This window comes from Oryctolagus cuniculus, chromosome 12, assembly GCF_964237555.1.
Source record: "Oryctolagus cuniculus chromosome 12, mOryCun1.1, whole genome shotgun sequence".
Classification (NCBI taxonomy): domain Eukaryota; kingdom Metazoa; phylum Chordata; class Mammalia; order Lagomorpha; family Leporidae; genus Oryctolagus; species Oryctolagus cuniculus.
Window position 1 is genome coordinate 67225724 of NC_091443.1, and position 144179 is coordinate 67369902.

Sequence of the window (144179 nt, forward strand, 5' to 3'; positions counted from 1 at the left end):
ACTTAGGCCATCTTCCCCTGCAGAGAGCTGGAGAGGAAGTGGCGCAAGCCAGGTCTCAAACAGCACCCATATGGGATGCCAATGCTGTCGACGGCAGCTTAACCCGCTGCACCACAGTGCCGGCAAGAAATTGTTACCTAATTTTTAAAATATTGTTTAAAATATTCATTTATTTGAAAGAGAGTTATAAGCTGGAGCCGCGGCTCAATAGGCTAATCCTCCACCTAGAGGCGCCGGCACATCGGGTTCTAGTCCCGGTCGGGGCGCCGGATTCTGTCCCGGTTGCCCCTCTTCCAGGCCAGCTCTCTGCTGTGGCCAGGGAGTGCAGTGAAGGATGGCCCAAGTGCTTGGGCCCTGCACCCCATGGGAGACCAGAAGCACCTGCCTCCTGCCTTCGGATTAGCAGGGTGCGCTGGCCGCAGCGCACCAGCCACAGCAGCCATTGGAGGGTGAACCAACAGCAAAAGGAAGACCTTTCTCTCTGTCTCTCTCTCTCACTGTCCACTCTGCCTGTCAAAAAAAAAAAAAAAAAAAAAAAGAGAGAGAGAGAGAGAGAGTTATAGAGAGAGGGAGAGAGTCAGTCATTCACTGGTTCATTCCCCAAATGGCCACAACAGCCAGAGCTGGGCTGATCCAAAGCCAGGAGCCAGGAGCCTCTTCTGGGTATCTCATATGGGTGCAGGGGCCCAAGGACTTGGGCCATCCTCTACTGCCTTCCTAGACACATTAGCAGGGAGCTGGATCAGAAGTAGAGCAGCTGGGACCCAAACTGGTGCCCATATTGGATGCTGGCACTGCAGGCTGGGGCTTTAACCTACTGTGCCACAGCACCAGCCCCTGCTACCTAAATTTTTAAATGTTTAACCCAGAATTATCTACAGGAGAGGACTTATACACAGTCTTGATGATATCTGGACTGGACTTATTAATAGATGTAGCTTGATAGCCATCAAAACAGAAAGAAAAAGTTGCCTGGGGAAAAGTAGAAATTGGATTGGCTTTCAAGCTTCAGCACTGACATTTACTAGATGTATGAATGGACAAGCCACTTCTGAATCTGTAAAATGGGATAATAGTATCAAATAATTCTTTTAAAAGCACCCAAAAAGGGGATCAGCGCTGTGGCACAGTGGGTTAATGCCCTGGCCTGAAGCGCCGGCATCCCATATGGGCGCCGGTTTGAGACCCGGCAGCTCCACTTCCTATGCAGCTCTCTGCTGTGGCCCGAGAAAGCAGTGGAAGATGGCCCAAGTCCTTGGGCCTCTGCACCCATGTGGGAGACCTGGAAGAAGCTCCTGGCTTTGGATTGGCACAGCTCTGGCCGTTGCGGCCAATTGGGAAGTGAACCATTGGATGGAAGATCTCTCTCTCTGCCTCTCCTCTCTCTGTGTAACTCTGACTTTCAAGTAAATAAATAAATCTTAAAAAAAAAAAAGCACCCAAAAAGAAAATGTATGTCCCTGTCCCATACAATATTATATTTTTAGATTGGAATCCCATGTAAAAAGAAAATACTCTTGGAAAGTGTAACATCTTAAGTAGTTAACATCATTTTATAGACTAACTTCCAACTGCTGGCTGAGCAAAGAAAGGCCAAGCTGAGTGGAGGAAAGGAGAGGTGGGAAGGCTCCTCACAGTTAATAATTTGTTTTTGTTGCCCTGCTTCCTTTTGTCAAAGTCTCCTTGTCATCTGAGCGTATAGGAGATTTCCCAGATGTTAGGGAGCAAAGAGCAAAAGGTTCGAGTTTGAGGTGAACTACATATAAATAATTTTGGCATTATTTTTTGAACACTATATATGAAAGAGAAACCATTTCTTTTTAAAGGTGCAACAATTCTTCCAAGCTACTGTAGTAACTTCATTTTTGAAACAGACATGAAGCATTGAATAATTATTCAGAGATGACAAGGCTTCCTGCCTCATACCACTTAATTTGAATAAGAATACCAAAGTTTTTGCATTCATAGGGTTTTATGCTTAAAGAGTTCTTGAACCTGGGAAATAAAGCAACTCCATCCTAGGTTAGGACTAGTAACCATTTAAGTGTTTACACACGAACAAAGGAAATATATAGAGAAAACAAGACGCGGGGTTTTCTCTGTTTCACCGAATGATCGCTGTGCCTAAAGCAGGTTAATTGGGTAGACTGCAAAGAGCAATGATACAGATTCAAGCGTTTAACAACAGAGTTCAAACAAGATTCGAGACTTTGAGAAATTCTCTGAACATCTTTGTATGTTGGATTTCATCTACATAACTGTTGTTGAGAGGATGTGACTAGGCGTGCAAAAACAATTTGTAAGAACCCTTGTTTCTCATCCAGAGCATGTTCGATTGTCAGTAACAGTGCATTGGATACTATTCATTGAGGGCGGCTTCTGAGCTTTCTGTTTGGAAGCCTAGTGGAGGCAAAAGCAGCATTGCATTTAAAAATAAGGGCTCGCCACACAGATTCTTTAGGTTCGCGAATGCGGTAACGTTGGAAACCAGGCTGGCACCATCCCTTTCAGTCCCAAAGCTTATGTGGTCCCACTCTTTTCCGTAACGTTTGGGGGCATTGCTACTTGTCTTGTTGTCGTTTTCTTTCTACACCTAGCAAAAACAACAACAATCCCCTCGAATGAGGCAAACATGAAACGTTTACAATCATCCTTGTCCGGCTGTTTTCCCTACTTCGAGGTCGTTAACTCTTGACGTCCTCAAAAACCAAAATCCGCGTGAGGGACGACGCAGGGCAGGACTCCTTAGACCTTAGATCCAGGGAATCAAGCACGTTACAGTCAAACGGACACCAGCCCAGGTACATATCTCAGACCGCCAAAACTCACGTTGCACCCTACTCAACAAAGATAACCCTCGCGAGAAAGGACTGAGCGAGAGAGAGGAAACCCGCTATCTCGCGAGAAGAGGGTCGTCGGAAACGAGGAAATGGCCCCCTAAGAGACCGGCCCCCGTCAGTGGGCGGGGCCATGTCAAATCCGTCCCCTTCCGCCTCCTTTCCCCGCCCCCAAGCCCTGAGGTGTTGGGCCGGGGGTGCAGACAGCGGGGTTCTCCCGGTTCTAGTCGGTGGGCTCAGGGTCGGGTTCAAAGCCTCCGGAACGCGCTTTGACCAGACTTGAGGAGGGGGGGCGGGGAGGGACCTGCGGCTTGCGGCCCCGCCCCCTTCTCCAGCTCGCCAGCGAGCGGATAAACCCGCCTCCTGTTTCGCCCGGCCCTGGGGCCGCGTCCCCGGGCAATTCAGTAGCCGAGGCCTGAGCTTCTGCTTGCAGGTGTCGGCTGCGAGGCCCCCAGGGTACGGCCCGGCTCGGCCCCATGGTGGGTTTCGGGGCCAACCGGCGGGCTGGCCGCCTGCCCTCCTTCGTGCTGGTGGTGCTTCTAGTGGTGATCGTTGTCCTTGCCTTCAACTACTGGAGCATCTCCTCCCGCCACGTCCTGCTCCAGGAGGAGGTGGCCGAGCTGCAGGGCCAGGTCCAGCGCACCGAGGTGGCCCGCGGGCGCCTGGAGAAGCGCAATTCGGACCTCTTGCTCTTGGTGGACACGCACAAGAAACAGATCGACCAGAAAGAGGCCGACTACGGTCGCCTGAGCAGCCGGCTGCAGGCCAGGGAGGGCCTGGGGAAGAGATGCGAAGATGACAAGGTAAGGACGAGCCCAGAGTTTGGTACGGCTCCGGCGTGGGGTATTGGCCCAGCAGCAGTTGCCTGATCTGTAGCCCTGGAGGCTCCCTTTGCCTCAACAACCATGTTTCAGACTTTTCCCCGGTCTAGCAGTGTCACATTCTCCAGCCCCTGCCAGACAAAACTGGCTGTAAGTTGTGGTTCTCCAGAGTGGCTTGCGTGTGATGCCGCCTTTCCCCTCAAGCTCAGCTGCTGAGCTGGCAGTAGTAGTCATCTGGCCTATGTGGCCGCCTTAGGCTCACAGACATACAAATCTGGAGGCTGCCAGGTTTTCGTGGAGATGGTGGTCTCATCCTTATTCTGTGCACACCGATTGACAGTGATTTCTTTATTTAAAGAACAGGGCCTCCTCCACATAGGGAATTCACATTTTTGAAGCAGTGGCTTCAAATTTCGATAGTGCAATGTATTAAATAACTAAATCAAATATTAATAGCTTTTTGTGATCAAAATGTTAGGATAGATGGGCCTTGGAGCCATATATGGGCCACCGTGGTGACTTGGACATAATGAAGCCATAATTATGTATTCAGTTTGAATTGTTAATGAAATTAACCCAAAAGGTAGACCCTAAAAATAAATTCTGAGCAACAGCAGAATCTCCTGTCTGTGTCCTCATTGTCTTTGAAAAAAGACATTTTGTGTACCTTAGTAGTTGAAGTTTATGGCAGACGATACAAAGTTTAAACTTAAAAAGTTTAAAACTGGACTGTACTCATACTTGCTACTAAATGATCTTTGTTTTCTCCAACATATTGATAACTGTATTTGTTTGGGACTTGCCCCTTCTGTTGCTATAGTAAAATTGTAAAAATGTTTGGGAGTATTAATAGATACCTTTCTTTCTGGTCCCTTTGCAGTAATCTTCACATTGTAAGTTTTTACTTTATCCAAGTAATTTATAGTGAATTATTATAAATTAAAATCTTTATGAGCACCCAACTTCCTTATTGTCATTAGTCTCTACCCTCTTATTTCATGACGGTTAAGTCCCTCCGGTTAAGTACTTCCCTATGGCCCCTTCCCTATTCACCATAATATAGATACTCTGAGAGGGGCAAGGAGTCAGCAGATTTATGCACAAACTAAACACTGAACTCTAAAGACTGGAAAACTCTTGTAGAGTAGGCAGAAATCCATAAAGTGTTGCAGTATTAAAATGAGGTCTTCTTGCTTGGGATAAACATTACTATTTAAATTCTTTGGAAACACAAAGGAGAGATAAAAGTCTTTTCTAGTAATTCTTATTCTGGATTGCATCTCTTCCATCTAATGGATGCTATTATTAGTCTCTTTCAGTAAGTTTTCACTTTTTACCTTCAACCAGGTGTAGGTGTCCCCTGTTTTTTTTTTTTTTTTTTTTTTTTTTGGACAGGCAGAGCGGACAGTGAGAGAGAGAAAGAGACAAAGAGAAAGGTCTTCCTTTTCCGTTGGTTCACCCCCAATGGCCACTGCGGCTGATCCGAAGCCAGGAGCCAGGTGCTTCTCCTGGTCTCCCATGCAGGTGCAGGGTCCAAGGACCTGGGCTATCCTCCACTGCACTCCCTGGCCACAGCAGAGAGCTGGACTGGAAGAGGAGCAACCGGGACAGAATCCGGCGTCCCAACCGGGACCAGAACCCCGTGTGCTGCCACCACAGGCGGAGGATTAGCCTATGGAGCTGCGGCGCCGGCCAATGTCCCCTGTTCTAAAAAAAATGTCTTTGCTACTTAAATGACACCCTCCCTTCTCCCAGTAAACTAGCTTCCTTTTTTCTACTGTCGCTGCTGAACTCAAATTGTTGCTGGTTTATAAAGACTCCATCTGCTTCCTCTTCTTCAGCCTCATCCTTATCCTTTGAAATTCTGTCCTGCCGTCTTTCTTTACTTCTCTTTTCTGAAGCTATGCCCTTGAAGGTCACAAGTGGCAGTCTTTCTAGTCAAATCCAGAGAACATTTTGATTACCAATCAATTTAATCTCTCAATAGTTTGGTCCTGTGGGCTGTCTCTAGCTTTTTGGAAACAATCTCCTTTCTTGCTTCTGTTATGTTGGACTCTCCGGATTGGCCTCTTTCCTTCTTCCCTGTATTCTTGGCTGATTTTTATTTTTCCACCAGCCACCTAATAATGCCCTCTGTTTTGGGGCCTCTGCTTTCCCCCAGAGCAGTAATCACCAAGGTGGTGTTCAGCAGAATAATAGAATGTTGGAATTGTTCCTAGGTGGTCAGGAGAAATAAGGAAAACCTTTTTGGAGGGAAATGCTAAGTAAAGTTTGAGTTCATAATGCCTACTATCATATAAAGTGTTGTGGCACAGCAGGTTAAGCCCCTGCTGGTGACACACAGGCATCCTATATCAAAGTGCCAGTTACCTCCTGCTAATGTGCCTGGGGAGGCAGCTTTGGCCTGGCCCCGGGTGTGGCTGTTGTGGCCATTTGGAGAGTGAACCAGGGGATGGAAGGAAGGTCTTTGTGTCTCCCTCTCTTTCTCAGGCTTTTGAATAAATAAATAATTCTTAAAAAAACTTATTTAGTTTGATTTAACTCAGTCTTTCTCAGTTTTTAATTTTTTTAAATACTCCTTTGAAAATCGGAATGGGGGGAGAGAAAGAAAGAAATTTTCCATCTGCTGGTTTAGTCCCCAAATGGCCACAACAGATGGGGCTGCATGTTGAAGCCAGGAGCCAAGAACTCCATCTGAATCTCCCACAGGAGCTGCAGGGACTCAAGCACTTGAGCCATCTCCAGTTGCTCTCTCAGGCACATTATCAGGGAGCTGGATTGGAAGTGGAACATCTGGGACTAGAACCTGGGCTTATATAGGTTGCTGGCATCGCAGGTGGCAGCTTAACCCACTGTGCTAAAATGCTGGCCCCCTTTTTCAGTTTATTTGGTTATAACTGAACTATTTTCATGGCTTACCAGTTAGGATACTGAAGATTATAGTGAAGAAAAATACCTTGGTTGAGAACTATTGCCCTAAATTTTTTTTTTTTTTAAGATTTCTTTATTTGAAAGGTAGAATGACATAAAGAGAAGGAGAAACAGAGAGAGAGAGAGAGAGAGAGATCTTCCATCTGCTGGTTCATTTGCCAAAATGACTGCCACAGCTAGGCTTGGGCCAGGCTGAAGTCAGGAGCCAGGAACTGTATCAGGGTCTCTGCTGTGGGTGGCAGGGGCCCAAGCACTTGGGCCATCATCCTGTGCCTTCCCATTAGTAGCAGAGTAGCTGGGACTCAACCTGGTGCTCTGATAAGGGATGCCATTGTCACAAAAGCAGTAGCTTAACCCTTCTCACCACACCAGCCCCTCTTAACTACTTTTTTAAAGGTTCTTTCTTTCTAATTCGTCTTGATTTTCATTTTGATTTCAAAGGCAGAGACAGAGATCTATCTGCTGGCTTATTCCTCAAATGTCTACAACAACCAAGCCCAGCTAGGCTGAAGCTAGCAGCCAGGAATCCTATCCAGGTCTGCCATGTGGATGACAGGGCCCTAACCACTTGAGCTATCATCTGCTTCCTTCCTGGGTGCACAGTATCAAGAAGCTGGATCAGAAGCAGAGGACCAGGACCCAAACTAGGCATTCTGATATGGGATTCAGGCATGCAAAGTGATGTCTTAGACTGTGTCAAACACTTGTCCCTCTTAACTGCTTTTTTTTTTTTTTTAAGATTTATTTATTTATTTGAAAGACAGAGTTACAAAGAGAGAGGAAGAGATGGAAGAGAGAGATCTTCCATCTGCTGGTTCACTTCCCAAATGGCTGCAGCAACCAGGTTGGACCAAGCTGAAACCAGGAGACAGGAGCTTCTTCCAGGTGTCCCATGTGGGTATAGAGGCACAGGCACTTACTTGGGCTTGTTGCTTTTCCAGATGCGTTAGCAGGGAGCTGGATTGGAAATGGAGAATTTGGGATTCTAACCTGTACCCGTATGGGATGTCAGCATCACAGGCTGTGGTTTTATCTGTTACACCACAGCACTTGCACCCTTAACTGCTTTTTAAAAAAAGTTATTTATTTACTTGAAAAGCAGAGAGAGAAAGACAGTGGTCTTCTATCTGTTGATTCACTCCCTCAATGTCCACAACAGTTGGGGCTAGGCAAGGCTGAAGCCAAGAGCTGGGAACTCAGTCCAGGTCTCTCACTGGGTGGCAGGGACCCACCTAATTGAGCCATCTTCTGTTTGCCTCCTGGGTGTGTATTATCAGGAAACTGAATTGGAAGTAGAGCAGGAACTTGAATCCAGTCACTTCAGTATGAGATGTGAACAACCCAAATGGGTTGTTAACTGTGTTACCATATGCCTTTCCCTTAATTACTTTTAAATGTTTGGCTAATAGTCTGTGTGACTGGCTCATAAATGTGTTATCTGTTACTTGTATGCCAAATCCATATTTTGAGCTATCTATACATCTTTGTGGGAGTTCTTGTGAATGTCTCTTCTTGGAGTTAATGAGAGGCTGCTTACAATAAAGGATAGTCTTAGTCTCTTTTTTTAAAATAAACTTTTATTTGGATCAGTTTTAAATCTAGATAATTATTCTGACACATAGTTTCTTGTTTTATTAACATCTCATGTTAGGGTGGCACATTTGTCACAATTAATACACTGGTATTGATAATATTATTAACTAAAGTCTGTACTTCATTCAGTCTCTTCAGGTTTTCCTAAGGTCCTTTTCCTACTCTAGGATCCCATCCAGGATACCAAATTATGTTTAGTCATCATGTCTCCTCAGGCCCTTTTGCATTGTGACAGTTTTCAGACTGTTTCTGATGACTTTGACAGTTTTGAAGATTATTGAGTAGATATTTTTAAAAAGTTTTTAAAATATATATAATTTTAATTTACTTGAAAGGCAGAGTTACAGAGCAGGAGAGACAGAGGGAGAGAAAGAGAGAGACAGACCTTCCATCTGCTGGTACACTCCCCCAATGCCTGTGATAGCCAAGGCTGAAATTGGGAGCCAGGAACTCAATCTAGGTCTCCCAAAAGGGTGTCAAAAATTGTCATTGCTGGCCGGCGCCGCGGCTCACTAGGCTAATCCTCCGCCTTGCGGCGCCGGCACACCGGGTTCTAGTCCCGGTCGGGGTGCCGGATTCTGTCCCGGTTGCCCCTCTTCCAGGCCAGCCCTCTGCTGTGGCCAGGGAGTGCAGTGGAGGATGGCCCAGGTGCTTGGGCCCTGCACCCCATGGGAGACCAGGAAAAGCACCTGGCTCCTGGCTCCTGCCTTCGGATCAGCGCGGTGCGCTGGCCGCAGCGCGCCAGCCGCGGCGGCCATTGGAGGGTGAACCAACGGCAAAGGAAGACCTTTCTCTCTGTCTCTCTCTCTCACTGTCCACTCTGCCTGTCAAAAAAAAAAAAAAAAAAATTGTCATTGCTGTCTCCTAGGGTTGGCACTAATAGGAAGCTGGAGTCCATCCCAGGTACTCCAGTGTAGAAGTGAGTGTCTTAACCACTAAGCCAAACACTTACCCCTGTCAGTTATTTTGTAGACTATCCCTCAACTGAGATATATTTGATTCTTTTCTTAGAATTAGACTGGGATTATAGTTTTTGAGAGAAAGGCCTCAGAGGTAAAGTACCAGAATCATATCAAGGAACGACTCTTAAAGTGGGTTTATTACTGTTGATGTTAACCTTCATCACCTGGCTTGAGGTAGTGCTTGTCATGTTTCTCTACTGTAAAGTTACCTGTCGCTCCCCCTCTTCGCGGAGGAACGACACTAGACCCTGCGCTGTTCTTTTATCTGCTCGGCCCTTCCCGGGTCTGCTGCCGATCCTTCCACCTCCGTGGAAGGGCGGTTCCCCCTGCCACTTTCCCCACTTCTGCTGGGGAGCGGCACACCGCCAGCCGGCTCTCTCCGGGGCTGCTCAGATGTTATCCGGATGTTCCCCTTCGATGTTCCTGGTGCATGTTGTCTCTCTCCTCCTTTATAGTCCTCTTCCACCAATCCCAACTCTGCTACCCACACGCCGAGTACGCTGCTCTCCTCCAATCAGGAGCAGGATCAGCTCCTGCTAGGTCATCACTCAAATTGGTGAGCGGCAGCTGCGTAGAAGTTGTTTACTCCTCTCCCAGCGGCATATTGTGGGAGAGCAGATGCATAGAATAAGTCTTAATTCCAGTAACTTAGTCTAGTCCAAGTTGCTCCCAACAGTTACCTTTTTTTTTTCATACTGCACACTTTGCAAGAAAGCCAGGAACAGCCGTACTTATGGGCAGAGTATCTACATAAACTATTTGGAAGTTTTCTACCAAGGACATTTTTCTCTTCTCAGTTACTTATTAATATATTCAGTCATATATTTATATCAGTATGGAATCATGGATATTTATTTTTATTAAAAATTTATTTTATTTATTTGAAAAGCAGAGAGAAAGAGAAAGATAATTACCTTCTGCTGGTTTATTCCCCAAATGACTGCAATAGTTGGGTTTGGGCCAGGATGAAGCCAGGAGCCTAGAACTCCATCCAGGTCTCCCATGTGGGTGGTGGGGACCCAAGAACTAGGGCCTCTTCCATTGCTTCCCCAGATGCATTAGCAGGTAGTTGGATTGGAAGTGGAGCAGGTGAGATTCAAACTAGTGCTCCAATATGTGATGCCTGCTTAACTTGCCACGCCTACAATGCTGATCCTGATATTTGTATTTTGAATTATAATCCAGTGCTATTTTACTTATTTTGTTGCTCAAATTCTTACAGCTTTAGCCATTGGAGAGCTCATTCCGCTGGTTCCTGTATCTTTTCCTTACTTATAGAGTGCCAAAAAATAGATTTTTGAGTGCCCCACACCAGATTTCCTAACTTTTTTTTTTTTTTTTTTTGACAGGCAGAGTGGACAGTGAGAGAGAGAGACAGAGAGAGAAAGGTCTTCCTTTTGCCGTTGGTTCACCCTCCAATGGCCGCCGCTGCAGCCGGCGCACCGCGCTGATCCGATGGCAGGAGCCAGGATCCAGGTGCTTTTCCTGGACTCCCATGGGGTGCAGGGCCCAAGCACCTGGGCCATCCTCCACTGCACTCCCTGGCCATAGCAGAGAGCTGGCCTGGAAGAGGGGCAACCGGGACAGAATCCGGCGCCCCGACCGGGACTAGAACCCGGTGTGCCGGCGCCGCAAGGCGGAGGATTAGCCTATTGAGCCACGGCGCCGGCCCAGATTTCCTAACTTTTTACCACTTTGGAATGCTCCAGCCTCGCTTGCGTATTTCCTGTTCCAGTCCTAGATTCCTTTTATTGAAGAATGGTATTAGAAACCAAGATCTGGGTGCTTTCTTGTTCATTGCTATTATTAGGCTATCAATGAAAATCTAGGAATTCCTGCTCCCCAGGAATCACAATGGTGATATTTAACTTCTTCCAATTTGTTAGGCCATCTTGCCATTTTCAGTTTGTTACTTGGGCTATTAAACACAGAAATTTTTTTTTCTTTAATTGAAAATCTAATTGAAAGTAAGTGACAGAGAGAGAGAGAGAGAGAGAGAGAGAGAGATTGAGATTGAGATTGAGATTGAGATCCTTCATCTACTGGTCTCTCCCTAAATGGCTGCAACAGCTGGGGCTGGCCCAGGCCAAAGTCAGGAACTCCATCCAGGTCTCCATTGTGAGTGGCAGGGATTCAAGTATCTGAGCCTCCTTCTGCTGCCTCCCAAGTGCACTAGTGGGTGCCAGACTAGCAGCGAAGGAGCCAGGACTAAACTGGCATTCCAAAATGGGATGCTAGCATTGCAAGTGTCAGTTTAACTTGCTGCACCACAGTGCCTAACCGAGACACAGAAATTCTTTTTTTTTTTTTTTTTTTTTTTTTTTGACAGGCAGAGTGGACAGTGAGAGAGAGAGACAGAGAGAAAGGTCTTCCTTTTGCCGTTGGTTCACCCTCCAATGGCCGCCGCGGCTGGCGCGCTGCGACCGGCGCACCGCGCTGATCCGATGGCAGGAGCCAGGAGCCAGGTGCTTTTCCTGGTCTCCCATGGGGTGCAGGGCCCAAGCACCTGGGCCATCCTCCACTGCACTCCCTGGCCACAGCAGAGGGCTGGCTTGGAAGAGGGGCAACCGGGACAGAATCCGGCGCCCCGACCGGGACTAGAACCCGGTGTGCCGGCGCCGCTAGGCGGAGGATTAGCCTAGTGAGCCGCGGCGCCGGCCGACACAGAAATTCTTTAAGGGAACTGGAAATTGCCCCCGTCAGCGTCCAGGAAAGTGAGAAACAATCTACTTTTCTGGGTTTCTCCCACATTTACCTTCCTTTTTGCCTCTCTAACAGGTTTTATCCTGAAAGAGTATGTTAGTTTGCTAGGGCTGCTGTAACAAAATTCTATAGACTGAGTGACTTAGACCACCTAAGTTTATTTTATGGCAGTTTGGGGGTTGGAATTCCAAGATTAAAGTGCCAGTGGGATTGGTTTTCTGTGTGACCTCTTTCCTTGACTTGCAGATTGCTGCCTTATTACTGTTTTATCCTCACATGGTGGTCCTTCTGTGCGTGTGCATCTCTGGTCTCACTTTCTCTTTTTATAAAAACACCAGCTGTGGGATTAGGGCCAATTTTCACTTAACCTCCTCTTTAAAGATCTCATCTCCAATTAGGGTTACATTCTGAGGTCCTAGGGGTTGGGACGTCAAAATAAGAATTTGAAGGGCACACAGTTCAGCCCTTAGCGAGGGAGATCTGTTACACCTGCATGCTGTTATGCACATGCACACATACATACACCCACACACACATGACCTTTTGTTTCCTCTTTCTTCCAGAAAGGTTTTCCTTCAGTTTGCTGGTTATCAGGTATTTCTCTGATTCTAACTTGGATTCTTGCTACTTGAAGCTTTTAGTAAAGCTATGTGGTCCCTGTGGGCCAAGTGAAGCTCTTGATTAAAAACACAAGCTGCGGGGTCTGTATTTGGTGCAGAGGTTAAGACACTACTTGGGATGCCCACATCCTGTGTTTGAGTGCCAGAAGAGAGAACCAATGGTTGAAAAAACTCTCTGTGTCTCTGCTTTTCAAATCAATAAAAATAAATAATACACTGCCTGGGGTGGATTGTGGTTCCTAAAGGAAAAATATGTCACTTATTGTTCAGTTCAGGGGCTGGCGCTGTGGTGCAGTGGGTTAAATCCCCAGCCTGCAGCACTGGCATCCCATATGGGTACCAGCTTGAGTCCTGGCTGCTCCACTTCAGATCCAGCTCCTTGCTAATGCGCCTGGGAAGGCAGCAGAGGATGGTTCAAGTACTTGGGCCCCTGCATCCATTTGGGATACCTTGAAGAAGCTCCTGGCTCCTCGCTTTGGCCTGGCCCAGCCCCAGTCATTGTGGCCATTTGATGGGTGAGCTAGCAATTGGAAGACCTCTCTCTGTCTCTTTTTATTTTTTTAAAGAGATTTATTTATTTATTTGAAAGTAAGAGTTACACAGAGAGAGCAGAGAGAGAGAGAGAGAGAGAGAGAGAGTCTTCCATCTGCTGGTTCACTCCCAATTGGCCGCATTGGCTGGAGCTGCATCTATCCAAAGCCAGGAGCTTCTTCTGGATCTTCTATGTGGATGCAGGGGCCCAAAGACTTGGGCCATCTTCTGTTGCTTTCTGAGGCCATATCAGAGAGCTGGATTGGAAATGGAGCAGCCAGGACTCAAACTGATGCCCATATGGGATGCCTGCACTGCTAGGTGGCAGCTTTACCTGCTACACCACAGCGCCGGCCAATACCTTTCTCTGTATCTCTGCCTTTCAAATAAATAAATCTTAAAAAAAAATTGTTAAGTTCAAACTTCAAAACTGGCTTTGTACACATGTGTATGTTTGTAGTAACACAACAGTTCTGAGGATGATGATGTCTGGTTTCAAACAGCTCATTCTTAAATAAAAAAAAAATGATTATTTACATTTATTTTTTTTGAAAGGCAGAGACAGAGCGCTTCCATCTTCTAGTTCACTCCCCAAATACCTGCAACAGTCAAGGTCGGGTCAAGCCTAAACTAGGAGCCCAGAACTTAAGCTGGCTTAAGCTGATCCCTGCCAATGTAAAGGAGATTGACAGGGACCCAAGTACTTGACTCATTACCTGCTGCCTCCCAGGATGCACATTAACAGGAAGCTGGAATCAGAAGCCGAATTAGGGCTCCAACTCAACCACTCCCATGTAGGATACAGGTGATCCAAGTGCTGTACCAAATGCCCACCCCCCCTAGTGGGCAATTGAACAGGGAATTGACAGAGAAAAGATGTGCTAGAAAGGACGATGAGAAGCGTATTACATTCCCCGCCCCCTCCCCAGAAATGTGTCTGTGTTTATACGATACTCATACACATACCAAATGTTTATCTATAAAAAAACCTGGCACAGAGGGGCCAGTGTTGTGGCATAGCAGATTAAGCCACTGCCTGCAATGCCGGCATTCTGTATGAGCACTGATTCAAGTCCCAGCTACTCCACTTCCAATTCATTTCCGTGCTAATGTGCCTGGGAAAGCATCAGAAGATAACACAAGTACCTGGGTCCCTGCTTCCCATGTGGGAGACCTGGATGGAGTTCCTGGCTCCTGTCTTCAGTCTGGCCCAGTCTTGGCCATTATACCCGTTTGAGGAGTGAACCAGTAGATGGAAGATCTGTCTCTACCTGTCTCTCTGTAACTCTGTCTTGCAAATAAATAAATCTTAAAAAGGAAAAAATTCCTGGCACATAGCAGATGTTTACTGTGGCTTCAAGTCCTGACATTCCTAGTTAAAAGATGTATAACCTTGGGCAAAGTATTTAAATTCTGTGGACTTCAGTTTCCTCATCTGTAAAATGAGAACAGTTAAAGTAATTTTGTTTTTGTGTAGTTTAAATGAGTAAATTTTAAAAAAATTTATCTATTTTTTTATTTGAGAGGTAGATTATACACATAAAGAGGGAGAGACAGAGAGAAAGGTCTTCCATCTACTGGTTCGTTCTCCAAATGGCCCCAATGGCCAGAGTTGAGCCTACCTGAAACCAGGAGCCAGGAGCTTCTTCCAGGTCTCCTGTGCAGGTGCAGGGGCCAAAGCACTTGGGCCTTCTTCCACTGCTTTCCAAGGCCATCAGCAGAGATCTGGATTGGAAGTAGAACAGCTGGGACTTGAACCAGCACCCATATGGTATGCCAGTGCTGCAGGTGGAGACAGCCTACTATGCCACAGCACCGGCCCCTAAATAAGTAAATTTTTTTAGATTCTTAAAATAGTATTCACTGTGGAGCTAAAAAAATATTTGCTAAGTGCTATGTTATTGCTATTTGGAGTTACTTCCTTATTACTCCCCTGCCTTCTTTCCAGGGTGGAGCTCTGGAATTTTTGTTCTCACCCAAGATCTGGTCCCATCTCCAGCCTACCTCACCCTTTTTGCTCTTGGATGTTTGACTTTTTTTTTCTTCTTCTTCATTTCCTGGTCCATTATCAGATTGCTTAGTTGACTCCTCCCATAACTGATCTCCTGGAACCTGCCATTTCACTTTAGCCTTCTATAATTTAGCTCCTCCTTCTCCTTTTTTTAAGAATGGTTCACCCTTTTTAAGACTAGTTCTGGGGCCAGTGCTGTGGCGTAGCAGGTAGGGCCACCGCCTGCAGTGCCGGCATCCCATATAGGCACTGATTCTAGTCCTGGCTGTTCCTCTTCCAATCCAGCTCTCTGCTATGGCCTGGGAAAGCAGTGGAAGATGGCCCAAGTCCTTGGGCCACTGCACCCACGTGGGAGACCTGGAAGAAGCTCCTGGCTCCTGGCTTCGGATCCATGCAGCTCTGGCTACTGCTGCCAATTGGGGAGTGAACCAGCGAATAGAAGACCTCTCTCTCTCTCTCTCTCTCTGCCTCTCCTTCTCTCTGTGTGTAACTCTGACTTTCAAATAAATAAATCTATCTTAAAAAAAAAAAAGAAAAAGACTGGTTCACTCTCCAATGGCTGCAGCAGCCAGGGCTGAGCCAGACTGAACCGGGAGCCTGGAACTCCATGTGGTGACAGGGGCTAAGTATTGAGCGATCCTCTGCTGCTTTCCCAGGCACATTGGCAAAGAGCAGGATCAGAAGTAGAGCAGCCAGGACTCGAACCCACATGCTGATATGATATGCCAGTGTCACAAGTGTCAGCTTAACCTTCCATAATGCCAGCCCCTATGATTCTTCTGACATACTGCACATAATCCTGTCTCATCAGCTATAATCTAGCCAATTGTAGCTATAATTTAATAGCTGCCTAGAATTATTGAAAAATCATGCAAAACTGTTTTCTCTTCAAACTATGTCCTTATCCTACTTTCTTGGTCACATAATTGATACTCACACAACCGTGGTGTTATCTTTGATGCTGTCAGCATCTTGTATTGAGTAATAAACATGCAGAGGTCTTAACTGTTGAAGAATAGTATTTTTCATACTATTTGTTGAACTTATTTAGTATAGAGTTAATCATATGTGTTATAAAGTTAATTAAAGATAGATCTGGGGGCTGGCCCTGTGCCATAGCAGGTAAAGTGACCAGCTGCAGTGCCGGTATCCCATATGGGCACTGGTTCAAGTCCCTGCTGCTCCACTTCCAATCCATCTCTCTGCTATTGTCTGGGAAGGCAGTGGAAGATGGTTCAAGTCCTTGGACCCCTACACCCATGCAGGAGATCTGGAGGAAGCTCCTGGCTCCTGGCTTCGGATCAGCCCACCTCCGGCTATTGTGGCCATTTGGGGAGTGAATCAGTGGATGGAAGACCTTTCTCTCTCTCTCTCTCTCTCTCTCTCTCTGCCTCTGCCTCTCTGTAATTCTGTATTTCAAATAATAAATCTTTTTTCAAAAAAGAAAATAGATCTTAGTAAAAAAATATAAGAATGGGAATAGGTGTGGGAGGAGGAAAAGGGGTGGGAATGTGGGTGGGAGGGTAGGTACGGTGAGAAGAATTACTGTTACTGTGTTCCTAAAGTTGTATTGATGAAAGCATGAAGTTTGTGTTCCTTAAATAAGATTTCTGGGGAAACAAAACATGCAGAGGAGTAACTATTAACTTAAGTTAAAATAAAAACACACACTTGAGGCAGAATAGAGATTTTAGTAGCTTTCAGTTGTGTCCTATTGTCTTTGTTTTTATTTCTTTCACTCAGTTTTCCCTTCAGCAAACCTGATCCTCCTCAAACATTACTTTCAGAGTGGCTGTATCACTCACTGCATTGTCAGAATTCTTGGGGCTGACATTGTGGCATAGCAGGTCAAGCTACCACCTGCACCGCTGGGATCCCATATGGGTGCCATTCATGTTCCAGCTGTTCCTCTTCTGGTCCAGCTCCCTACTAATAAAAAAAAGCATTGGAAGATGGCTCAAGTGTTTGGTCCCCTGCCACCAATGTTGGAGACCTGGAGGAAGCTACTAGCTCCTGGCTTTGGCCTGGCCCAGCCCTGGATATTATGGCCCTCTGGGGAGTAAACCAGTGGATGGAATGTCTCTCTCTCTCTCTCTCTTTTTTTAAAGATTTATTAATTTACTTGAGAGGTAAAGTTACAGACAGAGGGAGAGACAAAGAAAGGTCTTCCGTCCGCTGGTTCACTCCCTAAATAGCCACAATGGCTGGAGCTGAGCCAATCTGAAGCCAGGAGCTAGGAGCTTCTTCAGGATCTCATACACTGGTACAGGGTCCCAAGTACTTGGGTGATCTTCCATTGCTTTCTCAGGCCATCAGCAGGGAGCTGGATCAGAAGTGGAGCAGCTGGGACTTCAACTGGCACTCATATGGGATGCTAGCACCGCAGGTGGATGCTTAACCTACTGTGCCAGAGCGCTGGCCCTCTCTGTCTTTTCCTCTTTCTCTGTAACTCTGACTTTCAAATAAATAAATCTTAAAAAAAAGTGAGAATTTTTCTAATTTTTAATGTCTTCTATTGAGTGACTTCAACTACCTTTTCTTCCACTGTCTCCTGAACCAAACTGTGTTGTATACCTTTTATTTTGTTTCCTTTTGTCTCTGGAGATTCTTACCTTTCTGTATCATATTTATTGCCATGTCTTTGTTTCTGCTCTTTGGCTTGTAGCCTCTTGCCTCTTTTCTTTAACTAGTTAATTAATTTTATTTATTTGCATAAAGCATTTAAAAAAGATTTATTTATTTGAAAGGCAGAGTTATAGAGAGAGAGGGAGAGACACAGAGAGAGAGAGATCTTCCATATGCTAATTTACTCCCCAAATGGCCACGATGGCCAGGGGTGGGCCAGACCAGAGCTGGGAGCCAGGAGCCAAGAGCCAGATTCTTCCTGGTCTCCCATGCAGGTGCAGGGGCCCAAACACTTAGGTCATCTTCAACTACTTTCCCAGGCATTAACAGAGAGCTGGATTGGAAGTGGAGCAGCTGAGACACAAAACAATGCCCATGTGGGATGCTTGTTTCACAGACAGCAGCTCTACCTGCTACAACACAACGACAGTCCCTATTTTTTCTTTTCTTTTTTTTTTTTTTTTAACTTCTTTATTTGAAAGTCAGAGTTACACACAGAGAGAAGGAGAGGTAGAGAGAGAGAGAGGTCCTCTATCCGCTGTATCACTCCCCAATTGGCCACAACGGTCAGAGCTGTGCCAATCTGAAGCCAGGAGCCAGGAGCTTCTTCTGGGTCTCCCACGTGGGTGCAGGGGCCTAAGTACTTGGGCCATCTTCTACTGCTTTCCCAGGCCACAGCAGAGAGCTGGATTGGAAGTGGGGCAGCTGGGACTTGAACTGGTACCCATCTGGGATGCCAGCACTGCAGGCGGTGGCCCTCCTATTTTTGATTTATTTGAAAGCGAGAGGGATAGAGAGAGGTAGGGAGGGAGAGAGGGGGAGAGAAATGAAGGTGTCCCATCCACTGGTTCACTTCCCAAATGCCTGTGAAAGCTGATTGGGCCAGGCCAAAGCCAGGAGCCTGGAACACAGTCTGGGTCTTTCAAATGTTTGTGTCATCACTGCTGGCTCCCAGAGTTCACCTTAGAAGAAAGCTGGAATTATGAGTGGATCCAACACTTGAACTCAGTTCCTCCTATATGGATGTGGATGACCCAAGCAACTGTCTTAACTGCTAGGCCAAATGCGTGGCCCTAATTTTTACTTTTTAATAAGGTCATTGATGTATAATTTGCATGCAATAGATTGCATCTATGTAAAGAGTACAGTTTGATGCCTTTATTTAGCTTTATATGCTTCTGTAAAGCACATTTTACCACTCCCTCAAAATTTTTTTATTTTCTCTCCCTTTATCTCTGGCCTCAGGAAACAGGTGTTCTACTTTCTAACATTATACATGAATTTGCTTTTTCTTAATATTATATAAATAGAATCATATTATATGTACTCTTGTGTTAGGCTTCTTTCACTAAGCATGTTTTTGGGAGTCATACATATTATTACATATATCTTATTTTTTATTGATGAGTATTCTGTTATGAATTATGATATTTTGTCTTTCTATTTATCTGCTGATGTGCCTTTGGTTTTGTAGTTTTTAAATAATTTTTTCAAAGATTTATTTATTTGAAAGGCAGAGTGACACATAGAGAGAGGGAGAGAGAGAAAAAAAGTTCAAGAGATTTTCCATTCACTGGTTCACTCTCCAAATGCCTGCAACAGTTGAGGCTGGGCCAGGCTGAAGCTAGGAGCCAGGAACTCCATCCAGGTCTCCCACATGGATAGCAGAGGCGCAAGCACTTGGGCCACCTTCTGCTGCCTTCCTAGGCACAATAACAGGGAGCTGGATTGGAAGGGAGAAGCTGGGACTCGAACTGGCACTCATGTGTGATGCTAGCGTTGCAAATGGCTGCTTAACCCACTGCGCCACAGGGCTGGCCCTGGGTTATTTTATTATTGAATTTAATTCAGTCCTAATGTTGAATCTTCCAACCCATGAACATGTAAATCTCCATTTTTTAGGTCTTTAATTTCTTGAATAATGTTTTGTAATTTTCAGTGTTCCAAGATTTGCACATATTTATTACATTTTTTCCTAAGTGCTTCATATGTTTGATGCTATCATAAATGGAATTGTATCTTTTATTCCATTTTATACTTAGATTGTAGACTTATAGAAATATTAATTTTAGGGGCCAATATTGTGGAGTAGCAGGTTAAGCCGCCACTTAAGATGCCAGCATCCCATGTGGGCACTGGTTGGAGTTCCAGCTGCTGTACTTCTGATCTAGCTCCCTGCTAATGCACCTGGGAAAGCAGCAGAAGATGGCCCAAATACTTGGGCCCCTGTAGCTACATGGGAAACTCAGATGAAGCTCCTGGCTCCTGACTTTGGCCTGGCCCACCCCTGTCTATTGTGGCCATTTTGGTGAGTGAACCAGTGGATGGAAAATCTCACTCTCTGTGTCTCTGCTTTTCAAATAACTAAATTTAAAAGAATGAAATGTTACTACTTTTTGCATATTGATTAATCTTCTACACTAGAACTAATGAGTTCTAATGGAACAAGTTTTAAAGGAATTCAATTAGTTCAAATGGAATTCTAAGGACTCCATAAGAAAAGCTGCTAGTGTTCATTAGTAGTAGCTTTTGTATACATTCTTTACCATTTTTTGTGTACATAATCATTTCTGCAAATAAAACCTCAACAATGAAGTACTGCCCTATTCCAAATCCCAGAGATTCTCCAAATCACCCTCATAGAGAAATACTGGGTTATCAAGGCACAGAAATGGGGAGGGACTAGAATTAATAGGATTTTTGTAATACATTTGATATGTGGCATGAAGTCGGGGGTCAATTGCTTAATGCTGGTTTGTGCAGCCCCGTTGATGGTGGTGATATGACCTGAGATGGGAGGCTCTGAGAAGTCAGTTTGAGAACAGTTGAATTTGAAGAATGTATGAGTATCATGTAGCAAGTTGGAAATAAGAGTATACTTCTAGGTGCCAGTGCTGTGGCTCAGTAAGTTAATCCTCCACCTGTGGCACTGGCATCCCATATGGGCGCTGGTTTGAGTCCCAGCTGCTCCTCTTCCGATCCACCTCTCTGCTGGGGCCTGGGAAAGCAGTGGAACATGGCCCAACCACTTGGGCCCCTGCACTTAAATGAGAGAATGGAGGAAGCTCCTGACTCCTGGCTTCAGGTCGGATTGGCTCAGCTCCGGCTATTGTGGCCATTTGGGGAATGAAGCAGTGGATCTTTTTTTTTTTTTTTTTTCCATTGGTTCACCCCGCAAATGACTACTGCGGCCGGCGCACCGCACTGATCCGAAGGCAGGAGCCAAGTGCTTCTCCTGATCTCTCATGCGGGTGCAGGGCCCAAGCACTTGGGCCATCCTCCACTGCATTCCCGGGCCACCGCAGAGAGCTGGACAGGAAGAGGAGCGACTGGGACAGAATCCGGCACCCTGACCAGGACTAGAACCTGGTGTGCTGGTGCTGCAGGTGGAGGATTAGCCTAGTGAGCCGCGACGCTGGCCTCTGTCTCTCCTCTCACTGTCTGTAACTCTGCCTCTCAAATAAATAAATAACATCTTAAAAAAAAAAAAAAGAGTATACTTCTGGGAGAAAGAAGAAAGGACTAAGAACAACTTTTAATCTCTTGAAGTAGTTAGTCTTAACAATGACATAGGTTGCAGAGGAAGATGGGATATAAGACAGACCTGGGAGCAGGTAAAGGTATAGTAGTGGAGGAGCAGGCTTAAATGACTAAGGGGTATGGGGGTGGATGAGGGGAGCAGAATTCTGTGCTATCACATAGGCTGAGGGAAAAGAGTACTGAGGAAGAGTCTTTAGTGTTAATTTCCACTGAGGAGTCAAGCAAAACAAGTACTACTAATGAAGGATAGTGATGACTTTGGCAAGAGCAATTTCAGTAGAGTGAAAGCCAGTAGAGATCAAAGCCAGAATGAAAGGCTTGAGTGAATAAAAAGCAAGACATTAAAGACTGCATTGATTACAGTTCTTTCAGGAATATAGAGGAGACAGGGAGAAATGGGAAGTCATTTTCATAGGAAGAAAGGAAGAACTAATAAGTGCAGATACAGGTAGTTTTATAGATTTTATGGAGTTGTTTCTCTTTGATGTCTTCTGCTTTTTTTTTTTTTTTTTTTTTTTAAGAGATAGGATACATTGTCCCCTAAGAGTGTTGTGGAAGAGAGTGAGGTGGATGGGTGAGAACAATTAGGTTAAAAATAGACATTGTGGGGGCCAGTGTTGTGGCATAGCAGGTTAAGCCTCTGCTTTGCAATGCTGGCATCCCATATGGGTGCTAGTTTGAGAGCCGGATGCTCCTCTTCTGATCCAGCTCTCTGCTATGGCCTAGGAAAGCAGCAGAATTGGGTCTCTGCACCCACATGGAAGGCCCAAGTGAAGCTTGACCCAGCCTCAGCCATGCGGCCATCTGAGGAGTGAACCAGTGGATGGAAGATATCTCTCTGTGTCTCTCTCTCTCAACTCTCTTCTCACTCACTTTTCTTTGCTTCCTTTTTTGCATATTTGGCAATTTTTTTTTAAGATTTATGTATCTTTGAGAGGCAGAGTTACAGACAGAGGGAGAAAGAGAAAAAGGTCTTCCATTGGCTGGTTCACTCACCAAATGTCTGCAACAGCTTGAGCTGGTGTGATACAAAGCCAGGAGCCAGAAGCTTCTTCTAGGTCTCCCACGTGGGTATAGGGGCCCAAGCACGAGTGCCATCTTTCACTGTTTTCCCAGGCCATCAGCAGGGAGCTGGATCAGAAGTGGAGCAGCTGAGACTCAAACGGGTACCCATATGGGATGCCAGCTCCACAGGTGGAGGCATAACCTACTTCATCACAGTGCTGGTCCCAGCAAAAAAAATTTAGATTTATTTATTTATTTACCTGAGAGGTAGCATTACAGACAGAGGGAGAGGCAAAGAGAAAGATCTTCAGCCTTCTGCTACCCTTCCCAAATTGCTGCAACGACTGAAGCTGAGTTGATCCAAAGCCAGGAGCTAGAAGCTTCTTCCAGGTCTCTCATGTGGGTACAGGGGCCCAATCATGAGGGCCATCTTCTACTGTTTTCCCAGGCCATCAGCAGGGAGCTGGATCAGAAGAGGAGCAGCCGGAACACAAACTGGTGCCCATATGGGATCCTGGTGCCGCAGGTGGAGGCTTAACCCACTATACCATGATGTCAGTCCTGGCAAATTCCTAATTATCTTTTTTTTTTTTTTAAAGATTTACTTCATTTATTTGAAAGAGTTACAGAGAGAGCTAGAGACATAGAGAGGGAGGTCTTCCATCTGCTGGTTTACTCCCTAAGTGGCTGCAACGGCCTGAGCTGAGCCAATCCGAGGCCAGGAGCCAGGAGCTTCTTCTGGGTCTCCCACGTGGGTGCAGGGGTCCAAGCACTTGGGCCATCTTTTAACTGCTTTCCCAGGCCATAGCAGAGAGCTGGATCAGGAGTGGAGCAGCCAGGACTCAAACTAACGCCCATATGGAATGCCGGCATTGCAGGCGACAGCTTTACCCACTACACCACAGCGCCGGCCCCCTAATTATATTTTAAGATTTTGTTCTAACAGTACCTCCTTTATAGCCTTCCCAGGACTCTTCTGTACTTACCTTGAATTTTATATATGCCTAAAGCACTTTACATATTACTATAATTATTTATTTATAATTGTCTCTTTATAACTTGATTTTGAACTAGGCATGGCTATGTCCTCCAATATTTGTAATTTCACAGTTCCTGGGATATATTACTTTGAATATTTAAGATTCTAGAGGCCAAAATCCATATCTGTTAATCTACATACATATTAAATATCTGGTTCATATCCAGTTAGTAAAATAGTTCCTCCAATGAACAAGGGTATGTGTTCCAAGACCCCAGTGGATTCCTGAATCCATGGAAAGTGCCAAATCCTAACTATACTGTTTTTTCCTATACATACATACCTATGATAACCAAGACAACTACTAACTGGCAGGTAGTGTTTACAGTGTCGTTTTCACTGGACGAAAGGATGATTCATGTCCCAGATGGGGTGGAATGAGATGGTACTAGATTTAATAATGCTACTCAGAATAACATTCAATTTAAAACTTATAAATTGTTTATTTCTGGAATTTTCCATTTAATATTTTCAGACCATGGTTTATTGTGAGTAAATGAAACTACACAAAGTGAAATGTATAAGAGGAACTACTATAAATAATTTTTGAGTGAATGACTATATTTGCATATTTATGTTGACTCTTTTTTTTGTTTGTTTTCTGGTTGTATTTTATAAATCTCTTAACTGTCAACTTCTAATGTGGTAGGCAGGGAGAAATTGGTAGGTGTTGGTCAGTGGGTCCAAAGTTATAGTAAAATAAGAGAAGGGGCTTGTGTAGTAGGTTAAGCCTCTGCCTGTGGCACCAGCATCCCATTTGGATACTGGTTCAAGTCCCTGTTACTCCACTTCTCCATCCTCCAACTCTCTGCCGATGGCCTTGGAAAGCAATGGAAGATGGCCTAAATGCTTGGGCCCCTGCATCCACATGTGAGACCCGAAAGAAGCTCCTGGCTCCTGGCTTTGGATCGGCCCAGCTCCAGCCATTGTAGCCATTTGGGGAATGAACCAGCAGATAGAAGATCCCTCTCTGTCTCCACTTGGGGAGTAAAACAGTGGATGGGGCCGGCACCGCGGCTCACTAGGCTAATTCTCCACCTTGCAGTGCTGGCACACCGGGTTCTAGTCCCAGTTGGGGCGCCGGATTCTGTCCCAGTTGCCCCTCTTCCAGGCCAGCTCTCTGCTGTGGCCAGGGAGTGCAGTGGAGGATGGTCCAAGTACTTGGGCCCTGCACCCCATGGGAGACCAGGAGAAGCACCTGGCTCCTGCCATCGGATCAGCGCGGTGCGCTGGCTGCAGCGCGCCGGCCACGGCGGCATTGGAGGGTGAACCAACAGCAAAGGAAGACCTTTCTTTCTGTCTCTCTCTCTCACTGTCCACTCTGCCTGTCAAAAAAAAAAAAAAAAAGTGGATGGAAGACCTCTCTGTCTCTGTCTCTACCTCTCTCTGTAACTCTTTCAAGTAAATAAAATAAATCATTTTTAAAAAAGTTTATTTTGGTGTAAAACATCTTGAAAATCATGGATAATTTTATTACAATGTGCATAATTTTGTAAAGATCCCTGATATGTGTGGATTTCAAATATTTTTGGCACCAAAACAAACTTATCTTTGAAAATTTTTGTTGTTTTAGACACAGAGAAGCAGAGTGAGCTCCCATCTGCTAGTTCACTCCTCAGATGCTCACAATGCCTGGGACTGGACAACATGAAGTTAGGAGCCAGAAACTCAATTCAGGTCTTCCATGTGGGTGGCAGGACCCCAATTACTTGAGTCATCACTGCTGCCTCCTGTGTCTGCATTCCCAGGAAGTTGGAATCTGAAACTGGAGCCAGGAATCAAACCCTAGTATTCTAATGGAGTAAGGGTATCTTTACTTGGTGGTAAGAAGTAGGGGAAATTGTGGCTAAAATAAAGCTATTTGGGACCAGACTATTAATTACTTTTATTTTGTGGTAAATATAAATATATACTTAAAATATATTTAAATAATAAAATTTATGATTTTGGCTGTTTTTAAGTGTACAATTCAGTGACGTTAAGTACATTTACAATGCTGTGAAACTATCACCACTATTTCCAGATCTTTTTCACCATCCTAAACAAAAACTCGGCTCATTAAGCGCTAACTCCCCAGTTCCCCTCCCCTCACCCCCTGTAAATTCTTTTCTGTTTTCTCTCTGGTCTAGATAACTTATAAGTAGAATCATACAATATTTTTCCTTTTGTGTACATCTTATTTCACTTAACATAATTTTCAAGGCTCATTGATGTAGCATATGTCAGAACTTTATTCATCCTTTTGGTAAATAATATTCCCTTACGTGCATATACATGCTTTGTATATCCATTCACCTGTTGTTGGACACTTGAGCTGTTTCCATCTTTTGGTTATTGTGAGTAATGCTCCAATGAGCAATGGTTTACAAGTAATTACTTAAGTCCCCAGTTTCACTTCTTTCAGACGTTTGTCTAAAAGTGGAAGGAACTACTGGGTCATATTCTGTTTTAACTTTTTGAGGAGTCACTAAAATGTTTCTATAGTGGCTTCAACATTTTATATCCCATCAGTAATGCACAAGATTTCAGATTCTGCTCATATTTCCTAACATGATATTTTTCATTTTTTGTTTGTTTTGTTTTCTAATAATAACCATCTGGTATCTCATCTTGGTTTTCATTTGCATTTCTCTAATGACTAATAATGTTGAATATCTTCTCATGTACTTCTTGGCCATTTTTATCTTAGTTGAAAAAATGTTTATTCAAATCATTTGTTCGTTTTAAAATTGAGTTTTTGCTTACTGTTGAGCAGTAGAAATTCTTTATCTAGTCTAGATATTAAGCTGTTGTGAGATATGTGATCTTAAATAGTTTCTTGGGGTTGGCATTGTGGTGTAGTGGCTTAAGCTGCCGCCTGAGACACCGGCATCCCATATGAGAGCTGATTTGAGAGCTTGCACTTCCCATCCAGCTCCCTGCTAATGCACCTGGGAAAGCAGCGGAAGATGACTCAAAGGTTTGGGCCCCTGCACCCATGGGGGAGACCCAGAAGAAGCTCCTTGCTCTTGGCGTTAGCCCTGGCCATTGTGGCCATTTGGGGAGTGAACCAGCAGATGAAAGATATCTCTTTCTCTCCCTCTCTCTGTAACTCTGACTTTCAAGTGAATACGTAAAATTGTAAAAAAAAAAAAAAAAAAAAAAAAAGCAAGTCATAGTTATAAAATTTTTCTCCTATTTTGTGGGTTATCTTTTTATTCTTGTTTTTCCTTGTTAAAAACAAGGCTCACTTGGCTAATCCTCCACCTGCAGCGCCGGCACCCCAGGTTCTAGTCCCGGTTGGGGTGCCAATTCTGTCCCAGTTGCTTCTCTTCCAGTCCAGCTCTCTGCGGTGGCCCGGGAAGGCAGTGAAGGATGGCCCAGGTCCTTGGGTCTTGCACCCGCATGGAAGACCAGGAGGAAGCACCTGGCTCCTGGCTTCGGATCGGTGCAGTGTGCCAGCCGCAGCGGTCACTTGGGGGGTGAACCAATGGAAAAGGAAGACCTTTCTCTCTCTCTCTTTCTCTCGCTGTCTAACTCTGCCTGTCAAAATAAATAAATAAATAAATAAAAATATTTATTTGAGAAGCATAGAGATAGAGACACACAGATAGACACAGAGAGAGAGAGCTCCTTTCTGCTGGTTCACTCCCCAAAATGTCCACAAAGGCTGCAACTGAGATGAACCACAGCTAGAAGCTGGAAATGCAGTCTAGGTCTCTCACCTGGGTGGCAGGAATTCAATTACTTGAGCCATCACCACTGCCTTACAGAATCTATACCATCAAGAAGCTGGAATTGAGCTGGGGACAAGCATTGAACTTACTTCCTTTGTTGTAAGATATGGATGTCTTAACTGGCATCTTTTTTTTTTTTTTCCTTTTAGAAAGATTTATTTATTTATTTGAAAGGCAGAGTTACAAAGAGAGAGGGAGAGACAGAGATCTTCCATCTACTGGTTCACTCCCCAAATGGCCATGTCTGGAGCAGGCCAAAACCAGGAGATAGAAATTCCATCTGGGTCTCCCATATGAGTGGCAGGGCAAGTATCTGAGCTGCCTTCCACTGCCTTCCTAGATACATTAGTGGGGAGCTGGATCAGAAGTAGAGCAGCCAGGATTAGAACCAGCACTCCAACATGGGATGCTGGCATTGCAAGCAGTGTCTTAATCCCCTGTGGCACAATGCTGGTCCCCGCTGCTTTTTTTCAAGGGAAGAAGGTCAGCATATTTCAGACAGGGAATAAAACCACAGTTGAAAGTCTGCTTAGGTGTGTATGTGTGTAAGATTGAAGGGAAAGACCCTACTGACTCCACTGAAAAGGACAAGGTTAAGATGGATTACTTACAGTCTTGTGCAAATGGAAAAGGCAAAAAAAAAGAAAAAAAATCCTGCAGAACAAAAATGACTAGAAAAGTTTACAAATGTACATCCATTTGATGAGAATCTTTTCATAAATGAGGGCTCCAGCTCCCTAAAATGGTAGGTGCCTGCCTAGACAGTCTGGATCAGTTGAGTCTGCCACATGTAAATAAAAACTATGAGAAATGTAGTTCCTCTAAATTTTGAAGCCACACAAAATACTTGGGGAGAATGGGAAAAGAGGAAAATGCTGACATTAGAATGGTCTAAAAATTTTCAGCTGAGGTTTTAGTGGTGGTGGCTGATTTAGCCTCCTCCCTGTTCTGTTGTAGGGTCACAGGCCTTTGACCAAGCAGAGAACAGTACATAAAGCTAGAAAGAGGAGGCTTAAGGGTAGTGGATTTTTGACTCCTGATATTATTTTCCAATTTAAATAGTCTTTAGTGGCCAGGAAGCCTGGCCTCCCAAGATCAGAGTCAATCATAGATGGAGATTTTTGGAAAAGGGTGGGTGGGGACCACGGGAGATCCTGCTGTGCTGGTGACTGCAAGTGGCGAAGATGAACCAACCACCTGGGATGTAGTGGGAAGGACGTAAGGCAGGAGCAGCAAGCTGGGGATACCGGACCCACCTTATTCCCTAGCTTCATTGTCTTCAATTGTTTTCCCACTAGTGGTGTTCTCTGCAATCTTGGAGTCTTTTTTTTTTTTTTCCCCTAAGTTTTCCAACTTGCAGAACTCTGGAGAAGGGCCTTTAGCTCTGCATCTTGGACCTCTGTCTTGTAGAGATCAGGCTCAAAGACTCCTGGTTACCCACGTGGAACCACTGGGCATGAGCAGGAACTGGGCAACAGATTCACCTACTTTCTCATAGAGAACATTACATGGTTGTCACAGTTCTTGTTCGGCACATTCCACCACACTCATCCCAGCCTTCTTCTCATCTTCAAAAGCTATTTCAAAGGCATCAAAACACTGTTCCACCTCCCTGAAGAAGCTTGTGAAGTTTTCAGTTTCAGGCCATATTGTTTAGACACGGGTCTCATTTGTACATAGTCGTTCACTGGCCTGCATCTATGGCCTTGCTCTCTCCTGTGCTGAGGAAAATACCCACAGCATATACTTCATGGACCTCAAATTCAGCTTTTTCATGGCCCTTCTACTGGTCTGTGGAGTGCTGGATGATGGTTTTATTCTCCACAGATGACATGCTGTGTCAATCAGTGTGAGAGCATACCATTTTTTGTGTGTAATTAAATGAGTGGGCAACTTTGTTCCTGCCTTCTGTTACCTGTGTGTTCTGATTTCCAACTTTGACTAGGCGCAGGACAGCTTTAGCGCAAAGGAGAGCTGCCTTGATGACGTGCTTTTTGCCCTGTTACTTGAGTCCCCTGAGCTACAGCAACTGTAAAAGTCTGAGCAACATTAGCAGTGAGGCTGCCCACGTGGACCTCAGTCAGTTTTTACCAAGTGGCCTTCCTTGAGAATGTAGTCCTGGTAGCTCTTCAAAAGGGAGAAGTGATGCACAGTTATTTACTGAAATGTTGGTAGGAAAGGCGGTACCTTTCATTTTCTTTTCTTTGTTGATCTTGCCTGTCTCTTCCATGATCATGGCATCACCTTTCTTACATAGACTGAATACTGATACACCTGAGCTGGATGCTTCCACTAAGGATTGAAGTACCTGGTTGGGATAGCACCTGCCTCCCCCACTAAGTTTTTACTTCGTCATGATTGGTCCCCGGGGATAGTTTGCTCCTGCTGCTCTTCCTCACCTGACATCTTTCTACACCACCACTGCAACCTTGCTTCCTTTAAGCTGGGAAGGGAGCTTCGCAGCCATGGCTGTGACCAGAACCCCTAACATCTGCAAGGAGGGTATGAACAAAAGTGGAAGCAAGCAAGGGACAATATTTTTTAATATTTATGAAGCTTAATTTTATCTACTTTTTGTTTAGTTTTTTGTACTTTTGTTGTCATATGTAGGAAACTGATCAAATCTTAAGGCTAAGATTTTCTGTTTTCTTCTAAGTTTTAGACTTTTTTGTTTTTAAGTATAGATCTTTGATCCATGTGAGTTAATTTTCTTCCTTGGTGCAGGGAAAGAGTCTTAATTTAATCATTTTTTGAAAAGATTTATTTTATTTATTCGAAAGATAGAGTTACAGAGAGAGGTAGAGACAAAGAGAGAGGTCTTCCATCCGCTGGTTCACTCCCCAGATGGCCTTAACGGCCGGAGCTGTGCTGATCTGAAGCCAGGAGCCAGGAGCTTCTTCCAGGTCTCCCACACAGGTGCAGGGGCCCAGGAACTTGGGCCATCTTCCACTGCTATCCCAGGCCATAGCAGAGATGGAGCGGAAAAGGAGCAGCTGGGACTAGAACTGGCACCCATATGGGATGCCGGCGCTTCAGGCCAAGGCTTTAATCCTCTGTGCCACAGCACCAGCCCCTAATTTAATCCTTTTGCACGTGGATATCCAGTTATCCTGGTACTGTTTGTTGAAGAGATTCTCTTTCCCCATCAGATAGACTTGGCATCCTTGTTAAAAAACAATTGACCATTTTAGGTTTTGAGTCATTTTTGAGTTCTTTAGGCTCAGATTCTTGAAAACCTTAGATGCTGTATTAGGGAATTTTATTTAATCCTTCAGGTGATGAAAAATGTTATATTAAATCATTTTGAAAATGTGATCAGGTACATATGTAGATGGAGGATGATTGTAGAGAAATGAAATTGAAGTCAAAGTTAGGAAATAAACTACTGAAGAAATTTAGGCTATAACTACAGATCTAAATTTAAGATAATGGCAGCAAGAATAGAGAAGAATAGATTTGAAAGGCTAGTTAGGGCCGGCGCCGCGGCTCACTAGGCTAATCCTCCGCCTAGCGGCGCCGGCACACCGGGTTCTAGTCCCGGTCGGGGCGCCGGATTCTGTCCCGGTTGCCCCTCTTCCAGGCCAGCCCTCTGCTGTGGCCAGGGAGTGCAGTGGAGGATGGCCCAGGTGCTTGGGCCCTGCACCCCATGGGAGACCAGGAAAAGCACCTGGCTCCTGGCTCCTGCCATCGGATCAGCGCAGTGCGCCGGCCGCAGCGCGCCGGCCGCGGCGGCCATTGGAGGGTGAACCAACGGCAAAGGAAGACCTTTCTCTCTGTCTCTCTCTCTCTCACTGTCCACTCTGTCTGTCAAAATAAAAAAAAAAAAAAAAGAAAGGCTAGTTAGTTTAATATCATAACTAAACTTTAAGGTAGATAGGGCTAGCATTTAAAAGCATTGGAAAACTAATGCTTTAAAAGCCTCTGTTCTCATGACTAGTACCTGATGTTGTTTTTAAAAGATTTATTTATTTGAAAGGCAAAGTGACAGAGAGGGAGAGAGAAAGAGAGAGATAGCTCTTCCATGACTAGTTTGCTCTCCAGATGCCTGCAACAACCAGGTCTGGGACAGGTCAAAACCAGGAACCAGGAACTCTATTGGTCTCCCAAATGGGTGGCAGAGGCCCCAAGCTCTTGAACCATCATCTGCTACTTTATCAGTGCATCAGCAGGGAGCTGGATTGAAAGTATCTGGGGGCCGGTGCCCTGGCTCACTAGGCTAATCCTCCGCCTGTGGCGCCGGCACCATGGGTTCTAGTCCCGGTTGGGGTGCCGGATTCTGTCCCGGTTGCTCCTCTTCCAATCCAGCTCTCTGCTGTGGCCTGGGAAGGCAGTGGAGGATGGCCCAGGTCCTTGGGCCCTGCACCCGCATGGGAGACCAGGAGGAGGCACCTGGCTCCTGGCTTTAGATTGGCACAGCACGCTGGCTACAATGCGCCGGCTGTAGTGGCCACTTGGGGGGTGAACCAACGGAAGGAAGACCTTTCTGTCTCTCTCTCTCTCACTGTCTAACTCTGCCTGTCAAAAAAAAAAAAAAAAAAAGGCTTCAGTCTGCAAAGTGACATTAAATAGGGCAAGTATGGTTACCTACAAGTCAAACATCTCAAAGCATAGTGCCTTTAAAAAAAAAAAAGAAAGTATCTGGGACTCAAACCAATTTAACCCATTGTGCTATAACACCAACTCCTAAATCCTGAGTCTTTTGATTTTATTCCCCAAATGATCACAACTGCTGGGGTTGGCCAGGCTGAAGTCAGGAGCCAGGAACTAAATCTGTGTCTCCCACATTGGAGGCAGGGAGTCAGATACTTGAACCGTCATCTGCTGCCTCCAGGGTGTACATTAAAAGGAAGCTGGATCTGAAGCAAAGCTGAGACTTGAACCCAGGGATTCCAGCATGGGACACAGGTGTCCCAAGTGGTGGCTTAATCATTGTGCCAAATGCACACCCTAGGACAGGTCAGATTTAATATTTTATGAATGATTTAGAAAATTTTCAGTGTAACAACAGCAAAAACAAAAAAATACTTGAACTAATAAGTTCAATAAAGTTGCAAAGGATATAAACCAAAATACAAAAATCAATTATATTTCTATTTACAAACAATAGGCTATTGGAAGAAGAAATTGAGAAAATAATCCTATTCACAGAAACAGAAAAAAGAATATAACACTTAGGAGTAAAAATAACCATAGTGGTGAAGGACTTTTACACTGGAAATTATAAAAATTCATGAAGACAATTAAAAGAAACACAGATAACTGGAAAGCTATCCCATGTTCATCAATTGGATGAATTAATATTGTTTAAATGCCTATACTATCTGTTGTGATTTACAGTTCGGTTCAGTCCCTATCAGATTCCCAATGGCATTCTTTATAGAGATTTTTTTTAAAGATATCTTTCTTTATTTGAGAGGCAGAGTTACAGAGAGAGAAACAGAAAGGTCTTCCATCCACTGGTTCACTCCCCCAAATGGCCGCAGTGACCTTGGCTGAACCCTACCGAAGCTTCTTCCAGGAGCTTCTTCCTGGTCTCCCACGTGGGTGCAGGGGCCCAAGGACTTGGGTCATCTTTGGGAGCTGGATGGAAGTGGAGCTTCCAGAACTTGACCTGGCACCCATATGGGATACCGGCACCGCAGATAAAAGCTTAACCTACTATGCCACAGTACCCACCCTAAAATTTATATGAAATCACAGAAGGACCCTGTAAAGCAAAAGCCGTATTGTAAAAGAACAAAAAAGATGGAGGCTTCACCTTCCCTAATTTCAAAACTTATTACAAAGCTACAATAATCAAAACAGTATGGTATTGTCACAAAAACAGATACACAGACCAACAGAGAGTATCTGATGAGCTCATACATCTGTACTCACCTGATCTTTGATAAGGGTGCCATAAATGCCATAAAATGAGGAGAGGATAGTTTCTTCAAAAAGTGGTGTTGGGAAAAATGGATATTTACAAGTAGAGGAGTGAAATTTGACTCTTATCTCATGCCTATACAAGTCAACTCAAATAGATTAAAGATATAAGACCTGAAACTACAAAACTACTGGAACAAAATATGGCTAAAAACCTTCATGAAGGTTTTTATCTGGGTAATGATTCTTTTTTGATATGTTGCCAAAAACACAGGCAGCAAACCCAGAAATAGACAAATGGGATTGCACAAACTGAAAAGCTTATGCACAGTAAAGAAAACAACAGAGTGGGAGAAAATGTTTGCAAACCATGTATCTGATAAAGGGTTTAAGATAATATCTAAAATATACAATTCAATAGCAAAAAAAAAAAAAAAGCTTTAAAAAAATGGACAAAGGACCTGAAAGACCCAAATACACATTTTCCCAAAGAAGTCATATAAATGATCAACAGATGTATGCAAAAATGCTCAACATCACTAATTATTAGGGAAATGAAAATGAAAATCCACAATGAGATGTGGTAGTGGTTAAAGCTGCCACCTACAGTGCTGGCATCCCAAATGGGTGCAGGTTTGAGTCCCAGCTTCTCCACTTCCAATTCTTGGCTACGGCCTGGGAAAGCAGCAGAAGATGACCCTTAGTCCTTGGGCCCCTGCAAGCGCATGGGAGACCTGGAAAAAGTTCAAGACTCCTGGTTTTGGATCAATACAGCTTGGCCATTGTGGCCATTTGAGGAGTGAACCAGCAGATGGAAGACCTTTCTCTCTGTCTCTGCCTCTGCTTCTTTGTAACTCTGCCTTTCAAATAAATAAATAAATCTAAAAAAAAAAAAAAAAAAAGAATGGTTATTGTGAACAAGATTAAAGTGAGGATGTGGAAAGAGGTTAGCTTTGTACATGGTTGGTGGAAATGTACATTGGTATACCCACTGTTGAAAACAGTATAGAGGTTCATCACAAAGTTAAAATAATAGCTACTTTATGATCCAGCAATCCCATGTCTCTGTATATAGCCAAAGGATGATTTGGAGGCAGGGGAAATGGAGAAATGTTGTTTAGGAGACTCGAGTGTTCAGTTATGCAAGAATAGTAAGTTCTATAGATATAATTTACAACATTGCTAATAGGGTAGATCTTAAATGCTGGCACACGTTTTATGCACTTAATAAGCAGGCCAGTGTTGTAAATGCTTTATCTCAGGTGTAATCCTTTAATTAAACACTGTGAATCAGATAATGTTTTCATGTCATAAATAAGGAAACTGACACACAGAGATATTAAGTGATAGGGCTATGACTGGCATTTGTAGCTCAACAGGTTAAGCTCCCTGTGATGCAGTCATCACATATGAGCTCTGGTTCAAGTCCCAGCTTCTCCGCTTTTGATCCGGTTCCCTGCTAATGTACCTGGAAAAGCGCTGGAAGGTGATCTGAATACTTTGGCCCTGCAGACCTGAATGGCTTCAGCCTGACCCAGCCTGGGTTGTTGAGGTCATCCACAGTGGATGGAAGGTCTCTCTCTCTGTCTCTCCCTGTCACTCTGTATTTCAAATAAATAAATGAATATTTTTTTCAAGAAGTAATATGGCGAAGGCAATAGTGCTATCAAGTGGTGGATTCAGAATTTGGCTCTAAGTATTCCAGCCAGGATGAATGATTAAAAAACTTTATAGTGATTCTTTGTGATTCTTCTTAACAGGCTAAAATGAAATGCTTTGTTTTCCTAGGCTTAGCACATAATTGGTACTCACTAAATGCATTATAAATGAGTGAGCACCACAATAAAATAAAAATTTACAGTAAGGTAAGTGAGTGAATGAGAAAATTTTATGCTATTTATTAGTCAAGACCAAAGACCTTGTATATTCTGTTTTAAAAATGTAAGGGGTTAGAGGTAGCATTTTGCTTAAGCCACCACTCAGGGAATAGTGTGCCATATTAGAGAGCCAGTTCAAGTCAGGGCTGCTGTGCTGTAGATCCAGGTCCCTGCTGATGTCAATGAGAAGTCAGTGGATGATGGCCCAAGTGCTTGGGCCCCTGCCATCCATGCGGGAGACCTGGGTGGAATTCCAGGCTCCTGGTTTCAGCTTGACCTCACCCCAGTTGTTACAGCCCTATAGGGAGTGAATCAGTAGATGGAAGATCTCTCTCTCTCTCTCTATCCCTCATTGTCTGCCTCTTTCTTTTTTCTTAAGATTTATTTATTTATTTGAAAGTCAGAGTTACACAGAGAGAGGAGAGGCAGAGAGAGAGAGAGAGAGGTCTTCCATCCACTGGTTCACTCTCCATTTGGCTGCAATTGCTGGAGCTGCACTGATCCAAAGCCAGGAGCTTCAAATAAATAGATTTTTTTTTAAATGTAGCCACATATAGTTTATACTAAAACTTCAGGGGAGTAATACTTCTTTAACAGATCAAATAGAAGTTGCAGGTGTGTTTGGGATACTGACTGCATAATATGTGTGAAATGTAAGAATAGGCGAGTGGGAGACATTTGTCATTTACAAAATTTAGTATATACACAGTGATCAATAGACACAGACTGTAGTCTGTGACTGGAAGAATATCCACAGTCTGCTTTAGCTGTGTGACCTAGACCTTTAGGTCTATAATCTATTTCCACAGTGAAATGGAGAAAACAACTGTGTCTACCTCAGAGGACAATTGTGAGGATTAAATGAGGTAATACTTGTAAAGAACTTAACAGAGGGGCTGGCGCTGTGGCACAGTAGGTTAATCCTCTGCCTGCAGCGCCAGCATCCCATATGGGTGCTGGTTCTAGTCCCGGATGCTCCTCTTCTGATCCAGCTCTCTGCTATGGCCCAAGTCCTTGGGCCCTTGCACCCACGTGGGAGACCCAGAAGAAGCTCCTGGCTCCTGGCTTCAGGTTGGCTCAGCTCGAGCCATTGTGGCCATACGGAGAGTGAACCAGTGGGTGGAAGACCTTTCTCTCTGTCTTTCCCTCTCACTGTCTGTAACTCTACCTCTCAAATAGTCTTAAAAAAAAAAAAAAAAGTCAAAAAACTTAGCATGGGATCTGGCACAAAATAAGTATTTAATACCCATTAGTTACTATTATAGTATTCCATTTTGATCTAGCTGGTATAGATGTCAGCCAAAGACATACTGAAAATCAATAGTCACTAAACCTGGCTGCTTCTCAGAATCTCTTGAGTTTTTTTTTTTTTTTTTTGAAAATTGTTATTCAATTTTATTTTTTTAAACTTTTATTTAATGAATATAAATTTCCAAAGTACGATTTATGGATTACAATGGCTTCCCCCACATACCGTCCCTCCCACCCACTACCCTCCCCTTTCCCACTCCCTCTCCCCTTCCATTCACATCAAGATTCATTTTCGATTATCTTAATATACAGAAGATCAGCTTAGTATACATTAAGTAAGGATTTCAACAGTTTGCTCCCACACAGAAACATAAAGTGAAAAATAATAGATGATTTTTTTTAAATAATGATAAAATCAGATCAGACCTATTGTCATGTTTAATCCCAGTGAGTGTCAAGTTGGGAATTGATAATTTCTTCTTCTTTTTTTTTTTTTTTTTTTTACAGAGGATCAGTTTAGTATACATTAAGTAAAGATTTCAACAGTTTGCACCCCCATAGAAACACAAAGTGAAATATACTGTTTGAATACTCATTATAGCATTAAGTCTCAATGTACAGCACATTAAGGACAGAGATCCTACATGAGGAGTAAGTGCACAGTGACTCCTGTTGTTGACTTTACCAATTGACACTCCTGTCTATGGCATCAGTAGTCTCCCTATGCTCCAGTCATGAGTTTCCAAGGCTATGGAAGCCCTCTGAGTTCTCCGACTTTTATCTTGTTTAGACAAGGTCATAGTCAAAGTAGAGGTTCTCTCCTCCCTTCAGAGAAAGGTACCTCCTTCTTTGAAGACCTGTTCTTTCCACTGGGATCTCACTCGCAGAGATCTTTTGCCAGAGTGTCTTGGCTTTCCATGCCTGAAATACTCTCATGGGCTTTTCAGCCAGATCCGAATGCCTTTAGGGCTGATTCTGAGGCCAGAGTGCTATTTAGGACATCTGCCATTCTATGAGTCTGCTGAGTATCTCACTTCCCATGTTGGATCACTCTCCCCTTTATTTATTCCATCGGTTAGTGTTAGCAGGTACTAGACTTGTTTATGTGCTCCCTTTGACTCTTAGTCCTTTCATTATGATCAATTGTGAACTGAAATTGATCACTTGGAATAGTGAGATGGCATTGGTACATGCCACCTTGATGGGATTGAATTGGAATCCCCTGGTATGTTTCTAACTCTACCATTTGGGGCAAGTCAGCTTGAGCATGTCCCAAATTATACATCTCTTCCCTCTCTTATTCCCACTCTTATTCCCACTCTTATGTTTAACAGGGATCACATTTCAGTTAATTTTTAACACTTAAGAATAACTGTGTATTAATTACAGAATTAAACCAGTCATATTAAGTAGAACAGACAAAAAAAACTACTAAGAGGGATAATGTATTAAGTTGTTCATTAACAGTCAGGGCTATGCTGATCAAGTCACCGTTTCCCATAGTGTCCATTTCACTTCAGGAGGTTTCCTTTTTGGTGTTCAGTCAGTTGTCACCGATCAGGGAGAACATATGGTATTTGTCCCTTTGGGACTGGCTTATTTCTCAGAATCTCTTGAGTTTTTTAAAATAAAATTCCTAGGCTGTCCCCAGAGTACTGAGTCAAACTAGAAAGTAGGGATGGAAGGATATATATATATATATATATGCACATATACATATACATATATATATATATGGAGACTTCAGAAAGTTTGTGGGAAATTGGAAAAAAAGATCATGTGAAATTCTCATGAAGTTTTTGAAGTCTCTTCGTGATTTTTAAAACTCTTGAGGTGATTCTGGCCATCAGCCAGGTTTGGCAGTTATGTTCAGCAGATAGAATTGTCTCTAGAAACCATCTGAGGAAGAGATAGAGTCAGGAAGAATATTTCTGGTGTGGAAAAAAAAAGGAGACAGAAATGTCATTTGTAAAACACCAGTTGTATATAACCTTTGGAATAAATGGTCATAGTTGTGCTGATTGACCAAGAATGGCCATATTAAAAGGGAAGCAGGTACAGCTGAACCATTTCAGGGTCTCCGGATGAAAAGAGAAGCAGAGCAAGTGGGCTGGTAACAGCTGCCAAGATTAATTCAGAAGCCATGTGGAATGGGGGAGGCATTAGAAGAACTTCAGAAAGAGCTGATAGAAAAATAAAGATTAATTTTTAGGTATTAGGGGAAGTATATAGAGGAAAATAGATAAAGTAGCTAGGTATAAGCGAGAAGTTCTGCATGAAAAATCAGAATAAAATTTTTGCTGAGAAAAAGATAACCTGTACCTCAGAAGAAAAAAGTTCTCAGGAAGGATATTAAGCATATTTTAAGAGATTAACATGAAAATAGCCGGAAAGAGCAAGGATAATTAGCTCATTATAGTTGGACTCCAAATTCCCGATAGACAAGTATTACAGAAATGGAGCGAGAAAATAAAGCCTATAGCAATAAAAGTGATAACAAAGGGAAATGAATGAGGAAGTTCAAAATTAAAGAGTAATTAAAATTATGTAAATATAGATAAAGTGTAACTCAGGGTAGGAGACTATAGGACAAAGGATATGGAGCATAAAAGTCTAGGGAGAAGTTCAGCAAACATACATTCAGCATTTATGAGTGTATGAGTATGCCAGACACAGGGGCGAATGATGAACACACTTCCTGTTCTCATGGAATTCCCATTTCTGATGAACCTTGGGAATAGAAGAGAAACAAAGTGCATTCCTATTGAAAGTAGAACTGCATGTAATTAAAAAGTATTTTTGTTTTAGAAAAGACTGAATATGAGACCCTTCCTCTTAGATTCTGGAGTCAGGCAAGGCATCTTAAGCACTGTAGGCATTTGAAGGATATATTCAAGTCTGAATTGGGTGGAATCTATCTGACCATAGATGTAACTTAGGAAAGAATAGGCTGCATTTGTGAATGTATTTGTCTGTTTATCCATTCATCTGTGCTTCTATCTGTGCCTAACTTTCATCACCAAATAAGCTTGAAAGAGGAAATAATTATTGGGTATCTTTCTTGAAATTTGCAATAGAAGTATCTTGGGGCCGGCGCCGCAGCTCACTAGGCTAATCTTCCGCCTGCGGCGCCAGCACCCCGGTTCTAGTCCTGGTTGGGGCGTTGGAGTCTGTCCCAGTTGCTCCTCTTCCAGTCCAGCTCTCTGCGGTGGCCCGGGAAGGCAGTGGAGGATGGCCCAAGTCCTTGGGCCCTGCACCCGCATGGGAGACCAGGAGGAAGTACCTGTCTCCTGGCTTCGGATCGGCGCAGTGTGCCAGCCGTAGTGGCCCCTTGGGGGGTGAACCAATGGAAAAAGGAAAACCTTTCTCTCCGTCTCTCTCTCTCTCTCTCACTGTCTAACTCTGCCTGTCAAATAAATAAATAAATATAAGTATCTTGGGAAAGGTCTGAAAGTAGCCAAAAAGTGACGTATGAACCCAGACAGTGAGCATTCTCTTATAAAATAAGGATTAAATAATACTACTTAGGATTTATCTGCTATTACTTGTCTGAAAAAAGATGAAAGTATTTCTGTAGCATTGCCAGTTGAACAGGGTTTATGTAGCAAAGTGAATATAATCTCTTTTTCCAATCATATAGTAGTAAGAACTCAAATTAATTTCATAATACCTGGGAAGTTTTGACAGTCATTGGAAGATAAGCAAATTCCTATTATGATAAGAGGAAATTAAAGCTATGAGGATCTCTGTGTGTGTGTGTGTCTCTGTCTGCTTTTCTCTGTGTAGCTCTGCCTTTCAAATTAATAAATAAATCTTAAACTATGAGGAAAAATAATTAGAAAGGAAGCTAACCCTCCTGTTAATGCTGATGGGATGCTGAAATACTGGAAGATGTGAAGGCTCTCTTAGGAGGGATAAAGAGAGACCTGTCTGTATGCAGAATTGATTAATAAAAAACATGAAAGGGAAAAAAAGTTGAAGAAATTAGGACAAATATTAAGAAGAATAAAACTGAAAGAAATCTTTTATAAATACAACCAAGATGTTAGAAAACATAGGAGTTTAAAGCCAAAATTAAGTTATTGCTTCACAGTTTTTAAATTTTACAAGAATACAAGAGAGTGTAATGGTAGGTGATAGCACATTCATATTTCTTTAAAAAGGCAATATTGGGTGTCGGAGGTATTATTTATCAAATCATTTCAGGAACTAGATAAGAGCTTTGAAGAAATGTCTGATGGTTATAATATTTAGTATCACAAAGAGGATTGAATAGTTTAGCAGCAGGTATTCAGGTTCTAAAAGTGAGCAAAATAATAAAATTACTGAAGAAGGAAGAGAACTTCTGGATTCAATGGCCTAGTAGCTGGGTTTTGTAAGATCAGTGACTAAATCCTTGGCACCTTTGTTCAAAGGCATAGTGCAGGAAGGTAAAGTGACTAGCACAATGAAACTAGTGTACAAGAACTGGGAGTTGGTGCCTGCTGATAGTCCTAAACCCTGCATGTAAGCTTTTTGTTAGAATCCTGTTGGAAATATTGACAGGAATAATAGAGAATGTGAGATGCCAAGGGAACAGTACGTGAGATGTGAGAAATTCATTGCACATGGCAAAGGGATGGGGTGGGAAATAAGTTTATTATGCTTAGATTAAGAAAAGGCTTTTATTTAGACACACTATGATTTTTCTCTTTTTTAAAAAATTACTTTCATTTTTACTTGAAAGGCAGAGAGATCTTATGTCTGGTGGATATATGAGGATATAAAAGAGAGAATCTAGGGAAGCTGAGGCCATTCATAAGGTGGTATTCAAGAATAGCATACCTCTACCAATGTCAGAAGCAGATTTAAAATAAAAGAGTACAGAGAAGCTAATATAACATCATGAAAACTGACTTAAAAAATATAGAATTGGGGCGGGCACTGTGGTATAGTGGGTTAATCTACCACCTGCGACGCTGGGATCCCACACAGGCACCGGTTTGAGTCTTGGCTGCTCTACTTCTGATCCAGCTCCCTGTAATGTACCTGGAAAAGCAGCAGAAAAATACAGCCCAAATTCTTGGGCCCCTGCCACCTACGTAGAGACCCGAAAGAAGCTCATGATTCCTGGCTTCCATCTGGCCCAGCGCCAGCCATTGTGACTATTTGGGGGGTGAACCTGTGGATGGAAGAACTCTCTCTCTCTGTTTCTCCCTCTCTCTGTGTAACTCTGCCTTTCAAATAAAATAAACAAATCTTCAAAAAGAGAAACAGAATAAAGTGAACTTTTTGAAAACAAGTCTATAGGATGATTACATTCTTTGGATGGGCAACAAGTACACAAAGAAATCAAGTCATGACAATAAATGGGAAAGGATATAAACGTAAGCTCACTAGAAGTTATTAGAGGGGCCGGCGCTGTGGCACAGCGGGTTAACACCTTGGCCTGAAGTGCCGGCATCCCATGTGGGCGCTGGTTTGAGACCCAGTGGCTCCACTTCCAATCCAGCTCTCTGGTGTGGCCTGGGAGAGCGGTGGAGGATGGCCCAAGTCCTTGGGCCCTCTGCAGTTCATGTGGGAGACCTGGAAGAAGCTCCTGGCTTCAGTCTGGCCCAGCTCTGGCCATTATGGCCATTTGTGGAGTGAATTAGTGGATAGAAGATCTCTCTCTCTCTCTCTATCCTTTAAATAAACCTTTTTTATTTTTATTTTTTTTTTTATTTTTGGACAGGCAGAATGGACAGTGAGAGAGAGAGACAGAGAGAAAGGTCTTCTTTTTGCCGTTGGTTCACCCTCCAATGGCCGCCATGGCCGGCGCACTGCGGCCAGTGCACCGCGCTGATCCAAAGGCAGGAGCCAGGTGCTTTTCCTGGTCTCCCATGGGGTGGAGGGCCCAAGCACTTGGGCCATCCTCCACTGCACTCCCTGGCCACAGCAGAGAGCTGGCCTGGAAGAGGGGCAACCAGGACAGAATCCGGCGCCCCGACCAAGACTAGAACCCAGTGTGCCGGCGCTGCTAGGCGGAGGATTAATCTATTGAGCCGTGGCGCCGGCCTAAATAAACCTTTTTTAAAAAGCCACTTCTGTTTCCCTTTCCCCTCCTGCCCTGGCAACCACTAATCTACTTTTCCATCTCTATGGCTTTGCCTATTCTGTATATTTCATAGAAATGGAATAAAATAGTGTGTGTCCTTTCATGACTGGCTTCTTTCACTTGGCATATATACTTTGATGTCATATTATGTACTAGTATTTCATTCTTTTCTTATGACTGAATATTAGCCTCATATAATTCTTTTTTAAATAAAATTTATTTTATTTATTTGAAAGAATTACAAAGGTAGAGACAGAGAGAGAGACAGACAGAGAGACAGAGAGAGAGTCTTCCAGCCACTGGTTTACCTCAAATGGCCGCAACAGCTGTAACTGAGCCGAACCAAAGCCAGGAGCCAGGAGTTTCTTCCAGGTCTCCCACGTGGGTGCAGGGGCCCAAGGGCTTGGGACCATCTTCCATTGCTTTCCCAGGCACATTAGCAGGGAGCTGGATTGGAAGTGGAGTAGCCAGGACTCAAACCAGCGCCAATATGAGATGCCGGTACTTTAACCCGCTGCACCACAGTACCACCCCCAACAAGTATTCTTTTATTATGCTGGCATAAGGCCCAGGTGGAATTTCTTATCCAAAATCCTGAGCCTGGAATGAAGAAGAGTTTTTACTTATATATGGTTTTAGCCTTTTGTCTCCCTTATATGGTTTCATGTATACATTTGATTGGATATTCTAATGTTACATAGTGGCCACAGGATTGACACTGCCATGGGATTGTACTTAACTGGAGATTTTTTTTTTTTTTTTAAGATTTATTTTATTTATTTGAAAGAGTTACAGAGAGAGGTAGAGACAGAGAGAGAGGTCTTCCATCCGCTGGTTCACTCCCTAGATGGCTGCAACGGCCAGAGCTGTGCCGATCTGAAGCCAGGAGCCAGGAGCTTCTTCCTGGCTTTACCTGCTGCACCACAGCACTGGTCCCGAGATGGATGTATTTATTTATTTATTTATTTATTTTTATAAGCAGATAGTAAGTGCAGTTGAAGCATTCATAGTCGAGCAGATAACAACTACATTTCATTCCCAAGACAGATGACTCCATTTTTCTCTTTCTGACCTTGAGAAGGCTTCTAGCACAGCTTTAGTCAAGTCAGAAAGTGTAGGGGTCGGTGCTGTGGTGCAGTGGGTAAAGCCCCCACCTGCAGTGCTGGCAAACCTTATGGGCGCCGGTTCAAGTCCCAGCTGCTCCATTTCTGATCCATCTTTCTGCTATGGCTTAGGAAAGCAGTAGAGGATGGCCCAGGTCCTTGGACGCCTACACCCATGTGGGAGACCCAGAAGAAGCTTCTGGCTCCTGGCTTCAGATTGGCTCAGCCCCAGTCGTTGCAGCCATTTGGAAAATGTACTACCTATGGAAGACTGACTCTCCTTCTTTCTCTCTCTTTGCCTCTCTGTAACTCTGCCTTTCAAATAAATAAATAAACATAAAAAAAAAGAAACAGGTTTAATTAAAAGACAAAGGCCTCTGCTACAACCCGCTGCACCACCGTGTAAGCCCCAGCCTTATATAATTCTTCAAAGCCCTGAGACTCTGGAGGGAGTAAAAGGAGGACCCTTAGATTCCTACTGATGCTTAACTAGAGGAGTTCTGCTTTCATCTGTTATTTGTTTATGGATAAAATTTCATTTTAAATTTGGATGGCTCTGCTTCCCAAATTGAAGAATAAACTCTTCCTGGGTCTGAAGGGTCTTTCATGGTCCTTTTTCCCCATTCTTTTTCTCTTTTTTTCTTACTGTTCTTTTTCTCTGTGCTTTTGTGGGGTCTTCATATTATACCTCATGTGTCTTGATTCTGTACTATTTCTGGAGTCATCACACATTTCTGAAATGTCCTTTAAACCTGTTTAAAGTTTTACTCATCTTGAATATCTAATCCCTCCCAGGAGGCTTACCTTGATCTCTGAATTCCTATCATAAGGAAAGGGAGTGCAAATCAGAAAGGAGACAGGATATGAACTCATAGCCAACCAAATTTATTCTAAGAAAATGAATAAATTCACAGAGTTGACCAACTGCCAAGGTGCACACAGACTGAACCCATGGCAGAGGTTCCAGACCCCAGAGGCTGGGCATTTTATATCTTAGGTGGGCTAGGGGTTTGGAGGAGGCCAGAGCAGTAGACAGAGGTGAGGTTCTCCATATAGGTTCCTCAAGTTTGGAGAAAAATGCAGGACGTGGGCTGGGGAACAATATAGGGTGTGAGACTGAACTGGTCTCTTGAAAGAAAGCAGGGATAAGTGGTAAAATGGCATTTTATCTACTTTTAGGCAAGAACCTATAATGACAGAGGCTTATGTCCTTGTTCATCAATCCTAACTATGAATACAGATAAGGAGATGGGGGCGCCGGTTTCTTTCTGGCTACTATCTTGAAGAGAATAGAGCAGAAACAAGTCAGGCCTCCCAGATTATTCTCAGTAACTTAGTATCAAGTGGAAATTTAGCAAAAAATTTTAGCTGTCAAAAAACACTCATGAAAACATTTACCAAAATGTCCAATGCCTTCTATACATTTTAAGAGTACATGTAGTTGGAAATATTTCCTGAATATCTAACACAAGTGTAAGCCAGTACTGCTTCAGATACTACCTTGCCTGCTGATTCCTTGACACTGCTTTCTTGTTTTCATAATGTCTTTAGACTTTACTATACATACAACCTACACTATATTGGCACAGGAATGTGGGGGAAGGGCGAAGGGTGTGCCTTTAAGGGATAGCATCAGGGGTACCGGTGCCCTGGCTCACTTAGTTAATCCTCTGCCTGTGGTGCCAGCATCCCATATGAGTGCCGAGTTCTGGTCCTGGTTGCTCCTCTTCCAGTCCAGCTCTCTGCTGTGGTCCAGGAAGGCAGTGGAGGATGGCCCAGGTGCTTGGGCCCCTGCACCTGCATGGGAGACCAGGAGGAAACACCTGTCTCCTGGCTTAGGATCAGCGCAGTGCCTGGCCATAGCAGCCATTTTGGGGGTGAACCAACGGAAGGAAGCCCTTTCTCTCTGTCTCTCTCTCTCACTGTCTAACTCTGTCAAAAAAAAAAAAAAAAAAAAGGGATAGCATCAGAGAGATCTTTGTGATGCTGAAATAGTTCTCTATCTGGATTGTGATAGGGTTTATACAATTCCATACATTTAGGGGCTGGCCTGAAGCGCTGGCGTCCCATATGGGCGCCGGTTCTAGTCCCGGCTGCTCCTCTTCTGATCCGGCTCTCTGCTGTGGCCTGGGGAGGCGGTAGAGGATGGCCCAAGTCCTTGGGGCCCTGCGCCCATGTGGGGGGCCCGGAGGAGGCTCCTGGCTCCTGGCTTCGGATTGGCGCAGTTACGGCTAATTGGGGAGTGAACCATCAGATGGAAGGCCTCTCTCTCTCTCTGCCTCTCCTTTCTCTATGTAGCTCTGACTTTCAAATGAGTAAATCTTAAAAAAAAAAAAAAAAAAAAAAATTCCATACATTTGATAAAAATGGAACTATATAAACACTTTGTCTCCATGCTGGTTTCCTGGTTTTGTGTTACACTATCATTATGTAATATGTACTTACTGCGGTGCCAGAGTTGTGGCAAAGCAGGTGAAGCTGCTGCTGTGATGGTAAATAGCATCCTATATGGGTGCTGGGTTGAGTCCTGGCTGCTCTACTTCCAACCAGTTTCCTGCTTATGGCCTGGGACGAGCAGCAGAAGATGGCCAAATTACTTGGGCCCCTTCTACCCATGAGGGAGACCCAATTGAGACTCTTGGCTCCTGGCTTCAGCTTGGCCCAGCCTAGCTGTTGTGGCCATCTAGGAAGTAAACCAGCAGATGCAAGATCTTTCTCCCTGTCTCTCTCTCTCTCTCTCTCTCTCTCTCACTCTAACTTTCAAATAAATAAATAAATTTAAAAAAATTTTTTATTATTTGTTTGAGAGGTAGAGCTACGGACGGTGAGAGGGAAAGACAGAAAGTTCTTCCATCCGCTGGTTCACCCCCCAAATGGCCGCAATGACTGGAGCTGATGGATCCAAAGCCAGGAGCCAGGAGCTTCTTCTGGGTCTCCCACGGGAGTGCAGGGGCCCACGTGCTTGGGCCATCTTCCACTGCCTTCCCAGGCCATAGCAGAGAGCTGGATTGGAAGAGGAGCAGCTGGGACTAGGACCAGCACCCATATGGGATGCTGGCTTTGTAGGGGGAGGATTGATTAACCTACTATGCCACAGCACCGGCCCCCAATACAATTTTTTTTAATTGATGTACTCATTGGGGGAAATTATATGAAGGATACATAGGACCTCTCTGCTGTCCTTGTAATTCTCTGTGAATTTATAAGCATTTCAAAATAAGAGGTGTAGGCTGGCGCTGCGGCTCACTAGGCTAATCCTCCGGGCGCCGGCACACCTGGTTCTAGTCCCAGTCGGGGCACCGGATTCTGTCCTGGTTGCCCCTCTTCCAGGCCAGCTCTCTGCTGTGGCCAGGGAGTGCAGTGGAGGATGGCCCGAGTGCTTGGGCCCTGCACCCCATGGGAGACCAGGAGGAAGCACCTGGCTCCTGGCTTCGGATAGGCGCAGTGCGCCGGCCGCAGCACACCGGCAGCGGCCATTGGAGGGTGAACCAACGGCAAAGGAAGACCTTTCTCTCTGTCTCTCTCTCTCACTGTCCACTCTGCCTGTCAAAAAAAAAAAAAAAAAAAAAAAAAAAAAAAAAAAAAGGTGTAAAAAATGTCCTTTAGAGATTGCGAAGGTATTCATCATAGTCATCATACTACTCGTGCTGCTTCTGATCAGTATGAATCTGTTTGGGCCTTTCAAAGTAATCTTAAGGTGGACAGGAAAACCAATTTATAGTGATACTTTAGTTACATTTTCCATTTAGGTGAAACTTGTCAAAAGCAAGAACTGTTTGGAAACACAGTGGTTCTTTGTGTACTAGATTCTGGCTTATCTAAGGTCTTTTTTTGTTTGTTTGTTTTTTAAATACTTTTAAATTCTTAGTGTTTTTGTATCCTGGCTCCTAGAAGACAGTGACTGCCACTCTGAATCCTGTGTATGGTGCTCACTCAGGATGCTATGTCATCCTTTGTGTGCTTGATAAGCATTAATTTTTTTCCTTCACATTAAATAAGTTAAAAAATGCTTAATATGGAGTTGGGGAGAGATCTCTTCTAAGATTTTTTTAAAGATTTATTTATTTATTTGAAAGGCAGAGTTATAGAGAGAGAGAGAGAGAAATACTCCATCTGCTGTTTACTCCCCGGATGGCCACAATGGCCAGGGCTGGGCCAGGCCAAAGCAAGGAGCCAGGAGCCTCCTCCAGGTCTTCCATATGGGTGCAGGGGCTCAGCTGCTTTCCCAGGCCATCAGCAGGGAGCTGGTTCAGAGGTGAAGCAGCTGGGACTCTAACTGGCTCCCATATGAGATGCTGGCTTTGCAGGCAGTGGCCCCACCAGCTATGCCACAGCACTGGCCCCTCTGATAAGATTTTAAAAACATCATTAAGTGGTATTCAATTCAGACTTCAAGACTTTTCAGAGGCTGGCATTTTGATGATACAAAAGGTTAAGCTGCCACCTACAATGCTGGCATTTTATATGAGCACAGGTCTGAGTCCTGACTGCTTTGCTTCTGATCCAGCTCTCTGTTAATGCACCTGGGAAAACAGTGGGAGGTGGTCCAAGTGCTTGGGCCCCTACTAGCCACATGGGAAACTAGGCAAAGTTCCTGGCTCTAGGCTTTGCCTAGCTTAGTCCTAGCCTTTGGGGCCATTTGTAGAATGAGCTAGTGGATGGATGTAAGATTTCTCTCTATCTTTCCCTCTCTCTCTATAATTTTGCCTTTCAAATAAATAATAAATGAATCTTTAGGGAAAAAAACTTTTCACAGTTGTTATTTTGTATATCAATTAAAATGAATATTCTTATGCAAATTTAAGCACTACAAAATAAAAATTTATCTCTTCATTTTGGAAAGACATATGATATAAAGAAAGTTTATTTTTTTGCATTTATGATCAAGCTCAAAGTGAATATAAACAAAGGTAAATATAAGCAAAACTATATATTCTCTAATAAAATGAAAATTTATTTTTTTCAGGTTAAACTGCAGAACAACATATCATATCAGATGGCAGACATACATCATTTAAAGGGTAAGAAAATTAGTTGCAAATTTAATGTAAGCAAAGGTCATTAAATATCTAAAACCTTCAAGAATTAAGAAATAGTAAGTTATACATTTAAATGAAATAGTCACTCTGATGTCAAAATATCCCATTTTCTTAACATATAATAAAAAGTCATTTAATGTTGCTATACATATAATAAATGCAAGTTAACATTTGAAGTCTGGATCTTAATCTTGAGCTGTAGGTAAGGTTTATGCGATGAAGAATCCCTAAGACAGTCCTCTAAGAAAATGGCACTGTAGCTTCAGTGGCCATCACAGTTCCAGATAAGCAGGTGAGAAGTGTTCCCCATGTTCTATGTCCAGTCTGCTGAATCTCCCATTCAGTCTAGGGACCTTCCAAGCTTAATGTTTTAGATTCCCTTGGAGTGGAAAGAAACCTGAGAGATAAATTATAATAAATAAAATATGTATATAGTAAATATAAAACTACACATGCATATGCACATTTTCACTTGGGTGAAGTGACAGGTGACTGAAACTTTTATGGATAAAAATAGGTAAGGAGAACAAGCTCTGCCCTCTGCATATGTTATTTCACACCACCGCTGCCCTTTGGAGTTGGGATCTGAGGACCAACCTCTTCTCCCTCACACCCTTTGGTTACCAAACTGTATGTTTTAAGGTTTTGCACACATTGACTTTAAGTTTTTGTATATAAGTTAAGCCTGCTCTCTAATTTCTTTATTATCTTTTTTATATTATCTTTTTTATAAAATACCTTTTTTATATTATCATTTGATTCTCTTTAGATAGGATTCAGTCATCTATTTTTATCATTCTCTTGAAGTAGCCAACTTGAGCTGGCTTTGTAATACAGTAAAGTTTTCTTCCTCAACCAGCACAACCATTGGGAAGTGTTATTTTGTGTATCATAACCCTAAAATAAAAATTGCTAATTTTTTACTATCAGTGGTTTATAATAGCTCTGACTTTCTATTAGAAATGCTACCTGGGTGGTCACAAACATTTTGCTGCATTTGTGTCCCTATTCTCATCCTTTAACTTGTGAGTCATGATGACACACAGTATGCTGTATTGTCAGGGCTGCTTCCTACCTGCAGTTTTTACAAATGATCAAAGTATATTTATTATTAGATAGTAATAGATCAGTTGAGTAAGAAGTCCTGTGGCTTCTGTTAGTATCCTTCAACAAAAATGGACAGCCTATCTTACTGAATAAAAATGTTTATTGTATTATGTGTGTTAAAGTAGGTCTTGAAATATTTTGAAATTTTATATGAAACCCTTCAGTGTTATACAGAGAAAAAGGCTTTGATTTGAATGCATAGCTGTACAGCTTTGGTTTTAATGCACATACTGAAATTTGGACTCTTAAGATTGAATTTCATTAATGAGATTTTTATACCTTGACAAATCAATTATAAAATCTCAAGTTGGGACCAGTGTTGTGGTGCAGCGGGATAAGCTGCCATCACAGCATTGGCATCCCATGTGGGTGCTGGTTCAAGTCCCAGCTGCTCTATTTCCAATCCAGTTCCCTCTTTACGCACCTGGGAAAGCAGTGGAAAATGGCCCAAGTGCTTTGGCCCTGGACCCACATGGGAGACCTGGATGAAGCTCCTGGCTCCTGGCTCCAGCCTGGCCCATCCCTGGCTGTTATGGAAATTTGGAGGGTAAACCAGAGGGTGGAAGCTCTCTCTGTCTCTCTGTCTCCCTCTCTCTCTCTTTCAAATAAATGAAATCTTTAAAAAAAATCCCAAGGTGACTATTTTCTTTGAAATTAATATCTGATATCATGTAACTAATAGACACTATGACCCTTAAAAAACCGTTAAGATGGTTAATATTTTCTTGAAAATAAAATAATAAGAGATATATTTTAGTAGAAAACTTTTATTTAATAAATATATATTTGAAAAGTACAACTTTTGGATTATTGTGGTACTTCCTCCTAGAACCACTCTCTCACCCGCAAACCATCCCATCTCCTATCCCTCTGCCATCCCATTCTTCATTAAGATTCATTTTTAATTATCCTTATATACAGAAGATCAACTCTATACTGAGTAAAGATTTCAACAGTTTGCACCCACACAAAGTATAAAGTACTGTTTGAAGACTAGTTTTACCGTTAATTCTCATAGTACAACACATTAAGGAGAGAGGTCCTACATGGGGAGCAAGTGCACAGTGATTCCTGTAGTTGATTTAACAATTGACACTTAAGAGAGATATATACATATATTTATTTTTTTATTTTTTGACAGGCAGAGTGGACAGTGAGAGAGAGAGACAGAGAGAAAGGTTTTCCTTTTGCCATTGGTTCACCCTCCAATGGCCGCCGCAGCTGGTGCGCTGCGGCCGGCACACCATGCTGATCCGAAGCCAGGAGCCAGGTGCTTTTCCTGGTCTCCCATGGGGTGCAGGGCCCAAGCACTTGGGCCATCCTCTACTGCACTCCTGGGCCACAGCAGAGAGCTGGCCTGGAAGAGGGACAACCGGGGCAGAATCTGGCGCCCCAACCGGGACTAGAACCCAGTGTGCCGGCGCCGCAGGCAGAGGATTAGCCTATTGAACCACGGCACTGGCCGAGATATATTTTTTTGATCCCTGAGATAATTCATTAACATTCTAGCATGCTCTAATTTATTTTTAATTACCTTCTTTTTATGCCTATTACTGAAAGAAAATTTGAACTTAAATTTTCTAAAAGTTTTTTTTTTTAAAGAATTATTTTATTTATTTGAAAGAGTTACACAGAGAAGGAAAGGCAGAGAGAGGGGGAGGGTCTTTCATTGCACTGGTTCACTCCCCAAATGACCGCAATAGCCAGAGCTGAGCTGATCTGAAGCCAGGAGCCAGGAGTTTCTTCCAAGTCTCCAACGTGGGTGCAGGGGCCCAAGGACTTGGGCCATCTTCCATTGATTTCCCAGGCCATAGCAGAAAGCTGGACAGGAAGAGGAACAGCTGGGACTCAAACCGGCGCCCATATGGGATGCTGGCGCTGTAGGCTGGGACTTTAACCTACTGCACCACACTGCTGGCCCCAAAGTTGTTTTTTGTTTTTTGTTTTTTTTCTTTAAAAGCTGATCCTAGGCAACTCTTTCTTAGCTATCCCTAATCTCTAAGTTAGATTGAGGGAGCATGGCTGTCTAATATACCTGGTGTTACTTTCTGAGATAGAACCTTCTGTATGATCAGCTGTGGACATGACCTTATGTGAAATTGCACTGAGATTCCTACTGTAGTGGCTTGTAGCAGCTGCAGTAGATAGAAAGCGTCTCTGGGTTCATATAAAGAAAACATGTGCCAATCAATCAAAAGTAAAATTGTGAAAAGGAAGTTTTTGTCTTTAGTTTTATTTTCTGGTGGGCTTACTTTTTGCCTTTCAGGCCTTTGTTTTGACCCACTTGAAGTACCAATTAACTCTGTGCTTTATAATCTTTTTCCTATATTCAAGCAGGAAAGAATTTGGTATTTTACATGAGCTAAACTGATTCATACTGGTATTTTGTTTTTGTCAATTGAATATTAAACCCTTTATTTTCAATTATAAATGAAAATTTTGCTTTCTGATAAAGAGAAGGCATCCTAAATCTTGATATTAAGCCTCAGGTTTATTCTGAAGCTACTTCAGACATTTTACAAGGTAGGAAAAAGAAAACTGAAGCAAGGGGAACTGTAATCTTTCTCATTCCTTTCTCCTGAGAAAAATGAGTCCTACAGATTAGCAGTTAAAGTCTGTTTATTTATTTAATGGAAAACAGAAAGACACAAAGAAAGAGGAAGACAAACAGAGACCTTTCATGTGCTGATTCTCTGCCCAAATGCCTGCAGCAGGCCAGAGTGAGAAGCCAAGAACTCAGTTTGTGTCCCTGATATGTGTGAGAGGACCTGAGTACTTAGGCTGTCACTCCTCTCTCCCAGGATATGTGTTAGCAGGATCCTGGAATTGAGAGCAGAACTGACTGAACACCAGCCACTCCAATATGGGATGTGGGCATCCCAAGCAACATCTTAACTGCTTTGGCAAATGCCCATCCACGTTTATTTTTTAATCACAGTTACTAAGTTTTAGAACCTATCCCGCCCCAGTACAGGTTACCTGAACTGGGTAACTCCATCCTTAAACTTCAAGACTTTTTGTTACTGCTTCCTGCTGGAATCTGATTGTCTCTATAGCACTAATATTCACAGCTGAGGCCAACATTTCTGCCACTTCTTGTCTGTTATATCTTAGGAGATAGGGAAAGGGATCAAATAACAAGTTGAATGTATTATTTATGGCTACCTGACCAGATTCTTTACATCTGTCTGAAGTGGGGATAGATCAACCATGTTTACATATTGGAAAATCAGTTGAAGAAAAGGGGAAACTTAAAAGGTCAACTAAATAGCATAAAAATAATTATTAACAAGATGGGCATTTGGCACAGCAGTTAAGTTGCCGCCTGGAATGCCTGCATCCCATATTGAAGTGCCTGAGTATTAGTCCTAGCTTTGCTTCCAATTCCAGCTTCCTGCTAATGCGTATCCTGGGAAGCTGCAGGTAATGGCTCAAGTACTTTGGTCCCTGCCACCCATGGAAGAGACTCAGATTGAGTTCCTGGCCCCTGGCTTCAGGCTGGCCTACCCCTGGCTATTGCAGGCATTTGGAGAGTGAAACATGGAATGGAAGACCTTTCTCTGTCTCTCTGCCTTTCAAATAAATGAATTTTGAAAAGAATATTTAACTATTACAAGCTTTAATCACTAACTTTTTATACCTGATTATTATGCCATACAATAGCTGTTATGCATACTGTTAAACTTTTTATTTATATATCTCAAAAATGCTCATGTTGCTTAAAGTTAATTTTTACTTTCTAAATTTTATTTGTTTTTATTTGAGAAGCAGAAAGAGAAATAGTGGACTCCCATTCACTGGTTCTTCCCCTAAATGGTTGTAATGACTGGGGCCTCTCCTGTGGGTGGGAGGAATCCCATCACCACTACCTCCCGGGGTCTGCATTACAGAAAGCTGGAGTTAGGAACTGAACCTGGGAATCAAAATCAGACACTTGGATATGGGATGTGGGCATCTTAACTGCTAGGCTAAATGCCTGCTTCTAAACTTGTGTTTTTTATTGTCACAGTTATAATTCCACAATAAAATTTAGAAATAGAGAAAAAAAAAAGAATGTGCTCAGATTCCTACCACCAAACATATTTACTGATAGCACTTTGAAATATTTTTATTCTAAACTTATATCTGCTTTCTAAAGTTATATATTCCAAGCATTTTTGGAGTGCCTTTAGAGTAATAAGACTAATTTTATAAGCCTTCCATGAAAAGTAGGTATTTTATAATAGTTATAAAATTGGTACATTATGGTTAGTTACTATATTTTAGTCTTAATAGCTGCCATTTAAGTAGTATAGACCTCTGTTCTCATTTATAAAAATTAGGACTTTTTAACTACTAATTTTTCTTAATTTTTAAGGCTGTTAATTAATGTTTAAATCATCCAGCCAATAAATTGACATTTACTCTCATCTGCCTGTGTTTCTTTTATCTGTAGGCTTAACTGATGAGAGAATGAAATCTAGAAAAGGTGTAATTTGTGATTATGGACTAAATGTTTGCAGAAGAGCATCTGTCTCAGGTCTTAACCTACTACCCAACTTGGAATTTTATGTTACCCTTACAAAGTTGAAACTTTCAGCTCTAGACCAGAAATAAGGAATTTTGAAAATGGACTTTTGGGATCTGGAACTAGCATCATTAGATACTAAGAAATGGGGTCTGAAGTGATTAGCATTTAAGTTGGTAGTCAAATGGAACTTAAAGAAACCTTGAGTGAGCCAAGTAAGCATATCTAAAAAACAGGATTATTTTTCTACCTCTGTAAGACTAGTAGTTTTGAAGAAATAGATAAGTTTTCTTATGCTGTCCTCACAGTTTAGTATATGCCTATAAATGTGAACAGATGAGTAATTAAAAAAAAAAGGTTGATGTGGAAGTCACTGAAGCTATCTTGTTTTAAAAATAAATTTTATCAACCACGTATGTGTTATAAAAGGCAATTAAATATGGTATTATATAATTTAACTTCCTGAGAAAATGAGTAAACAAATTACGAAGTGTGTGTAATTAAGAAAACACCCCATGGCTTCTCAGTGGGAAGCATTACAGTGAGTAAGCTTGATTTCTGTGGTTCTTGTGTGGATAGAGCAACTTGCTGAGCTTCGTCAGGAGTTTCTTCGACAAGAAGACCAGCTTCAGGACTATCGGAAGAATAATACTTACCTTGTGAAGAGGTTAGAATATGAGAGGTAAGTTGCTACATGCAACAAGTATTTATGAATCTGATATGTTTGTTCAGCCTTTGGATTTAAATTCTTCCTTTACAGCTTCTGTTTTTTCATTTTCTTGGGTCTTTTAAATTCCTTTTCTATCATCTTTTGATGCCTCTTTGAAACCCATGTTCTTTCATGGTGTTTTGATATGTTAAACACCATTAAAACCATCTCTTACAGGGCATGTTGACTTTGTTCATTTGGTTTTGTAGAGTTTATTGTGAGATAGAAAATATTACAAGCTCTGAATTTTATCTAATTGGATGTATCAGAGGCACCCAGAAGATGAAGCCAACATTGAAGTCCCTAGAACAGTGGGATAAGAGTGCTGCTTCCCCTGCTCTGCATTTCAGCCCTCTTGCTCAGACCTCTGTACTCAGTGATGAGGTCAGGGACCTCTTAGCGGGCTTTCTAGCAATGACTTTAAAAATCTCTATTATATCTTTAGTCACTTTTATGGTAAATAATGTTTATTAGCTCTACACACCAAAAATCAGGATTTTCTGTATTTTAAAGCACTGTTTATCCTTTTCTAATTTTTGGTGTTATAAAAATTTTAAATATTTAAAAGTATGACTGTAAATGAAATTTTTAAAACCACATATATCAGAAAACAAATAAAATATTTGGAATTGATATATTATTCCAACTATTAGTGTACCAAAAACTTTAGTTTCTCCCAAATATCAGACCCTTGCAGGAGTTTTTCTTTTCTCACTATTGAGACTATTCCAGTCGTAAATTTAAAAAAAAATTAGTTATTTATTTCAGAGATAAAGACAACGAGTACTTCCATCCTCTGGTTAACTCTTCAGATGCCTAAATAGCTAAAGCTGGGCTTATTCCAGTCAGGAACTGGAGCTGAGTGTGGAATCCAGGTACTCTGATATGAGATATGGGCATCTTCACCAACTCCTAATGGCTAGGTTAAATGCCTGCCCCACCCTAAACTTTATGAAGTACTCTGGGATATGTATAGAAAGCTTAATTTCCATCTTCTAATAGTGAAAGTTAACATTTTTCTGTGTATTTATTAACAAAATGTTTCTTTCTGTTTTGATGACCTATTTGTATCCTTTGACTGTTTGTCCAGTGGAAAGTCACCATCCTTATGTTTTACTCCTTTTCATTTTCTTCTGTATTCTGTAGTAGTTTCTTTCATTTCTGTTTTTCTGTGTTTTAGGTTTTTATTATAGTGTTCAAAGTACTAACTATTGGACAATTCATCTGTCACCATTCCTTGTTAACTCTCATAATTGTAGCTTTTCTCATTTATTTCTATAAATTAGTCTTGCGTTTTCTTTTCTTTAGTATTTTTCTCTTCTGTCATTGACATTGGCTTTGACACTTGTTTCTAAGATACAATTTATAAAATTATAGAAAAAATAATTGTTTTCATCTTTCTAATTTCTGTTTCCTCAGTTAACCTTATCAGTATTCTTTAAGCCCTATTAAAAGTATATTTTTGGCTGGCGCCGCGGCTCACTAGGCTAATCGTCCGCCTTGCAGTGCCGGCACACCGGGTTCTAGTCCCGGTCGGGGCACCGGATTCTGTCCCGGTTGCCCCTCTTCCAGGCCAGCTCTCTGCTGTGGCCAGGGAGTGCAGTGGAGGATGGCCCAAGTGCTTGGGCCCTGCACCCCATGGGAGACCAGGATAAGTACCTGGCTCCTGCCATCAGATCAGCGCGGTGCGCCGGCTGCAGTGCGCCAACCGCGGCGGCTATTGGAGGGTGAACCAATGGCAAAAAGGAAGACCTTTCTCTCTGTCTCTCTCTCTCACTGTCCACTCTGCCTGTCAAAAAAGAAAAAAAATAGTATAGTTTTAGAGTTTTGACTGAGGTATTTGTCTACTTATTGTCTTCCCTTATCCACTCATTCTGCTGTGCATACTGAATGTTTTATTTTTCTAAATATGTTTGTCAACTTTTACACGACTTTGAGAATGCAATTCTCTTCCCTGTCCACTCATTCTGCTATGCGTACTGAATGTTTTATTTTTCTAAATATGTTTGTCAACTTCTACACGACTTTGAGAATGCAATTCAAAATAATAAAATGTAAAAGAATGCCTTTGTAATTTAGCTTTCAGTGTGGACAGCAGATCAAGGAATTAAGAGCACAACATGAAGAAAATATTAAAAAATTAGCAGACCAGTTTTTGCAAGAACAAAAGGTAAATTTAAATATATATACTTAAATTGAAATCTGTTTTTGTTATAAATCATATAATTTAGAAGTTAAAATTGTATTTTTGTCATAAATATTTTAAGCATTCTGGTCTAATTCCAAAAGTGATTTATAGTAGCTTTATTGCTGAGTAAATTAGACAGTTATAAAAATATAATCTCAACTCTTAAATCTAATTTTTGACTAAAGTATCCTTTATCTGACTTTAAAAAGCAATTTTTGTTTATTTCTCAGAATGTAAAGTAGGTAACATTTTACTAAAAATCAATTATTTCCTATTTTATGTGTTGAGAAAGAAGTTGAGAAAGATTTTCCTTTATTATCAATCTGTTATTTTGATAGTCCTTCTTAAAACACAGAATGAAACACTAAATAACCATCTTTGATTCATACTTTTTAGGATGACAAATTGTTTTATTTATTTATCCATTTTAAGCTAACATTATGGATGTTGTTTTAGAAATAGAGGGGATTTGTATGAAGATTGCTATTTATTAAGGATATGATTAATTTTTTATACCCTATAATCTCACCTGACTGTGAAAAGTCTTGTGATTTAAAGTAAAGAAACTGAATAATGAAAGGTACTTGTTTCACGCTTTGATAGCATTTCACCTAAAGGACTACAAGTTAAGGAGTTTATGTTTTTGTTCTTGTTTTTGTTGTGTAGCTTTTTTGTGCTTTTATAGCAGTGTATTGAGGGTACCATTTTTCCCTCTTGTTCCATTTTTTGGATCTGTAAATCAAAATAGCTACAGCATGTCTGCAGTATACTTTGAAGAGACATTGGGATGGATTGGTAGATGAAGGTAGGTCTTAATGAGCTACCATAGAAGAAGCACATTGAGGACAGACAGAATGTATTGTTGAGACACTGAAGGGTTTGGAAGAGCATAGGAGAATGGAAAAGGAAGAGAAAGGGAGGTTTGTTAGGCTGTTATATCAGTACAAGCCTAGTGTTTACATAATTGGGTAAGTCTGTTCCAAGAAAGATAGAGAGAACTTTCCTTTTTCCTCAGGCAAATGTATTTCTCTCTTTCTAATCTTCTGTACTGGACTATTTAACTATTATTGGTTAACTAATACCTCTCCAACTTTTCCTTGCCCTTATGCTGCATGGCAGAGACAGAGGTGCATAAACAACTTGTCCTTTTGGGGTGGCACACTAGCCCTTGCCCTCCAGAGCAGCTGCCTAATTCTGTTCCTCATCCCTAATTCCCTGTTCTTCAGCTGTGATAACAAAATTCTGTGGAATTTGAATATTTTTTTCATAGAGACAAATCTAGTGGTAGCTTTGTGAAAGGAAGATAAATTATATCCAAAGATTCAGTTATCTATGTGTATGTTTGTTAATTAATTAATTAACCCATCAGGCATGTATCTATCTTAGAAATTACTCTGTGAAAAGGGCTCAGCAAACTGTAGCCCACAGGCCAGATCCAGCTTGCAGTCTGTTTTCATGCTGTTCATGTGCTGAAATTGATTTTTACATTTTAATTATTGAAAACAAAAGAATAATATTTTATGACATGGAAAAATTATAAGATTTGTATTTTAGTGTCCATAAATAAAATTGTTTACTGTTTTCATGCTACAAGGGCAGAGAAACTGTTACAGACCAGAGGAGACTAAGGAGACCTGAGGACTTAAATGCAATGTAGTATCCTGAATTGGATCCTGGAACAGAAAAAAGGACTTAGTGGAAAAACTGGTGAAATCTAAATAAAATCTTGAGTCTAGTTAATAATGATATGCTAATATTTAATATTGGTTTCTTAGTTGTGCAAATATACCATTATAATGTAAGATGTTAACACTAGAGGAAAGTGAGTGAGAGGCAATTAATTTTATGTGCATCTAAAATTATTTCAGAATAAAAAGATTAGTTAGGGGGTCAGCGTTGTGGTGGAGCTGGTAAAGGTGCCGGTCATGTCCCAGCTGCTCCATTTGCAATCCATTTCCTTCCTAATGGCCTAGGAAAAACAGTGGAAGATGGCCCACTGGGTCCCTGCCACCCATGTGGGAGACCCAGATGAAGCTCCTGGCCTTGGCCTGGCTCAGCCCAGGCAGTTTGGGCCTTCTGTGGAGTGAACCAGCAGATGGAAGACCTTTCTCTCTCCCTCTCCCTCTTCCTCTCTGTGTAACTTTTGACTTTTAAATAAATAAATAAAACATTTTAAAAAACAAGATTATTTGAAAAACAATTAGTTCTCTCAGCAGATCACAAACATTACATCTAGAAAGCCGCTTTTTTTTGTTAAAAATATTTAATATTGTCCATTCACATAAAGGTATTGTCATGAATAATGCATTAAAGGAACATCTTTGTTTACTCTCTTCAATGCTAAAGTATTTTTTAACTTGCTGACTTTTAATTTTTATTTAAGATGGTTTGTTTTAACCACATCTGTAAAGCAGTAGAATACTGTGGAAATAACCTTATGATATGGTACTGTAGTGGAAATAGAGATGCAGAGTGGCTGCTCAGGTGTGCCTCATGGATTTCTCATCCTCAGCTTTCATACTGGCATGTTCAAAGACTTCATTTTAACATTTTAATTGTCAATAATTAAGCTCTTAGGATTGGTTATTGCTTAACAAGTTGCTAGAAACCGTGGGATTTGGGGTCAGAAACACTGTAGTTTGAATCCCTTTGCCACATTCTCTAGCTTTGTGACTGTGGACAAGCTGCTTAACTTTGTAAATCCTTGGTTTCAGTTTGTTTTGTTTCTCTCAAAACTTCATTTTCCTCTACTAGAAGAAGAGAAAAGCAATTTATCAACAATGAAACAGTGTGCAGATGTTCTTGATTTTACCTGCCAGGACCCTGGAATACCTATACCTTATTGTCAGAGCGACTTCTTTTTTGTGACAAATTCTTAATATTTCGTTCCCATTTTTCTAGATTTCATCTATATTTTTAATAATTTTTATAGCATTACTAAGAATTACATTGCATAGTACTTTATAGTTTATGAAGCATTTATATATATATATATTAAGTATTATCAGAAGGACTTATATGGCAATCCAAGTGTGTACTTGACTCCTGGCCTCTCCCAATTTTTCACTGAGCCAGTTCCACCCGTAGAATTGAATTTGGTCTTACCATATACCTGAAGATTCAATTTTCCAAGATGATACAGAGGGAGCACTGACTTAAGTGTTGTTCTGCCATTACTTGCTGTGCTTGGGTGGGCAGAGCATCTGGGAAGGAGTCTGCATGGTTTTCACCCTTGCTGTTTATGCTTGGCAAGAAGCCTGACAATCTCAGTGGCCATCTGTCACACTTTTAGGGGCACTATTGACCATCTAAATAACATTTGTCACACTTTCAAGGGCACACTTAAAGGACAACTTCCTCCTATCTGCCATACTTCTTGATTCAACCTTGCTGTAGCACCCAGGACAATGTTCAACTCTAGGCTACCATAGAAGCTGACAGTGCTCAATGGGCTGTCCTGTGATATCACTCCCCTAGCATAACCAAAGAGAATTACCTCCATATAATGTTTTAGGCCATATATTGTAATTGGATATGTTTTAAAAGTGTTAGATTCTTTGACTTCATATCAAGTATAAAAACTAAACAGAAAATAACAATATATCCCATACTTCTCAGTGTTCAGAATTTGAATCCATGGTATATGTTTTCAAGAATGAACTGTTAGAGAACTTTTAATTAATAGTTGTATCAATGGTTTAACAATTGAACTGAAAAATATTGTGACCAAATTTTTATCTAACAGCAAGATGCTCAGAAGTTTCAAGCAAATGATGGAGAAAAATTGAGTGTGAATGATCATGTAGTACCTAAAAATATTCCAGAAGTAGCTGAAAATGCTGCAGAAAAGAATGAAGATCCCTCAAGTAATCATATTTCACATGGGAAAGGTACTATTATTATTTTGTTTTGTGATAGTAGGATACTGACTTACTCTTCCATTTTAAAGTGAACATTTTCAGTCAAAGAAATTGTTTGATTTTACTTCAGATATGATTAAGTGTCTATATTGTTTCAAATTTGCCTTTGATAGATGAGAAAACAGAATAAGTTATTTCAGGGTTATGCAAAGCAAGATATAAAGATGTTCAGTCAATATAGCCTATTGATATAGTAATTGATTGTTAAATTCCTTCAAAGCATCTTTAGTATATACAAAAAAATATAGAATGATTTTTTTTGTTACATGGGCAGAACAAATCAAACGAGGTGGTGATGCAGGGATGCCTGGAATAGAAGAGAATGACCTAGCAAAAGCTGATGATCTTCCTGCTGGTAAGTAAAAATTATTAGAGAACGGGAGAGAGAGGATGAGGAAAGGTTGGTCAATGGGTGCTAAGTTATAGTTGGAGTAGAAGTAAGTTCTGATGTTCTGTTGCACAGTAGGGTGATTATAGATATTGATAGGGTACTGTATGTTTCAGATAAGTTGAAGAAAACCTGTTTTTAGCAAAAAGAAATGATAAATTTTGAGGAGATAGATATGTTTATCATTATTTGAACATTTATATAGTATATACATGTATTAAAACATCATATGGTATCATATGTATGTATTCTATGTGCCATTTAAAAAATTTATTAGAGGGGCCAGGGCTATGGCATAGCAGGTAAAGCTGCTGCCTGCAGTGCCAGCATCCCATATGGGCGCCAGTTCATGTTCTGGCTGCTCTTCCCATCCAGCTCTCTGCTATGGCCTGGAAAGTAGTAGAAGATGGCCCCGCACCCACGTGGGAAGGCCCAGAGGAAGCTCCGGGCTTCAGATCGGCGTAGCTCTGGCTGTTGCAGCAAATTAGGGAGTGAACTAATGGTTGGAAGACCTCTCTCTCTGCCTCTCCTTCTCTCTTGGCTTTCAAATAAATAAATAAATCTTTAGAAACATAAATAAATAAAATAACCAGGGCCTGGCACTGTGATAAAGCAGGTTAAGCAGCTGCCCGCAGTGACGGCATCCTGTACCAGCTGAGGATCTATCACTGCTCAAATTAGAAACTCCAGCTTAATAATAATTTCTAAAAACCCAATTTAAAGTTCACTGTAGCATTCCTTTTTTTCAGTCTTAAAAAAAATAAACAGGGAGCTGGTGCTGTGGCATAGCGAGTAAAGCTGCCGTCTTCAGTGCCAGCATCCCATATGGACGCTGGTTCAAGTCCTGGCTGAGCTCTTCCAAACCAGCTCTCTGCTATGGCCTAGGTAGCAGTAGAAGATGGCCCAAGTCCTTGGGCCCCTGCACCTGCGTGGGAGACCTAGAAGAAGCTCCTGGCTTTGGATCGATTCTGCTGCAGCTGTTGTGGCTATTTGGGGAGTGAACCAACAGATGGAAGACCTCTTTCTCTCTTCCTCTGCTTCTCTGTAACTCTGCCTTTCAAGTAAATAAATAAACTTTTAAATAATACATTCATATTAGAGAATTCCACTAAAGTTTATTATAGTATTTTTCACATGACCCCATTCTCTTTTTGAATAACACCTGGACAAGCCAGATATCTGATCTGCATGGTTGATATTTCTACTTAAATATACTACCCATTAATTGCAGGTACCTTTTTCAATGCAATTTTTATAGAACTTTTGGCTGAAATTGATAGAATTGTTGGTTTTGTCTTGATCAGAGTTAATAACTGTGAACCTTTTTTTGATGACTCGGAGTTATTGATCACAACAGTTTTACTAAAATAGAGTCGTTTATGCTTACTAACGTTATATGTCTTGTTTCTTTTGTAGTAATGTTCCTGGTAGCTGTGTTGTACTTTAATATAGCATATCACTACCCTCCAGGAGTTACTTAGGTTTTAGGGGTAGGCTGTCCTTTCAGTGATTTCTTCCCACTTTTAGATGATTTATTCACTATTTTTTTCTTTTTCTTCTATGGCCACTTCTGTTTAGTGCATATCTCTTTCTTTATTAATGTGTCTTCTTCTTATCTATTTTTGCTTGAAGACCAAATCTCACTTGCTGCCAGCCTAATCTCTTTAATTTTTTTCCTTCATGTCTCTTCCTTGTTTTTCTTGTCATGTCTGTGTTTCTTGACCAGATCTCACTCTCTACCAATTCTAGTTTATTATGTTGGAAAAATCAGTTTCAGTGATTATAGCTAGTTGAATGTGGCTGATATTTCTGAATGTCTATGAATTCCTAGAGAATGAAATATTAGTCCTTTCATTTGCATAGTTTTGTTGTCTTTCCAATTATTTCATATCTATAAACTTGTGGGTTTATAATTCTTAGTGTATATTCCTACCTGTCATTGAAAACAATGACATGAATTTGAAAATATGGAGTTACAATGAGCAAAATTTGTTTGCAAGGCAGTGGAGTAATCCAGTGACGACTTTTTTTTAAAGATTTTTATTTATTTGGGGCCATGGCTCACTTGGTTAATTCTCCACCTGCGGCACCGGCATCCCATATGGACGCCGGGTTCTAGTCCCTCAGTTGCTCCTCTTGCAGTCCAGCTCTCTGCTGTGGCCCGGGAGGACAGTGGAGGATGGCCCAAGTGCTTGGATCCTGCACCCGCATGGGAGACCAGGAGGAAGCACCTTGCTCCTGGCTTCGGATCGGCATAGTTCCGGCTATAGCAGCCATTTGGGGAGTGAACCAACGGAAGGAAGACCTTTGTCTCTCTCTCTCTCTTTCTCTCTCACTGTCTAACTCTATCTGTCAAATAAAAAAAGAAAAATTTTTATGTATTTATTTGAAAGGGAGAAAGAGAAAGAACTCTTCCTTCCACTGGTTCACTCCCCAGATGGCCCCAACTGCTAGTGTTCAGCCAATCCAAAGCCAGGAGCTGCTTCTTCCAGGCCTCCTATATGGGTGCAGGGGCCCAAGGACTTGGGCCATCTTCTACTGCTTTCCCAGGCCATAGCAGAAAGCTGGATGGGAAGTGGATCACCTGGGACTTGAACCAGCACCCATATGGGATGCCAGCACTGCAGGCAGCAGCTTTACCCAGTATGCCACAGTGCTGGCCCCTCCAGTGACTCTTTTTTTTTTTTTTTTTTGACAAATTGAGTTAGACAGTGAGAGAGAGAGAGAGACAGAGAAAGATCTTCCGCTCGCTGGTTCACCCCCTAAATGGCCTCTATGGCTGGAGCTACGCTGATCCAAAGCCAGGAGCAGGAGCTTCTTCCTGGTCTCCAATGCGGGTGCAGGTCCCAAGCACTTGGGCCATCCTCTACTGCCTTCCTGTGCCACAGCAGAGAGCTGAACTGGAATAGGAGGAACTAGGACTAGAACCAGCACCCATATGGGATGCCGGCACCACAGGTGGAGGATTAACCAAGTGAGCCATGGTGCCGGCCCCTCCAGTGACTCTTAAAATGTGATTTTGGACCAGCAGTATTGGTATTGCATGAGAGTTTACTAGAAGTGTGAATTCTGAGGCAGGCATTTGAGGCAGCTTTTAAAATGCCTACATCCCATATTGGAGTTTCTGGATTGTAGTTCTGGCTCTACTTCTAATTCCAACTTCCTGCTAATGCATACCCTGTAGTTGGATCTCTGCTACCTACATGAGATTTGGATTGAGTTCCAGGCTTCTGGCTCCTGGCTTTGGATTGGCCCAGCTCTGGCTGTTGTTGGCATTTGGGAAATAAACCAGCAGATGGGAAGTCTCTGTCTATGTCTCTCTGCCTTTCAGATAAATAAAGAATAAATAAAAAATTTAAAAACCAGAAATCTTAAAAAAAAAAAAAAAAGAAAGAAAGAAATGAGAATTCTTATCCTTTACACCTACTAAATTTGAAATTTGGGTGAGGGAGCCAGTAACCTGTGTTTTAAAAAGCTGTTTTCATGATTTTGCTCTGTGCTGAAGAATGAAAGCCACTGACTAAACATGTTAATGTCAAGAAATTTTGGAAGTAAGGGGCCATGTATTTTTTTTTTTTCTGAATTTTTGTTCCATTTATTCTAGTTCTGGACTCAGTGAGTTTCTGACTGATTTATCTCTATTACGTTGTCCTTATTTATTTTTTCAAAGCCGTCTCCAAAGTTTTACTGAGGATAAACTGCAGGTTTCTGGAATATATAGACACTATATTCACATATACAGGGTGGCAACTTAACTTACTGTGCCACAATGGCCATCCCAAAGAAACAGACTTCTAATGATACATTTGGTTTATAACTGAAAAAATTTCCTTGTCACATTTTATGATATTATTAGATACACTTGAGAAAAAAGAAGAAAGATAAAGTTTTGAAGTAGTATTTAACACCCAGGGAAAATAGGATGGTTGTTACTCAGTGGATCTGAGGGTTTAGTTGCTGTCTGTTTCTCTTACTCTTTTTTTAAGCTATGCTTTTAAAGTATTATATTTTAGTAATTAGTCTAGATATTATAATATGCATCCTTTACTTATCATGGTCTCTTTTATTATTGTGTTTTTTTTTAAAGATTTATTTTATTTATTTGTAAGATAGAGTTACAGAGAGAGGCAGAGACAGAGAGAAAGGTCTTCCATCCACTGGTTCACTCCCCAGAGGCCGCAACAGCTGGACCTGTGCCGATCCGAAGACAGGAGCCAGGAGTTTCTTCCAGGTCTTCTTAGTGTATATTCCTACCTGTCATTGAAAACAATGACATGAATTTGAAAATATGGAGTTACAATGAGCAAAATTTGTTTGCAAGGCAGTGGAGTAATCCAGTGACTTTTTTTTTTTTAAGATTTTTATTTATGGCCGGCGCCGCGGCTCACTAGGCTAATCCTCCGCCTAGCGGCGCCGGCACACCGGGTTCTAGTCCCGGTTGGGGGGCCGGATTCTGTCCCGGTTGCCCCTCTTCCAGGCCAGCCCTCTGCTGTGGCCAGGGAGTGCAGTGGAGGATGGCCCAAGTGCTTGGGCCCCGCACCCCATGGGAGACCAGGAAAAGCACCTGGCTCCTGGCTCCTGCCATCGGATCAGCGCGGTGCGCCGGCCGCAGCGCGCCGGCCGCGGCGGCCATTGGAGGGTGAACCAGCGGCAAAGGAAGACCTTTCTCTCTGTCTCTCTCACTGTCCACTCTGCCTGTCAAAATAAATAAATAAATAAATAAATAAAAAGATTTTTATTTATTTGGGGCCATGGCTCACTTGGTTAATTCTCCACCTGTGGCACCGGCATCCATATGGATGCCGGGTTCTAGTCCCCCAGTTGCTCATGTGGGTGCAGGAGCCCGTGGGCCATCTTCTACTGTTTTCCCAGGCCATAACAGAGAGCTGGATGGGAAGAGGAGCAGCCAGGACTGAAATCAGCGCCCATATAGGATGCCAGCACTTCAGGCCAGGGCTTTAACCTGCTGTGCCGCAGCACCGTCCCCTTATTATGGTATTTTTAAAAATTAATCTGAGAGACAGAGTAGAAGAGAGAGACAAGTAGAGAAAGAGCACTTTCTCCCTTCTGCTGGATCACTCACCAAATGCCAACAATGACTGGGACATAGCCAGGCCAAAATCAGAAGCCAGGAACTCAATCCATGCCTCCTATATAGGTGGCAGGAATCCAGTTACTTGAGCTATCACTGTTGCCTCTCAGTATCTGCATTAGCATGAAGCTGGAGTCAGGAGCCTGAATTGAGCTTTGAATCCAGTTGCTGCGATATGGGGTATGGGCATTTTATTGGCTAAGCCTAATGCCCGCTTCTTTCATGCTCTATTTAACAATAATATTATACCACTATATGTAAAATCTTACAACCTTCCAATATTTTCCTTTATACTAATGATGTCAAACTCATATATTTTATTTTTGTATGTTAGAAACTCCAGGATTTTCAGTATTATAATTTTTCTTTAAATACTCTTCTAAGAAAATATAAAAGGATTATATTTACTACACATTTACTACATCTGATGTTCTTCATTTCTTCCTATGGATTCAAATTTATATCTTGATTTATCATTTTCCTTCTACTTGAGAACCTCTTTCAGAATTTCTTGAAGTCCAGGTCTTCCTGACAGTAAAATCTTTCAACTTTTATTCACCTGATGGCATCTTTATTTTATCCTCATTTTTGAAGGTTATTTTTGCTAGATGACAAATCTGAGTAATGCATTTTTCAGTACATTAAAGATGCAGTTTCACTGTCTTCTGGCCTTGTTCTTTTTCCTCCTTCCTTCTTCCTTCTTTCTCCTCCTCCTCCTTCTTCTTTCTTCTTATTTTTAAAGATTTATTTATTTATTTGAAAGGCAGAGTTACACTGATAGAAAGAGAGAGATCTTCTAAGTGCTGATTCACTCCTCAACTAGTCACAATGGCTAAATCTGAGCCAACGCAAAGTCAGGAGCTTAGAACTCCATTCAAGTCTCTCATGTGGGTGGCAGAGGCCCAAGTACATAGGTCACCTGTTTTCCCAGGTGTATTAGCAGGGAGCTGGACTGGAAGTGGAGGAGCCAGGACTCAAATGGAAACTGATGTGTATTGCTGGCATTGCAGACAGGACAGCGGCTTAACCTGCTACGTGAAGTCAGCCATTTTTCTGTTGTTCTCTTGTATTGGTGTATTTTTTTTTCCTCAACTGCTTCTTAAGATTGTATCTTTAATTTTCATCAGTTTGACAAAGATGTGCCTTTGTGTTGTTTTCTTTGTATTAATTGCACATAGGGTTCACTGAGATTCTTCAGTTTGCAGGTTGATGTTCTTCACCAAATTTGGGAAATTTTCAGCCTTTATTCAAACTTTTTTCCTGTTCTAATCTCTTTTTATTCTCAAGGGACTTAAGTTACATGCATTTCAGACTACTTGTTATTGACCCACAGATCACTAAAGTTTTATGTAGTTTATTTCAGAGTCAGAGAGACAACAAGACAGGTAGAAAGAATGAGGCAGGGGAGGGAGGGATGGAGGGAGAGAGTAAGAGAGAGAGAGAGAGGGAAAGACAGTTGGGGCCAAAGCCAGTAGCCTGGGATTCAATCCAGGTCTTTTATTTTTTTGACAGGCAGAACGGACAGTGAGAGAGAGAGACAGAGAGAAAGGTCTTCCTTTGCCATTGGTTCACCCCACAATGGCCACTGCGGCTGGTGCGCTGCGGCCGGTGCACCGCGCTGATCCAAAGCCAGGAGCCAGGTGCCTCTTCCTGGTCTCCCATGCGGGTGTAGGGCCCAAGGACTTGGGTCATCCTCCACTGCACTCCCGGGCCACAGCAGAGAGCTGGACAGGAAGAGGAGTGACCGGGACTAGAACCTGGTGTACCGGCGATGCAAGCGGAGGATTAGCCTATTGAGCCACAGCGCCGGCCTAATCCAGGTCTTAACACATGTGGCAGGAACCCAATTTGTTGAGTCATCCCTGCTGCCTCACAGGGTCTTTATCAACATGAAGCTAGATTCAGGAGCCAGATCTGGGAATTGAACCTAGTTGCTCTGATTTGGGACATGGGCATCTTAGCTGCAAGGCTAAGTACCTGCTGCCTGCACTTGTTCTTGACTCTGGGTCATATTCCTTGCCTCTTTTTTTGTCTAGTAACTTTAATGTATGCTGTATGTATGTATCCAAGGAGATTGGATTTTGTTCTGAAAAACAGTTAAATTACTAGAGCAGCCTCTTGATTCTGTCATACTTGTTTATACTTTAGTTTTGTGCCTTGTTAAGGCGTATATTATTTGGCTTTTCAATACTACAGTGGAACACCTGAGGCAACTTTTTTCTCCTACTTTTATTGAAGAGACAGACTCTGATAAAGGAAATAGCACAGACAGATAGACACCAAAACTGAATCAGTCCACAGACATCTACAACAGCCACAGCTGGAAGCTTTGTGAGTGGCATGGCCCTAACTACTTGAGCTCTCACCTGCTGCCTTGCAGGATTTACATTGGCAGGAAATTGGAACTGAGTGCTATAGCTGGGAATGAAACCCAGAAATGGCAAAATAGGATGTGGGCATCTTAACCTGGTTTGCTTGGGGTGTTTTTGGTTTTTGGTTTTCTTTTCTTTTTCTCTTTCTTCCTTTTTTTTTTTTTTTTTTTTTTGTTTTGTTTATTTTGAAAGGCAGAGTTACAAAAAGAAAGAGAGATCTTCTATCCATTAGTTGGTTCCCCAGATGGCTGCAATGGCCGGGGCTGGGCCAGGCCAAAGACAGGAGCCAAGAGCTTCATCTGGGTCTCCCATGTGGGTAGCAGGGGCACAAACACTTGGCCCACCTTCTGCTGCTTTCCCCAGGACATTAGCAGGGAGCTGGATTGAAGTGGAGCAGCTAAACTCGAACTGCCCATATGGGATGCTGGCATCACAGGCAGAGGGTTTTCCCACTATGCCATAGTGTCAGCCTCTCTTAACCTGGTGTTTTAACCAGTAGACCAAACACCTGCCCTGGCATATAGCATTTTTTTTTTCAAAGATTTGTTTATTTATTTGAAAGACAGAGGTACAGAGAGGCAGAGGAATAGACAGAGAGAGAGAGAGAGCGCCCATCCACTGACTCAATCCCCAAATGGCTGCTATGGCTGGAGCTGCGCTGATCCAAAGCCAGGAGCCAGGAGCCTCCACCTAGTCCCTCACATGGATGCAGGGACCTAAGCACTTGGACCATCCTCTACTGCTTTCCCAGGCCATAGCAGATAACTGGATCGGAAGTAGAGCAGCAGGGACTCAAACTGGAGCGCATATGGAATGCTGGCACTGCAGGTGGTGGCTTTACCCACTATGCCACAGTGCGGCTCCAAAAATTAGTATTTTAAAGAGAAAAGTTGTATTTAGCTTACGGTTTTGGAGGTTCTAGGCTAGGATCAGGTGGCCCCATTATTTTGGCCTTTGATGAAGGCAGTAGGTGGCCAGAGTGTAGCATATGTGAAAGAAAGATCACATGGTGAGCCCAGGAGGTTGAGAGAAAGAGTGTGGGCCCAAACTCAAGCTTTCGTAACAACTGTCTGGCAAGAACTAACTTCTGAAAGCATGGTCCGAGTGATCCCATTAGGCCCCACTAATTCACAGTAGTGCCACCCTGGGGGACCAAGCTTTATACACATGGCCTCTGGGGAGACATTTAGCATCAAAACAAACATCCAAAGTATAGCAGGGCAGGCAGTCTTAGGACATGGCCCTTAATTCTCGAAAGCTTGTGTGCTCCCCCATCTTCCAGCTCAGTGTTTGAGCTTATAGCATCTCATCTGAATACCTGAGATACTCATTGAAGATTTTTCCCTGTGCCTGGACAGAGATCCGTTGTCTCTCAGTGCTGCATCGCTTCTTCCTCTGTTCATCCTTTAGCCCTACAGGAAGTCCTTTCTAGTAGGCCCCATGAAATCTTGCTGCTAGCCTACAGATTCTGGGCTTTGGCTAAAGACCCAAGGGAAAATTCTCCGTGCACATTTCTGCTCCTCATTTGGCTCCCTCCTTTGTAATATTCTGTCCTACAAATTCAAGCCACTTTGGCAGCTAAAATTCTGATGATTTATACCTTTTTTTTTTTTTTTTTTTTTTTTTTGACAGGTAGAGTTAGTGAGAGAGAGAGACAGAGAGAAAGGTCTTCCTTCCGTTGGTTCACTCCCCAAATGGCCGCTAAGGCCGGCGCGCTGTGCCGATCTGAAGCCAGGAGCCAAGTGCTTCCTCCTGGTCTCCCATGCGGGTACTTGGGCCATCCTCCACTGTACTCCCAGGCCAAAGCGGAGAGGTGGACTGGAAGAGGAACAACCGGGACAGAACCGGCACCCAGACCGGGACTAGAACCTGGGGTGCCGGCACCACAGGTGGAGGATTAGCCTAGTGAGCCATGGCGCTGGCCAATTTATACCTTCTTTACTGGCAAGACTGCCCACTCATATATGTATATCCCTTCTTTCAAGGGTCATAGTCTTATGTTCCTAGTTGTCCAAAGCCTGCAAACAGTTGTTTTGTATATTATTTCCACATTTATAATTGTTTAGTAATGAAAATTCATGGTTTTAGAAGCTTACTTGGAAAGGCAGAGAGAGCTCCCTCTCGTCCAGTAGTTCACTCCCCCAAATGTCCACAACAGCTGGGCCAAAGCCAAAACCCAGAACTCAATCCAGATTTCCTGCATGAGTGGCAAGGACCCAGGAGCTGATCCCTGTTGCCTCCCAGGGTGCAGTAGAGAGCAAAACTAGGATTTGAACCCAGACACTTTTATTTTTTTTAAGATTTATTTATTTATTTGAAAGGCAGAGTTACACACAGAGAGAAGAAGAGGTAGAGAGAGAGAGACAGAGGTCTTCCATCTGCTGTTTCACTTCCCAAATTACTGCAGTGGCCGGAGCTGCGCGGATCCAAAGCTAGGAGCCAGGAGCTTCTTCTGGGTCTCCCACGTGGGTGCAGGGTCCTAACTACTTGGGCTGCCCTCTACTGCTTTCCCAGGCCATAGCAGAGAGCTGGATTGGAAATGGAGTAGCCGGGACTCTAATTGGCGCCCAAATGGGATGCAGGCAGAAACTTTACATGCTGTGCCACAGCACTGTCCCCAGACACATTGATATGGGATGCAGGTATCCCAAGTGGTTTCTTAACAATTAACGCCAAACGTTGCCCCCATGTTGTTCTTTTTTTAAGTTAAATTAAGAGATTTTTTTTTTTTTTTTGGGACAGGCAGAGTTAGAGAAACAGAGAGAAAAGTCTTCCTTCCATTGGTTCACCCCCGAAATGGCCACTATGGCCGGTGCACTGCACTGATCCGAAGCCAGGAGCCAGGTGTCTCCCCCTGGTCTCCCAGGTGGGTGCAGGGCCCAAGCACTTGGGCCATCCTCTACTGCACTCCCTGGCCACAGCTGGGAGCTGGACTGGAAGAGGGGCAACCGGGACAGAATCCAGTGCCCCGACCGGGACTAGAACCCGGGGTGCCAGCGCTGCAGGTGGAGGATTAGCCAAGTGAGCCACAGCGCTGGCCAAGTTAAGAGATCTTGTGGTTTGAATGAGCCTCAGTTTCCAGACCATGTCTTTTACAAGCCATATAAACATTGCATTAAGAGTCTCTGTGGACCCGTACCTGTATTTCACGGAGGGCCAAGATGGTCCCATTGACTAAAATTTGAGCAGCTACTTGTTTTATCTGTTTATTTATTCACAGCAGAGAGACAAGAATGGTACATCCTTGTTTTGTATTAAATTTCAGAATGACTAATGATTAATGTTATTTCATCTCTTTCTGGGAGTTTTTATGGTCAATTGAGAATCAGAATTTACTGAACTTCCCCAAAACTCACTGTAAGTAAATATTCATCCATAGTCTTAAGTGTGGGGCATCTATGTAATCAAGAAGCCCAATAGGCCGGCGCCGCGGCTCACTAGGCTAATCCTCTGCCTTGCGGCGCTGGCACACCGGGTTCTAGTCCCGGTCAGGGCGCCGGATTCTGTCCCGGTTGCCCCTCTTCCAGGCCAGCTCTCTGCTGTGGCCCGGGAGTGCAGTGGAGGATGGCCCAAGTACTTGGGCCCTGCACCCCATGGGAGACCAGGAGAAGCACCTGGCTTCTGCCATCGGATCAGCGTGGTGCGCCAGCCGCGGCGGCCGTTGGAGGGTGTCTCTCTCTCTCACTGTCCACTCTGCCTGTCAAAAAAAAAAAAAAAAAAAAGAAGAAGCCCAATAAATTAATTAGGATCAGTAGTCTTATTTAGAAATGATTTTATGAGGCCGGAGCTGTGGCATAGCAGCTAAAGCCTCTGCCTCCAGTGCTGGTATCCCATATGGGCACTGCTTGAGTCCTGGCTGCTCTACTCCAATCCAGTTCTCTGCTATGGCCTGGGAAAGCAGTAGAAAATGGCCCAAGTCCTTGTGTCCCTGCATCTACATGGGATACCTGGAAGAGGCTCCTGGCTTTGGATTGGCGAAGCTTCGGCTGTTGTGGTCATTTGGGAAGTTAACCAGTGGATGGAAGACCCCTCTCTGTCTGTCTGTCTGTCTCTCTCTCTCTGCGCCTCTCCTTCCCTTTCTGTATAACTCTTGACTTCCAAATAAATAAGTATTTAAAAATAAGTTATTTTATTTTGCTACCTGAATTTTTTTTTCTTTCATTCTAAAGACAAATACTTGGGGCTGGCGCCGCAGCTCAATAAGCTAATCCTCCGCCTATGGTGCCGGTACACCGGGTTCTAGTCCCTATCGGGGCGCCAGATTCTGTTCCGGTTGCCCCTCTTCCAGTCCAGCTCTCTGCTGTGGCCCGGGAAGGCAGTAGAGGATGGCCCAAGTGCTTGGGCCCTGCACCCCATGGGAGACCAGGAGAAGCACCTGGCTCCTGGCTTCAGATTGGCGCAGCGTGGCGGCCATTAGAGAGTGAACCAACAGCAAAAGGAAGACCTTTCTCTCCGTTTCTCTCTTTCTCACTGTCCACTCTGCCTGTCAAAAAAAGAAAAAAAAAAAAAAGGACAAATACTTGGGGCCGGCGTCGTGACTCACTAGGCTAATCCTCTGCCTGCAGCGCCGGCACCCTAAGTTCTAGTCCCGGTTGGGGTGCCGGATTCTGTCCCGGTTGCTCCTTTTCCTATACAGCTCTCTGCTGTGGCCAGGGAAGGCAGTGGAGGATGGCCCAAGTGCTTGGGCCCTGCACCCCATGGGAGACCAGGAAGAAGCACGTGGCTCCTGGCTTCGGATTGGCGCAGCGCGCCGGCCGTAGCAGCCATTTGGGGGGTGAACCAACGGAAGGAAGACCTTTCTCTCTGTCTCTCTCTCTCACTGTCTATAACTCTACCTGTCAAATAAATAAAAAATTTAAAAAAATAAAAATTTAAAGTCAAATACTTGACTTTGATAAATGCAGGTGCTGCAGTGTAAATTGAACATCTGCTGTTTGCTATTCTTGTATTATAAGCTGTAGGCAAATATTCTCACTTAGTCCCTACCTTGATTCTGCAGGATAATGGCATTACCCCTATTTTTCAAATGCTGAATTGTGCCCTGGTCTGTCGAGTCCCAAAGTCCATGTATTTTTTATCTTCTATTGTCTTGGCTTTGTACCAGAACCACCTTTGGAGCTTTTAGTGAGTACCAATACCCACCCATGCCTCTTCTCCATACTCAGCTTGTCTGGGGTACTATCTGTAATCCTAGAGAGTATCCCATGTTGAGGACCACTGCTCCTTTTTACCACATTTCTCCATAGTTATAGGCACTGACTTGTGAAGCCCTGTAAAGCAAAAAACTGGAGGTGAACATTTTGGGGTTTATAGCCTTGTAATTGGAATAAGAAAATGGTTGTAAAAGACAAGGTCAGTTCTTTTTTGGCTCTTAGAATAGAAGCTGCAACTGGGGGCTAATAGTGAAGTAAGATTAACCCTAAACCTCCTATCATCTTTTTATCATCTTACCAATTTCTCCAGAAATAACGACTTTGAATTTTTTAAAAAAGGTTTACTTATTTATTTGAAAGAATTACAGAGAGAGGGAGAGGGAGAGGGGGAAGGGGAAGGGGAGGGGGAGAGGGGGAGAGAGAGAGAGAGAGAATACCTTCCATCTGCTGGTTCACTCCCCAAATGGCCACATCTGGGTCTCCCACGTGGGTGCAAGAGCCTAAGCACTTGGCCCTTCTTTACTTGCTTTTGCCAGGCACATTAGCAGGGAGCTGGATCAGAAGTGGGGCAGCCTGGACTCAAACTGTCACTCATATGGAATGCTGGCATTGCAGGCAGTGGCTTAACCTGCTATACCACAATGCCAGCCCCACCACTTTGAATTTTTAAGTCATGTGAAGGGTATGTCTCATCTCTACTGTCTGTCATGAGTTTCAGTTTCCTTATGTGTGAAAAAGAGAGATCTAAATGTTAAGAGTGACAGAATATTAGTGTCTGATTATTGCCTACTTAGGAACTACCAGACATAGTCTCAGCCCCCAATGCCTCAACTACCTAACCATCTGTCCCTAACATTTTATTTTTGTGTCTCTAATATGGCCTCTTCTTTCCTCTCTGACTTCATTTTTTAACACTTTCCTCTCACTCCTTTCTTTGTTGTTCCTCAAAGATATGATGCATGATCCTGTCTTAAGGTCTTTGTGCTTGTGGTCTCTCCCTGAATATTCTTCCCCCAGATTTCATTCATATCTATGTTCAAATAATTCCATCTCTAAACTGCCTCTGCTGGAGCCTATGTTATAGTGCAGCAGGTTAGGCAGCAGCCTGCGATGCTGGCATCCCATGAGTTCTCAGTTCAGCCTGGCTATTTGGGGAGTGAACCAGCAGATGGAAGATTCTGTCTCTTTCTCTGACTTTCAGATAAATAAGTCTTTTTTTTTTTTTAATTAAAAATTGCCTCTGCTGACCAAACTATCTAGAATAGAACCTCCCACCACTCTATATTATATCTCCCTGTTTTAACTTGTATATAAACTTTTCACTCTTTTATATGTATGTTATAGTCTGTGCTTTTGGGGTGTATTGCATTCATATTATATTTTAAGTCTTGTTTACCCATACAACAAGAATGTAAACTTCATAGGAAAATGATTTGTTCTGTTTTGTTCACTGCTGAATCTCCAGCTATGCAAGTAAATATTTAATATTATTAAAGAGTTGAATTTCTACTATACTGATAATGCTCTTTTACAAAAAATTCAAAAACTAGTGGTAGGATAAAAACTATATATTTGAGGCCGGCTGTGCCGCTCACTAGGCTAATCCTCTGGTTCTAGTCCCGGTTGGGGCGCCAGTTCTGTCCCGATTGCTCCTCTTCCAGTCCAGCTCTCTTCTGTGGCCTGGAAAGGCAGTGGAGGATGGCCCAAGTGCTTGGGCCCTGCACCCACATGGGAGACCAAGAGGAAGCACCTGGCTCCAACGGAAGGAAGACCTTTCTCTCTGTCTCTCTCTCTCACTGTCTAACTCTGCCTGTCAAAAAAAAAAAAATATATATATATATATATATACACACACACACACACACACACGCACACACACACACACACTTGAGGCAGGCATTCGGCCTAGTGGTTAAGACATTGGTTAAGATATCCATGTCCTGCATCAGAGTGCCCTAGATTCAATATCTGCCTCCATCTTCTGAGTAGTTTCCTGCTTATGCGGACCTAGGAAGCAGCAGTGATGAATCACATAACTGGATTTCTGCCACCCACATGGGAGATTTGTGTTGACTTCCTGGTTCCTGGCTTTAGCCCCAACCCAGTCCTTGCTGTTGTGGGCATTTGGGGAGCTGCATCTCTCTCTCTTTCTCTCTGTGTCTCTCTAACTCAAATAAACAAACATTGAGGGGAAAAATCTATATGCTGTAGGTTTTATTGATTAATCTTCAGTATTTTTCCTTAGTAGTAGCTTTATGAATAATACATATTTTAACAGCCTAGTTATTTTTTCTATCAAAAAATTTTTAAGAATTTTATTTGACCGAGAGAAAGAAAAAGCAGGCACTCCCACCCATTGGTTTACTAAAAATGCCCTCAGTTGCCTGGACTGGGTTGAGCTGAAGCTGAGAACTCAGTCAAGATCTCCTGAGTGGTTGGCAGTTACCCAATTACTTGATCTGTCACTGCTGCCTCTCCAGGTATGCCTTAGCAGGAAGCTGGAATCCAGAGCAAGAACCAGGCATCCAGCCTCAGCATTCTGATACGAGTCTTGAGTATCTTCACGGGCATCTTTACTGCTAGTCTAAATACCTGCCCCCCCCCCCTACTCCCCACCCCTGGTTTATAAGATACCCCTGGTGTCTTATAAAGGCCCTTTTAAATCCAGTGGGGTTTTTTTTGGAGGAGGGGGGAGCGGGGTAAGGGGCGCATTCTGCACAGCAATGAAGATGCTACTTTGGACACCTGCGTCCTGTATCAGAGTGTCTAGGTTGTAGTCCTGCCTCTGCTTCCCAATTCCAGCCTACACACCCGGGGGGTGGGGCGTGGGGGGGGGGGCACAGCTGAATCAAACTCTCAGCTCCCAGGCATTTGGCAAATAAATCAGCATTTGGTGAGTGAACCAGCAGATGAGAGATCTGTCTCCTTCTGTGTATATATCTCCCTCACAAATGCAATAAACTTTTAGAAATTAACCCAGCTGAGGCTGTTGTGTTGTAGTGGGTAAAGCTACTGCCTGCAATGCCCGCATCCCATACGGGTGCTGGTTGGAGTCCTGGCTGCCCCACTTCCAATCTAGCTCCCCACTAATATGCCTAGGAAAACAGTGGAAGATGGCCCAAGTCCTTGGGCCCCTGTTGCCCACATGGGAGACCTGGAAGAAGCTCCTGGCTTCTGGCTTTGGCAAGGATCTGCTCCAGCCATTGCAGCCATTGGAGTAAACCAGAGGATGAAAGATTCTCTGTGTGTGTGTGTGTGTGTGTCTACCTCTCTCTGTAAACTCTGCCTTTCACATAAATAAATCTTTAAAAGAAGATTTATTTATTTATAAATACATATTTATCTTCTTTTTAAAGATTTATTTATTTATGTGAAAGTCAGAGTTACACAGAGAGAGAAGGAGAGGCAGAGAGAGAGAGAGAGAGAGAGAGGTCTTCCATCTGCTGGTTCACTCCCTAAATTGGCTACAATGACCAGAGCTGCACTGTTCTGAAGCCAGGAGCCAGGAGCTTCTTCTGGGTCTCCCACGTGGGTGCAGGGGCCCAAGAACTTGGGCCATTTTCTACTGCTTTCCCAGGCCATAGCAGAGAGCTGGATTGGAAGTAGAGCAGCTGGAACTTGAATTGGTGTCCATATGGGATGTCGGCACTGCCAGAGGCGGTTTAACCTGCTACACCACAGCACTGGCCCCAGTAAATAAATCTTTAAAAGAGAAAATAAATCCAGTCTTGGTCTAGCTAAAAACATAGTTTTGCTTGAAAAAATTGCCTTGTTCCTGAGCAGGAGGCATAAAGCTAAAGATGTAAATGATCATTTGTAGTTTATTAATGGTAGTACCTCTCTTTGTCTTCTGGTTTAAATAGTTCTGGGTTCAGTTAGGATCCAACAATGACCAACAAATTTGTAGTGTCCCAGAGTCTGTTGGAAAATCAAAATTTTACTGTTAAATCTGGTAAAGTGTACCCTTTTGACACATTAGTTGATAGTTGATATTAGCTATTCCGTGTGTAGAAGTGGGTATTGGGTATTGCACATGGCAGGGTAGCAAGGTAATGTGAACAAAGTGAGATGTAGAAAACCCCTACTTTCTATAAATTCGAGTATGTGTTTTCTTGGAATGAATTTTTAATTTCTTGAGTTCTTAAGTTTAGAAACTATACGGTAAGTGAAATAGAATTATTTAAATAAACCTTGATGATTATAAAGTATCTCAGGTTTACTAGTTAGATTTGACAAGAATGTAATGTGTAATAGTCAACTATCAAATTGCCTTAGCTTAAAACAGTAAGGCCTATTGTTTGTATTATGATCTGATACAGGTTGAGTGGCTCTCTTTGCATCTTTCCTGTAAGCAATGACCCCTTCCAATATATGATGCTGCCATCTTCTTATGTAGCCCCCTAAGTTACAACAGAAGGGGAAGAAACATTGTAGGTGATTTGCACAGATTTTATGGCCAGACTTAGAAATGGTACATTCAGTTTCTTCTGCATTCCTCAGAACAGAACGAGGAGCCCTTGACCCTAACCACAAAGGAAAGCTGATCTTCCCTTATGTCTAGGGGAAACATGAAATAATGAAATGGGAAGATTCACTTAACATTGTCACTGCCACAGCAAAGTTTTTGAAGAATAAAATATACCATTTTTAAAAAGATTTGTTTATTTATTTGAAAGGCAGAGTTACAGAGAGGCAGAGGCAGAGAGAGAGAGGTCTTCCATCCACTGGTTCAATCCCTAGATGGCTGCAAAGGCTGGAGCTGCACCATTCAGAAGCCAGGAGCCAGGAGCTTCTTCCAGGTCTCTTACACGGGTGCGGGGCCCAAGCATTTGGGCCATCTTTTACTGCTTTTCCAGGCCATAGCAGGGAGCTGGATGGGAAGTGGAGGAGGTGGGACTCGAACCAGCGCCCATATGGGATTGCGGCACTGCAGGCGGTGCTTTACCTACTACACCGCAATGCTGGCCCCTAAAACATACCATTAATCATATCTTATAGAGAGGACTCTTCTAATGTTTTTTTAACTTTTTATTTTACCTGGCTTTAGTTCCCTCTTTGATTTCTGCCTTTCTGTCATGCTAATCTGCCCAGGGATACAGTGGGATCAGTGTAGTGAGTAAAAATCATCTTATTTGCTTATGGCTTCATTTATTGAACAAGAAGTTCCAACTATAAGTATTTATATCTTTGTTAATAAACACTTTGCAAAAAAAAAAAACAAATTTTTTGTCTTCAATATAAATTTCAGGGCCGGCGCCGTAGCTCACTTGGCTAATCCTCTGCCTGTGGTGCTGGAATCCCATATGGGCCTCGGGTTCTAGTCCTGGTTGCTCCTCTTCCAGTCCAGCTCTCTGCTGTGGCCCAGGAAGGCAATGGAGGATGGCCCAAGTGCTTGGGCACCTGCACCCGCATGGGAGACCAGGAAGAAGCACCTGGCTCCTGGCTTTGGATCGGCGTAGTTCCAGCTGTAGTAGCCATTTTGGGGGTGAACCAACGGAAGGAAGACCTTTCTCTCTGTCTCTCCCTCTCACTGTCTGTAACTCTACCTATCAAATAAATAAATAAAAGAAATCTTTAAAAAATAAAATAAAATTTCAACTTGTTGGATTAGTCGTATTTAGGTTTTATTTAAAGTCTCAGTTATTGGGGCAGAAATTGGGCTTAGCAGTTGGGATGCCACTGGGATAGCTGCATCCCATGTCAGAATGCTTGGATTCAGGTCCCAGCTCTGCTTCTAATTCCAGCTTTGTGCTAGTATGCATCTTAGGAGGCAGCAGATGATGATTTGAGTGTTTGGGTCCCTTCCACCGATATGGAAGAACAAGATTGGGTTCTGGTCACCTGGGTTTGGCTTAGATTTTGGTAAGTTTGGGGAAATTTGGTAAATGAGCCAGTGGGTTAAAAATCTCTCCCTCCCTCCCTCCCTCTCTCTCTGCCTTTCAAATAAATTAAAAATTTTTAAAAGGATTTATTTATTTGAAAGGCAGAGTTGCAGAGAGGCAGTGTCAGAGAGAGAGATAGACATCTTCCATCCACTGGTTCACTCCCCAAATGGCTGCAACAGCCAGAACTGAGCCAATCTGATGCCAGGAGCCAGGAGATTCTTCTGGGTCTCATAAGTGGGCACGGGGGCCTAAGGACTTAGGCCATCTTCTACTGCTTTCCTAGGCCATAGCAGAGAGCTGGATTGGAAGGGGAGCAACCAGAACTTGAACCAGTGCCCATATGGGATGCCAGCACTACAAGTGAGGGCTTTACCTGCTGTGCCACAGCTCCAGCCCCATAAATTAAATTTTTTAAGAATCTGAACAACTAAGAATATTCTTAAAACTTTACCTAATCTTTAAATGCCAATTATCATTCCTACCATCTATATAAAACGAACTCATTGTTGAAAAATCAATGTTCTGAAGAGATTCATTTGTTTATTCATTCATCACATCTTTGTTGAGCTCTTATTATGTGCCAGGTACAATACTAGGCATTCTAGTGGTAGACATGGCAGAGTTTGTACAGTCATAGAGTTTATATTCTGGTCAGATTTCTTGATCACCAGAATCTGAGATATATGGTACAGTTCATTATTTAGTAACCAAAAATGTATTAGTCAATATGGCAGCTGTAAGGATTACAAAATGAAAATAAGTACCATTGGGTTTATGCGATGTAAATGGATTTGTGAATATTGGTTTTTAGAAATTATAATGTCCATGGAAATAATATGGATGTATTTTTTTCTTGTAGGTAATTTAAATAAACCTCATATATCAGTTTCTCAACTTGGAGGTCACCAAGCAATTCCCCCTCGTCCAACTGGACAACCTCTTTCTCCCAATTTGGCTGAAGGTATGAATTCTTTTACTTGAAATTTCATTTGAAAGCCAATTTACTGGTCATGCTTTGAATCTAACAGGTCAGTAGCAAATTATTGTTAGATATTTTTAAATGACTTGGGAGAAACAGTCATCTTAAATTTGGTCTAATGGATTTCTTAAGCACAGAATTATTTGTTGTGCCTCTCTGAACTACATTCTCTTTCATCTCTTTCCTTTCTGCCAGGGTATGTAGATTTACTTTCTTCAAAATATGTGTGCAAAAATATCTCACAGAGGCCTTTTATAAATTAATTTACCCACCTATAAAATTCTATATTCATGAATATACTTGTTTTCTACTGAATACTTATTTAATTTTACAAAAACATTCTCCAAAAATGAAAATCAGTATGATTGAATGGAGCTGTTTAAGGGAGATGATAGAAAGATGTAGAAGTCAAAATGGCCCAAGAGGTTTTTGAATCCAAAATTAATTGTAGTAAGGATCTAAATCAAGACTTTGATGAGGGAAAAGAGGTAGTGGGAGAAAAAGAGGGTATATCCAGGAGACTGCTAAGAAAGAATCACAAGTTAACATTTGTGAGTCACTATGTAGATGAAGATGATATAGAGTTTGAAAATTTCAAAATCTTTACTGAATTTTCAAGATTTCTGACAGCATATGGAGTTTGGGAGAAGGAATAGATAAGGAAATCATTGCTGTATTAATCTTTGGATTTCTATTAAGATAAACTTTTGTGAATAGGTTGGTAATCAGCAGTGGGAATATTTTCCTGGGAATGATTAGGAAACTTTGCATAGCTAAAATCATATTAGTTTCAAGATTTGATTAGAGAGTTTGAAATAAAGCTTAAAAAAAAGCTACCTTACTGCCCAGTGTCAAACAACAATGTGTCTTAACTTTTGTAAAGCAAGCCTTAATGAATTTTTTTTTAAAGTCTTATACTCTTTTTAATTTGATGCTTTATGCTATAGCTGCACAGACGAACCATAATGGAGACCTTGGTACTTCGAAGCAGAACCCTTCCAACACTCTTCAGCGTTTAATTCCAGGCTCCAAAATGGAGAGCGAACCCAAAATTCAAGCAGATTTACTAAAGCAGGCTTCCAAGGATAAAGTTGGTGACTTCCATAAATTGAAGCAAAGTAAGAATCAATTGATGACTATTATGCTGCAAAGATTTCTTTAAATATGTTTGTTTGCAAGGCTGAATTAAGGTCTTCAGTATAATAATCTCTAGCGAATGTGTGGTAAAGTTATATGTATGCAGAGAGAACATTTGATGATGTTAAAATGCAAAAGGAAAGTGGGTTTTAAATAGATAAGATATAGACTATTTTTAAAGAAAAAAAGAGCTGCTTATGTTCTACAATATTTAATAAATTTCAGATGAATTGATTTTTTTATGTTATTAGTTCTTATGAATGTAAACTTCTTTGGAGAAATGAGGAAAGTTATATTTTGGTTGATTAATGAATGAAAACTTTGATTAGGAGGGAGAGAAGGTAAATAGCTTTGAAAAACGATCCACTTCGGAAGAAGTATATGCCGGGGAGTCTGCCATAGAGAAAAGCTCAATACTGCTTCCTCCTACAGTCCTTCTAATTGCAGTTTGAAATGAAGTAGAGTCAACAAACCATAGTATTGTATAATGAAGTATTACTGCCTAATTATTTCAGATGTGTTGATTTCGATAAATGGACCACCCCTGTTAATCTTCATTGCTCTCTAGTTGGTGGATTCTCGAGAAGTCTAAATGCAGTATAAAATTCAGAAATAGAGACAATTTGGGACAAGAGAGTGCCCTTTAGGTCAGCACTCTTACATTGTGCTTTCCACTCTTGCTTTTTGTGACTTTTTCCTACCTTCCCTTCTGTCTAATTTGTCTTTGGTTTATATGATGGCTTCTATGGCAGCAACTGTTCAGCACTATTTAGGCTGCTATTTGTGTACAGGTTGCTTTTATGTTTAAAGCTGGGCAGTGTTATAACTGTGAATTTATTCAAGGTATTTTTATTGGTCTTAAAATAGTTACATACATTTTTACATATATATGAATATATACTTTTATATGTTTAATTGACTGTCATTCTTGTTACTTTAAAGCATATCTGTGTATCTTGAGTATTATATGAAAAAATTTTACTTACAAGAATGTAGCTATCATTTAGGTGTAGTGAAAAAAGTTTCACTATTGATCTGAAAGCCTTTATTTCAACAGGAAGTATTTATATCTTAATTTCATTACATAGGTTTTCTTCTAAACTTGTATTATCATATATGTGTATTACCATATATATATATATATATATATATATATATATATATATAATTGTTGCCTTACCTGTTTTTCCTCACACTTTTAGGTAAAAAGATTGATTGGAAACAACTTCTCATAAACAATTGCTCTTGGGTTTTAAATTCTTAACCCAAATTTTTTTCAATGTATCATTAATATATTAAGGGTGGAAATCAATGTGTGCACCATTTTGGAATTTATTTCTTACATACCTTTTAACCTATTGAAGAGTTATACACTTGTCATTTTAAATATGTGAGTACATCCATCTGAAGGACCTTCAAAAAGTTCATGAAAAACATGTATTATGAAAAAACTATGCATAGATTTCAAAATTATTTTATACCAGAAATAAGCGTATCCTACTTTTATTTAATTCTGTTTTCCACATTCACACATGTATTCCATTGTGGTTAGACAATAATAATCGTTCACTTAGATCTACTTTCTCATTAATTATTTAAATTACTATGTATTTTTTCATTTTCATTGTCATGACTGACTCTTTTTTTAAAATTATTTCCTATTCTTCCTAGTTTATGTGTTCCTTTAGAAGTATAGCTTCTATCTGACTAGCTTCATACCTCCTGTTTCATTCTTGTGTTGTCAAATTGTGTCTTGAGTAGATTTATGGTGTCATTGGAGATACTTATCTCTTTCCTGTGGCTTGGCCACAGGATTGATTTTTATCTTGTATGAGATGCTTAGAATATATTGATTCCTTAAAGATGTTTTAATAAGAATTTACTTTCTGGTAGCCTATTTTTATGTGAGGAATTTTGTCGTAATTATTTCTTTATATATAATATGTATAGTTTTGACCACTTAGCCTGTGAACTTTGTAGATTGGTCCTATATATTTGTATCAGATCTCTATAAATGGCCCAGATACTGATGTTTCATAAACTACTTTTATTATGGTTTTCCTTTTATTGCCTTTCTTTTTATGAGGTGTCTGAAAAAGGGTCATAGAAAATGCATAATAGAAAAGCACTACATGAAAAAACACCTATACATGGGTTTCAAATCTTTTTGTGCTAAAATTAACTAATTTTTAAATTTAGTTTCCATGAATGTTTGAAGTTTCTTCATATGAGGCTTTATTATGTTTTATCATACAAAAGGTTTTCTATGAGAAATTATTTTTGTTGTAGCAAAATATACAGAAATTCACCAAAGCATATAATTTGGTGGTATTTAGTGCATTCACAGTGCTACACAATCACCAGCACTGTCCATTTCCTGAATGTTTTCATCATCAAGGAAGTAAACTCCATACCCATTAAATAGCCATTCTTTGTTCTTTCCTACCCCAACCCCTGGCAACCATTAATCTGCTTCTGTCTTTGGGGTTCACCTATTCTGGATATTTCATATAATAGAACCATATAATATATAACCTTTTGTGTCTGGCTTCTTAGCATAGTTTTTCCAGATTCAGCCATTATGTAACATGTGTGAGTACTTTATTCCTTTTTATTGCTAGATAATATTCAGTTGAATGAATATATTCTGTGTTCCATTCATCTATTGGTGGATGTTTTGGGGTTGTCTCACCTTTTTGGATTATGTGACTAGCACTGCTGTGAACATACACATACAAGTTTTTTGTTGAACACCTGTTTGCAGTTCTTTGGACTATGTACCTAGATGTGGAATTGCTGAGTGTGTTAATTCTATGTTTGGCTTTTGAAAAACTGCCAAACTGTTTTTCATAACAGCTGCACACTTAACATTCCCACTAGTAATGTGTAAGGGTTACAATTTCTCCACATCCAAAGCTTTTTCCCCCTTTCCCTCTTTTTCAATATTGTCATTCTTGTGGATGTGAAGTAGTATTATATTGTGGTTTTGAATTTCATTTCCCTAATGACCAATGATCTTGAGCATTGTTTCATGTACATGTTGGTCATTTATATGTCTTTTTGGAAAAAAAAAAAGTCTCTTCAGGTCCTTTGCCTAGATTCTTAATTAGGTTATTTGTCTTCGTTGATGAGTTGTTAAGATTTCTTTATATATTCTAGATACTATACCTTCAGTATATACATGATTTACATGTATGTTTGCCCCTTCTATGGGTTCTCTTTTCACTCTCTTGGTATTTACCTTTGATAAGTGTCAGAGTTTGAGGAATCCAACTTATCTGGTTTTTTTCTTTTGTTGCTCATACTTTTGGAATCATGTGTTTTCTTCTAAGATTTTTATAGATTTAGCTCTTGTGTTTAGGTCTTTGATCCATTTTAAGCTAACGTTTATATGTGTTGTGAGGTAGGGACCCAACTTTATTCTTTTGTATGTGAGTGTGTAGTTGACCCAGCACCATTTGTTGAATAAGACTGTTCTTTCCCGCACTGAATGATCTTGGCATCCTTGTCAAAAATCAGTTGACCACAAGGCAGGCATTGTGGCACAGAGGGTTAAGCCAGTGTCTGCAATAACAGCATCCCATATTGGACTGCCAGCTGTTTAACTTCTTATCTAGCTTTCTGCTACGCACTGGGAAAGGTAATAGAGGATGGCCCAAGTACATGGGGCCCTGATACCCATGTAGGAGACCAGGTTGGAGTTCCTGATTCCTGGCTTTAGCCTGGCCCAGACACTCTCTTTCCCTCTCCCTCCTTTCCTCTTCTGTGTTACTTTGTCTTTCTAAGGAAATAATTGATCTTTAAAAAAATAATTGACTGGGGTCAGTGCCATGGCTCACTATGTTAATCCTCTGCCTGCAGTGCCAGCATCCCATATGGGCGCCAGGTTCTAGTCCTGGTTGCTCCTTTTCCAGTCCAGCTCTCTGCTATGGCCTGGGAAAGCAGTAGAAGATGGCCCAAGTACTTGGTCCCCTGCACCCACATGGGAGACCAGGATGGGGCACCTGGCTCCTGGCTTCGGATTGGCGCAGCACTGGCCGTAGCTGCCATTTGGGGAGTGAATCAATGGAAGGAAGACCTTTCTCTCTGTCTCTCTCTCACTGTCTAACTCTGTCTCTCAAATAAATAAATAAATAAAAATTTTCTTAAAAAATAATTGACTGTGGATGTATGGGCTAATTTCTGAGTTATCAGTTCTATTTCATTGGCCTCTCTGTCCTTATGGGAGTTTTATACCATTTTTGTTGCTGTTGATTTTGAATTTAGAAAGTGTGAATCTTTTAACTTTGTTCTCTTTTTATGAGATTATTTTAGTAATTCACGATCCCTTGCATTTCATGTGAATTTTATGGTCTGTTTTTCTATTTTTATTTAAAAAGTAGTGGGGATTTTAATAGATTGTCATTGAATCTGTGGATCATGTTAGGGTGCATTGCCATTTTAATAACATCAAGTCTTGCAATTCATGAATATGAGACATCTTTCCATCTATTTAGTGATGTTTTGAAGTTCTCTTAGTGATGTTTTACAGTTCTCAGTGTACAAATCTTGTGCCATCTTGGTTAAAATTTATCTCTACACATTTTATTTAGATAGTTTTATAAATCAAATTTTTTTCTTTTCAGATTGTTCATTGCTTGTTCATAGAAATATGACTGATTTTTGTGTGTTGATGTTATATCCTGCAACATTGCTGAATTTGATACAAAAGGTTTTTATTTGTGTACATTCAGACATGTTTATCTTGACTCTTATGACAGTCTCTATTCCTCTAATAGAAAATCATTTTCCTTTCTCTGGCCATAAATATACTAGTTAATTTTCTTTGACTTTTTTCCTAATTGCTTATTTGACCTGTCTGGAATTTACAGCAATCCAAATTAACTTTTCTTTATATTGATATCCATTTGTGCCAAGATTCTTGTGAATTTTTTATTTTCCTTTGGTGATATTACTTCTCCCTTATTGCATACAAATTAAGCTACTTTGTTGTTCTTAGCTTATCTTCAGAATTTCCAGTTTTGATGATTCTTATCTTTATCCCCAGCACATGGGGTTGAAAACTACTGTTTAATAATCATAATTTTTCCACTTTCAGTTTATCAAATTCAATGGCTAATTTTCAGAAACCTTAATTTATATACAATTAAATCTACATATTAAATTGAGTATTATTTATTATCTTTAGTTTTTTTTATCTGAGACTCCCCTTATTTGTGCTTTATTTGGTTCATCATACTCTTACACTTTTTTCTGAAAAAACATCTGACTTTCCAATTTCATCTGGTATCTAAGTTCATTTTTCTCATTATTTAAAATGGAATATTGTTTCATTGCATTTTCAATGTAGATATGCTCTTATATAAATTATAGTTAAAATTTAAAAAAATTTATTTCTTTGTTTATTTGAAAGAGTAACAGGAAGAATAAAACCCAAAAAAGGGAGTATAAACATTAAAAGCAATTAAATAAGTACAGATACTCCAATAACTACAATAAATACAAAGAAAGTTATCTGTTAAAAGACAAAAGGATACCAAAAAACCCCACAGACATGCAACAAAATAAATAAATAAAATTTAAAAATCCAGCTATGTAAGGTTTCTTTTTAATATTTTTCTTTTTATGTATAGTGTTTCTAATTAAATCTTTTTTTTTGACAGAGTTATAGACAGTGAGAGAGAGAGAGACAGAGAGAAAGGTCTCCCCTCCGTTGTTCACTCCCCAAATGGCCGCTACTGATCCGAAGCCAGGAGCCAGGTGCCCCTTCCTGGTCTCCCATGCAAGTGTAGGGGCCCAAGCGCTTGGGCCATCCTCCACTGCCTTCCCAGGCCACAGCAGAGAGCTGGACTGAAAGAGGAACAACTGGGACTAGAACCCAGCGCCCATATGGGATGCTGGCGCCGCAGGTGGAGGATTAGCCAAGTGAGCCACAGCATCGGCCCCTCTAATTAAATCTTAAATACACGGAGAGACAAACTTTATAAATAAAAGGACTATAAAAGATATTCCTCTCTTATGGATATAGCCCCAAAAGAATTGAATACAGCGACTTGAACTGATATTTGTTATGCTCATATTCATATCATCATTAGTCACAATATCCAAAAGATTGACACAATCCAAATGTTGATTGACAGATGAATGAATAAACAAAATTGGGTGAATACATACAATGAAATTCTATTCAACCTTAAAAAGGAAATTCTGCTAAATGCTACAATATGGATAAACCTTAAAGACATTATACTCAGCCGGCGCCGCGGCTCACTAGGCTAATCCTCTGCCTTGCGGCGCCGGCACACCAGGTTCTAGTCCCGGTCGGGGCACCGGATTCTGTCCCGGTTGCCCCTCTTCCAGGCCAGCTCTCTGCTGTGGCCAGGGAGTGCAGTGGAGGATGGCCAAGTACTTGGGCCCTGCACCCCATGGGAGACCAGGATAAGTACCTGGCTCCTGCCATCAGATCAGCGCAGTGCGCCGGCTGCAGCACGCCAGCCGCGGCGGCCATTGGAGGGTGAACCAATGGCAAAGGAAGACCTTTCTCTCTGTCTCTCTCTCTCACTGTCCACTCTCTTTCCAAAAATAAATAAATAAATAAATAAATAAAATAAGACATTATACTAAGTTGAAACAAGACAGCAACAAAGGACAAACATTGTAGGATTCCACTTATTTGAAGTACCTAGTGTAGTCAGATTTGTAAAATCAAAGTAGAATGATGGATCCCATGTTCCAAGAGAGGGAAAGGGAATTATTGTTTAATGAATATGCAGAATTATCAGTTTGGAAAGATAAGAAATTTCTGAACATAGATGGTAGTTATGATTATACAGAGTGCTGCTGACTGTACACTTAACAATGGTTAAGATAGTAAATTTTTTATGTATGTGTATTTTACCACAAATTAAAATAAAGTTACCCTTTGGTGAAACCTAATTAAAAGAAAGTTGATGTAAAGTAGTAGCAAATTATCAAATAGATTGTAAGGGAAAATGAAAAAAGAATGATCTACTAGAAAGAGGAAGTCATCATCTAAAACTATAGGCAGGAAATAGGAAAACAAAAAGCTGACATAATTTCAGAGGGTAATTGACAAGTACAGAATGTGACAGATTTAATATATTTATATCAAAACTGTAAGTCAGAGCAGACACATAAGCTAGTGGTTAAGATGCCTGCATCTCATATCAGAATACCTAGATTTGAGTCCTGGCTTTGGCTCCTGATTCCAGCTTGTCTCACTATATGCTGGCCTCAATAAATAAATCTTAATAAAAGTAAAAGTCCTACATTTAACAACTTTGTAAAATCAATCATAAGCAACTTATGAGGGGTTTATCATGGACATTTCAAAAGTTATAGAACTCAGCAATAGTGTAAATACTACGCATACCACAATATGAGGGATACTTTGAATATTGTTTTTATAGCTAAATTTATGATCTCGAGAACATTAAGAGAAAAATCCTGAAAATTAAATTAGTTGAATTAAACTCAAAATAGTAGTGGTAATCATAGTTGTGATTGTAGCACCAGCAGTTGGTAATAATGATGGTCCTAATGATAGCTAACATCTATCATAATGAGTGGTAACTATGTACCACTTACTATTCTTATGTTGCATTAATCAATAGCTACACTTTTTGCAAATTGTGGCTATGACAATGAACAAGAAGGGTTTGCTGTTTAAGCTGCAGTAACTTTTCTGACTATAGATCACCATTTCTTCTGTGGCAGATTTTTACAATTCTTCTAATGCATTTGGGATGCCTGTCTCAGAGTAACCTGCAGCTTTCCTGAAAACTCCTTGCTCTCTGTCCTGCTGAAAACTGTAGCCCTTTTCTGCTGCAAAATTTCCTCCTTCATTGTAACCATCACATCCTCCCCTGCCACCATATCCACCACCACCATAGCCTCCTCTGCTGCTACAACTGGGACAACCAGCAGAGTTGCCATCATCACCTCTTCCATAACTTCCTCTATGCCACCACCTCCACCGCCATAGCCTCCTCTTCCACTGAAGTTTCCACCGTGGTCAGATTTACCTCCACCACCTCCAAAGTTTCCTCCACAACCCATTAAATGCCAGATCCCCCTCCAAGGCCTCTTGGTGCCCCAGCAGCAGACTGCTTCTCTTGTTTAGAAAGGGCCTTTTTCACTTCGCAACTATGCCCATTCATTGTGTATTTCTGAACAGCAGTTTTATCAACTGTATCATGATCGTCAAAAGGTACCAAAGCAAATCCTCTTTTTATCCCCACTCTGCCTTCTTCCATAACTTTTATGGTTTCAGTCTTGCCAAATTATATTCCTCTGTCTTTTTTTTTTTTTTTTTTTTTGACAGGCAGAGTGGACAGTGAGAGAGAGACAGAGAGAAAGGTCTTCCTTTGCCATTGGTTCACCCTCCAATGGCTGCCGCAGCCGGCGCACTGCGGCCGGTGCACCGCGCTGATCCGATGGCAGGAGCCAGGTGCTTCTCCTGGTCTCCCATGGGGTGCAGGGCCCAAGCACCTGGGCCATCCTCCACTGCACTCCTGGGCCACAGCAGAGAGCTGGCCTGGAAGAGGGGCAACCAGGACAGAATCCGGCACCCCGACCGGGACTAGAACCTGGTGTGCCGGCGCCGCAAGGCAGAGGATTAGCCTAGTGAGCTGCAGCGCCAGCCTCTCTGTCTCTTCTTTAATACCACCAACAGAAATCTTCTTCACTGTTAGATGGGCACTAGGCTTTACCAGATCCTCTCTAGAAACGGCTCTCTTTGGTTCCATAACATGCCCATCAACCTTCTATGGTCAAACACACTTTACTGCATCCACTTCTTCAACACAAGAGTAAATAACAAACCAAAGCCCCTGGAACATTTTGTTTGGGGGTTTCTCATTACACAGTCTGAGTGTGCCCCATTTCTTAAAATATTCTCTTAAACTATCATCTGTAGTTTCAAAGCTCAAACCACCAATAAAAAGTTTCCTCGGCCGGCGCCGCGGCTCAATAGGCTAATCCTCTGCCTTGCGGCGCCGGCACACCAGGTTCTAGTCCCAGTCGGGACACCGGATTCTGTCCCGGTTGCCCCTCTTCCAGGCCAGCTCTCTGCTGTGGCCCGGGAGTGCAGTGGAGGATGGCCCAAGTACTTGGGCCCTGCACCCCATGGGAGACCAGGAGAAGCACCTGGCTCCTGGCTTCGGAACAGCGCAGTGCGCCGGCTGCAGCACACCAGCCGCGGCGGCCATTGGAGGGTGAACCAATGGCAAAGGAAGACCTTTCTTTCTGTCTCTCTCTTTCACTGTCCACTCTGCCTGTCAAAAAAAAAAAAAAAAAAAAAAAGTTTCCTCAACTGCTCTAATTCCTTTGGATCATGGCCCTCCTACCCCCAGTGGTGGTGGCAGTGATGACCACAGTTGGGCTGGGGGCAACCAGGTAGTGGTTTTACCTCCACTTTGAGACCAGACTTCCTCTTCCAACTTGAGTTCAATCCAATGGCAATTTTCTAGAAAATTATTGTATTAATCTATTTGCACTGCTATAACAGAATGCTACAAAGTAATATATAAACAAAACAGTTTATTTCTCATGATTCTAGAGGCTGGAAATATCAAAGACCAAGGTACAGGCAGGATTGATATCTAATGAAGGCTTCTGTCTTCTTCTAGTAATGGCGCCTTGTTACTATATTTTACAGATGGGAGACAATGCTGTGTCCTTTGATGGCAAAAAAGCAAAAGAGAGCATACCTGCTACCTTAAACTCTTTCATAAAAATTGTAATCCCATTCATAAGGGTGGAGACTTCATGACCTAACCACCTCCTAAAAGTCCCACTCCTTAATATTACCACAATGGGGGTTAAGTTTCAACATGAGTTTCAGAAGGGCCACATTCAAAAACTGTGAATTGCCAAAATTGAATCAAGAAGGTTTAAAAACTTGAAAGAAAGAAAAAAAAAAAAAAACACCAAAAACCAATACCCATTGAAGTTGACTAAGTAAGGGGCCAGCATTGTGTCATAGTGGGTTAAGCTGCTGCTTGTGACACTGGCATCCCATGTCAAAGTGCTGGCTTGATTCCCAACTGCTCACTTCCAATCCAGCTTCCTGCTAATGTGCTTGGGAAAGCAGCAGAGGATGGCACAAGTACTTGAGTCCCTGTCATCCATGTGGAGAAGACCTTGATGGAGTTACTGACTCCTGACTTCAGGTTGACCTGGTTCTGGGGAGTAGTATCTCCTTTCCTCTGTGTCACTCTGCCTTTCAAATATATAAATATATCTTCTGTCAAAGAGTTGAATGGAGGGGCCAGTACTGTGATATAGTTACCCAAGTCGCCACCATATGGGTGCCAGTTTGAGTTCTGGCTGCTTCACTTCCATTCCAGCTCCCTAATAATATACCTGGGAAAACAGTGGTAGATGGGCCAAATGCTTGGGCCCTTGTACCCATGTGGGAGACCCAGATAAAGCTCCTGGCTCTGGCTTTGACCTGGCTCTCCCCTGGCTGTTGTGGGCATTTGGGGAGTGAACCAGTGGATAGAAGGGCTCCCTCTCCCTCTCCCTCTCCCTCTCCCTCTCCCTCTCCCTCTCCCTCTCCCTCTCCCTCTCCCCCTCCCTCTTTCCTCTCCCTCTCTCCCTCTTTCCCTCTCCCCCTCCCTCTTTCCCTCTCCCTCTCCCCCTCTCTCTCTCCTTCCTCTCTCCCCTTTTCCTTCTCCCCCTCTCCCTCCCTCCCTCCCTGCTTTCCCTAACTGCCACTCTCGATTTTTTTTTCTTTCTTTGCAAAAACTAGTGGGGCAGATATTTGACATAGTGATAAAGATGCTATTTGGGGGAGTGATGCTATGGCATAGCGTGTAAAGCTGCCGCCTGCAGTGCTGAAATCCCATGTGGGTGCTGGTTCTAGTCCCGGCTGCTCCACTTCTGATCCAGCAGAAGTAGATCCAATAGAAGTAGATCCAGTAGAAGATGGCCCAAGCCCTTGGGCCCTTGCTCCTGAGTGGGAAACCCGGAAGAAGCTCCTGGCTCCTGGCTTCCAATCGGCGCAGCTCCAGCTGTTGTGGCCAATTGGGGAGTGAACCAGTGGATGGAAGACCGCTGGCTCTACCTCTCCTTTCTCTGTGTAACTCTTTCAAATAAATAAATAAATCTTTTTTTTTTAAAGGTGCTATTTGACATGTCTGCATCCCATCTCAGAGTTCTAGATTTGAGTCTCTACTCTCCATTCTACCTTCCTGTTAATGTGTACTCTGGAAGATAACTGGTAGTAGCTCGAATAGTTGGATTCCTGCAACCCTGATGGGAAACCTGGACTGAGTTCTTAGTACACAGTTTTGGCCTAGCTCAGCCCTAGCTGTTGCAGGCATTTAGGGAGTGAATTAATACATAAGAGATTCTCAATGTCTCTGCCTCTTTGCCTTCCAAATAAATAAATAAATAGTTTAAAATACTGGTGAAATTGATCAAATGTGGCACAGAAAGACAAAAATGGCACAAATTCTTAGTATCAAGAATGAATAAAATTAATAGAGATCCTAAAAATAATATTAGAACATTTCTTAAGAGGTATTATGAGGTTATTGCCATAACACTTGAAAATTTAGGTGAGAAAGATGATGACCTAGAAAACACCTCTCTACAAAATAGACACAGGAAGATAAGGAAAATCTAGTTGTATGTCTAAGATATTGAATCTGTAATTTAAAAGTTTCTCATAATGAAGTTTCTGAGGCTGAATCATTTCACTGGTTAAGTCTCTCCTGTTTACAGAGAAAATAGAATCAATCTAACATAAACTCTTTGAGAAAATTGAAAACAAAGAAATATTTCCCAATTCATTTTATGAGGCCAGAATAAATTGGACAGGAAAATTGGGAATATTATGAGAAAGGAAAATTACAGGACAGTTTCTTATTAACATGGTTATAAAAATTCTGAAAATATTAGTATGTTTTATCAAGAGACATAAAAATTATTTACATGTTGATTATGTTGAATTTATTCTGAAAATGCAAAGTTGGTTTTTTTTTTAAGATTTATTTATTTATTTGAAAGTTGGAGTTACACAGAGACAGAAAGAGAGGCAGAGGCAGAGAGAGAGAGAGGTCTTCCATCTGCTGGTTCACTCCCCACTTGGCTAAAATAGCCGGAGCTGCGCTAATCCAAAGCCAGAAGCCAGGAGCTCTTCAGGTCTCCTACAGGGGCCCGTGGGCTTGGGCAGTCTTATACTATTTTCCTAGGCCACAGCAGAGAGCTGGGTGATTTGGCAGTGGAGCAACTGGGAATGGAACTGGTGCCCATATGGGATGCTGGCACTGCAGGCAGCAGCTTTCTCTGCTACACCACAGCACCCACCTTATTTGTTTGATATTTGAAAAGCAATCTGGGGGCTGGGGCCGTGGCTCACTTGGTTAATCCTCCACCTGTGGCACCGGCATCCCATATGGGTGCCAGGTTCTAGTCCCAGTTGCTCCTCTTCCAGTCCAGCTCTCTGCTGTGGCCCGGGAGGGCAGTGGAGGATGGCCCAAGTGTTTGGGCTCCTGCACCTGCATGGGAGACCAGGAAGAAGCACCTGGCTCCTGGCTTCGGATCGGCGCAGCGCTGGCTGTAGCGGCCATTTGGAGGGTGAACCAACAGAAGGAAGACCTTTCTCTCTGTCTCTCTTTCTCTCTCTCTCTCTCTCACTGTCTAACTCTACCTGTCAAAAAAAAATTAGTTATGAAGAAAACATTTGAGGGAGTTCAATGTGTATTTGTGATAAAAAAAAAAAACACATTTTTTTTTTTTAATTTATTTGAAAGGCAGAGTTACAGAGAGAGGGAGAGGGAGAGACAGAGAGAATCGTCCATCTTCTGGTTCATACTCCAGATGGCCAGAACAGCCAGAGCTGAGCTGATCTGAAGTCAGAAGCCTGGAGCTTCTTCTGCGTCTCCCACATGAGTACTGGGGTACAAATACTTGGGCCATCTTATGCTGTTTTCCCAGGCACATTAGCAGGAGGCTGAATCAGAAGTGAAGCAGCCAGTACTCAACTGGCACTATATGGGATGTGGGTGTTGCAGGCAGTGGTTTAACCCACTACACCAAAACACCAGCCACTACACATTTATTTATTTATTTATTTATTTATAAATATTTATTTATTTATTTGAAAGTCAGAGTTACACAGATAGAGAGGAGAGGCAGAGAGAGAGAAAAGTCTCCCATCCAGTGGTTCACTCCCCAGTTGGCCACAATGGCCGAAGCTCTGCTGATCCAAAGCCAGGAGACAAGAGCTTCTTCCGGGTCTCCCATGTGGGTGCAGAGGCCCAAGGACTTGGGCCATCTTCTACTGCTTCCCCAGGCCACAACAGAGAGCTAGATCGGAAGTGGAGCAACCAGGTCTTGAACTGGCGCCCATATGGGATGCTGGCACTTCAGGCCAGGGAGTTAACCCACTGCGCCACAGCGCTAGCCCCAACTTTTTTTTTTTTTTTTTTTTGACAGGCAGAGTGGACAGTGAGAGAGAGAGAGACAGAGAGAAAAGGTCTTCCTTTTTGCCGTTGGTTCACCCTCCAGTGGCTGGCGCACGGCGCTGATCCGAAGCCAGGAGCCATGTGCTTCTCCTGGTCTCCCATGGGGTGCAGGGCCCAAGTACTTGGGCCATCCTCCACTGCACTCCTGGGCCACAGCAGAGAGCTGGCCTGGAAGAGGGGCAACCGGGACAGATCCGGCGCCCCGACCGGGACTAGAACCCGGTGTGCCGTTGCTGCAAGGCGGAGGATTAACCTATTGAGCCATGGTGCCGGCCTCAACTTATTTATTTTTAAAGATTTATTTGTGGGGCCATCTGGGGAGTGAACCAGTGGATGGAAGACCTCTCTCTATGTCTCTGCCTCTCTCTGTAACTCTTTCAAATAAATAAAATAAATCTTAAAAAAAAAAAAGAAAGATTTATTTATTTGAAAGTTAGAGTTACAGATAGAGGACTTCCATCCTCTGGTTCACTCTCCAAATGACTGCAATAGCCAGGTCTGGGCCTGGCTGAAGGGAGGAGCCACGAACTTCTTGTGGGTCTCTAATGTATGTTCAGGGACTCAAGCCCTTGGGCTATTTTCTGCTTTCCCAGGCTTGTTTCCAGGGAGCTGGATCAGAAATGGAGCAACCAGGACTGGAGCTGACACCCATATGGGATGCCAGCATTGCTGGTGGTAGCTTAACCCTCTAAGCCCCAACGCCGGCCCCAATACACATTTTCTTTCAAAGAAAAAAAAAAAGATTATTTGGAAAGCAGAGAGAGAGAGAGATCTTGTATCTACTGGTTCACTCCCCGAATGAACATAACAGCCAAGGCTGAAGCCAGGAGCCAGGATCTCCATCTGGGTTTCCCATATGGGTGGTAGTGACCCAAACATTTGGGCCATCTTCTGCTGCCTTCCAGGTGCATTAGCAGAAGGCTGGGTCAGAAGGGGAGGAGCCAGGACTTGAACTGGCACTCCTATATGGGATGCCAGCTTTACAAGCAGTGGCTTAAGCTACTGGACCATGGTGTATGTCCCAAAACAAGAATCTTTAAATAGGATTGGAAAGTAATTTCCTTAGCCTGATAAACAGTGTCCACAAAAATCCTTTAACAAACGAAGTTAATGATCAGCTGTCAGAAACCTTTACTGTGAACATGAGGATGTACCCATCATCATCAAATTTTTACTGTAGCTCCTAGTCAATGATATAAAGTACAAGAAAAGGAAATAAACAGTATAGGGATTGGAAAGGAAGGTGTAATTGATATTATTTATAAACAGCATAATTTTATATGTAAAAAGTACAAAGTATTGGCCGACGCCGCAGATCACTAGGCTAATCCTCCACCTTGCGGCGCCGGCATACCGGGTTCTAGTCCCGGTCGGGGCGCCGGATCTGTCCCGGTTGCCCCTCTTCCAGGCCAGCTCTCTGCTGTGGCCAGGGAGTGCAGTGGAGGATGGCCCAAGTACTTGGGCCCTGCACCCCATGGGAGACCAGGAGAAGCTCCTGGCTCCTGCCTTCGGATCAGCGCAGTGCACCAGCTGCGGTGGCCATTGGAGGGTGAACCAACGGCAAAGGAAGACCTGTCTCTCTCTCACACTGTCTACTCTGCCTGTCAAAAAATAAATTAATTAATTAAAAAAAGTACAAAGTATTAAATGTATTTTTGCAAAGTTAATAGATACAGGGTTAATATAAAAACTAATTGTATTTCAGATGAGATCAGGCGCAGAGTGGTATGGCTGTAGACAAAACTAGTTGCATGTCTATATGGAAGAGATGGATTTAAAAAGTAAAATATTAAATAACATTTTAATAATAGCATGAAAATGTGTTAGATAGCTTGAAAAAAAATTAACAGAGGGAGGTGTTGTGGCACAGTGGGTTGGGTCACCACCTGTAATACCAGCTTCCCAAATGAGTGCTAGTTAGAGTCCTGGCTGCTGCCCTTCGATGCAGCTCACTGCTAATGTGCCTGGGAAAGCAGCTGAAATGGCCCAAGAACTTGGACCCCTGGAACCCACATGGGAGACCCAGAAGAAGCATCTGGCTCCTGATTTCTTCCTGGCCCAGCCTCGGGCATTGTGGCCACTTGGGGAATGAACCAGCGGATGGAAGCTCGCTCTCTCTCTCTCTCTCTCTCTTTCTCTCTCTCTGTAACTCTGCCTTTAGAGATCTTCCGTCTGCTGGTTTACTCCCTAAATGGCTGCAATAGCTGGAGCTGGGACGATCCAAAGCTGGGAGCCAGGAGCTTCTTCCGGATCTCCCACGTGGTGCAGGGCCCCAAAAACTTGTGCAATGTATGGTTGCTTTCCCAATGCATTAGCAGGGAGCTGGATTGGAAGTGGAGCAGCCAAGACTCGAACTGGAGCCCATATAAGATGTTGGCACCAAAGGCAGTGGCTTTACCTGCTACACCACAGTGCTGGCCCCATAAATAAATCTTTAAAAAATTAGGAACAGATTTTAAAGAACTTCTAAAAACCGCAAAAATTTTTATGTAAATTAGCTAGTACAGAAGTAAATCCATGTCTGTGGATTATAAAATTCCATAGTTCAAAGATGTTAATTTTTCTCAGATCTAGAATGTCAGTGCAGTCCCAAATCATTTCAGCTTGGTTTTGTTTATGGTAGAAATTGATAAGCTGACTCTTAAAATTTGTATGTAAAATGCAAAGGGTAAGAATAGCTAAGGTCCAGGGCTGTGGTGTAGAAGATAAAGCCACAGCCTATGGCACCAGCATCCCATATGAGTGCAGTTTAAGTCTCGGATGCTCCACTTCCAATCCAGCTCCCTGCTAATGCATCAAGTCGTTGAACCCCTGTACCCACATGGGTTCGGGCTTTGGATCAGCCCAGCTCCAGCTTTTGCAGCCATTTGAGGAGTGAACCAGCAGATGAAAGACTTCTCTCTCTCTTCTTTGTCTCTCTCTCTCTGCCTTTGAAATAAATAAATCTTAAAAAAAAAAAAAAAAAAACCTAGACAATCTCTAAGAATAAAACTTAAAACTTTCTATTGTCAGATAACCACAATTTATTTTAGGAAAGCAGGACACTTTAAAATTTTATTTACTTATTTACCCGAAAGACAGAGAAACAGACAGAGATTTCCTATCACTTGTTAACTACCTGCCTGCAGCAGGTTTCCCATATCAGTTTTAGGGACCCTTGAGCCATCACCTGCTGCCTCCCAGTGTCTTCACTGGTAGGAAGTGGGAATCAGAAACAGCTCGGACTCCAACGCAGGTACTGCAATATGGGATGCAGGCATCTTAGCATCTTAACCACTGTACCAAATGCTTGTACCTCATAATTTATTGTGAAGTTGTTATTGATAAGGTAATTAAGTATGGTATTGGCACAGGACCAGACAGATGGATTGACAGGACAGAATAGATAAAATCCAGAAACTGACCACACCTATATGATCAACAGATTCAAAGATGAGTCAAATTGATCCTGCAGTGCAGTAGAGGAGAAGGATAGTCTTTGCCGGGACAATTGGGTAGCCATATAAAAAAATATTTATCTTGATCCTCCCCATATCACATAATACACAAAATTAAGCTCAGGATGGGTTACAGATATGAAATTTTTAAATTAAGAAAACAGAATATCCTCATGATATAAGGTAGTCTAGAATTTTATAAACCAGGTAACAAAATAAACTAGCTCTAAGAAAACAGCTAAATTATACTTAATTAAAATTAAGAATTTCTGTTCATCAAAAGACCAGGAAGAATAAGATGCATACAGCCTACAACTTAGCACCTTCTGCCTAACCAGAGACAACTTTACGTGTTACAGGAGGCATGTGTAAGAATGTTCATATTTATTACATCGAAAATTAGAAACAAATGTTCACCAGTATGAGAATGAATAAATCATGGTATACATTTCTCTCTTGGTGCTTAGAGGGAGATGGTTCCAGGACCCCCTTATGATACCAAAATCCTCAGTGGCTCAGATCTTTTATATAAATAGCTTAGTGGGATGGGCAGTTTGCCTAGTGAGTAAGACTCTAGTTAGGATGCCCACATTCCATATCAAAGTACCTGGGTTCAATCCTTGGCTGCAGCTCCTGTTTCTAGTTTTCTGGACCCTGGGAGCCAGCAGTGATGACTTAAGTAGTTGGGTTTCTACTACTTTGTGAGGGACCTGCATTGAGTTCTTGGCTCCTGGCTTCCCTAGCCCAGCCCTGGTCATGATGGCCATTGTGGGCATTTGGGCAATGAACTGGTAGATAGATGGGTTAAATTATCTTATAATGTAGGTCTATGTAAATAGTAGTTATAGTATATTATTTATATAATTTATATAATTATGACAAATAAAAATATCTGTATAGGAGTAGGCATTTGGTGCAGTTTCTTTTTTTAAGATTTATTTTATTTATTTGAAAGACGATTACAGAATGAAGAAGGGAGAGACAGAGAGAGATCTTCTGCTGGTTCAATGAGGTGAAAGTCAGGAGCTGGGGACCCATGACTCGAGCCATTACCTAATGTCTCCCAGGGTGCACATTGTCAGGAAGCTGGAACCAGGAACAGTACTTCGAACTCAGGCATTCCAATATGGGATATGCGTATCCCAGCATCTGCCCACTCCTAAAAGAAGAATTTTTGTAGAAATGGCTTGCTCCAGTCTTTAATGTGATTTAATATTGTCTTGAGATAACATTTTTTCTTAATATTCAGAAAGGCAGTCAAACTTGGTATACAAGAATTTGTTGGGGCCTACGCTGTGGTGTAGTAGGCTAAGCCTCTGCCTGTGGCCCCAGCATCTCATATGGGCACTGGTTCATGTTCCGGCTGTTCCTCTTCTGAACCAGCTTTCTGCTTGTGGCTTGGGAAAACAGTAGAAGATGGCCCAAGTTCTTGGGCCCCAGCACCCACTTGGGAGACCCAGAAGAATCCCCTGGCTCCTGGCTTTGGATTGACCAAGCTCCAGCTGTTGCAGCTGTTTGGGGAGTGAATCCAGTGGATGGAAGACCTTTCTCTGTCTCTCCTTCTCTGTAACTCTGCCTCTCAAATAAATAAATAAAATCTTAAAAACAAAACAAACAAAAAAAACACAACAGCTTTTCTGATGAGACCACCAGGGATTTTAAAAAAAAAGAATTTGTTATTTGGTTATTCTGAATTAAAAACTGTTTAATGCTGAAGTTGAAGTGATGTGTCCAAATATTTAATGTGTGTGAGTATTAATGTAGTTGTTATACATATTTGTTGTATGTTTGATATCACTTTAGTAATTAGCAAATTATATCCCATTTTAGGCCCCTTCATCCTGTGCTGGTGCTTAGGTTCAGGGTAAGGTATGAGTACAGTAAGAGAAGGAGGCAGAAGAGAATAGTATTTGACATTCAAGACAATCAGTTTGTTCACCCATTTGTCTCTTCCCCTCATAATAACATCAGTCTTTTTTTTTTTTTTTTTTTGACAGGCAGAGTGGACAGTGAAAGAGAGAGACAGAGAGAAAGGTCTTCCTTTGCTGTTGGTTCACCCTCTAATGGCCCCCGCGGCTGGCGCGCTGCGGCGGGGATCCGAAGGCAGGAACCAGGTGCCTCTCCTGGTCTCCCATGGGGTGCAGGATCCAAGCACTTGGGCCATCCTCCACTGCCTTCCCAGGCCACAGCAGAGAGCTGGACTGGAAGAGGGGCAACCAGGATAGAATCCGGTGCCCCGACCGGGACTAGAACCTGGTGTGCCGGTGCCACAGGCAGAGGATTAGCCTATTGAGCCGCGGCACCGGCTATAATATCAGTCTTAAGGGAAAACATTAGGAAAAGGGATGCCTGTGGATTGTGTCAAAAAGAGAAAAGAGCAGTTGAACCTACAGAGAAGTTTTTAGCCATAAATCATTGCTACCATGCGTCTTTCCTGTCTTTGATCTCCTTTCTTTCCATACATAGTTGATTAATAGATTCATTCCTGTGACTGCTACATTCAGGTCTGAGACAAAATGAGTTGGTCTTTTTGCCTCAGTATGTTCCTAATAATGAAATCAAAGTAAACAAAAGGCAGTCAGTAGTTTCCTTACATCTTATTTGTTTTTAGGTATTTATTTATGTCAGAGACAGGGAGATAGAGATAAGGAAGGAGAGGAAAAGGGAGAGGGAGAGAGGAAGGGGGATAGCAAAGTGGGGAGAGGAGAGAGCAGGAAAAGGAAAGAGAGGTCCCATCCACTGGTACAATCCCCAAATGGCTGCAGTTACTGGTACTGGCCCTTTGTTGATGCCAAGAACCAGGAACTCTAGTACAAGTTGCCCACTTGGTTGCAGGAATCCGATTACCTGAGCCATCTCCACTGCCTCCTAGGGTCTGCATTAGCAGGAAGCTGGAGTTAGGAGCTGTGATATTGAAGGTATGTACTCTGACATGAAATGTAGTATCCAAACTGGCATCTTAGCTGATAGTCTGAATGCCCATCACCTCTACATATTCTTTTGTGAAGAAAGCCTTCAGTAATATTTTTGTTAAAATTTTTATACCACCCCCCTTCAGGTCTCAGGATTCTAACTCATGTCTCAACAGATTATAAATGATCATGTATCATTTACCCTCAGGGATAATTGAATAGTCAAAGCTCCAGTTATTGAATAATACAAGAGTCAGTTGAATGAATGAAATGAAAGTGGATATAACCTATAGATAATTACTAGAGAAAGAAGTCGTCTTTTAAAGTAAGCTTTCCAGGATCTGTATTGTATATTGATACGATTCAAAATACTTTCAATAGTGATTTGATGTGTTGCTTCTTTCTCTGTGTTCTCATGTTTAAGCAATTGGGATGAAGTTATCTTATTGTTGATGGAGTATAAGTCAATCATTTTCAGCAAGTCACAAGAGTGAATGTAATGTTTAGTCGCACAATTTAATTTTGCTACAATGTAAGGAAATCTGGGGTTACAAACTGAATATAACTCTATACTTGTGTTACTCCCCTAGTTGAGCATAACTTTAACATTATGGTTCCTGAAAGACAAAGTTGAATTAAAGGGTATCAAATAGGTGAAATAATTTAGTGATGAAGTCTACTACTTAATCCTTGTCAAAACGCAGATTTATTCCATCATGTGATAATTGCATCCTCATTACTTATTTTTACCCTTCCTAAGTACAGTTATTCACCAAGATCACTCCTTTGACTTAGAACTGTTTTCTGTATATTTTTATTTCCTAAATTGTTCATTCATAGTTTAGCTTGTGATCTTGAAATATGTGTTTTAAATCTACATGTCTAGCCCTCACTTCACATTTAGCATCCAGATCTATATTTCCATGCGTCTGTGAAGACATTTTCATTTGAATATCTTAGTGTAATATATCTCAGTATATCTAAAGCAACATTGGCTCACTTGGCTAATCCTCCGCCTGCAACGCCAGCACCCCGGATTCTAGTCCCAGCTGGGGCGCCGGATTCTGTCCCGGTTGCTCCTCTTCCAGTCCAGCTCTCTGCTGTGGCCCAGGAAGGCAGTGGAGGATGGCCCAAGTGCTTGGGCCCTGCACCCGAATGGGAGACCAGGAGGAGGCACCTGGCTCCTGGCTTTGGATTGGCGCAGCACGCCTGCCGTAGTGGCCATTTGGGGGGTGAACCAACAGAAGGAAGATCTTTCTCTCTGTCTCTCTCTCTCTCTCTAACTCTGCCTGTCCAAAAAAAAAAAAAGGCAACATTGGTTTTCCCATGCTTTCTCAATTGTCCTGTTTTAGGTGTTACTACCATTATTTTTGGATTCCAGGCTACTATTCTAAGGTCATTCTTTGACTCTTTCCATTCCATTATGCTATATATTTAGTTTGTCATTGATTGACCCATTCCTAACCTTTCTTCTGTCTTCCTGGTCTGAGTTTTCACAGCTTCTTACTTGACTAGATACTGGATAAAGGAGATGGGATTTCTGTTTAAAGGAGTGTAAAAGAAATTATGACAACTGCTTATTGCCTCTTACATTAAGTTTAGAGTCACTCTGTCACACTGAAACCGACTATAGCAATGGTCTCCATGTTCAGATATCACTTTCTAGATCATTGTGCTATATAGCATAAATAACATCACTTTCTAATTATTTTTATGCATCTTTCTCTCCTACTATACTGAATAACAGGTGGAAATAGTAACCTTATTTTTGTATCACAATGTCTAGCACAGTACCTATCATGTCAGCGAGTCTTTGCTGGATAGATCCATAAAAAAGTATCATAAAGGAGCTATTGTTGGGGGCCTGCTTTGTGGCCCAGCAGTTTGGACTGCCATTTGTGATACCAACATCCCTTATGAGTACTGGTTGAGTCCCAGCTGCTTCACTTCCATTCCATCTCCCTGCTAATAAGCCTAATAAAGTAGTAGATGACCCGAGTTCTTGGACCCCTGCACTCATGTGGGAGACTCAGATGGAGTTCCAGGCTCCTGACTGTGGCCTGGTTCAGACCTGGCTTTTGAGGCCATTTGAGGAGTGAACCATCATATGGAAGATTGATCTCTCTCTCTCTCTCTCTCTCTCGCTCTCTCTCTCTCTGTTTTCCCTCTATGCCTTTCAAATAAATAAATTTTTAAAAAGAGCATTATGGAGCCGGCGCCGTGGCTCAATAGGCTAATCCTCCACCTTGCGGCGCCGGCACACCGGGTTCTAGTCCCGGTTGGGGCGCCGGATTCTGTCCCGGTTGCCCCTCTTCCAGGCCAGCTCTCTGCTATGGCCAGGGAGTGCAGTGGAGGATGGCCCAGGTGCTTGGGCCCTGCACCCCATGGGAGACCAGGAAAAGCACCTGGATCCTGGCTCCTGCCATCGGATCAGCGCGGTGCGCCGGCTGCAGCGGCGGCCATTGGAGGGTGAACCAACGGCAAAGGAAGACCTTTCTCTCTCTGTCTCTCTCTCTCACTGTCCACTCTGCCTGTCAAAAATAAAATAAAATAAAAAAAAAAAAAAAGAGCATTATGGATAGCTTTCATGTACTTTGTGATTTGATTCAAGCAAAGACTTTATGAACTGGACTTAGGAAGCCTTTTAAAAATCTCTAACTTGAAAGATCTTCCATAGTTATCTCTAATTTGCTTGTCCAAATTTTCTAACTTCTAATATAAATCCGGTCATGTTAGTCTCTACTGTCTTCTTTTTTTTTTTCTTTCAAGATTTATTTATTTTATTTCAAAGTCAGAGTTACACAGAGAAGGAAAAGCAGAGAGAGAGAGAGAGGTCTTCCATCCACTGGTTCATTCCCTAATTGGCCACAATGGCTGGAGCTGTGCCGATCCGAAGCCAGGAGCCAGGAGCTTCTTCTGGGTCTCCCACGCGAGTGCAGGGGCCCAAGCACTTGGGCCATCTTCCACTGCTTTCCCAGGCCATAGCAGAGAGCTGGATCAGAAGTGAAGCAGCCGGGTCTCAAACTGGTGCCCTCTATTATCTTCTTAATACCCTTTATTCTTGTCTGTTCTTTAAATGCTTCTTTCTTTCCCTCTGTCATAGTCAAATATGTTTGCCTCCTTTTTGAAACCTTTGCTTCTGACTCTAACCTATGTTGGTATATTGCCTGGCAACTGTGTACTTCAGTAGTCTGTTACATTGATCAGCATTATACATTTTTATCCACATGATCATATTCATTTATTATTTAATCTGAATTTTGATCTCCCCAACTTGATTGGCACCTTTGTGTAGTTAGCACTGCTCTTTTCTTCCTCTTATTGTCTATGAGAGTTTTGGAAATAGGAAATTAAAGATTAGCTTCTACAGATGAAACAATTCTATGTATGAAATAGCACAGATTACTATTTAACAAAAGCCAGTTCATTGGTCATTCATTCTTGTTATTTATTTTTATTAGCTCTGTCGTTGTAATTATAATTTTTTTGTTTTTGTTTTTTGTTTGTTTGTTTGTTTTGTTTTTTGGGCTAGGCAGAGTTAGACAGTGAGAGAGAGAGATACAGAGAGAAAGGTCTTCCTTCTGTGGTTCCCTCCCCAAATGGCCGCTACGGCAGGCGTGCTGCACTGATCTGAAGCCAGGAGCCACATGCTTCCTCCTGGTCTCCTATGAGGGTGCAGGGCCCAAGCACTTGGGCCATCCTCCACTGCCTTCCTGGGCCACAGCAGAGAGCTGGATTGGAAGAGGAGCAACTAGGACAGAATCTGGTGCCCAGCCGGGACTAGAACCCATGCTGTCGGCATTGCAGGCAGAGGATTAGCCAAGTGAGCCATGGTGTGGGCCATTGTAATTATAATATTAAACTTTATGGGGCTGGTGCTGTGGCGCAGTGGGTTAACACCCTGGCCTGAAGCACCGGCATCCCATATGGTCGCCAGTTCTAGTCCCAGCTGCTCCTCTTCCGATCCAGCTCTCTGCTATGGCCTGGGAAAGCAGTGGAAGATGGCCCAAATCCTTGGGCTCCTGCACCCACACAGGAGACCAAGAAGAAACTCCTGGCTCCTGGCTTTGGATCAGTGCAGCTCCAGCCGTTGCAGCCAATTGGGGAGTGAACCATCGGATGGAAGATCTCTCTTTCTCTTTGCCTCTTCTCTCTGTGTGTAACTCTGACTTTCAAATAAATAAATAAATCTTTAAAAAAAATAACTTTATGACTGAATTCAGGCTATTCAGATCATTAGTCAACTATTTTTTTAAGGTTTTAGTTTATTTACTTGAGAGGTAGAGTTACAGACAGTAAGAGGAAGAGACAGAGAGAAAGATCTTCCATCCACTGGTAGACTCCCCAGATGGCTGCAATGGCCAGAGCTGAGTCAATCCAAAGCCAGGAGACAGGTGCTTCTTCCGGGTCTCCTGTGTGGATGAAGAGGCCCAGGTGGGCCATCTTCTACTGCTTTCCTAGGCCACAGCAGAGTGCTGGATTGGAAGTAGAGCAACCGGGACTAGAACCAGTGCCCATAACGGATGCTGCTGTCACAGGTGGAGGGTTAACTGACTGCACTGCAGTGCCAGCCCCAGCCAACTGCCTTTAAGAAAATAAACTTTAAATTGTTCTCTTTTGTGGGGCTGTCAACAGGATACAGCAGGTTAAGCTGCTGCTTGCAATGCCAGTACCATATATATAAGTGTACCAGTTTGAGTCCCACCTACTCTGCTTCTGATCGAACTTCCTGCTGATGTGTCCTGGGAAGCAGCAAATGCTGGCCCTGATAGCCCAAGTAGGCGGGCCACTGCCAAGCATATGGGAGACCCAGATGGAGTTTCCGGCTCCTGGCTTCAGCTCCACCCAGCCCAAGCCTTTGGAGCCATTTGGGGAGCTAGTGAACAGATGGAAGACCAATCAGTGTTTTTCTCTCTATCGCCCTCTCCCTTCCTCCTGCCTTCTTGCTCTCCATCTCTATCTGTCACTCTGCCTTTCAAATAAATAAATAAAATTAACAAAATAAATCTTTAAAAAATTTTTCTGTTGGGGAGCCGGCGCTGTGGCACAGCGGGTTAAAGCCCTGGCCTGAAGCGATGGCATCCCATATGGGCACCGATTCTAATCCCAGCTGCTCCTCTTCCGATCCAGCTCTTTGCTATGGCCTGGGATAGAAGTAGAAGATGGCCCAAGCGCTTGGGCCCCTGTACCCACATGGGAGACCCAAAGAGGCTCCTGGCTCCTGGTATCGGATCAGCGCCCCTCTGGCCGTTGTAGCCATCTGGGGAGTGAATCAGTGGATGCAAGACCTCTTTCTCTGTCTCTACGTCTCTCTGTAACTCTGTCTTTCAAATAAATAAAATACATTTTTAAAATTATTCTGTTGGAATATTACAAAAGTTATAAGTGGACCATTTCTTTAATTAATTAACCATATCTGATAATATTAATAAATTATAGTTGTCTGTATTTCGTAACTGATAAAAATGGAAAAGGCTACTGGAGGAAATAATGTACCTCAAAAACTCACTGGTAACTACTATATTTAAGTGTTTATATGTTTAAAGCAGCAGTTTTACATTACATAAAGATTATTTAACTGCACCAGCTGTTTTGTCCACAAGTGAATATTGCGTATTAGGAAAAGAAAATACAGATATCTATAAATTTCCTATTTTCCTGCTTATATTGGCATCATTTTATTTATCACCAGAAAAAATGTAATAACATCAGGGAATGGACATTGTGGCTCAACAGATTAACCTGCTGTCTGTGCTGTTGGCATCCCGTACTGTACTGCTATTTCTTTTTTTTTAATTTAAGTTTTTATTTAATGACTGCATTTTTCATAGATACAACTTTAGGAATACTGTACTGCTATTTCAAATCTTGCCTCTTTCACTTCCCATCCAACTTCTTGCTAATGTGCCCTGAAAGGCAATAGAAGATGATTCCTGGCTTCTGGCTTCAGCCTGGAACAGTCCTGGCTGTTGTAGGCATTTGGGAGTAAACCTGCTGGTGGAGGATTGATCTCTCTCTCTCTTTTTCTTTCTTTCTATTTTTAAGATTTATATATTCATTTGAAAGAGTTACAGAAAGAGGAGGAGAGGCAGAGAGAAATCTTTCATCCACTGATTCACTCCCCAGATGGTTGCCACAGCCAGGGCTGGGCCAGACTGAAACCAGGAGCTTTTCTCAGGTCTCCCAAGTCGGTAGCAGGGACCCAAGCACTCAGGCCATGTTCTGCTGCTTTTCCCAGGCCTTTAGCAGGGAGCTGGATAGGAAGCTCAAACCCCATCCCCATATGGGATGCCGGCATTGCAGGTGGGCGGCTTTACGTGCTGTGCCACAACACTGGTCCTCACCTCTGCCTTTCAAGTAAATAAATAAATCTTCAAAATTTTTTAAAAAGGCAGGCATTGTGGTACAGCCAGTTGAGCCACCTCATCCTCGTTGGGACATCCTCATCCCCTGTCAGAGTGCCAGATTGAGTCCTGGCTTCTCTGCTTCTGATCCAGCTCCCTGCTTGTGTGCAGATGGTGGCTCAAGTGCTTAGGTTCCTGCCACCTGTATCGGGATAGACCCCCTGGCTTTGGCCCAGCCCAGCCCTGGCTGTTAGGGCCATTTGTAGAGTGAACTGGCAGATGGGAGATCTCTCGCCCCCTATGTGTGTGTGTGTCACTGCCTTTCAAATAATTGGTGAATCTCTGATTTTTCTTTTTTAAATTTTAGAGTCATGAAATTGTTGTTTTATGTTACTATAATCAAGAGACAGTGTTTTTCTCAAATAGCTTGGCTCCTCATCTCTTACTATTGTTTTTCCTTTTAAACTCTCTGATATCCATTTCTTTTCTTTAACTGTATTTGGCTAACTTTTCTATTTATTTATTTATAGTACAAACCCTAACCTTATTTTTGAATTTGAGTTGAATTCATTGTTTTTATTAACTCAAGTTACTTCAGCCTCCTTTTGCCCTACACCCTCCTTCTTTAAAAGCCTATATAGGGGTTGACATTATGGCACAGCAGGTTAAGCTACCACCTGTGATGCCAGCATCCCATATGGGCACCAGATCGAGTCCTTGTTGCTCTATGTCTGATGCAGCTCCTGCTAATGGAAAAGCAGTGGAGAATGGCCCAAGTGCTTGGTACCCTGCATCCACATAAGAGAACTGGGTGAAGCTCCTTGTTCCTGGCTTTTGCTGACCAACCCTTGCTGTTATGCCCATCTGGAGAGTGAACCAGCAGGTAGAAGATTGATCTCTAACTCTGCCTTTCAAATACATAATCTTTAAAAAATATTTTTTATTTATTCATTTGAAAGTGAGAGCCACAATAAGAGGGAGAGATAAAAGAGAGTGCTTCCATCTGCTGCTTTACCCCTCAAATGGCTGCAAGAACCAGAGCTGGGCCAGGCCAACGTCAGGAGCCAGGAGCTTCATCCAGGTCTCCCATATGGGTGCAGAGGCTCAAGTACTTGGGTCATCCTCCGCTGCTCTCCCAAGCACATTAGCAGAGAGCTGGACCAGAGTGGAGCAGCTGGGACCGAAACCAGTGTCCATTTGGGATGCTGGCACTGCAGATAGCAGCTTAACCCCCTACAGCACAGCACCAGCCCCTAAATAGATCTTTTTTAAAGCCTATATAAGTGTAATTTGTTCTTTAACTATTGTCCTGATTTACTGTTTACCCAGCAATAAGAATTGTAGTATTGGTGGTATATTGAGCATCTATAGAATTGACCAGAACCTCCATAATTCTTTTCATTTGTACTTAACCACTCTTTCCAGCAAATGAAGCTATTTTTTACTGTCTCTATGCAGTGTAAGTTTTTGAAACATACTTCAAAAATTTTAGACCTATCACAAAAGGCAAAAAATTTTAAAAGATTTTTTTACTTATTTGAAAGGTAGAGTTTTTTACAGAGAAGGAAAGACACACAGAGAGAGAAAGATCGATCTTCCATCCACTGGTCTACTCCCCAGATGGCTGCAACAGCCAGACTGGGCTGATCTGAAGCCAGGAGCCAGGAGCTTCTTCTGGGTCTCCCCCATGGGTGGCAGGGGTCAAGGACTTGGGCTATTGTTTGCTGCTTTCCCAGGCACATTAGCAGGGAGCTGGATCGGAAGTGGAGCAGCTGGGACTTGAACCCGAACCTTTATGGGATGCCAACATCACAGGTGGTAGTTTTACCCACTATGCCACAATGCCAGCCATAGAAGGTAAATTTTTAAGTTTTAGATTATTTCATCTTCATAAGTTAATTTTACTCATATTTGAGGAGTTAGAATAAAAATTTTATGGTATTTAAATTTAATGACCAAATAGAGTTTTACTTACTTTCATGAATCAGGTCTTATGCCTAACTTTTATTTTCAATGTGTGGTTATTGAATAACTTTCTATAGTAGGTATTGATGTCTGTTGCTCTTGATTTACTTGTTATGAATATGTTCAAAATGAGGACTTCATGTAGGTCAACTTAATTTTCTTTTTCTAAACATTTATTTATGTATTTACTAGAAAGGCAGAGCAAAAGGAGGTAAGGGGTGAGGGGAAGACAGAGATCTTCCATCCATTAGTTCACTCCCCAAATGACTGCAACAGTCAAATCTGGACAAGGCTGCAACCAGGAGCCTGGAACTCCAGCCTGGGCTCACACAGGGGTAGCAGAGGCCTGGATATTTAAGCCATCCTCCTCTGCCTTCCCAGATGCATTTTCAGGAAGCTGGATGGGAAGTGGACCATAACTGGTATTTGCAAGTGGCAATTTAACCAGCTGTGCCACAATGCCAGCCCTATGTCAACTTTTTTAAGCTTTGACTTTTTTTTTTAACTAGTTTAAGGAATGGGAAGAGATAAGCCAGAATTATGTGGCATGTTTTTTTCAAAGCACATACCACTAGGGATTCTGATTCTTATTCTTTGTCATCCGTCCTTAGAAATCCGTGACTGTAGGGAATCCGTATTACTGAAGGAGCTGTTAAGTGTGTTCGTTGTCCTAGTATATAAGAAGAAATTAGCCTGTATACTACTCACTTATTTTTTAAAGCATTTTAAAAACTATGTGTGGAAAGTGATATTTCATAAAATAATAAATGATTGCAAATTGCAAATATGTATTGTATCTGGTTAATAAAATGATTTATTCTTGTCCTAAAGTGTTATATTAGGCAATTATTTATTTTAGAGAAGTCATTGGTTGGTAGGAAAACAACCCTGAATATGGTGCCTCTTTCTTTAAGAAAACATTCAAATCTGAAGTAGAAAGTACTAAAATTAACACAAAAGAGAAGTTCTTAAATAAGTAAAAGTTATTCTCAGAGTCTTCACTCCTATTTACTTATGTCTTGAATAACCTTCACGAAACGTATCCTTTTTTATAACTAGTACCTTGAAAGTTGCCAGGTTTCACTTGTCTACTTTCTGGTCTGCCTTCAGTTTAGGTCCCTTCTTTTCTTCTCTTTACTCTTGAATTAATCCTCTACCTACTTCACAGGCCGATTCTTTGATGAGAATGAATCCCCTGTTGATCCGCAGCATGGCTCTAAACTGGCGGATTATAATGGGGATGATGGTAACGTAGGTGAGTATGAGGCAGACAAGCAGGCTGAGCTGGCATACAATGAGGAAGAAGATGGTGATGGTGGAGAGGAAGACGTCCAAGGTGAGCGTGGGCCTGGCATCCATGCTGTGACCGTGAAACCCACCTCTTAAGTTTTTTGGTTGAATTTGTGTAGACTTTCCCCCACTTAATAGTAGCAGTAAGTTTTAATATAAATAGAAAGAGATTCTGTGCAGTTTTTCAGTTGTATCTTGCAAATTATTATGTGATAGTAGTATTTGTAAATCTGTCAATAAATTCATTTTTAGTTATGTGTATTACTGAAGAGTTGTAATTTGAAACTCAGAATCCTCAGAAATTATAGAATTAAATTGTTTAAAATGACTATAGATATTACCTAAGGCAGATGTTCCTAGAAAATAATTTTTTTCTAATTTCTCATCTGAAATGATTTCGTTATTCCAAGCCTAGGTATCCCTTTTGTTATTTAAAAAAAAAAAAAAAAAAAGGCCACAGATGGCCTCTTATCTAATTTGGATAAGGTAATTTACCACTGATACAGCATAGGAAGACTGTTTTTGAAATTTTTCTGACTTAGCATTTATATTAAATAATTAGTTTGTGAAGATTTGTCTTTTTATGTTTAATACACAGATTCAACATATTTTCCTGTTAACTGTGTTACTTCTGAGCTTTTAACTTAGTGAAGGTTCAGAATCTACGTGTGTGCATGCAGCCCCACCCATGCGTGCATGTCAGTGTATGTTGCTTCATTGCAAGTTTTTAGGCCTGTTTCTGCCTGCTTTTTTTGTTTAACAGTATTTGTAGAGCTTTTTCTCTTTTCTGTAAAAGTTGGGTATGACCTTAGGGTGTGATATGTTACTGTTTTATAATATGCATGAGTTTTTTTTTTCTCACTGTAACTTGTTTAGATTCCTTCTGTAGTTCTTTCCAAAGTAGTTACATTTTTCTTTAGGTTTATATGAATAATTGTTTTTATTAAACCCAGAAGAAAATATAGTTGTCCTAAAATTCTATACAGTTGGTTAATAAAGGGAAACTAGAAACTGACTTCCATCTCAATATTGTTTTGATAGTGCATTCTAGTTTTGGAAAAATACAGATATTGGAGGATAGAAGACAGACTAGTTAGTATTAAGTTGTTTATCAATGAGAATTTCTCAAATACTTTTTGGTAATATTGAGTAAATGATGCTTGCTTTTTCTATAATCTTAATTGTTTTCATAAACTTTAACTGTCTCTTCTCATTGCTTTTGTGATTTGTGGATTATACTTATTTGCAATTATTTATAACATTTTAAGGATTTTTCAAAATGCATGGATATTGTTTCACCAATTAGATTGTAAGCTCTTGGAGGGCAGGGATTCATTTACTTTGCCTTGTGTTTTGTTTGAATCTTTTCCTTTTCTGCCTTATTGCCTACCAGCCACAATACTTTGCTCACATGGCCCTCAATAAATGTCATTAACTGATAACTTTATGCTTTCCTCATTGAGCTTTTATTCATGTAACTGTGACTATGGTAATAACCCATTAATTTCTGGTCTTATAACCTTGCTTAGTTTGCACTGTGAGTCTATAATTTCTATCACTTCATTGGGTAACTTTGAAGTTTTCATTAGAACATTTAATTTCAACTATTACTGACAATTGTTTCTTAAATTTTTGGCTGTGTTAAAGTTGATGACTTTATCACAAAAACTGTTTGATATTTTTATCCTTTTTGTCCAGAGTAGATAAATTTACTTCTACTGCCTTTTCTCTCTCTTTCTTCTACCCTTTTCCTTCCCTAACCCTGGTTCTCATTGTCATGTTCCATTTCAGATCCCCAGTACCCTCATTCTGCTGTACATTTCTTTTCATAAGAAAATAAATTCATTGATTCTAAGGAATAAAAGGAAATTACATAAGATGATATCCTCAAAGAACAGGGAGAGGATTGTTAAGTTTGGAGGTTTCCTTATTTAAAAGTGAATCTTACTAGGGGTTGGGATGGTGTTTACATTTAATATTTCTTGTCCCATTCTGGGACTCACTTGATCATAGTGGCAGGAGAATAGAGCAGCTATAAAGGGGACTTGCTTATCATAGAAAACAGAAAGATGCAAGAACATCAGCTTCAGCAAATAAAAAGGGGTAAGTTTGGGTGAGCTGACTGAAAAGGAATACTGAAGAGACCTAAATCATTTTAAACATATTTTCAGGAATCCTTTAGATATAGTACTAACTGTCCAAAAAATGGAGAGGAGTATTATGGCTATTCCCTATTCTATCGGCAAATTAGATTCCATTTGTTTATTACTAAATCAGAAAATTAGGAATTTAAAAGCGTTTCTTCATTGTGCCAAAGTAGAAGGAATAGCTGGGTTCTCAGGCTGGATTGTGCTTGCAGCCAAAGTAGTTAATAAAAGAGTATTAATAACATTAAGCAGAGAGTCAAGGGTCAGGCTGTGTGTTGCTTTTCAAGTTACTTAAACTCTCTGGGCCACAGTTTCTTCATCTGTATGTGAGAGTGTAGAACTGGAATAGATGGTCTTTCTTGGTTTGAAAATTCTTTGTCCACATTCACAGAGGAACCACTGTTTTGTGTAAAATCACACAAATATTCTGGGAAAATGTATTTCTGATTTCTGGATGCCTGAAACACATCTATTCTCAAACCTACAATTGCGACTTTGCAGCCATTGATGTAAAAAAATAAAGCATGCCTTTCAGAGGCACTGTTAAGATTCTACTGGTAGGAGCTCTTCTCTTTCTGGTAGTAGGAGAATAGGTCCCTAGGATTAGAGATTCCAGCAGCAGGATAAGCTTCTGGCTTCACCTAAGTACACCCTAGCTTTGTCTCAAAATTCTAGATTTGAAAGCATCTTTGGCAGCCTCTCTGCCAGTAGGGAGTTGAAGGATTCTGACTTTATCACGGATTCTGGCCTTATCACGGTGGTTCCTATTCATAACATATTGATCACTGCGGTCAACATAACTTGAAGAGTGTTTTCTTGTACAATTAATTGAGACCTGTTTTTCCCCTGTTGACAATCATGGTTTAGTTATATTTCTTATTCCTGGTTTTCTGAGGGATCCTAAAGGTAATAGTTTATTTACATTTGACATAACAATTTTGAGAAGATTAACTCTGGGAAGGCTACACATTTGATGGGTAATATATTTTTTGATTTACATTTGGCATGAAAATTTTGAAAACATTAACTCTGGGTTGGGCCGGCACTGTAACATAGTGAGTAAAGCCTCCGTCTGCAGGGCTGGCATCCCATATGGGTGCCGGTTCAAGTCCTGGATGCTCCACTTCCGACCCAGCTCTCTGCTATGGCCTGAGAAAGCAGTGGAAGATGTCTCAAGTCCTTGGGCCCCTGCATCTGTGTGGGAAGACCCGGAGGAAACTCCTAGCTCCTGGCTTTGGATCAGCGCAGCTCTGATTGTGGCCAATTGGGGAGTGAACTAGTGGATGGAAAACCTCTGTCTCTCTGCCTCTCCTCTCTCTGTGTAACTCTGACTTTCAAACAAATAAATAAATCTTTAAAAAAATTAACTCTGGAGAGACTATACATCTGATGGGTAATGTATTTTTTGGCTGATTCTTTATTATAATAAGGAGATTGACATTTGCAAATTCCTTTTAATCTTCTCTTTCATCCCATGCAAGTTCCAAACTTGTTTAATAGAATATGAAATGCATACATGTTACTAACTATGGAAGGAAGCTTAGCATAGTGTTTAAGTATCTGTGTTCTGAAGTCAGACTATAGATTTGAAGCCTAACTCCATCACTTACTAGCTCTATGAGCTTGTGAATTAAGTAGCTTCTATGCCTTAATTTCCACAAGTATAAATAGGAATAAATAAGGTTATCTGCCTCAGTTGTTGTATAGATTAAATGACTTAATATTTATTCAATACGTTGAACATGGTCTTTAACACTGTAAGTACCACTTAAGGGTTCGTTGAATAAAATAATTTTTAGAATGTAAAAGAAAATCTAGAATTTTTTCTCTGGGTTATCCACTTTGGAGGATAGTTATACTTTAGCCTATAGATTGATTTTTATTTTCTAGTGGACCTTACTGGTTTGTTGCCACAAATTCTTTGTTGGTAACAGTTTATTCATGGAGGTCATCTTTTCTTGACTTCAGAAGGAATATAGGAATTATTTAACAATGAGTGTCTTTATAAATTTTTTGATTTCCTTAAATGGTCATTTTGCCATTTACAGATTTTGTTGCTTTATAAAATTAACTGAAATACTGGTCCATATAATTGTATCTGGGGATTATCTTATTTTATATCATATTTGGTTGGTAACATTTAACAGATAAGTACAAAGAGATTATTGGCAGAAATTTGAATTTTGAGTAGAATAGCTACACTGAAAATGGACTTAAGTTAATGTATATGATAGCACAATGCAGTATTCCAAAAGTCCTATGAAATTCTAAAAACAATGTTAAGGTACCATATTAAAATTTTATTAAAGTTCACAAATTGATAAAACCATAAAAGCCTCCTTACATGTATTGAGGACTTTGCAAGTAAAGACTACCTTCATATATATAATTTTATTATGAGAAAGGAAAACCAGCTATCTCTTTTCTACTGAGAAAATAATGAGAAATTCCAAAGAAGTTCAGGAACTACATCAGATTTGTTAAATACTTGAGCCAGGATTGAAGTTTTATTTATTTGAAAGGCAGAGTGATAGAGGTGAAGGCAGAGGTAAAGATACATTCCATCTGCTGGCTCATATTCCAGTTGGTTGCACAGCCATGGCTGGACCAGACAGAATCCAGGAGCCAGGAACTCCATCCAAGTCTTCTACATGGATGGCAGGGGCCCAAGCACTTGGGCAATCATAAGCTTCCCTCTCAGGTACATCAGCAGGGAGCTGGATCAGAAGCAGAGTATCTGAGACTTGTACTAGATGCTCTGGTATGGAATGCTAATTTCAGAGGTGGCAGCATAACCCACTGTGCCACAGCACCAGTCTGTAGAGTTTTTCTGTTCCTAGAACTTTGCTCTTATTTTCTCCTTAAATTTATTTATTTAAAAATTCTAAAAACTAGCAACATTTTTTTTCTTTTCAAATAATTTTCTAGTTAAATTTATCAAAAATTTCCATTACTCATTGTGATTAAGTTTTAATTTAATTACTCAAATCCTGAAAGATGTGTTCGTAGCCATAAGATGAGGTCCCATAGCTTGGATCCTAAGAAAAGCTTTCTGGAGAGGTGCCAGCAGTTATATTCCCTTGGAAAATCAAAGATAAGGTCGTTGTTTTTATTTTTTTTCTGAAGCACAGAGAATTCTTTGATAAACTGATTAATGTGTTTATAAAATACAAGGTGTAAATATGGATCTAGTTCCAATCTGTACACATAATGGATTTGGGGTTATCATCCATAGCAGATTATGTGAGTAAAGATTCGGTTTGTTAAGAATATGGTGCAGGGACAGGTGTTTAGCTTAGTGGCTAAGATATCTGTGTCCCACAGCCTGAGTAGCTGGATTTGATACTGGGCCCTGATTCCGGACTCCAGCTTCCTACTAATGCAGATGCTGGGAAGCAGCAGTGATGGCCCAGATAACTGAGTTACTGTCACCCACGTGGGAGACCTGGATTGGGCTCCTGACTCTTGGCTTTGGCCTGCCCAACACTTGCAGGTATTTGGAAAGTAAACCAGAGGATGGAAGCACATGAACTCTTTCTCACTCTGTCTTCCTCTCAAAAAAATTAAAGAAATAAAATATATTTTAAAATAAATAATATATGGTGCAGAATGGTTGCCTACAATTCTAAATGAGAATTTCCGTTAGGTTAGCAGGAAAGTTATTAAAAGGAATATGAAAGTTGGTTTGGAATTTTTGAAAGAGTAAAATTTTAGAGTAAAAAAATTCATCAAACCTAGCCTAACAGATTTAAGAAAGCTACAATGAAATTATAAATTTTAATTCCAATATATAACTCTTTAAATTATATAAAATCATATTTTCAGTTATGGTAGTAATGCCTCAGTGTATCAACAACTAAGCTGTTGGATGGTAACAGCCGTGAACCAAAAGTAAAAAAAAATTATTTTTTACGTTGACAGAGAAGCCAAAAAATATCATAAAAAAACTATGTATTCAAAAGGGAACTGCTCAGGCTCTTATTAAAACACTTTTAATTATTGTTCTAACACTTTTAATACTCTTGTGCATTCTCATTTCAAAACCTGAACTTTGAATCAGAAATTAGAAAAGAAGGGTTAGTACTGGCAGATAAACTGACAGCAATGCAAAGTGACAGCTGATAGCAAAGAAGGAATTGGAGAAGCCTATTAATAGCCAAGTAAGCCAGACTCCAAAGTACTATTTGGAGTCATTTAATATAGCCATGCAAAGAGGCTTGGAGGATCTTACAATCTAACAATATTATCTAATTTTTTTCTTTGTGGTAAATAAAAGATTAAATTTTGGTTAGTATACTTCATTTAAGAAGTCAAGGGTAAGCCATTTATAAGGAAGCAAAAATTTTACTAGAATATTAAATAGTGGGATTATGAGTGAATTTATTTTCTAATTTTCACTACCGGTATAGATTATTATTTTTTTTAAGATTTATTTATTTATTTGGAAGGCAGAGTTACATAGAGGCAGAGAGAGAGAAGTCTTCCATCTGCTGGTTCACTCCTCAGATGGCTGCAACGGCCGGAGCTGCGCGGATCCAAAGCCAGGAGCCAGGAGCTTCTTCCAGGTCTCCCACGTGGGTACAGGGACCCAAGGACTTGGGCCATCTTCTGCTTTCCCAGGCTACAGCAGAGAGCTGGATCGGAAGTGGAACAGCCAGGTCTCGATGCCAGCACTGCAGGCATCGGCTTCATCTGCTGTACCACAACGCTGGCCCTGAATTGCTTTTTAATTAGAAAAACTTGTTTTTAAAGGCCTCGACATGTATACAGAAAATCTTTACCAAACCTTTATTTTAAAAGACTAAATCTTCATCTATATAAAATTAACATGTTTGTGCAAAAGGATTAACTCCTCAATATTTGTGGATTCCTAAGGTTTTGTTAGCTATATGTGTCTAACTACTTCTGCCTGTATGTCTATGTATGAAAGATTTGTTAAAATTAAATAATCTTTAGTCATTCTTTAGCCAAACAGCTAAGAAACAGAATACTATTTGCAGTAGGTGTAAAATAACAAGCAGAAAACTACAGTAAGGCTGAGAAAAACTGAAACATTTTAAAATTGCATTTCTGCCGTGATTTAAAAAAATAATATTCTTGATACATAATTATCTCACTTACAGATGATGAAGAACGAGAGCTTCAAATGGACCCTGGAGATTATGGAAAGCAACATTTCAATGATGTCCTCTGAGTCCTAAAGGAAAACTTCAGAAAACCTAAAGTGCTGTAATATGGAATCATTTCTACTTCATCGTTTTTACTTTTGCTGTAAAGATCAGTTGTATCAGTTGTATCAGTTGTAAAGATACATTGAGATAGATTTAAGGAAAATTTTAATGAAGGAATGTACCCATGTACATATGTGAACATTTTCCTATTGTATTATCAAAGCAGAGACTTTTTGGTTATGATACCTTTGAACCAAAAACAGTTAATCTTTGCATTTAAAGCAAACTAATGTATATTTCACACTTTATTGAGCCTAATAATTCTTTCCACAAATAGACAAGCAGGAAAAAATGGTTGTACATGTTATATGTTGCACATAGCTTAACCAGAGAACAATTATGCAGCTGAAAACTTTTTATACACTAATACATTGTTGGCCCAATAGATGTTCTGTCTATCCCCTACTTCATGATCTTCAAGGAATTATACCTAGCATAATTACATAAAAAAGGGAAACTACAGACCCAACACTGGGCAGCATATGTACAAAATCCCCTCCCTACTCCTTTTATCTTATGTGAGTGCTGATATGTTTTGGCAGATACGTTTTCAGCTAGGGCCTGACGGAAGTTTGAAGTAACCTGCAAAGACATAATGATATTTGTGAGTTATACCTTACTTACTTTTGAACTTGTGGAATGCATGACTGACATGTATTTTCAGTTTTTATTTTTTCAAGTACTACAAGTACTGCTTCACTATGGCCAAGAGTGGCTAAAATTTTTTATATTTTCAGAGTTCAAGTTGGTGAAGATATTCATGATTGAAATGCCAGATCCTGAGAGGGGCTAAATCTGCTTTGACTGAATCTGCAATCAGTATTTCAAAGACTTTCTGGTAGTTTCAGTGATCTTATTTGACTAGACTTTTTCAGAAGTACTAAATAAGCAATTTTAACAGGTTTTTATTCATGCGCAGATAAATAAAAGTACAGTGAGGTCCACAGCTGTTTTATTAAAATAGCTTAAAAGTTTGTAACAAAAATGAATGTTTGTAATTAATATGTTAAGAACCCATCAAACTCATCTTTGCTAGACTTACAAAATTATTTTAAATGCATTTGTCTTTTTTTTTTTTTTACTGTATTCAGTAGAATGTGTAAGCTAGGCAATCCGTGTTCTCTGATTTAAATTATTTTTAAATCTTATCCCACTTCCCTAAAATAAGAGGTTTTAATCATATGTAGAAATTTAAGGTTGTTAACCCTGTTTTTCAGAAGGATGACTGCTAATTGCACATAAACAACATGAAATGTATCCCCCCTACCCCCAGTACTAAGGTTCCAGTCAAAATTCAGACTTACAGAGGTAAAAAATTATTTTGGAATTATTTAATAACCTGGAAAAGATGCAGTTAATTTACTAAAACTATTTTTCCCACCTTATCAAAGTAAACAGTTGGTGCCTTTGTTATCAGTAGGGTCAGCCTTACAATGAATAGGTATGATGATTCACGGAATTTTTAAAATGTAATTAAAAGGAAGGGATGGACACCTTTTGGGTATTAATGTGGGGAGATGAATCTAAAAATACTTCTGGTAGTGCTTCTTGATATTTAATTCTGTAAAATCTTTATAAAAGAAAATTACCTACCTTAATTCCTTTGTCATAAAAACCATCACTTGGTTGTATGGTAGCTATTACTTACACAGCAAAATTTCTTCAATTAGCAGCCTAGACATTTTATAAACTGAGAAATCTTGGACCAATTGATACTCTTTCTGACTGTATTAACATTTTAGTGCTATAAAATACTATGTAAATCTTTTAAAATTCTGACATTCTACAGTCTGTATTAGACATATTGTTTTTATAATGTTTTACTTCTGCCTTAAGATTTAGGTTTTTTAAATGTATTTTTGCCCTGAATTAGTGTTAATTTGATGGAAATCATCACTCACTGGGTTCTAATAAATTAAAAATTAAACTTGTTTCATTGTTTCACTGATTCTGATGCATATGCACATATTACACTCATGATACAAATAGTGACATTTTAACTGCTAAAATATGAGTAAATTTAGTACTCATCTTAAGTTAAGCTAGTAGAAATTGTTACATCAGGACTATTTACTATAGGGTTAGTTTATTCAACAAATATTGAGTGCCCATTGTGTGTGTGCCCAATGTTGTTTTAGGTGGTGGGATAAGTGTGTAAGAGATGGTTGCTGTTCTTGGGGAGCTTACGTTTCGTGGGGGCAGTCGGAGCTATTAAAAAGAAAGCGAATTTCCAAGGTTTCAAGGTCTTCAGGGTTCCAAATAATAAGGGTTACATTCAGCTGAAACATAGTCAGGTGGCTGGAGTGTAACTAGTAAGGGGGAAGAATTGAGACTGAAAGGTATGGAGAGGGCCAGATAGGAAGAGTCATGTGAGTTCAGATCACTGTCTCAGTGCAAAAATGCACAGCATGAAATATACACAGAAGGATAATTCTAGGAGAAAAGTGAAGATAAATTCAAAATTATTTCTAAAATATGTCACCTTATTGTTTAAAATCTTAAAGGTGTGTGTCCTTTTTACTTCCTATTTACAACAAATTTGCTAGAGTCTGAAGACAGAGAATCTGTAAAAACCATACTTAGGAGGGGAGCAGTCACTTTCCATAGTGGCTGAACTTGGAAGCTTCTGCTGCCCCATTTCTGGCTCTAGGACCCAGTGAGACAGGGTGATGTTAGTACTTTTCCAAAGTCTAGGTTATTGAGTCAATGTCACATGTGGGCCATCGACATTCAGTTCTAATTGGGCCACATCAAACCCAGTCCAGTTCCTTTTTACACTCCAAAGGGATCCAGATGAAACTTCAACTACAATTCCCAAGAAAAAAGGGGAAATGTTATTATCTATGTAAGAAAACTGAACAGGCCGGCACTGCGGCTCACTTGGCTAATCCTCCGCCTGTGGCACCGGCACACCGGGTTCTAGTCCCGGTTGGGGCGCCGGGTTCTAGTTCCAGTTGCTCCTCTTCCAATCCAGCTCTCTGCTGTGGCCCAGGAAGGCAGTGGAGGATGGCCCAAGTGCTTGGGCCCTGCACCCGCATGGGAGACCAGGAGGAAGCACCTGGCTCCTGGCTTCAGATCGGCGCAGCATGCCGGCTGTAGCGGCCATTTGGGGGGTGAACCAACGGAAGGAAGACCTTTGTCTCTCTCTCTCACTAACTCTGCCTGAGGGGCTGGTATTGGCGCTCAACCGGTTAAGCCACTGCTTGTGACACCAGCATCTCATATGAATGTTAGTTCAAATCCCATCTGCTCCATTTCTGATCGGCTCCCTGCTAATGTGCCTGAGAAAGTAGCAGAAAATGATCTGAGCTCTTGGGCCCCTTGTCACCCATGGGCGAGACCTGTATCAAGTTCCAGGCTCCTGGCTTTGGCCTGGCCTTCTTCCAGCTGCTGCAGCCATTTGGGGGAGTGCACTGGAAGTAGAGCAGCTGGGATTCCAATGGCACTCAAATATGGGATGCCAGCATCTCAAGAAATGGCTTTAATTGTGCCACAACATTGCCCCCCCCCCCATATTTTTATAGTTTTGCTATCTGAGAGGGGCTGCTCCTTTCTGCTTATTCTCAAAAAATCTTAGGGGTCAGTTGTTTAACCTGGCAGTTAAGACTCCAAGTAAGATGGCTGCATCCCACATCAGAGTACCTGAGTTAACTTCCTGGCCCCAGCTCCTGATTATGGCTTCCTGCTTTTGAAGAACCTAGGGAGCAGCAGTTCCTGCTATCCACATGGGAGACCTGGGTTGAGTTTCTGGCCCCAACCCAACCCCAGGCCTTGCAGGCATTTGTAGAAGTCAACCGGAGGATGACCCGGTTGCCCCTCTTCCAGGCCAGCTCTCTGCTATGGCCAGGGAGTGCAGTGGAGGATGGCCCAGGTGCTTGGGCCCTGCACCCCATGGGAGACCAGGAAAAGCACCTGGCTCCTGGCTCCTGCCAGGATCAGCGCGGTGCGCCGGCTGCAGCGGCAGCCATTGGAGGGTGAACCAACGGCAAAGGAAGACCTTTCTCTCTCTGTCTCTCTCTCTCACTGTCCACTCTGCCTGTCAAAAAAAAAAAAAAAAAAAAAAAAAAAAAAAAAAAGAAGTCAACCGGAGGATGAAAGTGCTGTCCCTCTCCTCTTTCTCAAATTAAAAAAAAAAAAAAAAAAAAAAAATCTGAAGAAAGGGAAGACTTCTGCTTCTGGCTATGATGGAGTAACTTGACTACCTCTTAGATTAATAGCAGCTATATAACTAGGAAAGATTAGGCAAATGCTTTCAGACAGCACAGGACTATAATCTCTGAGAGAAGAGAAGCATAGGCAGTGCCTCCCTCCCTGCCCCCACTTTCTGTGGTGCACTGGTTCTGCAGAGCTAACAGGTCAGAGATCACAGTGGGGAGCAGCTGGGACAGTTGAAATCTGTGTGATGCAGTACCAAAGATGGAGTTGTTCAGAGAGGTGGCCCCAGATATCTATGTAGGGGTCCCCACAAGTCCATGGCTGATGGCTATGCTGCACTACCCACCTCCTCGAGCAAGATCATCTGATAGCAGTTGCTACAGGGTTGAAAACAACAGATACCAGAAATCAAGAAGTGTTGGTGCAAAAGTAGAACTAAGGGACATTGGATTTCTGGGCCTGCGAAAGCAGAGCTCTTAACAATTGTGGCATCAGCTGGAACACTAGAAAGGCTGCACTGTAAGAGTAAACCCATGTCCTACAGTAAGACTTAGTCTAAAAATCAAGGCCTGACAAGACTGGCAGAGGAACCTGTATGAAAGATGAATCCTGCCAAGTTAGGACTTGAAACTCTTTGGGCTTTCCATAGATAGGAACTAACAAAGTGTAACAGCAACTATATAGAAACTTAGGTGACCACTCAGTAACTGAAATTCCTGCTAAAACAAGAATCAAGCATTTTTCAGGGAAGATAAAAGAATCCAGACACACTGTCCATTGTTCAATAAACAATGCCAGCACAAGGGCTTGCACTTGGCTTTGTAGTTAAGATGCCACCTGGAACTCCCATATCAGAAGGCCTGGATTTGAGTCCCCAGTCTGCTCCCAATGCCTACTTCCTGCCTATGTGCACTCTGGGAGGCAGTGGGTGATGACTCAAGTGATTGTGTCATTTGCCACTCGAATTGGAGTCCTGGATTGAGATTCTGGCTGCCTGGTTCAACCTACCCCAGACCTGGCCATGTGGGTCTTTGGGGAATGAGTCAGCAGATGGGAACTTTGTCAATCTATCTCTCTGCCTTTCAAAAAAAAATTAAAATTTTTTTAATTGACAAAGAAAATGTGATTCATACTTTAAAATATTGATGACCTTTGTTATTGTCTTTTAAAACTTTGAGAGATATATAGAGGAGACTCTGATCTAATCAGAATCCTTAAATTCCTGTAATAGCCCTTAGCTGGGGCTGAAACCAGGATGCAGAAATCCAATCCAGGTCTCATGTGAACAACAAGAACCCAATCACTTGTTATCACTGCTGCTTCCCAGGGTCTGCATTAGCAGGAAACTGTAGTTCGGAGCAGAGCTGGGTATTGAATCCTGGCCCTTGTATGACATGTGGACATCTTTTTAAAATTTTGTAATTTTGATTTTATTTATTTACATTACTTTATTCAGAAGGTTGAAAGGCATACATACATACACACACACACACAGACCAACAGAGATCTTCCATTTGCTGCCTCACCCCCTAAAATGCCAGCAACCTCCAGGCCTGGGTCAGGCAGGACCTCAGATCTCAATGCCATTACCTGCTGACTTCCAGGGTACACATTAGCAGGAAGCTGGAATTGGAAGTGGAGCTGGGACTCAAATCCAGGCATTCCAATATGAGATGTGGGTGTCCCAGGTGGCAGCTTAACCATCAAATTAAGTGTCTGCCTGGCCTTTGTTATTGTTTGTTTACTTATTTATGTCGCTAATATATGTTCAAATAATTAAATGAGTGGATGCTTGGCACACCCACGTAGGAGACCCAGAGGAAGCTCCTGGCTCCTGGCTTTGTATTGGTGCAGCTCCGGCCGTTGCAGCCATTTGGGGAGTGGACCAGTGCATGGAAGACCTTTCTCTCTTTGTCTCTGCCTCTCTGTAACTCTTTCAAATAGGTAAAAAAAAATATTTATATATTCTTAGTGATTAAATAGAGAATTTCAGCACAGACATGGAAATATTAAAAATGTAGTGGAGGGGTAGTATTTGGTGTAATAATTAAAGTTCAATTTTAGAATTCCACATCCTGTATTTTTTTTTTTTTTTAAGATTTATTTACTTGAAAGTTACACAGAGAGATGAGAGGCAGAGAGAGAGAGAGGTCTTCCATCCGATGGTTCACTCCCCAATTGGCCGCAACAGCCGGAGCTGCACCAATCCGAAGCCAGGAGCCAGGAGCTTCTTTTGGGTCTCCAATGTGGGTGCAGCGGCCCAAGGACTTGGGCCATCTTCTACTGCTTTCCCAGGCCATAGCAGAGAGCTGGATCGGAAGAGGAGTAGCTGGGACTAGAACCAGCACCCATATGAGATGCCAGCACTTCAGGCCAGGGCGTTAACCTGCTGCATCACAGTGCCGGCCCCCACATCCTGTATTGAAGTGCCTGGGTAGAGTTCTGGCTCTACTTCTGATTCCAGCTCCCTGCTATTGCACACCCTGCCTGACAATAGGTGATGGCTCAAGTACTTGTATTCCAGCCACCCACATGGAAGACAGAAGTTGAGTTCCAGACTTCTGGCTTCAGCCTGGCCCAGCCCTGACTTTGTGGGTATTTAGGAATAAATCAAGGAATAGGCAATCTCTCTCTGTCTGTCTCTATCTCTCTGTGTGCCTCAAATAGATAAGAATAAAATTTAAAAAGTGATAGAGGAACCAGTGTTGTGGCACTGTGGGGTTCACTTACACTGCTGGCATGCGTATCGGAGCACTGGTTTGAGTCTCAGCTGCTCTGCTTCTTACCTAGTTTCTTGCTGATGCACCTGGGAAAGCAACAAATGATGGCCCCAGTACTTAAGCTCCTGCCACCCATATGGGAGGCAAGAATGGAGTTCCTGGCCCAGACCTTGCTATTGTGACTTTTTGGAGAGTGAACCAGCAGATGGAAGATTCTCTCTCTCTCTCTCTGGCTCTCCCCCTCTTCCTGTAGCTCTTTCAAATGCATACATACACACATCTTTAAGGAAATAAACATGATGGAAATTCTATAATTGCAAAGTACATTAGCTAATATGAAAAATTCATTGGATGGAGATGGGAATTTTGCTTGGTGGTTGTTATGCCCATATCCTATATTGGAGTGCCTGGGTTTGAGTCTCAGCTACAGTTTCCAATTCCAGGTTCCTTCCTGTACAGATCCTAGAAAGCAACTGGTCATGGCTCAAATGATTTGGTTTCTGTGGGAGACCTGGATTGAGTTCCTGGTGCCTGGCTCCAGCCCTGGACCTAACATTGGCTGTTGCAGGCATTTGAGAAATACACTAGCAGATGGGGCGTTCTCTTAGCCTCTTGTATTAAAAAAAAAAAAAAAAAAAAAAAAGATTGAATGGGTTTGGTAGCATATTGAAGAGGGAATTGAAAACATACATGTTAAGTTGTGTAATGATTTAGAAATACAGGGTTGAAAGTTTGAGAGCACTAGAAATTTGGATTTGGGATTCATTCATCAAAATTAATTGTCATTCCTTAAGATGTTGCCCATCCCACTTCCAATCCAAGATTCCATATGGAAGAACAATAATCATTCTTTCAACTACTGCTTTTTTTTTTCTTTTTTTCTTTTTCTTTTTTTTTTGGATAGGCAGAGTGGACAGTGAGAGAGAGACAGAGAGAAAGGTCTTCCTTTTGCTGTTGGTTCACCCCACAATGGCCACTGCGGCCACCGGCGCACCACACTGATCCGAAGCCAGGAGCCAGGTGCTTCCCCTGGTCTTCCATGCGGGTGCAGGGCCCAAGCACTTGGGTCATCCTCCACTGCACTCCTGGGCCACAGCAAAGAGCTGGCCTGGAAGAGGAACAACCGGGACAGAATCCAGCACTCCGACTGGGACTAGAACCTGGTGTGCCGGCACCGCAGGCAGAGGATTAGCCTATTGAGCCACGGCGCCGGCCTCAACTACTGTTATTATGTATAGAAAATTATAATATGAGGAGTAACAAAGTCCCTGTGACAAAATCTCTGCCTTAATGAAACTTATATGCCACAGTGAGAGACATTATTTTATATACTTATTATGTGCCAGGTGGTGATAAGTGGTGAGAAAAATAAATCAGAATAAAGGAATATTGATGGAGAGGGTGCTGTTTTAGATGGAATGATCAGAGAAGGCTTTTCTGAAGAGGCGATGTGAAAATATGCAATGAGTGTCCTGTGCAGCCCTATCTAATAGAAGCAGAAAGAGAACTACATAATTTTAAATTTTATAGCAGCCACATTAAAACAGGTGAAATTTTGATATTTATTTAACCAATATGTTCAAAATGTTGCCATTTTAACATGTAATAATATAGAATGCTACTGAGATATTTTGTGTTGAAACAGAAATATAGTATATATTTTACATTTTTGCACATTTCAATTTGGACACCAAGTTGCCATTGGAAATATTTATTGGAATTTAGAGTTCACAAAATTTATAGCCGAAGAAAAAGATTCTCAGACTTGTGTTCCAAATATAAAGTTTCTCAGTAACTGGGCCAATGATTAGTTTTTTTCAATAACTACTTTTCTGGCAGTTTCAGGTTCAAGGTGAAATTAGGACAGTACAGGGTTCTGCATACCCTCTTCTTATAGATACACACATACCATCAACATTCTGCATCTGTGTAGAACATTTGTTAAAATCCATGCGCTCGTGATGGTTGATTACAGTTAAAATAGAATTCTCTTCTCTTCTTTGCCCTTCTTTCTCCTCACCTCCATCCCTCTCTCCCTCTTTCCCTCTGTCCCTCCCTCTCACCTTGGATGTGAGTGTCTGAACCACTGGTTTAATTGCTAGGCCAAACTGCTGTCCCTAAGATTGATTGATTCTTTGTATTATACAATCTTTGTGAATTTGGACAGATGTATAATCATATGTATTCTTCACTACAGTACCATACCGAATAGTTTCACTGCCATAAAAATCCTTGTGTATGCCCCATCTATTCCTTCCTTACCCCTGACCCCCTGATCCTATTACAGTTTATCTTTTATAGAGCATCATATAGTTGTAATTGTACAGCATGTAGCTTTTTCAGATTGGCCTCATTCACTTAATAATAGACTTATAAAACTGTCCCTTTTCTTTCTGTTTTTTTTTTTTTTTAAGGGAAAGAGTTTTTTGGGGAAAACCCAGCAGACCAGAGAGGGAAGGGCGAGGAAGGAAAAAAGGGAGAGAGAGAGAGAGAGAGAGAGAGACAGAGGAAAGGAGAGGTGAAAGCAGAGAGAAGGGAGATGAGAGTGAGCAAGGGAGAACGAGACAAGAGAGAGGAGAGAGCGGGCGAGAGAGAAGAGAGCAAGAGCAGAGTGTAAGAGAGAGAGAGAGAGGAGAGAGGAGAAGACGAGAGCGAGAGGAGGAGCTGAGAGAGAGCAGAGAGAAGAGAGACAAGAGTAGCAAGAGAGAGCAAGATGAGAGAAAGGAGAGAGCGGGCGAGAGACGAGAGAAGAGAGAAGAGAGAGAGAAGAGCTAGCAAGGAGAGAAGAGAGAGGGGAGCAAGAGGAGAGAGACTAGAGCAAGCGAGCCGAGAGTGAGCGAGAGACAGCAAGATGAGAGAGAGAAGAGAGAGCGAGACAAGAGCGAGGAGAGCTCTTTTTTTAAAAGAAAAATTATTTATTTATTTGAAAGAGTTATACAGAGAGAGAAGGAGAGGCAGAGAGAGAGTGAGGTTTTCCATCCTCTGGTTCACTCCCTAATTGGCCACACTGGCCAGAGCTGCGCCGATCTGAAGCCAGGAGCCAGGAGCCTCCTCTGGGTCTCCCACACGGGTGCAGGGGCACAATGACCTGGGCCATTTTCCACTGCTTTCCCAGGCCATAACAGAGAGCTGGATCAGAAGTGGAGCAGCTGGGTCTTGAACTGGCTCCCATATGGGATGTCAGCACCTCAGGCCAGGGCTTTAACCTGCTGCACCACAGGGCCACCCCCCCCCCCTTTTTTTAGACACACACACACACACACCCCTCTTCTATTGGTTGGTTCACTCCTCAGATGTCAGCAACAGCCAGACCTGGGCTAGTCCAAAGCCAGGAACAGGGAACTCAATCCAATTCTCCCACTTTGGGGAAAGAGATCCAAGCACTTGAGTCATTACCTGCCTCCCAGGGTGCACATTAGCAGGAAGTTGGAAAATTGACAGCAGGGTCAGGACTCCAACCTAGGCCTCCAATAGGGGATGTGGGTATTCCAAACAGTGTCTTAGCTGCTGCACTAAACACCTGTCCCAAATTTTGGTAATCGTAAATAAAGCTGTTAAAAACATATGCATGCAGCTTTTTGCCGTGGACATCAGTTTTCCTGATGTAATACCAAGAAGCAATTATCTTATTGTAGTAAAATATACATAACATAGAATTTACTATTTCATATTTATATTTAAAGTGTACAATTTAGGGGTAGGTGGTGCAGGGGTTAAGCTGTTCCTTGGGATGCCTACATCCCATATCAGAGTTCCTATGTTCAATTTCTGGATCCATTTCCAAGTCCAGCTTCCTGCAAATGCACAACCTGGGAGGCAGCAGATGATGGCTCAAATACTTGGGAGACTCAGATTCAGTTCCAGCTTCCTGGCTTCGGCCTAGCCCAGCCCTGGCTGTTGTGAGCTTTTTGGGAATGAACTAGAGGATTGGAGAGCATTCTCTTCCTCTGTCTGCTTTCCAAAGAAAATTTTTAAAAATAAATAAAAATGAGAGGGCTGGCACTGTGGCATGTTGGCTTAAGCTTCCACCTGCGTCACCCGCAACCCATTTGGGTGCTGTCTGCTCCACCTCTGATCCAACTTCCTCATAATGGACCTGGAAAAGCAGTGGAAGATGGCCCTTGGGCTCCTGCACCCACATGGAAGATCCAGAGGGAATTCTGGGCTTCTGGCTTTGGCCTGGCCTAGCTCTGGCCATTGTAGGCTTTTGGGGAATGAACCAGCAGATGGAAGATCACTCTCTCTCTAACTCAGTCTTTCAAATAAATAAATCTTTAAAAAATAAAAATTTAAAAATGAAGTAAAATGTACATGCAATTCAATGGCATTAAGTACATTCACAATAATACCACTATCTGGTTTCAGATTTTTTGCAACACCACAAATGAGAATCCCCTACCCATTAGGCAGTCTTCAAGGATTAATTTTAAATTTAATTAAAATTGAATCTCTCATTTATACTAGTTACATTTGAAGTACTCAGTAGCCTTATGTGACTAGTGGCTAGTGGTATGGAGTACCAGGTCTAATAGAAGAGGATTAGAGGCAGAGAAAACAGCAAATATAAAGCCCTTTGATGCAGGAATGCACCCTTTTCAAAGAATTCCTAGAGTACAAAGAGCAAGAGGTAAGGAATGTGATCATCAAGGTAGACAAGAATGAAGTCCTTACTTTTCAGAGGGAAGACTTTATTTTAAGGGTTATGGGAAATCTGTCATTTTAAGTAATCACTGGCTGTCATGTTGAAAAGAGTGAAGGGTGAAGCAGAAAGACTTCAAGGCTCTTAGAGTACTCCAGGTGAGAGGTGATGGTTCTTGAACTAGGGAGATAGTTGGGGTAGTGAGAAATGTTTGGATTCAGGATATGCAGTCATCGCTCAGTATGACAGAGAGATTGGTTCCAGAATCCCCTCTGGATCCCAACTTCCACAGATGCTGAAGTCCCACATGTAACATAGCATTGTGTTTGCATATCACCTAAGCAATCCTCCTGTATATTTTGATCACTTAAATTACCTTATACAATGTAAATGCTATGTAATTAGTTATTATATTGTATTGTTTTGGGAATAATGACAAGAAATAGTCTGTGCATGTTTAGTACAAATCCAATTGAAAAATATTTTGTGGCATAAAGGGTTAAGCTGCTGCTTGCAATACTGGCTTCCCATGAGGGCACAGGTCTCCTCCCGGCTGTTCTGCTCTGATCCAGCTCCCTGCTCATGAGCCTGAGAAAGTAGCAGAAGATGGCCCAGGTGTTTGGGCCCCTGCACCCCTGTGGGAGACCAGGATGAAGCTTCTGGTTGTTGGCTTCTGAAGGGTCTGGCTCTGGCCGTTGCAGCCATTTAGGGATTGAAACAGCAGATGGGGGAATCTCTCTTTTTGTATCTCCCTCTCTAACTCTGAAAACAAAGACAAAACAAAATAAAACAAAACAAAACATATTTTCAGCCCATGGTTGGTTGAATCTATTTATTATGCTTTATAATGCATTGGACATGGGTTATGAGTAAGGAAAACTGCATTCAGTAAGATGGAGAACACTGAAGGAGAAGCAAGTCTGAGAATAAAGAGTTCAGCTTTGCCTGTTAAGTAATTAAGTGCCATTGCCATTAAGTAATTAAAGTATTGGAGCAAAATGCAATTCTGATATTTCAATATTTAGTGTATTACTGCTTTAGTGAATTATAATGAAATGAAAACATATAAAAAAATTTTTTTTATTTGATAGGTAGAGATTAGACAGTGAGAGAGAGACAGAGAGAAAGGTCTTCCTTCTGTTGGTTCACTCCCCAAATGGCTGCTACGGCTGGCACGCTGTGCCGATCTGAAGCCAGGAGCCAGGTGCTTCTTCCTGGTCTCCCATGCGGGTGCAGGGGCCCAAGCACTTGGGCCATCCTCCACTGCACTCCCGGGCCACAGCAGAGAGCTGGACTGGAAGAGGAGCAACCGGGACTAGAACCTGGCACCCACATGGAATGCCGGCGCTGCAGGCGGAGGATTAACCGAGTGAGCCACAGCGCTGGCCCCTACATATAAAATATTAATAATGAATTATGAAGTACATATGTCTATATTTCAGGTAAAAGGTAAATATATTTCATATACAGGTTGAGTATCCCTTGTCTGAAAAGCTTGAAAATAGAGTGTTTCAAATTGCAGGCTTTTTCAGATTCTGGGATATCTCCATATACATAATGAGATATTTTGGGGATTGGAACCTAAGTCTAAACACAAAATTTTATTATGTTTCATATGCAGTTTCTATAGAGTCTAAGTGCATATGTGTTTTGATTCTGCCCTATCACATGAAGTGTGGAATTTTCTTTTTTATATGAATTTTTGTAATATTTACTTATTTGAAAGAAGTACAGAAAGAGAGGGAGAGATGGAGATCTTACATTTGCTGGTTCACTCCCCAGATGGCTGCAATGGCCAGGGATGGGCCAGGAGCCAAGAGCTTCATCCAGGTCTCCCATGTAGGTGGCAGAGGCCCAGGCATGTGGGCCATCTTCTACTGCTTTTTCCATGCCATTTATAGGGAGCTGGATGAGAACGGAACAGCTGCGACTTGAACTGGCGTCCATGTGGAATGCCAGCACGGCAGGCAGCAGCTTTACCCTTTGCATAACAACGTCCGCCTGTATCTATCTTCCTTCCTTCCTTCCTTCCTTCCTTCCTTCCTTCCTTCCTTCCTTTTTTCCTTCCTTCCTTCCATCCAAGATTTTATTTATTTATTTGAGAGGTAGAGTTACAGACAGTGAGAGGGAGAGACAGGAAAGTCTTCCATCCATTGGTTCACTCTCCAAATGGCCACAATGGCCAGAGCTTCGCCGATCCGAAGCCAGGAGCCAGGTGCTTCTTCCCAGTCTCCCACGTGGGTGCAGAGGCCCAAGGACTTGGACCATATTCTACTGCTTTCCCAGGCCACAGCAGAGAGCTGGATTGGAAGAGAAGCAGCCGGGACTCGAAGCGGCGCCCATATGGGATTCTGGCACTGCAGGCAGAGGATTAACCCACTGTGCCATGGCACTGGCCCATCTTTTTCTTTTTTAAGATTTATTTATTTGGAAGGTAAAGTTACAGAGAGGCAGAAGCAGAGGCAGAGAGAGAGAAATTTTCCGTCCTCTGGTTCACTCCCAAATGGTTGCAATGGCTGAGCCAGGCCAATCTGAAACCAGGAGCCAGGAGCTACTTCCGGATCTCCCAAGTGGGTGCAGGGGCCCAAGGACTTGGGCCATCTTCCACTTCCTTCCCAGGTGCATTAGCAAGGCAGCTGGATCAGAAGTGGAGCAGCCGGGACTTGAATGACACCCATATGGGATGCCAGCACTGCGGGCGGTGGCCTTACCATAACGCTACGCCACAGCAGCGGCCCCTTGTGTGTTTTCTACATGTAGTTTCATGATGGTACTCAAAAAGTTTTGGATTTTGGATTATGGATATTTAACCTACACCTTGGAATAAAGGACATATTAAAAGACTATTGGTATTTCTATTACATGACTTTGTGAACACCTTGTTAATGTTTCAGATTGCAGTTTTGAATGGTTTAAAAAAGTAGGTAAAAATGCATGCTACTAGTTTTTTTCCTATAACCACTGTCTTGCATCTAAATATAATTTTTTTTTACTGGTTCATTTATTTGAAAGGCAGAGTTACAGAGAGAGAGAGGAGAGGAGAGCAGAAGAGAGGGGAGGGAGGGAGGGAGAGAGAGAGAGAGAGAGAGAGAGATCTTTCATCAGCTGGTTCACTCCCCAAAAGGCTGTTGTAAGGTCCCGGGGGGGTTTCGGCACCAACGTAAGGCTGCCACAAAACACACCAGACACCTGAGTAGGGGAGAGTTTATTGGGGGAAACCCAGCAGGCCGGAGGGAAAGGGTGAGGAAGGAAAAGAGAGAGGAGAGGAGAGAAGAGCGTGAGCAGGAGAGAGGAGCTGAGAGAGAGGAGCGAGAGCAGAGGAGACTAGAGAGAGAGGAGGGGAGAGAGGAGCACCACGTGTTCAGGAACAGGTCCTTTTAAAACGTTGCCGTAGGGCGGGCAGGGAAGCAGGAGCAGTGAATCCCGTCAGGAGGGGGATGGGGCTGACATGGTGGTTGGGCCATGTGGCCACCTAGCTTCCAGCATGGAGGTGGGGGCTAGAGCCTAGGATGTTGTCAGGGTGTAGATCGCGCCATAGATAAGACTGTGTCATTTTCCTAACAGCCTGAGCAGCGGGAGCTTGGCTGATGGGAAGCCAAGAGCCAAGCGCTGGCCCTATTTTTTTTCTTTTTAAGGTTTATTTATTTGAAAGGCATTGTGACAGAAAGAGGAAAACAGAGAGAGCTTCCATCCGTTGGTTCACACCTCAAATTCCCCTAACAGCCAGGGCTGGGCTAGGCTGAAGCCAGGAGCCAGGAACTCCATCTGTCCTCCATGTGGGCGGCAAGAATCCAAGTACTGAAGCCATGATCTGCTGCCTCTGAGAGTGCACATTAAGCAGGAAGCTGGATCGTAAGCGGAAGAGCTCTGGAACTGGCAATCTGCTTTGGAATGCGGGAGTCCCAAGTGGTGGTTTAATCCATTGCCCCACAATGCCCGCCCCTCAATAATTAAATCCTGGACGAATAATGAAAGTGGCCTAGGATTTTTTGTTAAAAGATAATGCTCTTCCAACCACTAGGACTAGCCGTTTCGGATACATTTTCTGTTGGAGCTGGCCGTCCCTTGACCCAGGCTTGCAGGTACACGCTGTTTGAAAGATCTGAGTTCTCAGCTTGTAGCCCTACCGCCTACATCACGTGGAATCCAAGGGCGTGAATCTGACGACTGATCCAAGGAGCCACTACTCTCTGCCTTCCAGTCAGCGAGCCGGAAAGAACACCTTCAGGGGCCGCTGGGATCCCAGGAAAAGATGCGTGATCCGGTTTTTACTCGCCCCAGGCAGCGCTCTCCACAAACCACCTCCTCCAGCGCGCCAAGCCGTTAGTCCCGCCCGGTCCAGCTCGGCTCCACCCATCTGGCGCGCCCACGGGTGCTAAACCTAGCCGCCAGGGAACGCGACGCATTCCCAAGCTCCGCCTCCGGGGCCAGGGCGCGCTCCCCCTCCCTGCTCGGCCTAAGCAGTTCCGTTAGCAGCCGGAGGAAAAACCGTCCTTTCGGGTCCCCGCCTCTACTAACGCTTTACTCCCTACTCCCCCTGCGACCACTCCACAGGCGGCTACGGAGGCCCCTGAAGTACACATATCCCCCAGGCCCCGGCGCAGCCTGACAGGTTTTGTCCTTTCCTACCCCCTCCAGCCCTAAGGACCAATGTTCAATCTCTGCCAGGAACCCGGACTCGAGAGTTTGTTCGGGCTTCAGCAGCTTCGACATTCTTCACGGAAGTAAAAGTGGTTTGGTGGTGTTCCCCCCGCCCCCGCCCCCACCTCCTGCTGTAGCCGCCCGCATTCCTCCCCTCCCACCTCGCAGAATTGTGGCGGGAGGGGGAGGAGGAAGCTAAGGCGCCTGCGCGGAGAGGCCGCTTTCCATCCGGGTCCCTGTTCGTGCGGTGCAGCAGGTCGGTAGGCGGGAAATGGCGACTGGCTGAAGGAGCTGGTTCTGTTGCTGCTGCGGGCTACGCGGGAAAGACACCACACATTGCGCAGTCGGAACCATTGCCGGAGACCGAGGACACTTCTCTGTCGTCACAGTTAGGTAAGTCCCTTCGTCCAGACGCTGCCTCTGCTCCCAGCCTCAGTCCTCCTCTTCCAGGGCCGTCTGCCGGGATCTCCTCCCCTTCTCAGCCCGGTCCTCCAGCGGCTCCGGCGCCTTGGTAGGCATGCACTGTTGGCGCCTCATACTTCCACTGTGTGGAGCCGCTGTTCTCTGGACTTTCCCCTGGGAACGGAAAGGGAGCTCACTTCCCGCCAGCTTCAGCTCAGAGGCTGCGGCCTGTGTTGTGATTTCTGGGGTTAGATTTCACTTCGCTACCCACCCCCACCCCGATCTCACGTTCCTAGTCCCCAACCTTGTGGTCCCTGTGGGGAATTAAGTTAGAAGATCAGCCTTGCTAACCTTCTTGATCCACTTGGTTTTTTCAGTGTTTCATTCTTTCTAGTGGGGTGCTTATGGGGGGCGTTGCTGTGTCTCACTGATTATAAACACCTTTCGAGAGTCGGGGAGAAGGGATTTCATAAAGTCCTGTTTATCTATTGTACTGTTAAAATACTGAGTTGACATGGTTACTTTTTCAAATCAAGAGTGACAGTGAGGAACAGCTCATGTGGAAGGCCCCTGGTGTTCATGGTGGTCATTTAAGGGTGAATTTTATTATATTTCATATTCTCAGCTTCCTTTGGGTATCACATGCCTGCATGTATGTTTACATTTGCCTTCTTGACCAGAATTCTATGGTAAATAAGTGCATAAGTAAATTGTGTTTACTTCTCACCCTAGTGGTGGCTCGATGTGTGAATGATGTTAAGCACTTTAAGAGTACCTTAGGGAAGTCTAAAAGATACTGCTTGTAAACTTTCCCAAGATCCTGAAGTGAAATGCACTTAGTAGACGTTCCTCCAAGGCAGGGATTTATCTTTGTAATGCTAATAAAGCAGTACCAAGATTACTGCCCTGTGTGGCTATACAAATTAGTGACTTGAAATGATAGATTTATCTGTATAATTTTCAGCTTGTAGATTGCTCTTTATTCTGTCTTTCCCTTCTTTTCATTTGTGATACAGCTGTTATCCTAATAAAAGCAGAGAAATGACAAGTTAAAACTAGTTTAACTCACCCCCCCGCCTTTACCATTTTAGATCAGTTATCTATGAAGATGTTGGTGTTTTTCAGAATGTTTCAGTTGTGTTGGATTTGGAGTCTTTCTAGGTTTTTTCACTAATCGGACTAAATTTCAAAAATTCATATAACCTGCCAATTGACATTAATACTCAACCTTTTAGCTCAGTTTGGAGAACTTCACTATTGTTAGCATGATATTAGAGTGAAAATTCCTTAATAAACAGGAACACAAAAAATCGTTGTAGTCCTCATTTGGTAGACTTTGCCCAAGGTCATAAAGAAAGTCAAGACAAATGTAGCTCTTATGTAAGGCAGTCTTTTAGGATTGAATTAAACTTCATACTTCTTTTCTAGGATCAGTAGAATAGGGGGTGGAAAATGGAGGTGTGGGCATGTTTGAAACTTGCTGAGTTAATTTATGTCAATAAATGGGAAAATATGTGATGTAAAGGGATCCAAGATGTAGTTACATCTAATGCAGGCTTTTTATTTTTATTACCTTTTTGTGTAGTTTATAAATTGTTATTTTTCAAGTAACCGTGAGCATTGTAGATTATGTCTTTGAGGATTCTACCAGATTGTTTAGTTCTGCGTTCATTCAGTACCTTTGCTCTTTTAACACTCAGCATTGGTTGAAGGCTGTAAGCGGTGTGGTCCTTAGCTTTTGTAGACTTGTAGCTGTATAAAAATTCCAAATAGGATTGCTACATTTTACAATATTCCCTTCTGATTGTGGCTCTTGGGAATTTTCTTTCAGCTATTAATGTTACTTTTTCCACTGTTAAAGAGATTAGGAATTGGGGAAGTTTTAACTTTCCCAAATTCATTTAGCTAATTCTAAGCTTGTGTTTTTGGTCAGGTAGTTTTTCATGAGATTATTATATAATAATAGAATTCAGTTCTAGTTAAAGAAACGGGGGCCAGTTGTTCAGAAAGGATATACTAGACTATACTGAACCACAGAATTAATTGCCAATTGAGTAAAGTGGTATTAAATTATTTTAGTCTTAGGAGACTATGCTTTGGGTTAATGAGATAAAGAATCAAGTGGTTTGCCAGAATTTGAAAAAAGCAATATTTAATTACAGCTATAATTTACCAAGTTGCTAAGTAGCAGCCCCCCATGAACTTTTTGCAGATCCCTTGGATGCATGGAATTCAAGATTTTTTGTGCTAAAATAATCTTACCTTTAAATTATATTTTCCGTGTACATTTTTCCATGTACATTTTCAGCCAAAGGAAGAAAATATTCTTTCAATACCATATAAACTGCTGTGACTAAATTATTATTAATTTTTAAAGATTTATTTATTTATTTCAAAGTCATAGTTAGAGGTCTTCCATCTGATTCACTCCCCAGTTGGCCGCAACGGCTGCCGCTGCACCGATCCGAAGCCAGGAGCTTCTTCTGGGTCTCCCACTTGGGTGCAGGTGCCCAAGTCCACCGGCACCGGCACCCCGGGTTCTAGTCCCGGTCGGGGTGCCGGATTCTGTCCTGGTTGTTCCTCTTTCAGTCCAGCTGTCTGCTGTGGCCTGGGAGGGCAGTGGAGGATGGCCCAAGTGCTTGGGCCCTGCACCTGAGTTGGGAGACCAGGAAGAAGCACCTGGCTCCTAGCTTTGGATTGGTGTAGCTCTGGCTGTGGCGGCCATTTGGGGGGTGAAGCAACAGAAGGAAGACCTTTCTCTCTGTCCCTCTCTCTCTCACTGTCTATCTGTCCAAAAAAAAAAAAAAAAAAAAAAGGCATCAGAAAGATACAAATAAAGTTAGGCATTGGCAATTTTAAAAAAATTGTACTACATGGTCAGTCACCTAGTCTACCTAGTTGTAATATAGGTCCGATTATAACTATGGATTACATTAAAGATTACCATAGTCTGGATGTGGGCATTTTGGCATAGTGGTTAAGACATGACTTGGGATACTATCAGCACATATCAAAGTACCTGGGTACTACTTTTGACTCTACCCCTATTTCCAGCTTCCTGCTAATGAATACCCTGGGAGGCAGCAGGTGATGGCTTAAGTAGTTAGATCCTTGCCACCCATGTGGAAGACCTGGATTAGGTTCCAGGCTTTTGGGATGGCTTGGCCTGGCCCGGCCCTGCCTGTTGTAGGCATTTGGGAAGTAGATGTGTGGATGGGAGCACGTACTTGCTTGTATTCTGTCTCTCTGCCTCTGTCTCTCTGCTTTAAAAAAAAAAATTTTTTTTTTTAATTAATTAATTTGAAAGGCAGAGTTACAGAGAGGCAGAGAGAGAGAGGTCTTCAATCTGGTGGTTCACTCTCCAGATGGTCACAATGGCTGGTGCTTCGCCTCTCTGAAGCCAGGAACCAGGAACTTCTTTCAGGTTTCCCACGTGTTTGCAGAGGCCCAAGGACTTGAGCCATCTTCTTCTGCTTTCCCAGGCCATAGCAGAGAGCTTGATCAGAAGTGGAGCAGCCAGGACTTGAACTGGCACACATATGAGATGTCAGCACTGCAGGCAGCAGCTTTATGTGCTACACCACAGCGCTGGCCCCTATTTTTATTTATTTGAAAGGCAGAGTTACAGAGAGAGGTAGAGACAGAGAGAGAGAGAGAGAGAGAGAGAGAGAGAGAGAGAGATTCCATTTGCTGGTTCATACTCCAAATGGCTGCACAGACTGGGATTGCCAGGAGCCAAGAGCTTCTTCAGGGTCTCCCATGTCAGTGTAGGGGCCTAAACACTTGGGCCACCCTCTGCTACTTTCCCAGGCACATGAGTATAGGGAACTGGATTGGAAGTGGAGCTGCTGGCACTCAAACCAATGCCTATATGGGATACTGATGCTACAGGCCGGGGCTTTAACCCACTTAACCACAGCACTGGCCCAATGTTGTCTGCCTTTCAATAAACAAATTTTAATAATTTATAAGGGGCAGGTGTTGTGGCACAGCAGATGAAGCCCCTGCTTGGAATGCCTCCTTCCTTTTTTTTTTTTCTAATTTTTTTTTAATTTTTAACAGGTAGAGTGGACAGTGAGAGAGAGACAGAGAGAAAGGTCTTCCTTTTGCCGTTGGTTCACCCTCCAATGGCCGCCGCGGCCGGTGCGCTGCAGCCGGCGCATCACGCTGATCTGAAGCCAGGAGCCAGGTGCTTCTTCCTGGTCTCCCAACTTGGGTGCAGGGCCCAAGCACTTGGGCCATCCTCCACTGCACTCCTGGGCCATAGCAGAGAGCTGGCCTGGAAGAGGGGCAACCGGGACAGAATCCGGCGCCCCGACCAGGACTAGAACCCGGTGTGCCGGCGCCGCAAGGTGGAGGATTAGCCTATTGAGCCATAGCGCCGGCCGCCTCCTTTCCATATTGGAGTGCCTTGGATCAAGTCCCAGATCTGCTTCTGATCTAGCTTCCTGTTAATGTGCTTGGGAGGCAGCAAATACTTGGGCTCCTGCCACTCAGATGGGAGATGGGGTTTCTGGTTCCTGGCTTTGGCCTGTTCCAGCCTCAGCTCTTGGGAGCTTTTGTGGAGTGAACCAATGGATTGAAGAACTTTCTGCCTCTCGCTTTTCTGTCTCAAAAAATAAAAATATTAGGGGCCAGCACTGTGGCGTAGCGGGTGAGGCTGCCATCTGCAGTGCTGGCGTCCCATATAGGCACTGATTTGAGTCCCAGCTGTTCTACTTCCAATCCAGCTCTCTGCTGTGGCCTGGAAAAGCAGTGGAAGATGGCTCAGGTCCGTGGGCCCCTGTACCTGCGCTGGAGACCCAGGAGAAGCTCCCGGCTCGTTGGCTTCAGATCATTGCAGCTCTGGCCGTTGTGGCCATCTGGGGAGTGAAGCAGTGGATGGAAGACTTCTCTCTCTCTCTGCCTCTCCTCTTTCTTTTTCTTTTTTTTTTTTTTTTTAAAGATTTTATTTATTTATTTGAAAGTCAGAGTTACACAGAGAGAAGGAGAGGCAGAGAGAGAGAAGTCTTCCATCAGCTGGTTCACTCCCTGGTTGGTTGCAACGGCTGGAGCTGCCTCCATATGGGATGCCAGTACTGCAGGCAAGGGCTCTACCCACTGCTACACCACAGCGCCGGTCTCTCTCTGTCTTTCAAAATAAAGAAACCTTTAAAAATATATAAATTAAAAAAATTAATTTAGTCCTACAACCACTAGGGAATATATGTCTGGCTTAGATATATGCTTTGGGACAAATGTCAAGCAGAAACTAAAGCTGCAATAGTGGTTTTTTTTTTTTTTAAAGATTTTATTTGAAAGGCTGAGTTAGATTTTTTTTTTTAAAGATTTTATTATTTATTTATTTTAGAGGTAGAGAAAGGTCTTCCTTCCGTTGGTTCACTCCCCAACTGGCTCTAACAGCCAGAGCTGTGCCAATCCGAAGCCAGGAGCCAGGATCTTCCTCTTGGTCTCCCATGCAGGTGCGGGGGCCCAAGCACTCGGGCCATCTTCTACTGCTTTCCCAGGCCACAGCAGAGAGCTGGATTGGAAGAGGAGCAGCCGGAACTAGAACCGGTACCTATATGGGATGCTGGCGCCTCAGGTAGAGGATTAACCTACAGTGCCACAGCACTGGCCCCTGAGAGAGAGAGAGAAGAGAGAGAGAGAGAAAGAGAGAAAGAGAGAAAGAGAGAAAGAGAGATAGCTTTCATCAACTGGTTTACTCTCCAGATAGCTACAATGGCTGAGGTTGGGCCAGGCCAAAGTCAGCAGCCTGGAACTCATCTGGAGCTCGCATGTGGATAGCAGAGGTCCAAGCACTTGGCCATCTTCCACTGCTTTCCCAGGCACATTAGCAGGGAGCTGGATTTGAAGTGAAGCAGCTGGGACATGAATAAGAGTCCATATGGGATGCCAGCTTTGCAGGTGGTGGCTTAACCTGCTGTGCTACAACACTGGCTTCAATTGTTGGATTTTAATACAGGTTCCATATCTGTTGAATCTCATCCTCAAGGTAGAGTAAATGACTCCCCTTAACAATACAGTAAAGATGATTATGTGATTTTTTTTTAAAGGATTTATTTATTTGGAAGTCAGTTACACACAGAAAGAGAGGCGGGGTGGGTGGTTCTTCCACCCTGGTTCACTCTCCAACTTGCTGCGGCAGCTGGAGCTGTGCCTATCTGAAGCCAGGAGCCAGGAGCTTCCTCCGGGTCTCCCACACGGGTGTAGGGGCCCAAAGACTTGGGCCATCTTCCACTGCTATCCCAGGCCATAGCAGAGAGCTGGATTGGAAGTGGAGCAGCCGGGACTTGAACTGGCACCCATGTGGGATGCTGGTACTGCAGGCGGTGGCTTTACTCGCTATGCCACAGTGCCGGCCCTGATCATGTAATTTTTAACCTATCTAGAAAAATTACTTGAGTGCCCACCATATCTGGGGGACCTGCCAGCAATTTGGAATTTTACACTTTAAAGGCTTTTCCTACTTTGTGCTTAATTCCATTTTCCACAAACATGTTTTTTAAAATTATTTGAGAAACAGACATGGAAAATGTGTGCCCTCCCATCTGCTAATTTATTCTTGAGGTGCCCAAAATGGCTGAGTCCTGTGATGTCTCGAAACTAAGAATTCAGTCCACGGCTCCTGCATGGGTAGAAGGACCAGGTCACTTGAGCAATCACCGCTGACTCCTGGTGTCTTCACCAGCTCAAAGCTGGAGTCAGGAGTGGAGATAGATTTCAAACTAGATACTTACATTTGGGTACAGTTGCCTTAATCAGCATCTTAATTGTGAGGCCAAAGGCCTTTCACTACACAGACTTTTTGAAGTGCCCTCATGCTTGTGAAATGGTTTGGAAATGAAAAAAGCAGAGAAGTAACTAAATATAAGAAGAGGGAGTTAAAGACCCTGTTAGTGACATAACCTGATTTATGCTGCAGTTTCTCATGTAGACCAGTTAATTTTTTTGTTTTAAGATTTATTTATTGTTGAAAGGCAGAATGACATGGGGAGAGATGGAGAAAAGAGAAATCTTCTATCTGCTAGTTGACTTCTCCAAATGCCTGAAATAGCCAGTCTTAGCCAGGCTGAAGTCAGGAGCTAAGTTCTCCATCTGGGTCTCTTGTGTGGATAGCAGGAAACTTTTTGGGCTGTTACCTGTCTACTGCTTTACAGGCATATTAGCAGAAAGCTGGATTAGAAGCAGAGTAACTGGGACTTGCATTGACACCCCAGTAATAGGATGTAGGTGTCCCAAGGAGTTGCTTAATCCTCTGTGCCATAATCTTACCCCTGACATAATCTTTAGGAATTTTAAATGTGTGTTTTATTAAAATAAGACTGTTAATCTGTTAAAATATCCAGGACACAGACACCTTTCTTTTAGAGGAAACTATGATTGTTTGCCTTAGTCATAATTGCTTTTTTTTTTTTTTTTTTGCTGTTCCCTAAATATATATGACTATCTTACTAGGTTGAAAATGATTAACCTTTCACTAATATCATAAATATCTACTTTGGTATATTTTGTTAAATTATGATAATCAGTTTTCTGATGTACAAATATGAATTTGAATATTCTGATGTACAACTGTGAATTTAAAAAATAGTCAAATCATATTTCAAATAGTCATGCTTTTCCTGTCTATTGGGAATATGCCTTTTTTATTAGTAGTAAAAAGAGAATATAGAAAATTATATCTAATATTTGACTAGTTATTTATTTATTTTAAGTTTTAGCTTGAGAAGCAGAGAGATGGAGAGAGAAGAGACAGAGAGTTCCTCTCTACTGCTTTGCTCCCCAGAGCTAGCTGAGGGCCAGAGCTAGCTGGGAGCTAGAAACTTAATCCACGTTTCCCATGGGTGGCAAGAACTTACTCACTTGAGCCATACCTGCTGTCTCCTAGTATCTGTGTTAGCAAGAAGTTGGAATGCAGAGTGGAGGTGGGACTGGAACTCAGGTTTTCTGATATGAAATGTAGGTGTCTTGCTAGGTCAAATTCCTAGGCCAAACTCACTTTTTTTATCTGTAGAATTTTTTTTTTTTTTTTGACAAGCAGAGTGGACAGTGAGAGAGAGAGAGAGAGAGAGAGAGAGAAAGGTCTTCCTTTGCCATTGGTTCACCCTCCAATGGCCGCCGTGGCCGGCGCACTGCGCTAATCTGATGGCAGGAGCCAGGTACTTCTCCTGGTCTCCCATGGGGTGCAGGGCCCAAGCACTTGGGCCATCCTCCACTGCACTCCCTGGCCACAGCAGAGAGCTGGCCTGGAAGAGGGGCAACCAGGACAGGGACTAGAACCCGGTGTGCCGGCGCCGCAAGGCGGAGGATTAGCCTGTTGAGCCGCGGCGCTGGCTTTATCTGTAGAATTTTTTCATGAGTATCTCCTAAGTATATTGAAATTTGTGTGTGTGTGTGTAGATGAGTCCAGTAAATAAAAAAATAGATGTTGGCACATTTCATATAAAGTATAAAAATGTTGAAGTATTAGCCTGGTAGTGTTGTTTTTCATGTTTGTTGAGAAAAAGAATGAACTATTGTACTCAGTTGTTTTGAATTCATACTTAAATTCTTGCTAGAATGACATTGTACTTTAAAACTTTATTGTGGGGACAGCATTATGGCATAGTGGGTTAAGCCTCTGCCTGCAATGGCGGCATCCCATATGGGCAATGATTCGAGACCTGGATGCTCTATTTCCAATCCAGCTTTCTGCTAATGTGCCTAGGAAAACAGCGGAAGATGGCCCAGCTGCTTGGGCCCTTACACCCACATGGGAAACCTGGAAGAATCTCCTGGCTCCTGGCTTCAGCCTGGCCCAGCCCTGGCCATTGCGACCATTTGGGGAGTGAACCAACAGATGGAAGATTCTCTCTGTCTCTGTCTCTTCTTCTGTTCTCTCTGTGTAACTCTGATTTTCAAGTAAATAAATTTTTAAAAAAACCTGCTATACATTTTTTCTTTTTTTTTTAAAGATTTATTTATTGGGCTACTCTGTGGCATAATGGGTAAAGATGTTGGTCCCAAATTTTCTTACATGTGATAAAATTGCCCTTTTGTAAGATGTTTAAATTATATTTAGAGGAAGTAGTGAAAAAATCTCTTATTATTTTTTAAAGATTTATTTATTTGAAAGGCAGAATTACAGAAAGGCAGAGAGAAAGAGGTCTTTGATCTGCTAGTTCACTCCCCAAATGGCTGCAACAGTCAGCGCTGGGCCAGACTGAAGTCAGGAG

General features: G+C 42.2%; 2 protein-coding genes and 1 pseudogene across 12 annotated transcripts in view; 2 read left to right on the top strand and 1 right to left on the bottom strand.

Annotated features, from left to right (window-relative positions):
* The first annotated feature begins 2930 nt into the window (after positions 1-2930).
* GOLM2 (golgi membrane protein 2) lies at positions 2931-120335 on the top strand. 2 transcript variants are annotated; one of them, XM_002717928.5, is made up of 10 exons: positions 2931-3640; positions 48073-48127; positions 54339-54441; positions 56548-56638; positions 60402-60546; positions 60851-60931; positions 80326-80427; positions 81393-81563; positions 110905-111072; positions 118297-120335. In XM_002717928.5, the coding sequence occupies exons 1-10, from the start codon at positions 3314-3316 to the stop codon at positions 118365-118367; spliced, it is 1314 nt and encodes a 437-aa protein (XP_002717974.2). In that variant the 5' UTR covers positions 2931-3313; the 3' UTR covers positions 118368-120335. The 2 variants fall into 2 exon arrangements, with proteins under 2 accessions (XP_002717974.2, XP_002717976.2); XM_002717930.5 differs by lacking the exon at positions 110905-111072 and having other exon boundaries at positions 2932-3640.
* On the bottom strand, positions 28192-29340 carry LOC103351117 (proliferation-associated protein 2G4 pseudogene; annotated as a pseudogene).
* Positions 120336-133108: 12773 nt separating the features above from the next.
* Positions 133109-144179, top strand: part of CTDSPL2 (CTD small phosphatase like 2) — a 103616-nt gene continuing 92545 nt past the window's right edge. For 6 of the 10 annotated variants that reach the window (XM_051822433.2, XM_070054115.1, XM_070054116.1 and 3 more), the window contains exon 1: positions 133109-134952. The gene's annotated coding sequence lies outside the window, so the exon portion shown is untranslated. Of the gene's footprint in view, positions 134953-134986; positions 135071-140423; positions 140546-144179 lie in introns of those variants that run through there. The other 4 variants (XM_070054117.1, XM_051822431.2, XM_070054114.1 and 1 more) reach the window with 2 other exon arrangements.

What these genes read in the sequence shown, in the direction of transcription:
- GOLM2 (XM_002717928.5), top strand. Translation starts at nt 3,314, where the DNA reads ATGGTGGGTTTCGGGGCCAACCGGCGGGCTGGCCGCCTGCCCTCCTTC. An exon ending in AGTTTTTGCAAGAACAAAAG is followed by an intron (nt 56,639 to 60,401) that starts GTAAATTTAAAT and finishes TTTATCTAACAG; the next exon opens with CAAGATGCTCAGAAGTTTCA. An exon ending in TCATATTTCACATGGGAAAG is followed by an intron (nt 60,547 to 60,850) that starts GTACTATTATTA and finishes TTACATGGGCAG; the next exon opens with AACAAATCAAACGAGGTGGT.